General features: G+C 35.6%; 1 protein-coding gene and 1 pseudogene across 5 annotated transcripts, besides 3 other annotated features; both read right to left on the reverse strand.

Annotated features, from left to right (window-relative positions):
• Positions 21,814-43,813, reverse strand: SULT1D1P (sulfotransferase family 1D member 1, pseudogene; annotated as a pseudogene).
• Positions 51,063-90,086, reverse strand: SULT1E1 (sulfotransferase family 1E member 1). 5 transcript variants are annotated; one of them, XR_007057952.1, is made up of 9 exons: positions 89,990-90,086; positions 87,441-87,594; positions 85,242-85,367; positions 84,158-84,255; positions 79,378-79,504; positions 77,639-77,733; positions 74,102-74,282; positions 68,389-72,047; positions 51,063-66,613 (listed from the first exon to the last, which is right to left on the reverse strand). XR_007057952.1 is itself a non-coding variant. In XM_047416101.1 (8 exons), exons 2-8 carry the CDS (start codon positions 87,583-87,585, stop codon positions 71,935-71,937), a joined length of 885 nt encoding a protein of 294 aa, XP_047272057.1. In that variant the 5' UTR covers positions 87,586-87,594; positions 89,991-90,086; the 3' UTR covers positions 71,153-71,934. The 5 variants fall into 5 exon arrangements, 4 of the variants coding, with proteins under 4 accessions (XP_047272057.1, NP_005411.1, XP_047272056.1 ...); XM_047416101.1 differs by lacking the exon at positions 51,063-66,613 and having other exon boundaries at positions 71,153-72,047; positions 89,991-90,086; NM_005420.3 differs by lacking the exon at positions 51,063-66,613 and having other exon boundaries at positions 71,153-72,047.
• Positions 60,960-61,049: an enhancer, noted in NCBI's record as "active region_21599". NCBI's record gives its function as "activates an Ori minimal core promoter by ATAC-STARR-seq in GM12878 lymphoblastoid cells {active_cell/tissue: GM12878}" and the evidence as "EXISTENCE:reporter gene assay evidence [ECO:0000049][PMID:35858748]".
• Positions 61,788-61,967: a silencer, noted in NCBI's record as "silent region_15467". NCBI's record gives its function as "represses an Ori minimal core promoter by ATAC-STARR-seq in GM12878 lymphoblastoid cells {active_cell/tissue: GM12878}" and the evidence as "EXISTENCE:reporter gene assay evidence [ECO:0000049][PMID:35858748]".
• Positions 62,532-62,826: an enhancer, noted in NCBI's record as "tiled region #10246; HepG2 Activating DNase matched - State 5:Enh". NCBI's record gives its function as "activates a minimal TATA promoter and a strong SV40 promoter by Sharpr-MPRA in HepG2 cells {active_cell/tissue: HepG2}" and the evidence as "EXISTENCE:reporter gene assay evidence [ECO:0000049][PMID:27701403]".
• Positions 90,087-144,179: the final 54,093 nt, after the last annotated feature.

The raw sequence follows: 144,179 nt of genomic DNA on the forward strand, positions 1-144,179 counted from the left end.
GGTCAGAGAAGGGGAACACTGAAGGCTGGCATGCTGACCAAAGGGGAAGAATTTCTTACCAGACAGACTTCTGGCATGTGTGTGTGCGTGTGTGTGTGTGCAAACTGGATGTGGTTTCCCTCTGGTTCAGGGTTCAATTCCCAGCTTAGGGGAGGATCCTTTGCTTCTGTCTATGTATTTATATGTATTATGTGTGTGATGTTTATATATGAACAAGCTTTAATTGGTTTAATAATAATAAAAGCTTAAATCAAATATTTTGTCAGAAAAGTAAAAAGTGTAATGCCTTTTATTTAGTTCATGCGCCTTAATTAATATTTGGGAAATAATGATACCTTTAAAGATTATTGGTAAAATAGAAGTATCTTCAAAAATATAAACTTTTGATTTAAATCAGGCAGTTCAGATATTAAGTTTGCTAAATGCTTTAAAGTCATAAACTGCTTCTTTGACTCTTGAAAATTGTTCAGTTTATTTCAGACCATTATATTCTAGATAAGGTTTGGGGACATATGGAATAAGCCATGCCTCCTAGCTATGCAAAGAAGTTTGTAAAGTAAAGAGATTTTATATAAGAAAGGATCTTGTATGGCACATTCTTGTCTTAAAGTAACTGTTTGTTTAAAAGAAGGGAATTTATGCAAGAAATGTTGTACAATTTAAAGGTGATTAAACCTCCTAAATGTTTAATTAAATGCCACTATGACTCTTAGTTGTACAACCTGCCTGCTTTACAGCTAGGTAAGGCCTGGGACACATGGAGTTAAATGCTAGAAAAAGTAGGCCTTATCTGTACTTCCGGATGCTGCCCTAGGCTCCATACATACTACATAATTAAAATCCTGGACTTAACAACTTTTCACTAAAAGTAAAAGTCCCTAAGAGTTAACAGTGTAACATGTAATTAAGACTACTGAAGAAACAGTTCTGCATGCAAGGCATGTAAGGAAAGTGAAGTGTGTTTTTGGTAAAAGATTATAAGAAGGCATGAGAATGGATTTCCTGCCTAAATTCAAGGGTTAAAGGATGGTTTTAGGTTAAATAGAATAAAGCTAAAGGTTTGCACAAGTTGTGGAAGGTTTATGAAAGAAAATAATTGTAAAAGAAACTCTGTGAACATACTGGCTAAAGTTAAAGGGATATTATTCAGTTTTTCTGTAAACTGAACATTGAAATAAAAGCATAACAGGTTTTTCTGAGAGCAAAAACCTGCTTATGATCTGCTCTTTAACAAAATTGTAAAGGGTTGTAAAAAGTTTACGAGAGTCTTACCTTATGGTCAAGCTGTTTAAGATTGGACAGATTTATCTATAAAGTTTTATTAAGAATTGAGTTTGACATACATAATGCACTAATAGAACAGTGAAATTTGGCTTATTTTGTGTAAAAATCATACAAGAAGCATTGTCAAATATGAAATGATGTTTGGCTTTCTTTGGGCTATATTTGTATAAATATGTTATTGGTATATGTTCCATAATATTGGGAAACTCCTATAATTCTAATATGACTTAGGGTACATTATTAATAGTTATAATTATTATGTAAAATTGTTACGTGCCACAGAAGTAACCAAATTTCCTTATCAATTGTGACTTTAATAGTGGCTGTCCTAAGATGTTTTGTCATCTACAAACAATTGTTGTTTTAACCCTCTTTAGAAGCTGGGTTTATAATCAGCTATAGAACTCTAGCAGGTGTTCTTGAATGCAGGTTTCTGATAACTGGTAATTATGACATTAGAATAGAGGGGAAAACTTTCAATACTCAAGGAAAGCTGAAATGTTTATGAATATCAAGCAGAATAAGAGTAAACTGAATTAACTGAACCAATAGAAAACTGAAGTAAACTTTTTAACTCTTTCTGCTTAAAATATTGCTGATCTTTTGTTTCGTTTCTTCAGAGTCAAGGAAACCTTTGAGCTATTTACAGCTTGTAGAAATTGAGTAAAGTGTACTTCTGTAAACAAAATTTGGTGTATATTTGTTTCTCTCTACCTGATTTCTCCAGAATTTGGAAACTATTTTTATCTTAATTTATGGCACTATAATTATTTGCATAAGTGCAATAAGAATCTGTTTTTTTTTTCAACAAGACACAGAGAAATTATTTTATCAAGGCTTTGACTGGAATGGTGTGCTTTCCTTTAAGGAATCAAACTTGAGTTGTAAAGTCAGTAAAAGCCCTTTGGGGAACTGGACTCCCTACACAGTCCCTGTACAGGGTCTCTGACCTGTGGTAATTAAAGGATGTCACTTTTGTTTTTTTTTTTTTTTAGATGGATTTTCACTCTTGTCGCCCAGGCTGGAGTGCAGTGGCACAATGTCGGCTCACTGCAACCTCCACCTCCCAGATTCAAGCAATTCTCCTGCCTCCTGAGTAGCTGGGATTATAAGCATACACCACCATGCCCAGCTAATTTTTTGTATTTTTAGTAGAGACGGGGTTTTGCCATGTTGGGCAGGCTGGTCTCGAACTCCTGACCTCAGGTGATCTGCCCACTTTGGCCTCCCAAAATGCTGGGATTACAGGCATGAGCCAACATGCCTGACCAAGAATCTCACTTTTGAACAGGTCCAAGAGCCACAGGTTATCTTGAGGCCCCAAGGGGAGAGGAATTTACCCAACTCTTAGGTATTTGAGGGTACAAATAGCAGGACTCAACTTCAAAAATATCTTATCTGAGATTCTTTCTATAGAATAGGGTTTCATCAAAACCAATTTTGAGAAGCCTATGTGAAAATTAATTATTCTTGCTGCACTTTATACAAATAATCAGGCAAAATATAATAAGGCAAATCAGTCTCACCACGATTTGTCTTTAGTAAAAATAGGAAACTGGAGAGAGAAATATTATGTTTGAAGAACTATGGTATATTTGCTCTTAGATTCTAGTCTCCTCAGTTGTTTTTAAATATGTTTCTGCAATTTATGGTAATCCTGCATATTCCTGTGAACAAACCAGTGATCTCTAACTGCGGCTCAGAAAAAAAAAGAGGAATCAGTTATGTAAAAATCTGAATCAGTATTCTTATACCGGGCATATACTGGAGTCACCTAGCAAACCCATATCAGCTTGGTTCCAACAATTGCCCAGTTCATGGAAAGCCCACTAATTAATTTACTTGGGATAATTTTACTTATTTTGCTTTACTGTTGTGGAATATATTGCTGTTTTAGTCTTTGCATAGGTATTCAGGACAATGTTGAATGTTGTATTATATTGAAAACTTATTAATCTTCCAGTAATCACCTTTTGTCAGAATTCGGAGTTATATATGGCACTAGCCATACCAACACTTTCTGACTGAGCTCCTCTCTATTCTAAACACAAGAGACCCTCATGGTTAGGCAGGAATATCATCACCTTTATTCAGCAGAAAAAGTTACAGAAGATGGATCTTCATCCCTCTGCTCTCTTAGGATAAAGGGTTCTCCTATAAAAGGGAGGGGGTAAATGTCAGAGGCATGTGAACTGGAGCAACTCCAGCTTAAATAAGAGCTAGGTAAAATGAGACTGATACCTACCAGGCTGCATTCCCAGACAGTTAAGGCATTCTAACTTACAGGAAAAGATAAGAAGTTGGCACAAGACACAGTTCATAAAGACCTTGCTGATAAACAGGTTGCAGTAAAGAAGCCGGCTAAAACTCACCAAAGCCAAGATGGTGACGAGAGTGACCTCTGGTTATCCTCACTGCTATGCTCCTACCAGTGCTATGACAGTTTACAAATGCCGTGGCAATGTCAGGATGTTACCCTATATGGTCTGAAAATGTGAGGCATGAATAATCCACCCCTTGTTCAGCATATCATCAAGAAATAACTACAAAAATGAAAAATGGGCAACCAGCAGCCCCCAGGGCTGCTCTGGCTGTGGAGTAGCCATTCTTTTATTCCTTCACTTTCTTTTTTTAAAAAAACTTTTCTTTTTTTTCTGTTTTTTTGGTCATCCAGGCTGGAGTGTAGTGGTATGATCTCAGCTCACAGCAAACTCTGTCTCCTGGGTTCAAGCGATTCTCCTGCCTCAACCTCCCAAGTAACAGGATTACAAGCAAGCACCACCACGCTTGGATAATTTTTTGTGTTTCTAGTAGAGATAGGATTTCACCATGTTGGCCAGGCTGGTCTCAAACTCCTGACCTCAAGTGAGCCACCCTCCTCGGCCTCTCAAAGTGCTGGGATTAGAGGTGTGAGCCACCAAAGCCCAGCCTCCTTTACTTTATTAATAAACTTGCTTTTGCTTTGTGCTGTGGACTAGGCCTGAATTCTTTCTTGTGTGAGAGCCAAGAACCCTCTCTTGGGATCTGGATTGGGACCCCTTTTCTGTAACACTGGTACTATAGACTAAGACTGATCCTAGCCTTTAGAATGTACTCAGTAAAGGTATTTCTAAATGAAAGGCTGTTAGGAATATGTTAATAATCACAGAGTTATGTGACATATAATAGGAGTTTTTAGTCCTAGGTATAGAAAACAGATTAATTTTATTGAGCCAATTGTACCTGGTAAATACAATCATGTAATTGTTATCACAATTGTTTTATCTCTAATTATTTATTTCACCCCAAACCAACTAATCAACCTTCAATGGAAACAGTACAGTGGTGAGATCATGAACTCCAGTATCAGAAAGACAGACTTGAGTTCAGATCAAGATTCTCCAACCTACTTGTTGCTTGTTGTGTAAACACAATTGAAACCAAAATGAGCACAAAAGTAAATTCTCATACACAACTGCCACCAACCAATATATTCACTTCTTTCTCAAGAAAGGGAGAGGTATCTGGTTAGGCCAGACAAGGTTCTTGGGGCTAAGCAAATGGGTATGTATTTTTTTCTTTCTTTCTCATTGTTAATAAAAATGAGTCTACAGAACACTAGACAATGAATGTCTCAGTACCAAAATTGTAGTAATCTTGGGAATTACATGAGTGCTTACTTTCTTAGCTGCCAAAGAAAGAAGACCTGTTTGAGGGCTATAATTTTTCTATTTACTTCTGGCCTGTTTCTTGCCCCTGGAGAAGGAAATAACAAAGCTCGTTACCTTATGCCCATTTATACATATGTTCTTTTTCCCCACTTATACACACGCAGTTCTACCTACAGCACACATACACTCACAATCCTTTTCTCAGCAGAAAAAAAGAGGATAAGAGAGTTACTACTTTCTTGGGAATCAGACCAACATTCACACTCTAACTCACAAAAATACAGGGAGGCTCACCTGCTTCTTGTTTACCATAAAAGGGATTGAGTTGCAGGACTACCTCTCCTTTTTATGCCAAGGTTAGGAAGAAGCAAGGGGAGACACAGATGGCCCTTTTATTCTTTTCATAGCCTTAGGAAAGGTGAGCAGCTGCCTCTATTGCCCATATATCTGCCTGTGGTTTCCATTTCACGAAAAAGAAACAACAAAAGCTCTCTTAAAAGAGTGTGTTTTTACCCTGAGATCTCTTAGGTGGCTTCAGTAAAACATAAAAATTATATTTGTATTAACATGTAATTTGCGCTTTAATATCTCCAACCTTTACCCCATTACTCCTCCCTCTGTTAACTCTTCACCTTTGGAGATACTGGCCATGAAGTTACAGCTCTTCAGGAAAGATTAAAAATGGGCTAGCTATGCTAGAAGTCTGAATCACTATTCTGTGTTTATTTACTGGTTAAAGTTTATTATTTTATGAGTACACTATGATAGGTACAGGGTATATATTAAACCACCTATGTCAGTTAAACATTGTATAGCCAGGTGACACAAAATTAACTCTAGACCCACCTCTTTATTTCTTTAAAAATATACAGAAACCTAAAAGGTCTCATGTATCTTAAGTTATTTAATGTAAACTTGGAAAGCTCAACAGCTGTACTACATAATATCACCTTAATTTTACTAAAACTGAAATAAATCATTTTATTATATATTAATGGGGATGATACTATACCTAATACACAGAGATGGTGCGCATATTTTCAAAGATAATGCTTGTGAAGCACTTAGTACTATCACTGATGGTCAGTATTATGCAAGTATAGTATTTTGTAATTATTATTTTTGCATTCACTTTCTCATTAAGTAACAGGAGAAGCCAGAACAATGAAGATGGCTTCTGAGCAGTGGGTTATGAGGCAAAATAGGCTATTTAGTAGAACTTTTAATGACCCAGATATAGTCATGCTCACAAAGAACATTGTTCATGACAGTAGGGACTGTATCTCTATGAGAATGTCACTGTGACTGGCTTCCTCCTCAACTGTGCTACAGCTACTCTTCTTTAGAGGTCTGTTCTTAGAACACATTTGGTTTTTTCACTGCATTGTGCTAGAAAACTCCATTCATGCTAGCACTCCATTCATGCTACTACTATATACCTACATGTACAGATAAAATTTCATTGTGTGTGCACTTCCTTCACTTTCTCCGGTTTTCTTACTATTCTTCCACTTTTCTCATAACACCTCAACTCAAAAACTCATATACCATAAACATCCACAGCCTCTGTTATTCCCTGCACTGTTCATATTTGTTCTTACTAAATTTACTCTCGGGAATTTTGAAGCCATCACAGTGCCTCAGATGTAGAAGCTCTTACTGTGGACCCTGTATATCCTCTAGAAATTGTGGCTTATATTTTATTAAAAATGTATTTGCTTTTCAAAGAAAACTATACCATGAATTTCTGAGGTAAGCTACGGTTTTGATTTGTTAGGCTTCCTGTTATAATCTTTAGCGGCTATCTAACAAGGGGATGTGAATAGGGCACAGATATCATGCAAACTGATTGTCAGAAACATGCAGGAACAGATGTTATCCTTCTCTGACACTGTCTGAAAATGAGGAGTGTTTATGAGTTGAGAGTGAAGTCAAACATATCGCTTCATAATTACTAGAACTTCCTTAATATGAAGCTGTATCTTTTCTTTTCCCAATATTGCTCTGGCTGAACACTAATGGAGTCTGGTCTCATGGGTACACTTTTGGGAGTGTTGCTTGCAATAGAAATCATCACAAATATTCAGACCATAGTAGTCATTCAGAACATAGTGCTGTCTATTGAACAATAGAGGCCAGAAGGTATAGAGTAACATATTTCTAGGACTGTGAGAAAATATCTGTGAAATTCAAATTGTGTGCACCAAAATGTTAATTGAAGGGATATGTAGCATGTTAAGACAAATTATAATTTTATTCTATTATTCAGAAGCAAAATTTAAAGAGTTTGATTATTTTTATTTATTTGTTTATTTTTCTTCAACTTGTACTTTAAGTTCCGGGGTACATGTGCAGGATGTGTAGGTATGTTACATAGGTAAACGTGTGCCATGATTATTTTTTAACTTTGTTAATTGTACACGGATAATTTTGAGAGAAGCTACTGAAACAAAAAAAAATTAAAAAAAGAAACCATATAACTTCCAAACAAGTAGAGGTAGAAATAAGATTAGAGAAAAAATAATTCAAAAGAATAAAGAAATAATGGAGAAAGAGGAAGACGATGGAGACGAGTTGAATAAAATAAGAACAAATAGAAAGTATAAAATAAAATGGTAGAAATAAATTCAAATGTATATGTTTTTGAAAAATATTTAAAAGGATTTAATTTTACCACCTAAAATATAGACTATTACATCAAAAAATACAATAAAAGTATTTTAGAGTAAAATACCTGTAACATAAAAACAGACTAAAAGTTCAAGACTGTTATGATACTTGCAAAATACTAATCAAAGATAAATTATGTTAGCCATATTAACATCAGGTAAAATAAGAACACACACAATTTCGATGGAAAAGCAGGTCATATAGTGATATATATATATATGTATATTTCAACTCACTAGAAAGCTATGATCATTCTAAAATTGTAGGCTACTAGACACAGACATTACTACACCTTTCACCAAACTTAACAAAAATGAATCACAGATCTAAATGTAAAACGTAAAACTATAAAACTCCTAGAAGATAACATAGGAGAAAATCTAAATGACCTTGAGTATGGTGACATTTTTTGGATATGACACCAAAGGCATGATCCCTGAAAGAAATAATTAATAAGCTAGACTTCTTTAGAATTAAAAGTTTCTGTCCTATTAAAAATACTGTCAAGAGATGAACAGACAAACTATGGAATGGGAAAAATATATTTTCAAAAAATATATAGCTGATACAAGACTATTATACAAAATGTACAAAGAATTCCTAAAGCTCAAGAATAAGAAAACAAATAACTTGATGAAAAATGGGCCAAAGACCTTAACATACACCTCACCAAATAGGATATACAGATGGGAAACAGGCATAGGAAAAGATATTAGTCATCATGGAAATGCATATACCACTACACAGATATTAGAATGGCAACACCTAATGCTTAAGAGGATGAAAAGCAATAAGAACTTGAGTTCATTGCTGGTGGAAATGCAAAATTGTACAGACATTTTGGAAGACAATTCGTTATAAAACTAGAAATATGCTTACCACGTGATCCAGAAATCTAGCTCTTTATTTACCCAAGGTAGTTGAAAATATTTCCTCTCAAAAACCTGTACACAGGTATTTATTGCGACTTTATTCGTAGTTGACAAAACTTGCAGGCAAACAACATGTCCTTCAGTAGGTGAATTAATAAATTATGGTACATCCAGACAATGGAATATTATTCAATGCTTAAAAGAAATCAGCTAACAAGCCATTAAAAATGTAGAAAACTTAAATGTATATTAATAAGTGAAAGAAGTCAATCTGAAAAGGCTATATACTCTATGATTCCAACTATATAATATTCTGGAAAAGGCAAAACTATGGAGATGGTAAAAATGTCAGTAATTGCCAAGGGCTAAGGGGAAGGGAGGGATGAAGGGGCAGAACACAGAGGATTTTTAGGGCAATAAAACCATGCCATATGATACTATAGTGAAAGGTCTCTGCTGCTAAAATAAGAGAAGAAAACAAATCATAATGCATATAAATTGGAATGAAAAAATAAAATTTTATCATTGGAAGATGCTATCATTGGAAAGCTAAAAAGATGACACTGACCAATTATTAGATGACTAAGATGCTTCGGCAAGTTTGTTGTCTAAAGAACAACATACCAAAAAGAAATTGTATTTTCACACTATCAACAAAACATAGATTATGTTTAAAATATTGATAATCTACAAAATTATTAAAATAAAAATAAATATAACATCATGTGAAATATGGAGAAAATATGAAACTGTAAAGATACTAAGAAGATCTAAATTAATGAGTGAATTTCTATTATCAAGGTAACATGAATACTGGTAATAAAATGAATTTCCAATTATTCATTATTATTTCCATCTTTTCCTTTATATGAGTCTTTTGTCAGTTTGTTTAGATAAGTCATCGCAATTTTGATTAATATCATTACAGTAATCTTCTAATTTTCCCAATATAACCAGGTATGTTAACTTATAAGCCATAGTAACTAAACTTATCTTTGAAAAAAGTGAATCTGGCCATGATCAAATTTCTTAAAATTATTTAAGGAACCTCCATAACTTTTAGTTGAAGTTATAAAACCTCATATTTACATAAATATGGTACTTCTTAAAGGTCATGGTTAAGATTTTTTTAAATGTAAGATGCTTTCCACTTTCTTTGACAGAGTATCTCACATGTTTTTTTTCGCTTTGAAAAATTAGAACCCCCAGACCATACTAATGTGTAGGATTCATAAGGTTAGTAATTTTTGGTTTAAATTGTTCAATAAATTATGCGTAATTCTATGCTTGTTAAAAATGATCTAACAGACAAATGCTAGTTTCTATTATTGATAAATTTTATCTCCCTATGGAAGGTAAAGAAATGGAAGGAATGAAAGATAAATTTATCTTTCTCAGTTTTCATGCAGTAGTCTTGTGGGAGACCCTGTGTAAAACACGGCATGCTCTGTCTCTTTGTCTCTCTCTCTCACCCTCTCTCCCTCACACACACACACCACACACATACACACACACACAAATTCTTTACAATTATTTTAAAAATAGATTCCTCTTTTAGAATGTAATATTTTATATATATTATTTTAACCTAGCTATTGTTCTGATTCTAGTAATTCTCCCCACATCTTCTTAGTCCCTGTCTTTCCACATACAAAGCAGAGTTTAACTGTTTAGAACACATTAATTTTTTAAAATTCTAAATTAAAATACTCTTCTCATTCTCTTTCTAGAGGCAAAAGGGGTGTCAGTGTACAATATGCACTCTGTCTCTTACAGCTGAAATAAATAACATATCAGAATTCCTGAGATATGTAATGTTTGAACAACACAAGTGAACATTTAATATGTAGTCTCACAGTTCATTTTGATGCATTCATTTGTAAGCTCCCCAAAGAAAAACAAGTCATGTGCTCTGCATTTTTTTGTTCTTTTAACAATGACTAATAAAGCGATAAAAATATAGACACCATGTTCATTAACTGATTGATGGAAAGAAGTGAAAATCAAAAATAGAAAAATATGCGTTAGAGAAAAATTCCTGACAATGATTCCTTCAGAATTCTCTTTATTTACATAGCTTTAATTTTGGTAAATATTGCTATTTTGGATAAAATATTATGAAATTATATCATACATATTTTATTCCTGTTTTTATTTCTTAGCAGTAACATTAGTTTTTGATTTACTTTCTTTGGATTCCGCATAGGCAATAAATATCACAAGATATTGCCTGAAGTTACTTTACTTTGTGTGTGTACTTGTGCACACACACACACGTATTAATCTTTTATGATCATTGAATTTATGGAACATGTTGCACACTTTATAGTTATCAAGTTATCAACTGGAGAGTGCCTATTTAAAATTACGTAGCAGTAGGTTATTAGTTTGCTGAATTAATTAATATCACAATTAAAATGATTATATACCATTCATTGCAACACAGTAGGACAATTACTTTGAGCAATCACTTACAATCTTAACCTTAAATATCTATTCCTTATATTCTCATTTTACCTTTAGAAGCATCATGTGGCTGTACTTAGAATGATATCAGAGTAACTGTCTTATTATTTGTCTTAGTTGATTGTGAGATACTCAAAGCAAAACTATCTCATTTTTTAGTAGAGATCAGGATCATGCCAAGCTCAATGACTCAACCACTAATTCTGCTAATTCCAGTCAATTAAAATTCCTTCATCTTAAATTAGAGCTCTTGATGATTTTTCTAACTTTAGAATAGTTGAGATTTAAAAAGGACTTAAATATTAAAATCATAGATTACTGTATTTATCAATAAAAGTCCCTTCACATCATTTGTATATCAAATGTTTTACATTAAATGTACATTTCAGATAAAACCATTTGAACACTTCCATTCCAACTGAGTGATGTAAATGGACAATACTGAATATTTTAATGCCTACAGTGTTATTTTTCTTCTAAGTCTAAGAATTGTAAGTGCAGTGCCATTGTTTTCTGAATCAAAATACTGGTGACATAGCCTAAAACCTACTCACATACATATGAGGGAAAGAAAAAAAATATCTGAAATGAAAGCTATTATGGGAAATTTTGAGTGTGTGGTTATTATAGCTCATAGCATTGTTTTCTTTACTGTGGATGCTGTGTTTATAGCGCAGCTATGTTGGGATTCACTCAGGATGGTGGCAGAAATATTAAGGGGAAATATGAGGGAAAGTTATAGGGAACAGTCACAAACATTTTGGAGGGCCAAAAGGTTACATAGCTTGTAATAATTGAACAGGCTGAAGGTAGCCGGTTCTTACCTTAAAGCATTAGGTCATAGGGTAAATACTAGGGACAATAGAGGCTCCCTCAGTTAAGTCTGTTTACCCTACCTCCATTAACTAACCTTTGAGCCAGATGGCCCTCTGGGGGGAGGTCTACTAGGCATATTGCCCCCTAATGGTATTTACCTTAGACCGCGGACACCTGAGCTTTAATCGCTCTTAGAAATACTCTCTTAACCATTACTTATCCACAAGTGTGTTGACTTCAAAGCTTCTGTTGTTAATTGTATACTAAATAAATGCCTGAATTGTGAACTGCTCAGGTTCGGCCGCAGTGACAAACCTCTCTTGGTGTGTAGGCGGCCGGACACTAAACAGGACTGGCAAAGCAGAACATCTGTGTGTCAGTGTATGTTTTATTCATCCGTCGTTTGGGTCAGGGTCTGCGGGCAGACTCCCGCAGCTGATGCCCTCAAGTGTGAGGAGTGCCACCTCAACTGGTGCCCCGTGTGAGGAACCATGTGAGGAACCGTGTGAGGAACGTTAGGGGTCTGCAGAAACAGACTCCCCGCAGATAGAGCCCCTCGTGGGGCAAGCTGCGAAGGAAGTGTGAAGAGCAATACCTCAACCGGTGCCCCTTGTGAGGACCGCCGTGTGAGGAAAGCCGTGTGAAGAGCCGTACTTCACAGCAATAATGTAGAATGTGATTCATATTTTGTTCACAGTTGAAAGACGATTGTATTTTCTATCAATTTTAAGTGTTTGATGTCCCACTGTTATTGTACAAAAAAAAGTCTGAAATCTAGCATATTTTAAGCCAAAAAAATAACATATTGGTATATTCAAAATGATGGCAGCCAGGGCCATCTGGAGCAGCTGCTGCCATCACTTTGGCCACTGCAGGGAGGTCATGGGAAGGAGGTGGCCAGCCATCCCACAGCCCACAGCCCTTGGGGCCGCTTCAATGGGGCTGGGCTGGGCTGACCTCTGATGGGGGAGCAGTGCAGTCAGGAAGAGAGGGGCCCGAAGGCGGAGCTGGGCCTGGGGCTGTGCGGCACTTGCACATGGACCACGGGGGCGAAGCCTGGGGTGTGGAGCTGGGGCCATGCTTCTGGGACCAGGGGTGGGAACTGGGAGCAGTGACTGCTTACGGGACATGGCCAGTGGCGCAGCAACTGCACCCACCCTTCCAAGGGTGCCTGGTTCCTGTGCCTGTAGAGGAGGCTCTGTGTGGAGTCACATCCCTGGGTTCTGCCCTGCCATGGGTGACTGCTGAGCCTGACACCCCCGATGGCTGGGCCCAGGGCCTGCAGCCCACGATCTGCTCCATCCTGGGCCACCTGGGAGCACCCGGGAAATAGGGGAAGCTCTTGGCAATGTTGCCCATGCCCCGAATGCAGGCCCTGCTCCAGTGAGGATATGGAGCTCCCGGCCCAGGCTGCACAGGGGCACAGCCAGAATGCATGCTCCGTGGAGCCAGTAGGAGCTGGGAGCAGGCCGCAGCCCTGCCCTTCCAGTCAGGGTTGTAGAACCGGGCCTCTGTGTGCTCTTATGGGTCCAGGAAGGCACCATCCTTCCCTTGCTGGCTCAGAAGTGCCTGCTCCTACTGGCTGGCCTCTCTGCACTCCCAGTGCCCACTCTGATCTTGAAGCAGAGTTGGGGCCAAGCCCAGTCACTGTCACAGCCTGGCTGGGTGTATGCACCCTCAGGCCCTGCCACCTTGGGCAGGTGTGTGTCTTGGGGGGTGAAGGGGAACCAGATTGGTGGGACAGAGGGTTGCTTGGCGCTGGCCTGCAGATGCCCCTTGGCACAAGCAGCCTGGATGCCATGGACAGCAGCAGGAAACAGATTGGCTCCTGGGTGGAAGGGGACCAGTCCCCAGTGAGGCCCAACTTCAAGCCAACAGAGCTGGGCTGGTAGTTGCTCAAACTAAAGTAGGGACTTGTGGTGCCTTTTCCAGGCCTGCCCATGGCTGCCCATGGATCAGTCAATGCACACTTTCTCCCCCACTGAGGCCCATAAAACCCCCAGGCTCAGCCAGAGCAGAGGAGAGGATGGAGAGAGGATGGGATGACCAGCTGCAGAGAGAGAAGCTAAGCTCTCTGCTGATAGCTGAAACTTGTTGGGATGCTTGCCTGCAGAGAAGAGCTACCTTCTCTGCTAGGAGCTGAACACTTGTCGGGACAACTTGGCTACAAAGAGAAGCTTCCCACTGTGGGTCTTCTCTGAGCTGTTCTATTGCTCAATAAAGCTCCTCTTCATCTTGCTCATTCTCCATTTGTCTGCATACCTCATTCTTCCTGGTTACAGGACAGTAACTCAGGACCCACTGAATGGCAAGTCTAAAAGAAGTGCTGTAACACAAACAGGGCTGAAACATGCCCCTTGCTTGCCACATTGTGGATAGCTTTCCCATTTCAAAATACGTATTTTTTTTTAACCTAGGAAGAATAAATTTCCTGTTTGCATGTTTCACTTGATTAGAGGAACACAGTTAAAAAAATCTAAAATAATGAGAAAATTTGTTGGAAGTAATTGTATTTCTAAGGCAGGCAGGAAGTAATTACATTTCTAAGCCAGGCAGGCAACTATGTAATATTCTAAGCTATGAACAGAGAAAGTCTGAATAATTTTTAGAATTTCATACTTAACATACAGTAGAAGTTTTAGAATTGATGCAAAGCAGCACTTTCAAAATAGGTAGGACATTTGATTTTACATTGGAGAATGCACTGAGAAGCGTTGCTCTAAGGATGGAAAAGGTGTAATCAAGGAGACGTAAAAAGGTAATTAAGAAGAACAAAAAGGCAATGAACCTTGCCTTAGGAAATAAGGAAAAGATTTACCCCCTCTGGCTTAAAAGACAAAGTCTTTATACCTCAACAGGGATATATTCCTTTTCCTTTTGGAACAACCTGAGTACAGATTTTTTTTTCTCCCTGGGAACTCAATCTCTTTAATCAGCTTACATTAATTCTCCTTTTTATGAGGGATTAATGATAAATCATTCACTCACTACTTTATATGTAACTGAATAATGTGAGAACATTATTGTAAGGCCACCATAGCGCTAACAGGTATTATTTTCCTGAATTTGCTATGCCAAAAACAATAATGGAAATGTCAAACTACCGAGAAGAATATTTGGCCTAACCTTATGTCAGATACAGGATATTAAATCAAGAATTCTTCACATACATACAGAGGCAATCTTCACAGAAATCATGTATTGAACCCTGGTATAATTAGAGAGTCAAGTCGTATGTAAAATATGTAAAATATGAGAGAGGCACAGGATTCACAACCATGAATGTGATCACTTAAACTGGATTTTATTTTATATCATTTTTGAAGGGTCAATTTTGCTTTCTTTTTCTGGGATGACTAACTCCCTGCACCCTGACTTCCTTTTCTCCCCAACTATGATGGGAAGCATAATTATTGCAAAGCAACAAGAACATCCTAAATGCATGCCTTGGTTTTGTGGATTTGTGGCAAAATGATTACTCCCTAATCCCTCTCACCTCTCTATGTTCCATTCTGAAGAGACTGTATAGTTGTGTGGCTGTTTTTCCACACTCAGGGAATACTGGGTCATGAGGTAAAAAGAGGCTGCCTGGATCCTTGCCCAAAGTCTTTGTAGTGAGAGCAGCTTTTGGGCCAAAGAGACAAAAGAAACCAAACCCAATAAGCAAAGCTAAATGCTAATCTCTATTGTAAGAAAAATTATTTTTATATATCTGGGAAATTTCCTCATCCCTGAAACCAGCGATTCTCCAAATAAGTAGGGAGTCTCTTTCTTGAGAGTATGTAGTATGGGAAGAGCCTAGAAGTGCTGGAAGTAAAGATTATTTTTATTTTTAGCTGAAAGAGTTCTATGCACATATTCAGTGGAAGGCAGAGAGGATTTTGCCATGTACAGAATATCTATTGACCAAATGACATCTTTGTGATACTCCTGGTATGATACTAATAATAGTTACATTCCCTTTCTTTTTTCTACTTATTTTATGTCACATATTTTGTGCCTATGATTTATTATTCTTTTTTAACAGTAGCTTTTTTCTTAATCTCTCACCAAACCTAGAATACTCTTTATTCATTGGGCGCTAAATACAATAAAATCTTGTATAGTCTTCAGGTTTACATCCATGGAGTGAAAGCAATTCAGACACAAAACAGTGAGTGGGTCCTGAAATAGATGACGCTTGAATGACCAGATAAAATAATAATAAGATTGACCTGGGGGCAAAAAGCTGCCACATATAGTCATTATGGACAAGTCAATAGAACACAAGTAATGTAGTGTACAGTCCTATTCAAATTCTGAGGGGCAAAGCCATGGATCAGAATTATCTGTTAGAAGCCAAAGCTGAGCCACACACTAAAAGAAAGGCATGGATGGGAAGCATGCAAACCAAAAACAAGTAGGGATAATAAAAATATCTAATAGCAGGTGCAAGCAAGTAGGCAAGAATGTTGACTCCTTCAGTTGTGTGGTACTAACATATGAGAAGCTTTCCATAATTTCTAAAGTTATAAATCAGTTAGTACGTTGGAGTGAGGCACTGAATATGGTCAAGCTTTCTAAAGGAATTAAATATTTCAGGGTATAGATGAAGTTAAGCTAGTTAGCACTTGATAATCACATGGAATTATCTGATCATTGATCTAATTTTAGGTCACTGTCAGACTTAAGAGAAATTTGTCTTTTTAATATAAAAATTTCACCATGGGAAGTGCAGAGTTCTTGGGTTATAGCCAATATAATGCTAATGAAATTTAGAAGGTATCAGGATTCATTCTTTGCAGTAAGGTCTTTGCTATGAAAAGTCCCCTTTATACAATTTAGGAACTATTTGGTTTCTATAGTAACTATATGATTAGCTTTGGGAATATCTAATGTCTACATTCCCCAGAATATGAGTGACAGCTTAGTGTTCATGGACTATTATTTTCTCTTTTTCCACATTATAGATTCAGACCCTGTCATCTACTTCTCTGGGCTCAGAGTAGAATAGTAGAATATTCCTAGTCAGGAAGCCAAATAAAACGCACATTAAAAGATAGATTTCTGCTGTGTCAATCAAGAACATTCTTCAGCAAGTGCTAAGGTTTGAATATGTCCCTCAGAGTTCATGTGTTGGAAACTTAATCTTTTTAATACTTTAAAGTTAATATTTTAAAAGTACAGCATATTCATTTCTGTATCCCCAGGGCTGAGAGCCAGCTGAACCCTGTGCTCAGCTAACCAAATACCCAGTAACTAGCAGATGTGTTTCACTTTAGGGCTTTCTAAGCCCTAAAGATGTCCTTTACCAAGGTTTAGAACCCTCTTAAATGCTACCATAAGTAGTTTTCTTTCACTAGGCTTTATTTTAGGCTATAATTACCATCACTTGCTTAAAATTGTTCTTTATTTATTTTCATTTTATTGTATAATATTTTAGAGATACGGTCTTACTGTGCCACCCAAGCTGGAGTACAGTGGTGTAATCACCTCTCGCTGTGGCCTCAAACTCCTGGGCTCAAACAATCCTTTCACTTCAGCCTCTTGAGTATCTAAGATGACAAGTGCACACAACCACCCGCAGCTAATTCTGTTTTTTTGATTTATTGTAGAGATAGGGCCTTGCTATGTTACCCAATCTGGTTTCAAACTCCTGCTGTCAAGCAATCCCCCTGCCTCCGCCATGAAAAGTGCTGGGATTACAGGTGTCAGCACCACACCCAGCCTGGGTTTTTTTTTAATAAAATTTTAAGATAATTGTAGGTTTACATGAAGTTTTAAAAATTACACAAAATCACAAATGCTCTTTACCCAGTTTTCTCCAGTGGTAACATGTTGCAAAACTGTAGTACAATATCAAAACCAGAATATGTATACAGTTAATATGTGACTATTTCTATCACTACAGTATCCCTCAGGTTGCTCCTTTATAATTATATCTACTTCCCTTCTAACCTTTTCATAAATTCTGGCAACCAGTAATTGGTTCTCCATTTCAAGAATGTTATATAAATAAAATCATACAGTATTTTACCTTTTGAGATTAGCTTTTTTTTTCATTCAGGGTAATTCCGTTGATATCCATTCAAGTTGTTTTGTGTATCAATAATTTTTAGTCCTCAATAGTGAATCTTGGATAGAAGGATTTGTATCTCAACTAGTGCTATTTAATGCCAGAGGGAGCAATGATATATAGCAGAAGCACCCTGATGTGGGCTGGAAGCCAAATGAAGAAGAGAAGAGGTCTGACTGAAATGTGATTCATTGTATATGGAGACCCTGACAGAGGTGATTCAAATCTGATTCAAATGTTGTGAACAAAAAGGTAGTCATTGATGGGAATATCTTGAACAAATATCACCAGACACAGCAGTTGAATTTTACAATAGCTTCAATATGTGTCATGAAGAACACAAATGATTAGATTACCCTAACTTTCCTTGCTTTAGATGCTACAGAATTAGTTGTGTTGGCTCATTCTTTTAACATTTAATGTATCTGAGCTAGCCATAAAGGGGAAATGAGATAGTTTGACATCATCAGCTTGATTATATTTCCTATGTCAGTCATGATATCTTAAGATATAAAATAACACCAGATTAAGTTAAAGAGTTAATTTGAGTTTATTTAATGTAAGTTCTGTCTAGGTGGTAATCTAAATGCCAGAGACAACAACCTTCAGAAACCTAGGTTCTAAGACCATGAGAGACTGAGTAAAAAGTAATGGGAAACTTTTAGTCACTAAAAGGTAGTTTAATGTGGAACCTTTGAAAATAATATGTTGGCAGTAAAGAATTGAAGAGAAAACTAGTTGATAAATGTTCCTGAAAGGCAGATAACAAGTAAAGAATTATCTGTGATTTACAGGATTGTTCTTTAAAGTATCATACATACACTCCAAAGAGTACCTAGGTTCATAAAATGTGGTTCAAGAAGAAAATGTTAATTGATTTTTCTATAAATACATGTGCATAGATATATATTTTATTCATGTACAAATACTTCTCTACTTATGATGAGGCTACATCCTGATATACCCATCATAAATAAAAAATATTGTAAGTTGAAAATGCACTGAATTCTGGCAAAGAGCAGATAGTCCCCAATTTACAATGGTTTGACTTACAATTTTTCAATTTTATTATGATGCAGAATGTGTTATTCATTCAATAGCAACTGCAATTCCATTGTAATTTTTAAAGAACTCTAAACTTACAATGGGACCATATCATGATAAACCCATCGTAAAGTGGAAAAATCGTTAAGTCAAACCCTCATAACTTGGGGACCATCTGTTTACACACACACACACACACACACACACATATATGCATACAGACAGTCCCCAGTTTATATGATTATATGTAATTATACATATATGTAATGATTATATATAATTATGCATATATAGTGATTATATATAATTATACATATATAGTGATAATATATAATGATATGTAATGACAAAAATAAGAAAGAAATTGATATTTATTCCAATACAATTTGCACATTCACACTAGAATCCTCATTTGTTCCCTATGTCAGATGATTATGAAGTATGTGCAGTAGTACCACCAATATTCTAAAAAAAGGGAGTTCCAAGAAGACAGAAGAATTGACAGTGGCATTTTCAACTGTTTTGTCTTGTTTTACTTTCAGCCACTGAAGTGGGTGACTGTTTGCAGAAAATTGGTTATCATATATATAACTAATTTTATAAACACAATGCTCTAAAGGAAGAACAAATTTTACCTTTTAAAAAGATGAAGATAAATCATACAAATATTTAAGCACAAAAGTTTTGCCATTTTTAAAATGTATCCTTAAAAATGTCCTTTCAAATTGCTCTTTACGATAAAAACTGCTTGTCAGTTTTATGATTTCAGAGAAATTTAATATTAACAATGAATAGGATAATAAGGACTTCCTAAAACATAACTCAAAAGTGAACTAAGGAGAAGGACTTTTGAAAATTTTGGAAATTGATGGTGAAAATAATGTAAATGTATTATTTAAAAATACTAATATAAATGCATTTCCAAAAACTGGAAAACAACATAGTTATTTAACTCATTTAGAAATGTTCATGGACTTTCAGTAGGTTTTGATCTTCCTTGTTAGAAACAAAAAAAAAAAACGCAACATGAATGATATGTTGCATAAAGACAGAACAAAGATAGAAAGGAATTTACCATATTTCAGCAAAAACCTTTTCTGAAAAGGCAAATAAGTTTTAGTAGGCATAGGAAAATTTGCAATTCTTTCATTTATGCCTTTTTTTATTTTTATATTCACTGCAACAAAGTGCTGAAATAATTTGAATTTAGAACCATAATTCCAAATCAAGGTGTCAAACCAAGATTTTTTAAATTAATAAAGACATTTTAATCACATTTTTCTCATTCTAAAGTATAACAATTAAAATATTTTAGTGAGAATAAATGTACTTTTTATAGTTAATAAAAATATATTCTAGATTATTCTTTTTTTATGTTCTTTTTATTTTTATTTATGTGCATTCCGCAATATGATTAATATATTCATACAACATACATATGTGTAATTTCCAAGAAATGAATGTGTGTATATTTTTGGAGAGTACTCAAAACTTTTTATTGCAATGGTGAATAATTCAGAAGATTGGGAGATTGCTAGATTAGAGCAGTAAACAGTCCCATAGAAGATATGAGATCTGCTATTTTCATGTCAGGAAGGATTTTCAGCTGTCTTTGTAAATGTAGTCACATCTGAATTAGCTATAAATTAGAAGATCTGATTAACCTGCAATGGCAGATATATGAGAACATAAAAGAGACAGGATACCTACTAAGGGTTTAGGGGAATAAGAGTGAGAAACTGAGACTCTTAACCCATTATGAAGAAAGGCCAGGCGCAGTGGCAAAATTATCATGCCTGTGAATAGCCACTGCACTCCAGCTTGGGCAACATAGTGAGACCTTGTCTCTTAAAAAAATAAAATAAAAAATCAAACTATTCTTTCTCCATGCTTTTACTGAATATTTTACGTGTGTGCTTGGGTATTTATTACCCTCTCTGTCAGTTTACTTTCAGTAAAATTAGGAAAAATTAAAATATATATGTTAAAGACTTGAATGGATGTCAGTTGAACTAAAGCTATGTAAATTGTATAGCATAGTTTGCGGCACAATTTAAGTACTCAGTAAATGTCAGCTGCTAGTATTGTGGCTGTTTTGTAAGCTCTCATAATTATTTCTCTGTGTATACATTTTTATTTTGTTTTTTTTTTTTTTTTTTTTGAGAGACTCTTATTTTTTTAAAGCAGTTTTAGGTTCACAGCAAAATTTAGCAGAAGGGACAAAGTTTCCCCACGTTGTCTTTTTGTCTCTCACCTGACTTAAAGTTCTTTGCATTCAGGGTTACTGCACAAGAGGTATTTAATACATTTTAATCACTTTAATATCATTATAACTAACTGATTTTTCTCTCTGTCAGTAGATAACACATTACTATGCAAACAATACTTCATTCAACACATTTTCCGATTACTTGTTTGGTGTTATTTTAGATCATTAACATATAAAATATGACAGTAAAATACTATGAATAATAAACTATTCAAAATTTAATCTATAGTAAACCATTCTAGGGCAATAAATTTCAGTGAATTTCTTGTACAAAGATGTTGTCAAACTTATATTACGCTGGGATTACTCTCAGCATAGAACAGAGAGAAATTAAGCCTTTTTTTGTTCTGATCCATTAATCTTGAAAACTGGCCTAAATGTCTTCTTGGCAAGTCTAGCAATTCAGAATTAGATTTGAAAAATAGGGTAACTTTGTAGATTTTAAACTTCATTTTATACTTTCATTTGTAAGGCTAGCCAAAACAGAGTGGAAAGAAATTAAAATCATAGAGATATTATTGGGTTTTCCTATGTAGACTTTGCAATTTTTTTATTATTCCATTACAAACAATGTGGGTAAATAAGAAATACATCACTACTGAATTTTCCTTTACCAAACACAGGAAAGATTTTTTTCTTATAAATTAAGTGCTAACTAAAGGAGATTGAGAAAAAGCAGGTGCTTCTTAGATTTCTGATCGAAACTGCAGTGTGGACTCTTTCATTTTTTTTTCATAATCTTCAAATTTCTCATACTGGGCTACAGTGAATTGATTCTTCCAGTCTCCTGAAACACCTAAAAAGAAATATAAAATAACACATTTGAGACTACTGTAAAATGTTTCTTCTGAAACAAGTTTTAATTTAAATTACTATACCCTTTATTTTTACCCCTTTAACTTTTGGACATCATATCGGTGCCATATCTCTCATCCTAAACTTCCACTCCCATACTTCTAGACCTTGTTAATCTTCAAAAAATTCCCACAGATTTTTTCAGTATCCTGTGTAAATAAACAATCCCTTAAATAGCTTATAGAAATGTCACTGGGAAAAAAACACATCTCAAAATCTCGATTCTTTGGCTTCAAGAATTTTCTTAACAAAAGATATAAAGGACTTTTTAGTCCTTTTAAAATTATGTTTTCTGGCTGGGCGTGGTGGCTCACACCTGTAATCCAAGCACTTTGGGAGGCCGAGGCGGCAGATCATATGAGGCCAGGAGTTCGAGACCAGCCTGGTCAACATGGTGAAACCCCATCTCTAATAAAAATACAAAAATCAGCCAGGTGTGGTGGCATGTGCCTAAATCCCAATTACTTGGGAGGCTGAGGAAGAAGAATCACTTGAACCCAAGAGTGGAGGCTGCAGTGAGTCAAGATCACACCACTGCACTCCAGTCTGGGGGACAGAGCGAGACTCTGTTTCAAAATAAATAAATAAATATATATATATATACACACACACACATATATAAATATATAAATGTATATAAATATATATAAATATATGTATAAATACATATAAGCATATATATATATATATATATATATACATGTTTCCCCATGTCAAATGATAATTTATGAAAAAAAGTTTTATGGTCAAGTAAGATTGGACATTGCTGGGTTAAATGCAATTAAACTTTTTTTTTTAACCACAGAATTTCCCAGTCTTCAAAATGTTATCCTTATCAAAAACCTTACAGGAAGGATATAGGACATAGCATTTACAATAAATATCTGATAAGAAAAATTAATGCCATTTTCATAGAATATCTCGCAGGGTAATGCAGAGATATAGTTGGAAGCCTGGTTGTAGGAAAAAACAGGGAAAAATGTCTAAATATCTATGTCAGTCTGGCTCAGGGTTTCTCAACTTTGGCATTTTACTTAATTGATTTAAATATTCACTGTTGAAAGTTGGAGCCAGACAATTCTTTGCTGGGGGAAGGGAGAACTGACTTGGGCATTGTAGGATGTTTAGCAGCTTTCCTAGCCTCTATGCAATGCCAACAGTCTCCTCCTAGTTGTGACAATCAAAAATGTCTACAGAAGTTGCCAAACATCTCCTGAAAGACAAAATTGTACCTGGCCGAGATCCAGATATTCCCAGCAATACTTACCCATGGCATACTTCCTAATTAAAATGAAAAAAAATCGAGACCTATGAAAACACATTATAATTACCATTACACTTTATAGCCTATAGCCAAAACACCTGTCTCTCAAAAAATGTCTTAAATTTTTTTACTGCAAACAATTATTTACTCCCTTCTTTACCATAAGAAGATTTTACATCCCTGTTCACCATCATGTGTTAGGCAATTCCTCCTTGCCTCCTTAACTTAGCTTGGATTTCTAATATGCTTTGGCCAATGAACTTTGAATATATGTGACATACACCACATCTGAAAAGAAGTTTCAAAAGATATTATAAGTTTCATTGACTCTCTTGCTCTTTCTCTCTATCATGATATTGGGCATAATCCACATATGGGCAGCAATTTCAGCCTGGGTTTCAGAAAGAGAAGATCCAGGAAGCTGAGCCCAGGAGAGCTCAGTGCAGTGGCCATAGGTGACTAGTATCCACCAACATGTTACTGAAATGAGAAATGAAATGTGTGGTTTTATGCCACTGAGATTCTTTAATGAGGAATGAATAATTTACCATAGTCATAGCAACAAATTCAAGGAGTGGACACTCTTTTATTAATTTAGTATGCCTAACATTATTTAAGCTAGCTACCTAACACAGTAAAATTTTTAAGGAATGTAGAGGGTATCTAGATGATTCAGACAAAGGGCATTCTTCTGACATAGAAATGGGTGCCAACACTCATGCTTATTGATACACATGCTTTTTAGTAAATATTTCTCATTAGAAGGCTTGTCTTACATGTTAGACTTCCTGAGAAAAAAGAATTTCTTTGCCACAGATTATTTCCTCTAAAATTTTTTTGTTTTGTTTAGTTTTCCATTTTTCTCTCCCAAGTATACCAAATTTCTTTCCATTTCCTACAATATTGCTGTTATCTACTCTCTCCATGATCACAATAGCAAGCTGTACAGAAACCAGTATATGATGGCCTCACCCTTCCTTATGAAGGGAAACACATAATGGTCCATCTCATTCTTTCCCATAGTAGTATAATTTGTACAAGAGTTCTGCTTCATCACATCAAAAGAGCTGTGATGGAGGATTTTATCCACAATTGTTTCTGGCTTGTCTTTCTCCAGAAACTTTAACACCTTCTGAATTTCACACTTAGGATTATAAAGAAATTATAGAGAAAAATAATCATTTCAGGCAGATTTGGTCATGAAGCAGAGAATGCATTTACCAAGGTTCTACATATGACAAAGTAATAGATAAAATAATTTTAGATTTTTATGTGCATTTTAAATTTTGCTTTTCTAAGTACATATTCTATTCTTGATTATACCAAGCAAACCATCTGCTAAAAGAAATATTTAAACTGCAAAGAAAAAGATTAGGTTAATACCCAAACTTTCAAATTCAAAAATAGAATTCACCTTTAGAATAACCAATGGTAACAGAGCAACCTGTTATTATCATTAGGTATAATTTTTAAGATCTGTTAATCTACTTTATTAAGCAAATTTAACATCAAGAATTGATACCTATCTCAAGAATTCTCTTATAGTGGAAAGAAGATTCTCTACCTCTCATACCTACATAGATTATTTGATAGTATGAGTATATAAGATGGAAAGTAAAATAAAGTATTGTCCATTTTCTTTTTTTATATATATTTGAAATTTTATATTTGAAAATCTCTTTACCTTTTTTATTATACTTTAAGTTCTAGGGTACATGTACACAACATGCAGGTTTGTTACATATGTATACATGTGCCATGTTGATGTGCTGTACCCATTAACTCGTCGTTTACATTAGGTATATCTCCTAATGCTATCCCTCCCCCCTCCCCCACATTTTCTTAATCCAGTCTATCATTGATGGACATTTGGGTTGGTTCCAAGTCTTTCCTATTGTGAATAGTGCCGCAATAAACATACGTGTGCACGTGTCTTTATAGCAGCATGATTTATAATCCTTTGGGTATATACCCAGTAATGGGATGGCTAGGTCAAATGGTATTTCTAGTTCTAGATCCTTGAGGAATTGCCACACTGTCTTCCACATTGGTTGAACCAGTTTACAGTTGTTCCTATTTCTCCACATCCTCTCCAGCACCTGTTGTTTCCTGACTTTTTAATGATCGCCATTCTAACTGGTGTGACGATTTTCTAACCTAAAGAATGGCGGGGAAGATAAAGACAGCAAGGAATAAGAGATATTTATTTGATGTATTTCTTAAGGTTTCCCTTCTCTGTGCTTCAGACTGGACATAGGAAGGCATATTAGATACAATGAAGCATGACATTCTAGACAGAGTTTGTGCCCTGCTACCTGTCAGGTGGGTGTTCTTCTCAGTGTTTCAAATCAAACTGAGGCATAAAGCCATAACCTTAATTACCTAGCAAGATCAAGCAGAAAGACAACCTGAGACTTAGCTTTCCTGAGTGACTCATGTCAATTCAATGAAACAGAACCAGAGAGTTTCTATGAATGGCCCTAAAAAATCTGTTTCTTGTAGTCACAGAGCTGCAATTGTTGAAAATTAGACACAAACCTTAATTTGTAGAAGTTGAATTCACAGTTGTTCCAAGTCTAACATGTGAAAGTTAAATTTAAGAATGATGAAGGATGGAATGCTCAAGCTCAGAATGTGAATATTTGTTGATTTGATGACACAGAGAATCATAAACCCTTGAGTAATTATGAAGTTCTCTTCCAGCACATGTAGCACATGTAGATTCCCTTCTCATATTTGAGGAGACTAAAATTCCTTTGCTTGAAGACCTTATAATGGCCCAACGTAGAAAAGTTTTCTTTCAATATAATTCTTACCCTCTTATAGACCCAGACACTTCTTGTTGCTTTTTTTTTTTTTTTTTTTTTGAGACGGAGTCTCTCTCTGTCTCCCAGGCTGGAGTGCAGTTGCGCGATCTCAGCTCACTGCAAGCTCTGCCTCCCGGGTTCACGCCATTCTCCTGCCTCAACCTCCGGAGTGGCTAGGACTACATGCGCCCACCACCACGCCCGGCTAATTTTTTTTTATATTTTTAGTAGAGACAGGGTTTCATCGTGTTAGCCAGGATGGTCTGGATCTCCTGACCTCCTGATCTACCCACCTCGGCCTCCCAAAGTGCTGGGATTACAGACGTGAGCCACCGCGCCTGGCCTCTTGTTGCTTCTTGACCCATAAATAGAATAACATCTGATATATCATAGTTTGGATACTTGTCTCTTCCGAATCTCATGTTGAAATGTAATCCCCAATGTTGAAGGTGGGGCCTGGTGGAAGGTGTTTGGGATCATGGGAACAGATGCTTCATGAATGGTTTGGTTCTGTCCTCAAAATATTGAGTGTGTTCTCCCATGATCTAGTTGTTTAAAAGTGTGTGGTACCTCCCCACTCTCTCTCTTGCTCCCACTTTCATCATGTGACATGCTGGGTCTTCATCCTCTTCAGCCATAATTGTAAGTTTCCTAAGGCCCTCACTAGAGGCAGGCTGCCAGCAGCATGCTTTCTGTACAGCCTGCAAAACCACGAGCTAATTAAACCTCTTTTCTTTATAAATTACCCAGCCACAGGTATTTATCATGATGCAAAAACTGACCAATACAGTATCTCACTGTCATTCAGAGTGACAGGTACAAAGTAGTTTAAGCAGGATGCAGAAGATGATGAAAATTTGACTAAGGAACCTGCCAGAGGCAGATATCTTAGCTGAGTCAGGTGGTTTCTCTTGAGATGTACAACAGATTTATCAAATTAGAGATAAATGAGAGTAACAGCTATCTTAAAGGAATTTAGAGAAATCTAAGGGACCAAGATGAGACTGAGTGAGGGCTGCTGGACCTTAAGCAAATTAAGGAAGGTAGACTACAGTAACAGTTTTACCTGACAGAGACTTCAGTTTTGAATGCAAGTATGACTCACAAAGTTCACATGACAAAGATCTTAAGAATAAAAAAAGGTTAAATGAAAATTAGTAAATAAATTTTTTCAGGTACACTCAGTGAGTTAAGGAAAGGTGGCATAAGAAGAGGTTGTAGAAATAGATGGGGATGAAAGAATGTCACTCTATGTATGCTCTTAATTATTATTTTATATTTTAGGTAGGGACCAAAGCCATTAAGAGATTTGAAGCATGGAGTGGCATATTAGGATTTACAATTTTAAAATATTATTCTTTATGGATGGATAATGAAAGATGAGGTTGTCCAAAGAAATTTAGATGTCTAAAGTAGAGGGGAGGCAGTGGTGCTAGAAAGATGTGGATGCATAAAACATCCATTTTCAAGCTGCAATTGAAAGAATGGTAAGTTAGTCATATTTACAGACATAGAGGAAACAAAAGTATTATGCAAAGAAGATGAATCTTTTCTTTCTTTCAAAAACAAATAATAAAATGCAGTTACTTCTTACCTCTTTCATGTCTTCATAAAATAGGTAAAGGATACGATAATCTTTCTTCTTTTCCCACCAGCCCTTCACATGGTCATACCAGGAACCAAAACACACTAAATTGAAATTTTTTTTTGCAAAATTACACTATACATAAAATAAATAATGGTTATATGTTATTCCAAATCATCATTATCAATGCTTACACACTGATTAGCTATTAGTTCAAGAAAGGGATAAGCATAAGAGAAGTATATGAGATAACCACTATTCTCAATGAATTTAAAATCTCCTTGGAAGGAACAAAATTCTTATATAATAAGATGAATTCTGTTCTCTCAAAATTCATATGATAAAGTCCTAAATCCCAGTACCTCAGAATGTGACTGTAGTTGGAGATGGGTCTTTAAATAGATAATTAAGTGAAAATTAAGGCATTAGATGGGTCCTAATCCAATTGTTTCTACAGGATGAGAAAATTAGGACACAGACACTCACCAACCATTTGAAAATAGGGGGAAAAACAGTTATATACAAGCCAAAAAGAAAAGCCTCAGAAGAAACTAATTCTAATGAAATACTGATCTTGGACTTCTACCCTTCAGAGCTGTGAGAAAATACATTGCTATTGTTTAAAACATCAGATCCAGTCCAGTCTGTGGAAATTTGTTATGACAGCCTTATCAAAATAATATAGATTTTGATCCTGGGAAATGGGGTACTTTTTTGTAATAAATACCTAAAATGTGGAAGGGGCTTTGGAATCAGATAATGAATAGAAGTTGAAGAGCTTTGAGTTACATATTAGAAAAAAAAATCCTAGATTGCCTTGAAGAGATGGTTGGTAGAAATATAGATGCTATGAATGATTATGATAAGGGCTTATAAAACAAAAGAAGAATTTTATAAAGAAAACTTCTCTCATGATACAACTGTCATCATGAGCAGAATATTAGTAGAAATATGTTGAACAAAATACTTTAAAAGTTAAAGATACTCTGATGAGGTTTCAGACAAATGAGGAGCATACTATTGGAAATTGGAGGAAAGTCATTAATTGTTATAAAGTGGAAAATAAGTTGGCCAAATTGTGTTCTAGTGTTTTGTGGGAAGTGTAACTTGTAAGTAATAAACTTAGATATTTAGCTGAGGAGATTTCTAAACAAAATATTCGATGTTCAGCCTGGTTTCTCCTAACCGCAAGTCAAGAGAGACCAATTAAAGAAGAAAGCATTGGCTTCAGAGGAGGGTGGAGCAAGATGGTAGCATAGGACTATTTGGTGATCATGCCCTTGCAGAAATATCAATTTGAACAACTCTTTACACACAAAAGTACCTCCACAAGAGCTAATAAAGTCAGGTGAGAGATCACATTACCTAATTATAGCACAATAATAATAAAAGATACATTGACGAGAGTAGAAATAAAAGTTTTGCATTATCCGTGTCATTCCTTTTCCCCCTCCAGGCAACACAAAATGGAGAGAGATACAGTGTACTTGGGTGAAAGAGAAGCAAGTAAGTATAGGACTTTGTCTTGGATGTCACAGTAAAATAAAGCACTAGGTAGAACCCTAGGGGCTCAGACTCCAGGCCAGTGCCTGCAGACTGAGCCTCCAGACCTGCCCCCACACCAGGTTGGAACCTGTATCCCCTGTGAGGTAGACTTAATCTTCAGTCTTTATCACCACCAGCCAACTACAGCTGCCTTGGGCTCTGGATAGCCCTTAGTGGTGGGAAGACCTCAGTGGGCATGGTGTTTTGGACATGCCTCAGTGCTGTGCTAGCCTTAGTGGCCGCAGAATTTTAGCCAAGCACCATGCCAGCCACAGTGGTCCCAGGCTTAGAGGTCGCCCATAGTGCTGCAACAATTGCAGCACCGTGGCCCCAGGCTTAGAGTTTACCCCTAGTGCTGAAACAACTGTAGCACATGCTTCTTTTAGCCAAGCATGGTGCTTGGCTAAAATAATAACTGCAACACTAGGACTCACTAATGCTGCAACAACTGGTACTTAGGGTCCATGCCAGATGGCCCATCCAAAATCTCTGAACAGGCTTAGCAATAAAGACAGTGTGAAAAGACTATAGTAAGCACCTACCTGTTCAAATGTGTAGACATTGTTGCATGATATTGTTGCATGACAGCAAGGATCAAGAACAATCAGGAAAACATGATATCACCAAACAGACAAAATAATCTGCCAGTGACTGACCCTAAAGAAATGGACATATATGAATTGTCTTACAAAGACTTCAAAATAGCTCTTTTAAGAAAGTTCAAGGAATTCCATAAAATACAGAGAATGTAAAGAAATAAGGAAAATAATGAGTAACCAGAACAAGAAATTTGACAGAGAGATTGAAATCATAATGAAGAAATTATTAAGCAAAAAAAAAAAAAAAAAAAAAGAAAGAAAAGGATGTGGAGGAAAATGAGTGCATTTGAATTTAAAATAAAGAGTTGAACTTTGATAATAAAAATAAGGATCACATTCTATGGACAAAAAAATTAGTCCAAGGAATGGCATGAGTAAATCTATGAAAGATATTATTGATATGTATCTGCCTGAAAGATAAAGTTTATACAGAATATTAAATGAGAATTAAAGGTAGAGTTATTACTGTGGATGTGAATATGTTTCCCTGAGGAAGAGAATACAGAGATAGAAGAACAAACTCTTGAGAAAAAAAAACCTTTAACTCATTTTATATAATAAAAATAAAGAAATGGTAGATAAGAAAGAATTTTAAAATATGTATAAAATTTACTTGTGCAGTGTCATGGATAGCAAGAGGAAAATGCTTAAATAAATTGCCAATAGTCACTAATCATGAATAAAATGATGAGATCAGGGACTGAAGTATCTGTCTGTCACTTATAACCCAAAAGTCCTTTAAGGAAAGAGACAATAATATATTCTGCTTCCTCTGTAGTCTTCCTAATGCATTAATAGAGTGCTGGGTACATAATTGGTTTATAATAAACACAAAACATATTTAAAATTTATATCTCTTTGCAAAAGAAGGCTTTTCATTACAGAGCTGCATGATTAAATGATGAACAGGACTCACACTTTCCAGTCATGAATTTTTCCAGGAACTCCTCCCAAGTTCCAGGATCTGGGTGCATTTTTGCCATCTGGCGGAAATAATAATAAGACACAGCCACATCTTTGGCATTCCATGCCATGTAGATCATCTGTGGAGAGATTTGAAAAAGCAGGACTTTGTTTCTATTGTCTAATAGTTTTTAAGCTTTTGCTCACTTTAACAGAATGCTTGTTTTCTATTTCCTGATTTTGGCATTTATATCTATATCCTGATGTAGGATACTCAACAATTGTATGTTGTTTTAACATGAAGAGTTCTCATCTCTCACATGCTTACTTTTTCTTTATCTCTCAAAAAGAAAAGAAAAGAACATCTCTCTATCTTGTTTTTGTTTTTTGTTGTTGTTGTTGATGTTTTAAGTGGGAGGTCTCTTTATAATGCAGAAGCTGACCTCAAACTCCTGGGCTTGAGCAATTATCCTACCTATGCCTACGCCTCACCATAGCAGGATTACAGGCATGTGTCACCACCCCAGCAAGAGCATCTCTTGAAACATGAAAAATCAAATCTAAGAATTATAATAAGTATTAAATTAATAAAAACTTAGTTAATATTATGCTTAAATTCAGAATATTTTTCTGCATCATTTATTAAAACTACTAATAAAAAGGATAAGCAATTTTTAAAAGATGAAAAAATGTCCAATATTTTATTGAAAATAAATTATTACTTGGATAAACTCAGAGTCACAAAAGATTAAAACTTCTTTATTCTACCCATGATTGTGGTTACATAACAATCATTGATACTTGTAATTACTGGTGTGAGATTATAATTTAATTTACATATGTGGCCTCAAGTCTTCTTGAAGGCAAAAATGATATTGTTATGTCTCATTGGTAATTAGGTTCGGTTCTCAGGCAAAAATCTATTAAACCTACTTCTCACTTGAAGCACACCTAATAATACTGAGGACTCAGCCACCCATGAAATAAATATATTCCTAAGGGAGTGTGCATTCAGGAAGAAGCCATCTTCCATCTAACATCTTCCATCTAACTTCCTTCGTCCCCAAGTGATGGGCAAAGAAAATAGGAAACTTTATATTCCCAAGTTACTGTTAATAGTTCTCATAGTCTGAGACAAGGATTTGGATTAAAAGGGAGTGGCTGAAAAAGGGTTTTTCAACAGCTTGAGTATATAACTCTAAGAGTTGAGACTGTTGCTGGCATAACTTCTTGAGAAAATAGTAAACCTACAAACATTTCCAGTTACTTCTTATTTCAATTCCGAGAGACTATGATAATAAGCCAACTGTTTACCTATCATCCTCACCTGTAACTTTCTTAGGAACTGTTTCTGCTAGCCTCAGTGTAAAAAGAAGACTATTCAAAGATATCCTCCAGTGCTTGCTCAGGCACCGTGGCTCATACCTGTAATCCCAGAACTTTGGGAGGCCAAGGCAGGAAGATAACTTGATGCCAGGAGGTGCAGACCAGTCTGGCCAACGTAGTATGACATTGTCTCTTCAAATAAAATAAATTAGCCAGGCATGGTGTGGGACACCTGTAGTCCCAGCTACTCCGGGGGGTGAGGCTGGATGATCATTTGAGCCCAGGAGTTGAGGCTGCAGTGAATATGATCATGCCACAGCATTCCAGCCTGAGTGATAGACAAAGCAAGACCCCATTTCTCAAAAGAAAAAAAAATTAAGATATCTTTCAGTTTTCCTAAAAGCAAGCCATGGGTTCCTGGGGCTTCTATAGATTTTTAATACTGGAATTAAGATAATAAATTACATGTCTACTCCCTTATCTCTCTTGTTTTTAATTGGACTTCGAAAGGAAAAAAGAAAGTCACACATAATCACAAGTATAAAAACTTTTTGTATAATAACGATGAAAATATCAGGTTTTCAAATGAAAAAGAACAGCTATTTTCCTCTTTCTATTAAAGGTGCTGGGGTAAAGATGTACTCTAAACATCTCCGTCAAATGTAGGGACTTAGTGATTGTCTACTTCCCATATTCATTTTCACCACTTTACATTTTACACATTGTACTTAACCATTTGTAGATCTCTAACATATCTCTTGCTGTTTCACATCTCTTAACTTATGCATACACAGTTTCCTCTCCGTGAAATGTCCTGTATATGTGAAAATGTCCCTACTCTTTCTTCAGGATGCTGACCAATTTTTTTTCTCTATGAGACTTCTTTGCCAAATAGAATCTTTTTTACATAATGTTTTAGAATATTTTCTAATACATTAAGAAATGGTAGATAAGAAAGAATGTATCTTATTGATAGGTAATTATTTTTCAAATATATCTTGCTGATAGGAATTATTTTTCTTACTGATAGGTAATTATTTTTCTTACCGATAGTTATTTTATCTTACTGATAGGTAATTATTCTTCAAATAGATCTGTTTTTTTCATACTACTTAAGGTATTCCACAGGACTGCATGCTAAACAGGACAAAGGTCACAGACTTTTTTAACCATTGCCCAGTAGAGTACAGGGAAGTGACTGGCATGCAGAAGAAGCTTGATGGTATTTGTAGAAATTAAGTAAAATTCAATTAGATGGCAGATAATGTATTATTTATGTTTGTATTTATAATACCAGTCACAATATTTGGTAGATACACAGTAACATTTCCATATATGATTACTGATTAAATGCTTATTGACTGATTTTGCTTATAAAAACGGAAACAGACAGAGTTGAAAGGAGAAATAAAGAATTTATAGTCAAATTTCAATACACTTCTCCAAGCAACTGATAAAATATTATTGAGAAAGTGGGCCGGCAATGGAGTGGCTCATGTCCATAATCCTGGCATTTTGGGAGATGGAGTCAGAAGGATTGCTTGAGGCCAGGGGTTCAATACCAACCTGGGCAACACGGTAAAACCCCATCTCTACATAAAATTTTTAAAAAAATTATCCAGATGTGGTGGCACATGACTGTGGTTCCGGCTACTCAGGAGGCTGAGGCTGAAGGATCACATGAGCCCAGGAGTTTGAGGCTGCAGTGAGCTATGCTTATATTACTATACTCCAGTCTGGGTGACAGAGTGATATTTTATCTCTAAAAGAAAATTAAAAAATACATGAAGAGTGAGAAAGGTGACATCTGGACAGATTTTACAAATATTAAAGGAATATTGCAAACAATTTTATTACAAAAATTTGACAATTTAAACAAAATAGATCAATTTTTTTGAAAGACACAAAATACCAAACATTAAGTCAGGAAAGGAACATAAGCAGAATGCTCCTATTTCTGTTAACTACAGTGACTTCGTAGAAAAACAAACAAACAAACAAACAAAAAAGCCTTTCAGACAAAGAAAATTTCAGGTTCAGCTGGCTTCAATGGTACAAATTATTTAAGACTAAAATGACAATGATTTAACCAAACACTTCTGAAAAACTGAAGAAGAGCAAATACTTAAATATTTTCCAACTCCTGAGGCCAGAACTACCTTAATATCAAAGCCATTGCAGCCAATGACAAAGACATCACAGAAAAATAGAACTATGGATCAATATCATTCATGATCAAAAGTGCATTTTTAAACTAGATAACCAAATCAAAGAATATATTAAAATATAATAATACACATAACTAAAAACAAGGTATGCAAAGTCATTTTAACATTTGGAAATCAACCAATGAAATTTATCATATTAATTGACTAAAATAATGGAAAGTCATATGATAGATCTTAATGGAGAAAAAGCATTAGACAAAATTCAACATATACAAGGTTGTTTTAACATTGAAAAATCTGACTGAGTGCGGTGGTTCATGCCTGTAATCCCAGCACTTTGGGAGGCAGAGGCGGATGGATCACCTGAGGTTAGGAGTTCGAGACCAGCCTGACCAATATGGTGAAACCCTGTCTCTATTAAAAAATACAAAAGTTAGCCAGACATGATGGCATGCACCTGTATTCCCAGCTACTCAGGAGGCTGCCTGGAGTGCAGCCTGGACTCCAGAACGAGACTCCATCTCAAAAAAAAAAAAAAAATCAGTTAATGTAATTCATCACATTAAAAGAAAAAAATGACGGTAAACTGTATGATGGATCTTAATGGACACCAAGAAAGTATTAGACTGAATCCAGGATGCATGACTAATAAAAACCTTGGAAAGGAATTTCCTCAGCCAAATAAAAGTATCTACAAAAATAAAACAGGTAATACCATCATACTTAACAGTGAACTATTGCATGCACTTTTCATAAAATCAAGAGTAAGACAAGATGTCTGCCCTCACTACTCCTATTTGACATTATAGTAGACATTGTATCCAGTTTATTAAGGCAAGAAAAAGAGTGAAATGTACCCAGATTAGGCAAAAGGAATTTGCTGACAGCAGGAGCGTATATATACAAAATTAAATGGAATTTATTAAAAAGCTATTAGATTTATTAAATAAGTTTAGCAAGATTTTAGAAGAAAATATCAAATTGTAAATATTACTTTTATGTCTATGTATTATTGTGAAATTGAACTAAGCTTGAACTAAAGCTACCTCCATGCATAGCAAACAGTAACCTCACTTAATGCATAAACACCCTGCAACCTAACCTGAGTGTATACTCTCCTAACAAGTTGCTGAATTTCAACCAGTCATAGCAACCAAATGTTAGCCAATCATAGGCTGAAAGCTGCAAACTATGATCAAATAAGGCAACTGCCAAACTGCAGCCTATTAAGCTGTTTCTGTATCCCATTTCCATTGGTTTGGTTATAAATATTGTCTGCTCACTTTGTGGGATATAGCCTCTGAACCACTTTTGATCCCGAATTCTATCTGGTTCATAAAATTTGTTCTGCTCAATTAAAATCTGTTAAATTTAACTTGTCTCAGATTTTTTCTTTTACACTAGCAGAAAACATTTGGAAAATAACACATGGACTTGTGCGTGTGTACAAGGGAGAAAGAGTGGGACAGAGAATTACTATTTTGTTAGAAATTTTTAAAAAGACTGTCATTCCTTGTAAGTACAGATATTTGGCTCTAAAGGTAATAACTAAAACAATAAAGCCTCTAGACGTAAACAGAAGGGAGAATATCTCATGATTTGGGGTAGGCATTTTTAAAAACAAATAAAAAGCCCTAACCATAAAGGAAAAACCATATGTATCGATCACAAAAAGAAAAGTGAAAATACAAAAATAAAACAGTAAGTTAAGATATAAGAAATATAATCTTCTCATCAAAGAATTTGCATCCAGAATATATAGAGAACTTCTCACATCCAGAATATATAGAGAACTTCTCGCTTAATAATAAAGAGAAGGTACCTCCTACAGGAAAAGAGGCAAAAGATTTAAATAGGTATCTCAAAAAAGACATCTGGATGGTCAATAAGCCATGTAAAGGGGCTTCATCTAATAAGTCATTAGGGAAATACAAAGTAAAGCAACAGTGCAATGCCACCAGACATTTACTAGTATGGCTAAAATTAAATATTATAGCTATATTCTGTGTTGGCCAGGATGTGGCATAACTTCAAATGTTATACAATGCTGATCAAAGTGAAAACTGGTGCATACGTTTTGAAAAACATTTGGAAATATCTCCTAATTTGGATAAATGCATAACTTAAGATCCAGCAGTTTTATCCCAAGATATATAACCAAGAGAAATCTGTGAGTATATGTGAAATAAAAGACTTGTATAAAAATGAGAATAGCAACACTGTTTTAATTACTGAAAACTAGCAACATTCCAACTTCACATCAATAGTACCATGATGATATGGTTTGGCTGTGTCCTCACCTGAATCTCATCTTGAATTGTAGCTCCCATAATGCCCCTGTGTTGTGGGAGAGACCCTGTGGGAGGTAATTGAATTACGGAAGTGGGTCTTTCCCATGCTGTTCTCATGATAGTGAATAAGTCTCACAAGATCTGATGGTTTTATAAATGGGAGTTTCCCTACACAAGCTCTCTCATTCTCTCTTGTCTGCTGCCATGTAAGATGTGTCTTTAACCTTCTGACATGATCGTGAGGACTCTCCAGTCACATGGCATTGTGAGTCCATTAAACCTCTTTTTCCTTATAAATTACCCAGTCCTGGATATGTCTTTATGAGCAGTGAGAAAACAGATTAATACAGTAAATTGGTACCAGTAGAGTGGGGTGCTGCTATAAAGATACCCAAAAATGTGGAGGCGACTTTGGAACTGGGTAAGAGGGAGAAATTGGAAAAGTTTGGAGGGCCTAGAAGAAGACAGGAAAATGGGTGAAAGTTTGGAACTTCCTAGAGACTTGTTGAATGGCATTGACGAAAATGCTGACAATGATATACACAATGACAATGAAATCCAGGCTAAGGTGGTCTCAGATGGAGATGAGAAACTTATTGGGAGCTGGAATAAAGGTGACACATCCTACATTTTAGCAAATAGACTGCTGGCATTTTTCCCCTGCCCTAGAAATTTGTAACTTTGAACTTCAGAAAGATGATTTAGGGTATCTGGGGGAAGAAATTTCTAAGCAGTAAAGCATCAAGAAGTGACTTGGATGCTGTTAAAAGCATTTAGTTTTAAAAGCAAACACAGCATAAAAGTTTGAAAAATTTGCAGCCTGATGATGCACTAGAAAAAAGAAAAACACATTTTCTAAGGAGAAATTCAAGCCAGATGCAGAAATTTGCATAAGTAATGAGGAGCCAAATGTTAATCATCAAGACAATGGGAAAAATGTCTCCAGAGCATGTCAGAGACTTTTGTGGAAGTCCCTTCCATCATAGGCCCAGATGCATAGGAGGAAAAAATGGTTTCATGGGCCAGGCCAGGCCCCCCTACTGTGTGCAGGCTAGGGACTTGGTGCCCTGCATCCTAGCTGCTCTAGCCATAGCTAAAAAGGGTCAAGGTACAGCTTGGGCTGTAGCTTCAGTGGGTGCAAGCCCCAAGCTTTGGCAGCCTCCATGTGGTATTGAGCCTGTGGATGCACAAAAGTCAAGAATTGAGTTTTGGAAACCTTCGCCTGGGTTTCAGAGGATGTATGGAAATGCTTGAGTGGGTCCAGAAATAAGTTTGCTGCAGGGGAAGGTCCCTCATGGAGAACCTCTGCTAGGGCAGTGAGGAAGGGAAATGTGGGGTGGAAGCCCCCACACTGAGTCCCCACTGGGGCACTACCTAATGGATCTGTGAGAAGAGGGCCACCATCCTCCAGATCCCAGAATGATAGATCCACAGACAGATTGCACCTTGTACCTGTAAAAGCCACAGAAACTCCCTAGCCAGACTATGAAAGCAGCTGAGAGGGAGGCTCTATCCTGCAAACCCAGAGACAGAGCTGCCCAAGACCATGGGAACCCACCTCTTGCATCACTGTTACCTGGATACGTGACATGGAGTTAAAGGAGATAATTTTGAAGCTTTAAGATTTGACTGCCCCACTAAATTTTGTACTTGAATGGGGCCTGTAGCCTATTTGTTTAGTCAATTTCTCCCATTTGGGACAGCTGTATTTACCCAATGCCTGTACCCCCATTGTATGTAAGAAGTAACTAACTTGCTTTTGATTTTACAGGCTCATAGGTGAAAGGGCCTTTCCTTGTCTCAGATCAGACTTTGGACTGTGGACATTTAAGTAAATGCTGAAATGAGTTAAGACTTTGGGGAACTGTTAGGAAGGCATAATCAGTTTTGAAATGTGAGGACATGAGATTTGGGAGAGGCTGGGGCAGAATGATGTGATTTGGCTCTGGGGAGAGTGTCCCCATCCAAAGCTCATCTTGAATTGTAGCTCCCATAATTCTCACATGCTATGGGAGGGACCTAGTGGGGGGTAATTGAATCATGGGGACATGTCTTTCTCATGCTGTTTTCATGATAGTGACTAAATCTCACAAGATCTGTTGGTTTTATAAAGGGGAGATTCCCTACACAAGCTCTCTCATTCTCTCTTGTCTACCACCATGTAAGATGTGTCTTTTACCTTCCACCATAATTGTGAGGCATCCCCAGCCACGTGGAACTGTGAGTCCATTAAACCTCTTTTTCTATGTAAATTACCCAGTCTGTAGTATGTCTTTATGAGCAGCATGAAAACAGACTAATACACATGGATAAGTAACTTGTGGAATATTCACATACACATAATGGAATGGTTTCAGTCAATCATAGGTTTTCAAATGTTAGAATGAATCAATTTCACATGGGGGTCCTGTTAAAACTCAGATTTCTGAGTCCTATCTCCATAATATTTGGTTCAGTAGGTCTGAATGGGGAACAAGATTTTGCATATCTAACTAGCAGCTTTTTGCTCCCATCTTGGGATCCAACAGGCTTCATCAAAGGAAACAAAACAAAAATAAAATAGCAAGCACAACAGTGATAGATCTCACAGATATTATGTTGAATGGAAGAAGTCAAATATTCAAGAGTATATACTCTACAATTACAGACAAAAAAAGGCAAAGTAATGCATGAAAACATTCAGGATAGTGGTTATCTTTGAAGATAAGGGTTACTGACTAGAAGTATGCAGGAACAAAGCTTTTGGGGTGCTAGCAATGTTCTATATTTTTTATCTGGGTGCTGATTTCATGGGTACACTCACTTTGTTAAAATACATCAAGCTGCATACATAGGATTTATGGACTTTTCTATCTAAATACTACACTTGAATTAAAATATTTATTTTAAAAATTTAAAATAAATTTTTAAATATAAAATCTTATATTACTTGTAGCCTGTACCCAATTATAAATGCATATTTGTAAACTACAATTATGCTAAATAATGAAGAAGCAGTTCAGGAGTTATTTGAATATCCATTGTTTAAAAGCAACTGACAATGACTCAAAGGATTTAGAGAATGACAGGCATGTTGAGAAAAGTTGATAGGTTCTCAGTGCTTGGGCATTGAGTGTAACCCCTAGCTACAACATTGGTGTCCACTGGTGTTACTTTGATCTGTGGGATATAGGAGCCACATTATTATTTTGCAATTACTTATCTAGAGGTTGCAACCCCTCACCTTGTGTTTCTGCATAATTGGTAAAAAAAATTTACAACACAAATAAGAATTATATCTCTTTAAAATTTGCTATCTTACAGTTATTCTTCCAAAATGAAGAAGGGAGAAGTTGAACAGGCAGGTGTGTTTTCACTAATTGAGGAGACTGCATGTTTTGCAACTGCTCAACACCTACAATCACAAAAAATTAACAAACTACCATGTAAACATAGAATTATAAATATGATTTACAATATAATCTAAGATTTTCTAAACCCCACTATATGGCTTAAAATGGCTATATGACTTCATATACTCTTAAAATCTACACTGAGATTAAAAAAGATAAACTCTGAGAAGACTCTTTTATGCCTATGAGCAACATAAGACTATCATCTTCATAAGTGGCTATAAAATCCTCAGATAGAACACCTTGATGAGGTAGAAAGAGCTACAGGTCAAGAATCATAATGTCTAGAATTTTTCTTCATTTATATTCTTCTGTTTATCATTTATGATATGAGAAAATTGCACTAGAGGATTTCAAAATCCCTTTCCAGCTCTCCCATATTTGAATTCTAAGATTGAACTAGGCCATGAAGCTTATGGCTATTTTTTTAATTTAATAATGCAAGATCGTATATCCATATCTCTTTTCCTTGAGTTTGTAAATATGAGATAACTTGTAGTATACATGATTCTATATTGAATCAAATATTGAAGTTTGTCTATATAATGATTACCTAATAATTAAACATTTAAAACTTCCATCTGTCTTTGAAAGAAAACATGCTACATACATTAAAATCTTCTCTTATGCATATATTACCCTTGGATGGAGGAAGAATATAATATGATTATTGGCACAGTCAGATTCTGACTCCTCTATTACAGATGCTTATGATTCAATTGTCCAAGCTTGTCATTTTCTGTCATGACTCCTCCAGATATCTTAAAAAAAAAGGGGGGGGAATTTACTCTTGTAGTGAAAAGAGACATTTAAAAAAATACCATTTGTGAGTCCAGGAATTATAAGTTCCATGAAAGTCACTCGCTTGTATATTGCATCACGTTTACATTTCTCTGCATCCCCATTGTTAAAGATCAAATCCAATATTTCACTGATCCAGGTCATCCCTAAGGAAAGAAAATATTAACAAAACTTTAAACTTTTCTGTCAAAAAGAGTATAAGATAATCAGTGGCTGTAGAGAAGTTGTGTAACAATATCTAAAACAAAAATGTATTCTTTATTTCCACTCCCTTTCTTCTCCCCTTTCCTAGGAACCATCCTTATCTATCTTTTGTTTTTGTTTTTTGACATAGGGTCTCACTCTGTTGCCCAGGCTGGAGTGCAGTGGCAGAATCATGGCTCACTGTAGCCTTGGCCTCCTGGACTCAAGCAATTCTCCCATCTCAGCTTTCTGAGTAGTTGGGACTAAGTTGTGCACCATCACTCCCAGGTAAACTTTTTAATTGTTTGTAGGAAAGGGGCCTCACTGTGTTGTCCAGGCTCTTATTTATCTTGAACATACATATAATTTTTGTGTGTGTGTAAAATGTGATTAAAATATCATACAAATAAGACCCAAAAAGGAGGTAAAAGAGGAAGTATTAAACAGACAGGTTGTGAGTAATGATAACGTACTCTCTGGGGTAAAATGGGTGGAGGAAGTGGCCAACTTCAATGTCTATCAGTTTGTAAATTTCCTACTAATATCAAAAAGTTTATTAGAATTGAATTGCATTTCAGGTAAAAATGTTCTAGATTTGGTGAAAGGGTAAAGAAGGAAAAGAAAAAATCTTGGCAATTTTCCATGCAGTGACCAGTGTGCCACTCACAAAAAAAAGACAATAGATTCTGATTGAGTAGAGTGGATCAAGATACTCTGACCATTATGATATTGTGTCTCACCAGTTATTTGAGAAATGTATCTAAATCATATGTGCCTATGGTATACTTAATTGTACATTCAACAGTCAGATTATTGAGGCACTGCTAAAAAAAAAGAAATATAAGACATAGGAAATAAGTATCTCCTTAACTGTTCCCATTTTCTTCCTCTTTACCAAAGGTATAATGATAAATTAAATAATAGGAGGCAGTAACTAAAATATTAAGTTAATTAGTTAATCATTTGATTAAGCCATGCACACGACAACATTTTTAAATAATGATCTATATGTAGATACACATTTGGATTGCACCCAGATACTACAGCACATTAGGCCCCCTTTTTGGTCTTTTCTTGTGGTCAACTCTTCCTCCTTCTTGTCCCCAAATCATGAGTACCTGTACTAGGCAATCTCCCCAATCCTATCACAGATTTAGTACTAAAAAACAGATGAGCCAAATCAGTACCAACGTTGAACATTTTGCTGCTTGATCTGGTTTAGGCTTAAGCAACGATTCATGAGTTAAAAGAGAGAGAAGGAGAGAGACCTAAATTTCAAAGTACAATGTAACTCATTTTATCTCTTATTGGGGAAAGTTTTAAATTGCGGCCCTTGAAGTCTGACTGAAAGAAATACCAATTTAGCTGTTTTGTATGCTTTGTAATGAAAAAGTCTGTGGACTTTGTAGAGAAAAAAAATAGCACATGGTTTAGCTCACCTAAGGAGATAGTTAACTTGTACCTTTTGTAACAATGTTAATAAGGCACTAATATATTAATAATTTTAAAACTTTAAGACATGTTCACACCCATGTGTAAAGGAAACAATGACAAAAACCTACGAAAAAGAATGTTAAACTATGTGTATACTTCTCTGCAGAGTTCACAGAGAAAAATAAAATAAAAATAAAAAATAAACTATGTGTAGCCATTTTAGCTTTTACTATACTAGAAAAAGTTTAGCTTCAATGAGTATCTTGTAGATGAACTATTTGTATAATGGTACCTTTCAAAGATTATCTTAATGGTTTTCTTCTTTTGAATATATCCAAAAATAGCAAAAACAAAAGGACGTGTACATTCTCAGTAACTGACTTCCCTTCTCTAAACACTTATTTCAACAATGAAATGAAATGCGGTTTTAGTCTTAAACAATTTGGGTTTGGTGAACTACTCAGAAAGCAAGGTAAGTAGTAAGAAAATAAAGATGCTTTGTCAAAACAAGTTAGTTTTTTACATGTACCAAAATCTGTATTGTGCATTGTTTACTTCCTAGAAGAAGCTCTTTGTTCTCATACAGGTTCACAATTTTGGCAGATTAACATCCCTCAAATTCAGGGCTTTCCTCCTGAGACTTGTTACACATTACTTTAAAATAATTTTGATATTTTTGATAATTTTGATATACATAATATAAAATAATCAGTACACAATATGTTTACTTGAAATGTATTTCTTTAAGAAATTAAATAGGAATATAAAGGAAATTTGCCTTTAGGGGGTTTGGTAATTATGGGACAGTTGATTAATTGTGGACTAAATTAATTTAACTGAACAAAAGGCTAGAAAGAGCCTCATCTGTGATATATCTCTGCACGACTATCACTGGGTAAATCAGAAGATTCTGTCATAGCAGATATGGAGAAATAAAAATTGTTGATTCTTAATAAGTCATCTTAAGTTTTTCTGAGATTGTATACTGAAATCAGCAGTTGTTTAAATATACAAACAAAATATTTAAATATCAAAATGTATAGAATATGTATATTCCAATATATCTGATATGTGTGTGTATATAATGGAATATACATATTCTAATGTATCCAAAACATATATATATACAGTTTTAATAATTTCTATTTGAATTTAAAAAGAAAAACAAGAAAACGACATTAATTTTTCTCTCAGATATATTCTTTATTCAATTGGTAACCTTTCAGAATAGGAAGTAAATTAGTCTAACTTAAGATGACACTCTCACAGCAACCACCACAGGGTTTCCTCAAAAAATGTTTAATAATTTCAAGTTAGACCTGACTAATAATCTGTAAATCAGTGGGTTTACACATATGGATCACTATCAAATCATTGAGTACAAACAAATGAAAATGTCTTCCAGATTTGGGATAGGTAGAGATCAGAATATCATCTGGTCAGGCCTCAAACAATTCTACTTGAAACCACTCTTCAGCAATGCTCTAGAAAAGGGGAATCCCCTGAACATCCACTAACTCCCTTCTGAAGACACGCTGCTCATTGTCCATTTTGAGGAAACTAGATATTGACCAAAGTGTAGTATCAATCAAATCAAACAATAGGTTAATATTTTAGTAGTATTATCATCACTCTAGCTCCAGCAGCATTAGATTTTAATACTATGGATTTTGTACTGTTCATTTATTACATAAGGCTAGCACTTTTTATTGGCAAAATTACTTTTATAGCATTTCCTCAGGCAAAATTTTCTGAGATACATAATAAATTTACTGAACTTTGGAGTCAGGTGAAAAGTGCCTTAATTGCAGTGCCATTGTGTCAGGCAGGTATTGCTAACACAGGCCTCCATAACAACTGTTTCAGCACTGACTGAGTGGTTAATTTAGATATTAAAAGTTCATAGAGGCAGTGCCCTTATACAAAGGCTGGAATGTAACAAAGGCCTACCAAGAGTTTTGGCTAGGCCTTTCCTGGGCCTTGAAGCATGACAAGATAAGGAAGGCATTCTTAACAGGACCCATTTAAGATTAAACAAGCTTTATTGGGGGTCTGAAAGAAAGCCCTCAGGCCTTCACAAACAAGTTTATTGGGGGTCTGAAGGAACTCCCTAAACCTCCATGATTTAGCAAGAGACAAGGATAATCACCCAAGCACCGGGACCCATTTAGATTAAGTAAATTTACTGAGACTGCAAAGGAACGTCTTCAGGACTCAGATCTTAGTTATAGATTAAAAGAAGTTAATCACTTATGCCTTGAGATAAATTCGCACTTACATGTAGACATGTAGCTTAGAAGGTGTATAAGCTCTGGAAAAACTGTGATTTTGAGTCGATCTGGCAATAATCTCCAGACCTTCTCCCTGTAATCGGTTACAGAAATAAAAACTCCCTTCTCTCTCAGTTTATCTGCATCTGGTTATTGGGCCATGAGAATAAGCATCTCGACCCTCAGTTTGGTCCGGGAACAACATCAATTCATTGCAGCGGGAACTTAAACAAGTTCTGTAACTGCACGGATCTTCTTAACTATAAAATCAAGGGTGGCCTAATCAATACTTCCCTCCCTTAAATTATAGGTGGACCAATGAATTATTCTATCTAAATTATCTATAACAGACCACAAGTGTGAGAGAAAATGCGCATTGGGGTGGGGCAGGGTCTAGCAAAGAAATTAATGACAAAAGGTTAAGGTTAAAGAAACAAGTTTAAGGTAAGTGAAGTCTTGGAGAGATAATGAATACCTTGTGTAAAAGTTAAAGAGAGGAAAGAAACACGAAAAACCTCTTGCTTCTCAATTTCTTCATTTATAAAATAAGAGATTGAAATATATTCTGACCTAGAGCCCTTCCAAATCTATTTTTCTATGAATTTGTGACTATTTTTGAACTCAAAATCGTGGGTTAGCCATAATGAAAGTCTGGTTATGATCTACATTATGATGCTAAAAAATCTAAACCCTACAGATGAAATATAGTCAGATATATCAGATGATTTTTCAAGAGATCATATCACAGTACATTTATATTGCAATTACATATTAAAGTGTGCATACGTATATATAAGACACACTGATCAGTACATTCATTTCATTGAAAGCTTTAAATATAATTTTCTATGTATTATGGTCAATAGTTATTGAAGCATCTACCATGTGCAATGCATACACAGCTATTGCTTATTTTTGTAAGATCTGATCTCAATAAATGTGCAATTCTTAAAAATAAAAATGTTTATATGAGAAAGCTAAATGGATTCAAGTCTCACAAAATAGAAGGATACAATGATAAAAATTCAAAGAAGGAGAACATCTAATTGGGGAAACTATGAGAAACCTGAAGAATTGTGATAGCATTTGAGATCAGGTGTCAGAGATTGGAAGGAATTTCCTGAGCATAGACACTATGATCATTCGTGTAAGTGTGCAATGCATGAACAAAGGTAAAGGAGAAGAAAAGTGTGAAAAAAATGTCCAGTGTAGAGTGAGTAGGTCATATTGACTGGAGCTTACTACATAATTAGGAGTGTAGCTCATTCATTCATTGATAACGTTAATAATATCTATTAAGTGCCAACTATGTGCCAACGATTGCTCTGGCATAAGACAGAAAAGATTTTGCCTACATAAAATTTGCTTTCTGGTGGGTAATCAAAGATATGACTAAAAAATTATTTCCATTGTAGACAGTTGTGAATTTGGGGCTTCTAAGGGCTACTTAAGATTGTGAACAGAGAAATGATATGATGTGACTGCTAAGGAAATGTGAGAAAGGGTTAAGAGGGGATGAATGTAAATAAAGAAACGTGATTTTTCTCATAAACTCCCAATGCCCTTTCAATGTTGAAACACAGTATAAACAGTAAAATCCATATGTGTCTTTATTTTTATATGGTATTTGATATTTTCGACCATGTATTTTCCTTGGAACTCTCTTCTCTTGATTTCCGTGTTACCGCATTCTCAATTTCCCAAAGGAGTATTTCTATTTTATTTAGGCCAGAAATGTTATTCTTCCTTGGAGCTCCATACTTGGCTCTTTTATCTTACTTTACACACTTCCCCATGGTTTTAACAAGCATCTATAAGCTGATGCCTCAAGAATGCAGATTTATCTTTAGTTTTATTTTATGGCCTGAGTTCCAGACCTATGGAGCCAGCTACTCTTGCCCATTTTCCTCTAGAAATTCCCTGGGCATTTCAAATTCAATAACATAAATTTAACCTGTTAGCCTTACTCTCCACTGAACCAGTTCTTGTCCCAGATTCCTGTGTACTTAATATTTTAGTGAAACTATATTTACCCTATTGCACAACTCAGAAATATGGGAATAATTTTAGAATCTTGCATATTCAATTGATTCACAAATCTAGTTGCTTTATCTTCTAAGTATCCTTCAGAATAGCAACTTTTCTTCATGAAGTGGCTTAGTGGTTAAGACTGTAAGGTCTCTAGGTTCAGAGTTCATATGTTAGGTCTGCTAACCAATGTGATTCTGGACAAATCATGAACCTAGGTTTCATTTTCCTAATCTTAAAATGGAAGTAATAATTTACTTTATAGAACTCTTGTGATGAAGAAATAAGATAATGGGTTCAGTGTGTATGTTGATAAAACATAATAAATGGTAGCCATTATTAATATTATCATTATTATTGCCAAAAATAACCTGCCCTAATTTATTTCCTTACTATTACCTATCTTGTACTATGGCAAAGGTCTTAAAATTAGTCCTCCTATTCTCAAGTTTAGTTCCTCCCCTTCTCCATTGATTGAGATCAATGAGATCTTCCTAAAACCTGACCACAACACCATCATCTAAATGATAAAGTTTAAAGATCTTTACCACGGATTTTACATTCAAACTTCTCCGACTTTCCCTGTTTCCCTCTAGCACAGTTAGGCTTTAGCCTTCAGCAAGAAGGCCATATATATATATATGTGTGTGTGTATATATATATATATATATGTATATATATATATATGTATATATATATATGTGTATATATATATATATTTCTTTTTTAAGCATAGATCCGTCCCCCTCACACTAAGCTGTTGCACTTGCATGTCTCATTTTTCAAGCTAAGACCCTTAATTTCTTTGTCTACCTAGAAAACTCCTATTCATTTCTCAAATATCTTTTACAAGTCACATCCTCTGAATAGTCTTTCCAGTGGTCCACAGACAAAATGAGTTATTCTCTTTTCTCCATTTCCATATCTTGAATATGATGCTATTATTTCATATATTCCACTGTGTTATTATTACTTATTTAATCTGTTTCTCCAATTAGAGTTTAGATTTCTTGTCTTAGGATTGGGACATATATTTGACTTTCTAATTCCAAGACCTATACTTGAGGTAAATAAATGTATATTGAAATGAAATGAAATTTCTCTAGTACACTAGGTAAAACTATCAGGAATTAAGTTATTTATGTTTACCATTGTATAATAATTTTGATCATTAAGTTACCACTTTAGGATATACTGAGAAGTATTAGTAGGTGTAGTGAATTCTTATAATTTTACGTTTCTTCTGCATCCATTTGAATATAAGCCACACTTTATCATACCAGAAGCAGTAGGCACCCTTGACACAGTTTCCAATTCTCTGCCCCCCTCAGTCCCTCAGTGTGGTGACCACCTCCCTATGGGACAGCAAGAGACAACCTACTTACTCACCCCACTAATGTGCACACCCTACATGGACTGCACAGATATGCTGCAGGGACCATCTCTCAGTCACAGTGTGCACATGAAACTTGCTCTTGCTTGCCATGAACCCACCAATTAAAACTTCCTGTGGGAAACCTGCTTGGGTAAATCTCTGAACCCCACTAAAGGATTTGGCCACAACTCCCTCCCTCTTTCTCTCCCTTGCTCCCCACTTGCAGACTGAACACAAGTGTCCTGGACAGCTCCCTCCTTCCCTTTGGTGCTGTGCGGGGCATACTGCCCTCTTCTCTTTGGATCTGTAAGTAATAAACTACCTCAGTTATTTTATGTGTTTTGTTGATTTGCTACTCTGTGTCTGTCTGATTGACACACCCAAGTCTAACTTCTTTCCTAGTCAGAGCTTTCACAGATAATGGTTATCTTGGTAGGAATAAACTTGACATTGATCAGATAAGAGCCACAGGATTGTCTGCCAGTGTAAACAAATTTCCTATGAGAGAGACACCTGGTCTCAGATCAGATCCTTAAGCATTAGATTGTCCACCAGAATAAAGAAGTATCCTGTGAAAAGCACATTGTAAACATCCACATCCAAATACTCTGGAGCCCCAACAGGGCACAGCTAAATTTTATAGCCATTCTCCTGAGAGAGACCTCAAGACCAAATTTAAAAAAAGATAGACAGAGTCCCACTCAGAATGAAATTAAGATATTCTAAATGATTATTCAAAACAAACACAACAGTGCATATATTATATTTTTAATCTTCATTTAAGAATCTACTAGGTTTAGTTTTATAATCCAATTTTAAGGCTACTCTGTCAACAAGTGGCAGAGTAGATTGGATTGGAACCCAGATAGTTTGACTCCAAGGCCTGCAATCTTAATTACTATTCTATACTGTGTTGTAAACATTGAAAAGACAAAAAAATACAAGGTTACATAAGAGAAGTGCCAAACTATGGTGAGGTGGTTGGCAAAGCTATAATAAAGGCTTTTGACCATGAAATTTGGTTAAATGAAGGTACAGAAGAGTACTCTAGATTGAAAAGATAGGAAAACAGTATCATATTTGGCTCAATATCTCATACAATGAAGTACATTATAAATATATGAGAGTGTATACTCATATGTGAGGTATATACTAAAGAGCATATTAAATAACTTAGAAAAGCTGAATCACACTACCAATTTGTTTTAATAATATTTGTCCTTTAGTACTCACATATTTTACCTAATTATATAAAATGTAAAATTTAATTTGCAATCATTTCTGATGGGAGAAATTATACATTTTGAACCTTATTTCATGTGTGAAAACCATTATGAAATACATTTTAACTTGATTAATATACAGTTCTTTGTAACTTCTGAAATATGTGATTTGTGAATATATGTGATTATGGAGCACACTTTGAAGGGGAAAAATCAAATAAACATGTTTTAATATTTCCTGAATCTGGTTTAAATTTTGTATATGAGTTCAATATTCTAGATTAGCATGATTATTCCTAAAAGACTCACAACCAAAGTACGTATGGAAGAAATGTAGTCAAATTAAACTTACCTTTAAATTCCTGAGAGCTTTTAATAAATATTCTCAGATGAAGAATCAAAGAGAAAAATTCATTAAAATGATAGTGCCCTTGAGTGGTATATAACTTAATATGTGAAAGAAATTGAGTTGTTGAAAGCTCAGGAAATGTTGAAAGAAGATGATTGTTTCCCTTAGGCCTCTTCTTTGTTTACTTCTCTGAACGTGTCCCTTGAAATATAATGTCCTCTGGAGTATAATTATAAGACCTTGGGAACAATGCAACATTCCACATGTTGATAATAGTCAGGGTTAGTCTATGTTAACCTGAACAAAACTATTGACACGCATATTCATTAATGAGTTAAAATAAGCAAATATTGTACCAAAAGATATTATGTGCATTAACCATGAAAAGTGAATACTAAAGTGATAATAGTCAATTCATTATTCTCCTAAAAAGTGATATTTTTATATTCAACAGATCCTTGACATAGACAGGACAGATTTTATTAACTCCTTTTTAAATATGTAAAAACTAAAATATTTTAATAGTTGGAATGCTGTTAATTTCTGGGGCTCTTCTAGGCATAAGATTGAGAGCCTGAAAAGAGGCATTTGGGTCCAGTTCTTCCACAAACCAGCAGTACGACCCTGAGCTACATATCTCATATTGCTGAGCCATATTTTACTTGTCTAAAATAATATGAGAAATGTATAAAATGATCACTTCAGTTTGTTTTCTTTCTTTCTTTCTTTTTTGCCTTTTAGTGAATCTTTTTAAAAATTATTATTATATTTTAAATTCTGGGGTACATGGGCAAAACATACAGGTTTGTTACATAGGTATACGTGTGCCATAGTGGTTTGCTGCACCCATCAACCCATCATCTACATTAGGTATTCCTAATGCTATCCCTCCCCCACCACTCCCCAACCCCCGACCGGCCCCAATGTGTGATGTTTCCTCCCTGTGTCCATGTGTTCTCATTGTTCAACTCCCACTTATGAGTGAGAACATGTGGTGTTTGATTTTCTGTTCTTGTGTTAGTTTGCTGAGAATGATGATTTCCAGCTTCATCCACGTCCCTGCAAAGGACATGAACTCACCCTTTTTTATGTCTGCATAGTATTCCACGATGTATATGTGCCACATTTTCTTTATCCAATCTATCATTGATGGGCATTTGGGTTGGTTCCAAGTCTTTGCTGTTGTGAGAAGTGCCACAATAAACATACATGTGCATGTGCCTTTATAGTAGAATGGTTTATAATCCTCTGGGTATATACTTAGTAATGGGATTGCTGGGTTAAATGGTATTTCTAGTTCTAGATCCTTGAGGAATCACCCACACTGTCTTCCACAGTGGTTGAACTAATTTACGCTCCCACCAATAGCGTGAAAGTGTTCCTATTTCTCCACATCCTCTCCAGCATCTGTTGCTTCCTGACTTTTTAATGATCACCATTCTAACATTATACAAATCTAAGTAAAATGAATGTTCTTTGATTACTAAATTATATACTTCAATAAATCACAACAGCAGAAACAAGAAACAAATGAAGAGTTGAACAAAACACCCATTTATTGCTAGAAAATTCCAACAGAATATCATCAGTTAAAACACTGTTTTTTAATAAATCCCAATGTTTATAGAATTTATAAAAACTTAAAATTAATGCAAAACTATCCTACGTTTTTCACACAATGTTCAGCGGTTTATCACTGTAATAAATAACCCAATTTCATATCTTATGATTACAGTTTGTTTAATAGTCTGTTGATACCTAAGAATAAGGCTGTATTATTTTTCCATACACTATACCTTATAAAAAATCTTAGTTCATGTTATCAAATTTGATTGGCATAAAACATGGAGCAACATTAAGACACAGATATGAAAGGGCTGGATTTGAAGTTAGAACTATTCTTCCCTTATGCAGCCAAATTATCTGTCATTTGAATATCCTTTGCTTTTCTTCACTTTTCTCCTGTCAGTTAATACAGAAGACAGTTTCTCTATCAATGAAGATCCATGGCCATCATATCTAGATCATTCCATCCTGACAGATACTTTCATTCGTGTGTCTCTAAACTCCAATCCTTAGCAGGATGCTCTCCTTCCTAGCATGGGAACCTCAGGCTACCCAGCTGTCCCTGGCTACTTTTACGTGTGCATTAAACAATGTAACCATGGTTATATTAAAGCTATGATAGTAAATATGTTTTAATTCTAATCTCTTAGTTTCCATTTCCTATTTTCTGTCATATCAAAGAAATGTAATTTAAAGCTTTTGGGTAAATGGGAAAGAAATATTAAAAGCTCATAACCATTACATTGAGGTTTGATAATTAAATCAACAGATATTATAACTGACATATCAGAACTATATAGTTGTAATAGTTAGGTTGTTGTTAATTATGTATAGTTGCTCACTTGTGAACTATCCAGATTGAATAACTTGGAAAAGCAAGAATGGTCCTTCTATGCTCTGGATCAATATTAATCTAGCTATAGCAATGGAAAAGAACAAACATTTATACATTACTTTTTATTAAACTAATATCAATTAGGTTTTATGTAATTATTGTGATATAATTAATTCCCTCAACAATTCTGTTGTTGGTAGACAATGAAACAGATCAGGGTAACTTATTCATTTAATCCAACACCAACTTTTAAGGTAGGTACTATTATTACCATTTCACAGGTAAAGATACTGAGGCTCTAAGTTAAACCATTTGCTTAGTTTGCAGGAATAATAAATAAAGGAGACATTGGTGGCTCACACATGTAATCTCGGCACTTTTGGAGGCCAAGGCAGGAGGATGACTCGAGGCCAGGAGTTCTAGACCAGCCTGGGCAGCATAGCAAGACCCCATCTCTACACAAAATACTAAAAATTAGCCAAACGTGATGGCATGCACCTGCAGTCCCAGCTACTCGGGAGACTGAGAGGCTTAGGTGGGAAGATCATTTGAGCGTAGAAGTTTCAGGTTACAGTGAACTGTGACCATGCCAACCTGGACCCTGTCTGTAGAAAAAGAACAGAAAAGGAGTCAAGAATTACTCTAGGTTCTGTACTGCAAGATTTTTACTACTTTGTTATGGTGTTTACTGTCTACAATCACTTTTATTCATCCCCATCTTGTTTTATGGTCACTTAATTACATGGTTTGTCTTCTTTCTAGACCCTAAGTTATTTGAATGTGGAATCCATTTCTGATTTAGCTTTCCCCCTCGACCGTTGTATTTGTCATAAAGAACTGCTGTACATGGGAGATGTTTAGAAGAATATGTATTGCACAAATAAAGAAAAAAGTGAAAAAAAATGGTCCTGCAAAATTAATGTAGAGCAGAGGATAATGTTTATTTTACTTTTTACAACAAAATGGCCCTGAAAGGCCGTGCTGAGTATATCCATAATTCCCTGTGGAATTATGATGTGGTATGAGGAAATACAGCAGTTGCTTTGGTGCTATTGCTGCAGAAAAATCAGGAGGGCAAGAGAGACCTCAGGGTAAAGCAGGAGAATCTTTATTGAGTGCACTCAGACCCAGCAGACTCAACGTCCAAAGACTGGGCCCCAAACAAAGACAAGGTTTTGTTTATATACCTACTCCTAAGTGGTGTGAAAACTAATGTACAGAAGCAAGACAAAGGCACTTAATCAGGCTATGACAGGCTGATAACTCAGGTTTAGTATAGCCCTCACCATGCAGCCCAGATGGTCGTTATCTGGGCCACTATTTCAGGTACAACTAGCCTCCCATTGCAGAATTTTCACCATTCTCCTTCAACGTAGCTTCCATTTTCCTGAGCAAACTAAGCTCTTTCATTTGGAGTGTAGCTTAGGGTCTCCGAGAGGGGGATCTCTGGGAGGAGAGGCATAGTTAAGGCTTCCTCTTTAGAAGGTGGAGTCATCATTGCAGCCCACTTTGCCTTTGTGTCTGCCTTTCTATTTCCTTTAGCCTCTAATGTTCCTGCCCTCTGGTGCCACCTACAGTGCATCACTGCCACCTGCTTTGTGGCCCATACGGTGTCTAAGAGCTGTAGAATTTCTTCCTGTACTTTGTTTATTTTCCTCCAGCAGTTAAAAGTCCTCTTTCTTTGTAAATAGCCCCATGAACATGCCAAGTGGAAAAGCATATTTAGAGTCTGTGTAAATATTTGCCTTTCGGTCTTTTGCTAGCTGGAGAGCCCTTCTCAGAGCTATTAGCTCTGCTATCTGAGCAGAAGTTCCTGTAGGCAAAGACTGTGCCTCTACTACTGAGTCCAAAGTCACTACTGCATACTCCGCTCAGTGGACCCCCCCTAGAATGAAGCCGCTCCTATCAATAAAATATTCAATGTCCGGGTCCCTGAGGGTCTGATCTGTCAAATCTCTCTGGCTTGAGAACATTTCATCTACCACATCCACACGGCAATGAAGGGCACTTCCTGGCACTGACTCATTGGGGAGCAAGGTAGCTGGGTTTAGAGTATTCACAATCTCTAAAGTTATTCAGGGATTTTCATATAAGAGCCCTTGGTATTAAGTCATTCTCGGATTTGATAACCAATGGTACCCCCTTTGGTCCATCAAAGTTACACCTGAGTGCGGTACCTGGATTGTCAGTTGCTGTCCTAAAGTCAGTTCATTAGCTTCCTGTGCCAGCAGAGCAGTGGCAGATAGTGCCTTAAAACAAGGAGGCCATCCAAGTGCCACAGAATCTAACTTCCTGGATAAGTATGCCACCAGGCAGTGCCATGACCCTATGACTTGGGTTAGGATCCCTATGGCCATTCCTTTTCACTCATGGACATAGAAAAAGAAAGGCTTAGTTAGATCTGGCAGCCCTAAAGCTGGAGCCTGAGTCAAGGGTCCTTTGATTTCTTTAAAGGCCTTCTCCTGGTCAGTCTCCCAGAGGAGGAGCTCCTTTTTTCTCACTTTGTGGCTTCACATAATGGTTTAGCCATGAGCAAGAAATTTGGGATCCAGACGCAGCAGAACCCTGCTGCCCCTAGTGAGAGGTGAAGCCAGCCGGGGTTCTTGGTCGGGTGGGGACTTGGAGAATTTTTGTGTCTAGCTAAAGGATGGTAAATGCACCAATCAGCACTCTGTGTCTAGCTAAAGGATTGTAAATGCACCAATCAGCACTCTGTAAAGCACACTAATCAGCACTCTGTAAAATGGACTAATCAGCACTCTGTAAAATGGACCAATCAGCACTCTGTAAAATCACCAATCAGTGCTCGGTAAAATGAACCAATGAACAGGACGTGGGCAGGGCCAAATAAGGGAATAAAAGCTGGCCACCAGAGCCAGCAGTGGCAACCCGCTGAGGTCCCTTTCCACCCTGTGGAATCTTTGTTCTTTACCTCTTCACAATAAATCTTGCTGCTGCTCACTCTTTGGGTTGCTCTTTCGGGTCACTACTTTTAAGAGCTGTAATATTCACTGTGAAGGTCTGCAGCTTCACTCCTGAAGTCAGTGAGACCGCTAACCCACCAGGAGGAACAAACAACTCCAGATGTGCCACCTTTAAGAGCTGTAACACTCACTGCGAAGGTCTGTGGCTTCACTCCTGAAGCCAGCGAGACCATGAACCCACCAGGAGGAACAAACAACTCCAGATGTGCCACTTTAGGAGCTGTAACACTCACTGCGCAGGTCTCTGGCTTCACTCCTGAAGCCAGCAAGACCACGAACCCACCAAAAAAGAAATTCCGGGCACATCTGAACATCTGAAGGAACAAACACACAATCTTTAAGAACTGTAACACTCACCGCGAGGGTCTGTGGCTTCATTCTTGAAGTCAGTGAGACCAAGAACCCACTGAAAGGAACCAATTCTGGACACATTTTGGCAACCGTGAAGGGACAATCACCAAGTGGTGAGTAGCATCAGACCCCTTTCACTTGCTATTCTGTCCTATTTTTCCTTAGAATTCGGGGGCTAAATACCAGGCACCTGTTGGCCAGTTAAAAGCAACTAGCATGCCTGCTGGACTAAAGACACGGGTGTCAGGCTTTCTGGGAAAGTGTTCTCTAACAATCCCCGACTCTCGGAGTTGGGAGCATTGGTTTCCCTGGAACCAGTTTCTGCTTTTCCTGTACTTCTGGGCTGAGCCGAGTGTCAATAGAGAGGAAAGCCATTCAGCTCCGGGGTCCCGACAACAAGTCGGTTGACCCTGCAGCCATAAGCGAAACTCTGAAAGTCATGTCGCCTAAGTGAGACTCGCCCATCTATCCTATCTATCCTGACCCTTGCCTCCTGGGTCCTAATGCCTGTCAGACAAACTTCCTCTTGCCTCTCTTCTCCGAGGCTAGTCCCACTTCTAAAAACCACTCCCTGTTTCTGGTGCTTTTCTAGTTCCTCCTATAAGAATGATTTCTAGTGTAAACTCGAGGACTCTATTCCCTTCTTTAGGCACCCAGGCTCACTAATTGGAAAGACATAATTTTTGCCCAAAGCCCCATTGTAGGGGGTATTATCTGGAATTTTAGGGTCCCTCCTCAGACAAGCAGGCCTAACAAAAGCTATTCCTGAAGCTAGGATATGGGGAGCCTCAGAAACTGTATTCTTCCTATTCATATAAGTGAGGAAAAAAGGCGTCACTCTTCCAACCCTGGAGATTCCTTCCTTCCCTCAGGGTATGGCCCTCCACTTCATTCTGGGGACATAACATCTTTATAGGATGGGGTAAAGTTCCAATACTAACAGGAGAATGCTTAGGACTCTAACAGGTTTTCGAGAATGTGTCGGTAAGGGCCACTAAATCTGATTTTTCTCAGTCCTTTTTGTGGTCTAGGAGGACAGGCATGGGTGCAGGTTTTTGAGAATGTGTTGGTAAGGACTGCTAAATCCAACATTCCTCGGTCCTCCTTGTGGTCTAGGAGGAAAACTAGTGTTTCTGCTGCTGTGTCAGTGAGTGCAACTATTCCGATCAGCAGGGTCCAGGGACTGTTGCGGGTTCTTGGGCAGGGGAGAAACAAAGCAAAACCACAGGTGGTTTTTTCTTTCAGATGAGAAACACTCAAGCACCAACAGGCTCACCCTTGAAATGCATCCTAACTCATTGGGACCAATTTGGCCCACAAACCCTGAAAAAGAGGTGGCTTATTTTTTTCTGCACTATGGCTTGGCCCCAATATTCTCTCTCTGATGGGGAAAAATGGCCACCTGAGGGAAGTATAAATTATAATACTATCCTGCAGCTTGACCTTTTCTGTAAGAGGGAAGGCAAATGGAGCAAAATACCTTATGTCCAAGCTTTCTTTTCATTGAAGGAGAATACACAACTATGCAAATCTTGCAATTTACATCCCACAGGAGGACCTCTCAGCTTACCCCCATATCCTAGCCTCCATATAGCTCCCCTTCCTATTAATGATAAGCCTCCTCTAATCTCCCCTTCCCAGAAGGAAACAAGCAAAGAAATCTCCAAGGAACCACAAAAATCCCCCAGCTATCGGTTATGTCGCCTTCAAGCTGTAGGGGGAGGGGAATTTGGCTCAACCCAGGTACATGTCCCCTTCTCCTATTCTGATTTAAAGCAGATCAAGGTAGACCTGGGGAAGCTTTCAGATGATCCTGATAGGTACATAGATGTCCTACAGGGTCTAGGGCAAACCTTCTATCTCACTTGGAGAGATGTCATGCTATTGTTAGACCAAACCCTGGCCTTTAATGAAAAGAATGTGGCTTTAACTGCAGCCCGAGAGTTTGGAGATACCTGATATCTTAGTCAAGTAAATGATAGAATGACAGCTGAAGAAAGGGACAAATTCCCTACTGGTCAGCACGCTGTCCCCAGTATGGATCCCCACTGGGACCTCGACTCAGATCATGGGGACTGGAGTCGCAAACATCTGTTGACCCGTGTTCTAGAAGGACTAAGGAGAATTAGGAAAAAAGCCCATGAAATATTCAATGATGTCTACCATAACTCCGGGAAAGGAAGAAAATCCTTCTGCCTTCCTCAAGCAGCTACAAGAGGCCTTAAGGAAATATGCTCCCCTGTCACCTGACTCCTTCGAGGGTCAATTGATCCTAAAAGATAAGTTTATTACCCAGTCAGCCACAGATATCAAGAGAAAGCTCCAAAAGCGAGCCCTGGGCCCTGAACAAAATCTGGAGGCATTATTAAACCTGGCAACCTCGGTGTTCTATAATAGGGCCAAGAGGAACAGGCCCAAAAGGAAAAGCGAGATCAGAGAAAGGCCGCAGCCTTAGTCATGGCCCTCAGACAAACAAACTTTGGTGGTTCAGAGAGGACAGAAAATGGAGCAGGCCAATTACCCGTGAGGGCTTGTTATCAGTGTGGTTTACTAGGACACTTTAAAAAAGATTGTCCAATGAGAAACAAGCCACCCCCTCATCCATGTCTGCTATGCCAACCCCTCATTCATGTCTGCTATGCCGATGCAATCACTGGAAGGCACACTGCCCCAGAGGGCAAAGGTTCTTTAGGCCAGAAGCCCCCAACCAGATGATCCAACAACAGGACTGAGGATGCTTGAGGCAAGTGCCAGCACATGTCACCCTCACTGAGTCCCAGGTACATTTAACCATTGATGGTCAGGAAATTGTCTTCCTCCTTGACACTGGTGAGGCCTTCTCAGTGTTAATCTCCTGTCCTTGATGACCGTCCTCAATAAGGGAATAAAAGCTGGCCACCCAAGCCAGCAGCGGCAACCCACTCAAGTCCCTTTCCATGCTATGGAAGCTTTGTTCTTTCGCTCTTCACAATAAATCTTGCTGCCACTCACTCTTTTGGTCCTCACTACCTTTAAGAGCTGTAACACTCACAGTGAAGGTCTGTGGCTTCACTCCTGAAGTCAGCAAGACCATGAACCCACCAGGAGGAACAAACAACTCTGGACATGCCACCTCTAAGAGCTGTAACACTCACTGCAAAGGTCTGCAGCTTCACTCCTGAAGTCAGCGAGACCACAAACCCACCAGAAGGAAGAAACTCTGGACACATCTGAACATCTGAAGGAACAAACTCTGGACACACCACCTTTAAGAACTGTAACAGTCACTGCAAGCTTCCGTGGCTTCATTCTTGAAGTCAACAAGACCAAGAACCCACCAGAAGGAACCAATTCTGGACACACTAGGAACTCTCTTATTTGTCACCAGGTGGTTGGAGTAGGAAGTGCACAAACAGCCTGCTTCCATTCACTACCGAGCCATCTTTTCCCTTGGCTTATATAGAAGCCTAAACACTGGACACTTTCAGAGCAGATTTGAGCCTTTTTCCCTGACACTTTATATCCTGCCTTCCATAACATGTGCAGGAGTCCCCTGATAGCAGTCCTCTTGGGTTGGGGCTGCTAGAAGGAGATCATCAATGTACTGGAGCAAGACACAGTCACTGCTCGGTGAGGTGCAGTCTTTAAGATCTGAGGCCAGTGTCTCTGCAAAGATTGTGGGAGAGTTCTTAAATCCCTGTGGGAGTCTTGTCCAAGTGTACTGTGATTGACCCCACTGGAAAGCAAAAATAGTCTGACTAATCGGTGCCAGCTGGAGGCAGAAAAATGCATCCTTTAAATCTAGGACTGTAAAAACCAAGTGGCACTTGCTGGAATATGTCCCATTAAAGTATACAGGTTTGGCACCACTGGGTGGATGGTCACTATAGCTTGGTTTACCGCATGCAAATCCTGCATTAGCCTATATTCACTAGACAGCTTCCTCACTGACAAGAGAGGGGTATTCCACAGTGACTGGCATTTGACTATGATTCTATGCTTATGAAGTCGCTCTAAGTGTTTGTGGATTCCCCATATGGCCTTGGAAAGTAGTAGTGGGTACTGATGGACCCAAACCAGAGTTGCTCCTGGTTTTAAGTCCACTACAATTGGTGCCTGATTTACTGTCAGTCCAAGCAGGTTACTTTCAGCCCGAACTCTGGGAATTTTAGTAAGTAATGTGTGCATATCATTTACTCCTGCTTCCAGGGTCTTTTCTGCATATAGCCTCCATTCCTCAGCTTTCAGGACAGTAAGGGTTAACACCATAGCCTATGGGTGAGCTAGGTTTAAAGTTACATTCCCTTGCCACCCAAATGTAATCTGTGCCTGCAGGTTTTGAAGTAGGTCTCCTCCCAGCAAAGGAACTGGACAATTTGGAAGGTATAGGAATTCATGTTGGACTCCTTGTCCTCCTATTACACATCTCTTTGACCGATAGAAAGGCCTTCTTTCTGAAACTCCAATGGCTCCTACAATGGTTGCACAGTTCTTGGATAGTGGCCCTATAAGTCAGGTCACTACCAAATGCTCAGCCCCAGTATCTACCATAAAGTCCATCAACTGGCCCCCTACTTCCAAAGTGATCATAGGCTCCTGGAGGCCCAAAGAGATGGAGCCTGGTCTGTCCTAGTCCTCATATCCCTCAGCCCCTGCCAGTCCAATCAGATCAGTGGTTAGTCCTGGGTGTGGTATCCCCCTGCTGGTGGCCTTCCCATACGATGGCCCAGACCATTCTCCTTGTTATCATTCTCTGGACACTTGTCCTTCCAGTGTCCTTTCCTTTTTCACTGGGTCCATTGATCTCTTTCTAGTCTCAGCCAACTCTCAAATCCCTGTCCAGTCTGGCCTCTTCCACACCCATGTTTGTGTCCCCTTGCAAAGCCAGCTTCCCTTCCTGTAAGGGCTGCTGCCAGCAAATCAGCCTTTTTCTTAAGCCTTCAATTAGCCTCCCTCTTTGCCTCCTGATTTTGGTTAATGTACACCTTGGTGGCTACCTCAATAAGCTGAGTAGCATTCATGCTCATGAAATCTTCCATCTTCTGCAATGTTTACCTAATATTGCCCTGGGCCTGCCCTATGAATGATGTATTTACCATATGCTGATTTTGAGTAGCCTCAGGGTTGAACAGGGTGTACAACCGAAATGCCTCACAAAGTCTTTCGTAAAACTGGCTTGGTCTTTCATCTGCTCCTTGGAGCACCTCTGAGATTTTTTCCTGCATTGGCTGCTTTTCTCCCACCATTTTTTAGCCCATGCAGGATTGCCTCTCAGTACTGCTGCAGATGCTGCAGCTGGGATGCGTCATTTGGGTCCCAATTGGGGTCTGTTTCAGGGAACTGGCCCTGCGCATATGCCTGGGCATTAACTGTGTCTGCAGGAGCATTTGCTTCTAGCCACTGGAGGGCTGCCTGTGTCAGTCTCTGGCACTCTTCCATATTAAACAGTGTCAGAAGAAGCTGTTTCCAATCTGGCCAGGTTGGATTGGTTGTCTGAATAATGGACTGCATCAAGTCTATAAAAGCCTGTGGCTTCTCTGTGTAGGAGGGAGCATGATGCTTCCAGTTCATGAGATCAGTGATTGAAAAGAGCTGGTAAACAAAAGCTCACTCTGCCCCCTGGATGTGGCCATGCTCTTGATAATAGACAGGTCCTCTCATTTCCTGAAGAGCAATTTGCATGACTTGGGCACGGCCAGACCTGAGACAGCCTACCTGACTTTCTAGGCTTTCCGCCCTAACTTTCTGTAGCTCTGATTCCTCCTTCTCAGGTGAGGCTGGGAGCATGTACCCACTCGGATTTAACTCCTTGTGGGCAGCTGGGGCAGTTGGCCTCACAGATGAACCAGCAGCAAAAGCAGTTGGTCTTGGTAAAGGGGGGTTGATTGGAACCTAAGGAGGATGAGGAAATTCTGTTTCCTCCTGAGGTGCCTGTAAAACTCGTTTATCTTGCCTTTCCTGTAGCTTTTTCTTTTTCTCTGCAGCTGCCAGCATGGCTGATTTTACTTTTGGGTTCGGCTGCTTGGGCCACTAGTGTCTTACAATATGCTGCCAAACAGGGTTGCAACCATGCTGGTCAGTTTTATATAATATTGAGGCATGAATTGATATAGGGGAATTGGTCTGGTTACCCTTGCTGTCCCCCGACCCTGGTCACCACCTTAAATGCCCGGCCTATTGTCTCCCTATCTATAATATCCTCGGCCAGCCAACTGACACCAATAGAGGGCTATTCTAATTCACAGAGAGTTCTCAACCTTTGGGGGGTCAGTTTAATTCCATAATCCCCTGAAAAAACTTTCTTAAAATTATTTAACGTACATTCCAATGGAGTGGGTTTCAACAACTGTCCCCACATTTCCTCCCTTTACGATGTGCACTCGCTCTTTCTTTTCTGACCGACCAGACCGTCTCCTATTACGGGAGTTTTCAGATGCTGCTTAGCTAGGAGAGTTCCTTATTCCCACCACGGATGCTGCAGCCAGGGGGCAGCTCCTATTAGCCAGATGTGGATTGTCACTAGCCCAGGTCGGTCCCACACCGCTCGGAGCACACAGTCCACACTAAGAGATCTGTGTCTCCCCACATTACTTCCTGCGTTAGTCCCTCCCAGAACCATCTCTCACGCAGTTTCACACACTTCCCCTCTCCCAGTTCCCTTTTCTAACTGACTTAGCAATCCTCTCTCACATACCATGTCAGTTGGGGTATAAGTTTCATCTGAATTGCAGAGCCACTCTCACCTCCAGCCTCTCTGGGTCAAATTAGTGGTTATACCTCGGGAGGTGATCAAGCTCCTCTTCTGTCCTTACGGGACAGGTCCTGCCTTGAGCCCCAAAACCTTACCACAGTTCAGTAGAGCTGCTTCTGGGATTGTCCTGTAACCCCTTCCAGGTTCTGTTGCACTGTTAGGGGAGGGGCGCCGGAGAAGCAGGAGAGCCGATCTCCCCTTCAGGTTGAGGTTCTCCCAGTGGCATGCTTGGGGTAACTGATCTCCCATGGCTGGGAGCCCCAGACCCACAGGCAAAGGAGACAGCCAATCTGTCATCTCTCCCTCCTGGCTGGCGCACCAGAAATGTTGCAGAAAAATCAGGAGGGCAAGAGAGACCTCGGAGTAAAGCAGGAGAATCTTTATTGAGTGCACTCAGACACAGCAGACTCAATGTCCAAAGACTGGGCCCCGAACAAAGACAAGGTCTTGCTCATATACCTACTCCTAAGTGGTGCGAAAACAAATGTACAGAAACAAGACAAAGGCACTTAATCAGGCTATGCCAGGCATATAACTCAGGTTTAGTATACCCCTTACTATGCAGCCCAGATGGTCATTATCTGGGTTAGTTCAAAGTTCAAAGGAGTTTCACAAATACTCATCTTGCGACCCCCCCACCATGGCGTCCAGCTGGCTGTAAGCTAGACCTGCTCAGGCACGTCTGGTGACCTTTGTTACACTGCTTAGATGAAAAAGCAGGAACCTACAATCATTAACTATAGGGAAAACAAGAACTCATAACACTTACAGAGCAAGGAGCAAGATATAGTTACATAGCAGACGGCATGGGATTCGAGGGGGAAGTTTACTTACACTAAAGGAGAGATAGGAGAACTTATCTCCTCACATCTCTATATTGAGGGAGTGCTGGGAAAGTCTTCAGGGCACATCCCTTTGAGCTCTGGCCCTTAGATAACGTTATCAAAACTTTGCCTGTTACTGCCTTTGAAATGAGTCTGCCTAACACAGGCAGCTTGTTTTATTTTTTTCTTTTAATTTTTATTTTGCTTTTCTTTCTTTAATATCCTGCCTCACTATATGTGCCTAAGTACAAATTATGGTTCTGCAATTTATATGGAACCCTAGGCATGATACTTGGTTTCCTCATCTAAAACATATTATGATGTTTTAGATGAGGGATATGATACCAGTCAACATTGTTGATATGAGGATTAAAATGTAATAATATGTAAAATACCTAGTTTCATGTGGCTGCATGGTGTACACTCAACATCTTAGCATGAAAATTGTTTTCAGGCATAGAAAGCATCTCTAGTATTACAATAGAGTGGCCAGAATAGGCATGCTTTTGGAATACAATGTAATTTCCTAATAACAGACTTCTTACTTGTACAGCTAACTTAGGTAGAATTTCCACGCATGACTGAAATTGCTAAGGAACTTACTGTCTGGTTCCTTCATAAACAATTGAAGGCAAGTATCAATCTGAAATTCTGAGTAGTTTCTTATGCAATTTATACCATGCCAAGAGGTAAGTTGAGAAGCTTTGCCAACAAATAAAGGGACAGTGAAGAACATCAAAACAGATTATAAGCTTAAGTAGCACATGCCTTTTCTTGCCATTTTCCACTAATAATTTACTGAATATTAACCATAGGCAAAGTACTACCAGTTCTCTCCACTCTTTCACACTTTCACAGTCAATCTACTTGTAGGAACTTATATTCCTGCTGTTTCTATTGCTTTTCCTCCCTTTCATGGCACTAACCCATGGAGACATTGATTCTTCTCCCACCATCTCACTACTCCACTATCATTTGCAAATAATTCTATGTTAAAAGCCATCAAAGAATAATCACATTTGTTGTTAAATTTAAAGCCAATACTTTCTTTTTAATTGTATTTGCCTTCCCTATAGCATTTGACCATTTTACCACTCCATCCTTTGAAATGTTCTTTGTAGCTTAGCTTTAGTTGTACCAGTTTCTTCTGGTTTTCCTCCTTTATCTTGAAACATTTTGTTTTGGGGGATTTGTTATTAGTGACCTCATTTTCTTCTGCCCATTCCCTACATATTGGTAATTATCCAGATCCTACTCCTTCCAAGCTACAAGCCTTCTTTTCTGATAATGCTACACTTTCTCCTATATCCACTTCTACATTTAAGTCTCCTGAGCTCCAGGTTTGTATAGTAAGCTGCTTACTGGACATCTTCCTTAGATATCTCATAACATTTCAAATTTGACACATTCAAAATTGAATTCATCATTGTATCCATACCCTGCCTCAAACAAAGGGAGGAAAAGACTTCTATTTTGCTATTTTTGTCAATGACAGTCAGGCAATATTATAAACTATAACCTTGTCTTCTCTCACTTCCTTCATATTGCCTCTATTAGTCACCATGACATTTTCTGATCTATTCATGTAAACCATCACTTCAATTGCCCACTTCTTATATTCAGTGTTCATCTCAAGCTGCTGTCTTCTTTCAATTGGATAACAACAGCTTCTTAACTGCTTTATCCATTTCTTCTAATAAATGGTCCACTCTTAGGCCAGAGTGATCTTGGTAAATCACCAGTTTGTGAGAACCAATGAGTTAATTCACCTGTTTTATTCCTCTGAAGTGCTTAAAAAAAGGTGTCTATCACAGTTGTAGTAGTAACAGTAGCATCAGCAGGAGAAGAAAGTATAGAAGGAAAAAGAGCAGAAAGATATCCTTATTATAAATCTAATCCAGTGGTAATATTAATAGTAGGATCATAAAATTTACGTAAATTTCCCAATAAATATCTTGCAGTCACAGGGAAAATCGCTGTTTCTATTTCCTCATTTCTATTTCGCCCCTCATTTTCTGACAACATGGATCCTCTCCCTATACTTATCATGATACTCCACTGAATCTGCTGGTTACAAAGCTGCTGAAGAATTGTTACCATATCAAGAAGTCAAAAATTTTATATTCTTTATTAATGCTCTCAAGTTTCTTTACTATCAGGCATATGCATAACTCCATCCTTACCTCTTACTTTCTGCATCACATATTCTGAATTATATTACCCTAAACTCTTTTACCTAGTCCTTCACACATATTTTTCCCTCTGCCCAGAACATCATGCTCCATTATTGCCCAGCTGATTGCTAACTGTCCTTCAGTTTCCATATCACTTTCCCTAAGAAACTTTCCATTATTTGGGTACGTATCCTTTATGTGTTTCCAAAGCATCCTGTTGTCATGCTAAATGCATATGACTAATATTAGAGTTGATTGTTTAATTTATGTGGCATTACATTATAAATTCCATAAAAGTGGAACTGTGCGTGTCTTACTGTCTTTGCATGCTCAGCACTTAACACTTTGTCACCACTGGATCTTAAATAGAGAGAATAACTTGAACTGTTACAAAAGTGTTAGAAACAGAGAAAGATAACCATTATGTCTATTTGGAGAACTGGAAGATTCAAACTGAATTTATGATAAGTGGAGATAGAAAGGCTATGACTGGGAATGTAAGGAAGATAAAGGTGTAATAATAAACAGGAATAGTGACCAAGGTATATTATTAAAGAAAATAAATGTAGAAGATAAATATTTACTGAATACTGATTGATAGGTATGATTTCTATATCATACACTAACATTTCAAACTAATAATAATAGTTTTGAAATTCATATTATCATTAGAAATGTTCAGTTACCAAATACGTATCCTTGGGCAAATGAACTTTGTTATTGAGTAGAGGATTATTTATTTATTTATGTTATTTTTATTTTTGTAGAGACTGGGTTGTTTTGTAGAAACTAGGCTGTTTTGCCCAGGCTGGTCTCAAACTCCTGGCCTCAAGCTATTCTCCCTCCTTGGCGTCCCAGTGTGCTGAGGTTACAGACATGAGCCACAGTTCCTGGCCTAGGCTTCTTTATCTTAGCAGATTCTTCATAGAATCATTGCTATTACATCATTGTCATTGTTAAAATTTCATAAAAGGAATGATTTAACATGTAAATATGCAGTATGCTGTTTGGCATGCAAAAATTACCCAATATAGCTTAATTATTACTAAAATGATTACATTATTACCATGTATACTATCAGAATCTAGAAGTTTATTCTTTTTTCATTTCAATACTGCCTTAAAACGAAAGAAAATATATTAAATATGTTATCTTCCACATAAAGAGCCATTCTCAATCCTCCATTCAGTCCCATGTAAAAAAGAGATAATGAGTTTAAGTTTTTATACTAAAACTCTTCCTCCTAGTCAGTCTTGAGCAAGTCATTTATCTTATAAGTGTTTGCCAACTTTAGACTTTAAGTGGAGATAATTGCACTTACTTGTTTTCATCTTATAGAGACATTCTAAGGTTAAATACACCTTGTCCTTTTGTATCCTCAGGTGCAAGTGTAGTCAAGAAGTAGGATGCCATTTGCTATTAGGCAATCATTTATTCTCAAGGTCTTCTAACATAGGTATTTGGTGGTGAAGAGTTAATTATACTGTATTCCATCTGGAATCCCTGGGGCCTTATAATATTCAGAAAACAGTTCCCAGTGAAAGAGATTGGTTAGATCATTATCTTCCTTCCTGAGAGCACAAACAACTCTGATTCATAATAAATCTTCTTGCTTGTTTTGCAGTCTAAATGAAACATATTTCAAAAGTAAAACATATATCTTTGTTAAAAGTATAATTTTGCATACATGTGTTTGTGTATCTGTATTAATTTATTTTGTCTTTGTTTCTGTAATAATACTGTGTTCCTGTCATCATGCTTTTATCATGATGATATGGTTTTATCTGAAATTGTAAATTGGAGATTGAAATATAGACAATATCTAACTGTTATAAAACAATTAGCAAAAAGTTTTCTATTTTGTAAAATAACAAGTAGGTCAGGGTTGAACCAAGCATGGTAGCATGTGCCTATAGTCTCAGCTACTTGGGAAGCTGAGGTGGAAAGATGAAATAAGCCCAGGAGTTTGAGGCTGCAGTGAGCTATGATTGTGCCACTGCACTGTAGCCTGCATGACAGAGCGAGACCCTCCCTGTCTCAAAAAAAAAAAAAAATGTAGGTAGGGGTTAGATAGATGCAGAAATTACCATTTATTGAGCATCTACTATGGATCTGGGAGCAGGTTTTCACAAGGACTTTCCATGTGTGATTTTTGGATAATTTGTGTACATTGTATAGATTTTCTTTGCCATAATGTCATTATCATTAAAATGGGAATAATTTTATGTTCCATTTTATTGAAGAGTTGTGACAATGAAATGAGTAAAACATTTGGAGCAATCCCTGACACATAGCAATGATCAATAAAATATTAACAATAATAATAATTATTATTCTTATTAAGGTTTATTTGGCTTTTTCCCTGAAAGATAAGAAAAACATATTAATCAATCAAGATCTTTTTATGGAGTCAAAGAAAGTGTTTGTTTGGGATGTTCAGAAAGGATGAAGATATAACTCTATCTTCATATTTTGTTAAATGAGAGGTTAAAACTTCAACTTTAAATTCCATTATTGTACAGATTGATAAACTTGAAAATTTAAAAACTTTGCCACTTCTCAGCATTATGATTCAAACCCTAAAGACAAAAAAGAACCACATAATAGAAAATATTTTGGTTATATGAAAAATTACAAGAATCTCAAACCAGTTATACGTAAATAGTAGAGATGGGGTCTCACTATGTTGCCCAAGCTAGTTATAAACTCCTAGGTTCAAGCAGACCTCCCACCTTGACCTCCCAAAGTGCTGGGATTACAGGTGAAAGCCACTGCTCCTGGCCAGTTTTTAATATTTTAAGACAGGTATCATTACCATTACTAGGTGTCTTTTTTAAATGTTTCATAAAATTCACTGAAGTCATCTAGGCTTTGTGAATTCTCTTTCAAGAGTATTTTATTATATGTGTAATGGTTATAGGACTATTCAGGTATTTTATTTCATTTTGTATGAGTTTGGTAGTATGTGGTTTTTGAGGAAATGGCCATTCCTTCTAAATTGTCAAATTTACTAGCATAAAGTTTACAGACTTTTCTTCTTATGCTTTCACTGGTTGTAGAATCTGTGGTTATATTTCTTATTTTATTGCTGATTTTAGCAATGTAGGTCCTCTGTTTTCCCATCTTTGTCAGTCTTTGTAGAGGTTTATTAATGTTATTAATCTTTTTTTGAGAACTAGCTTTTGCTTTCATTAATTTTCTCCATTGTTTTCCTGTATCCAGTTTAATTTAATTGTTTTTATTTTTTTTTTACTTTATTCTGTTTACTTTAAGCTTCTTTCATTTTGCTGAACTGAGAAGAAAATTTTTAAATATTGGGCCAAAATCCAGAAAGAACAGAATTCAAGAGAGTTAAACCTTGCTGTTACAATGAAGAATTTCTTGATTTCTCAGAAGTTACCTGAGATGTGGACCAGAACCTTTTCAAGTCTTCTGGCTTACGAGGCTAAGGTAGGTGTCAGCAAAGGGAGCAGAAGGAGGTCTTTTATGACGCTGTACTTTTACTGGACCCTGAAGACATTAGACCTAAAAATAAGTGAAAATTTATTTTCTCTTTTCTTTTTCTTTCCCTTTGTTCCCTTGAAAATGGTAGCATACAAGGGGCTAAGGAGTTTCAGAGGCCTAGCAGACAAGTAGCATGCCTGGGGAATGGAAAGTGGCAGTGAGATCAGAGGTCTGATAGAGAGCAGGACATAGAAGGTGATCTGCCTGATCAGGTAATTAGTTATATACAAAAGGGGAATTACCTGGCTGAGGTAGGGTTTCTCCACTCCAAAGTTACTCTTCCCCTCATACTGCACTTGCCCTTTATAAGAAAGTCCCAATATGGATCTCACACTTAAGGAATGGCACGGGGAACTATACATAAGTAGGTGAAATTCTTCTGTATGGTATATTTATTTACCACATTTAATTATTTAATCATTTATTTATATCAACACGGATGCTTGTTTATTTTATGCTGTCAGGCATAGTCTCATACTACTTCATTTATTCGTTGCTCAAGTTGAATTCTTAGGTATTTTAACCATATGGATGAACTTTATGGGATGGCTCCAATTATGAGCAATTACCACACCCATAAGTGCTAACTGAGTACTTCCTAGTGTTGACAGAATGTCTATTTTCTGTCACTATAACAGAACAACATAAACTGGGATTTACAAAATCCAGAAGTTTGTTTGGCTTAGTTTGGGAAACTGAAAAGTCCAAGAGCATGCCATTGGCATCTGGTGAGGGCCTTTTTGCTGCAACATAACATAAAAGGCATCATATGTGAGACAGTAAGAGCCAGAGAGGACTCACTTTTGTAATAAAGTCTCTCTGGCAATAATGAACCCACTCCTGGGATAGTGACACCAATCCATTCATGAGTGCAGAGCTCTCATTAATCAATTAATCCATTTATGAGGGCAGATTAATTGAGTTTTCAATACATAAACTTTTGGGGAACACATTCAAATGATAACACATGGTATTAATCAGTCAGTCCATAAACCTTTAAAAAGTATTTCTGTGAATTTATCTGGGCCTGAAGGCATTGTTCTAGAGATATAATTATTAGGAAATATTAAGCAATGAGGTAAAAAAATTCTGTAGCTTTCTTGGAAGCACAGAACCAAAGCTACATTGGCCACCCCTATGTATTTTACCACATGATGCCGTCCAAGGTTTTCATTGTCTCCAGTCCATATGGACTGTAAGCCCAGCTCCAGGAAGATGCCAATAATCTAAAGGTGTTGAAGTTTCTACGTGAAATTGAAGCTAGATCCCAGCCGTATTACTTCTCCAAAGAAGATACAGAAGTTTCTTGGCAAGCTTTGGAAAGATATAGTTGGTCCAAATTTTATTCAGGCTAAACTGGAATGTGTTGTTCCACCAAGGACTGATGTCAGAAATATACGTAGGTTTATTATTGCTTACTTACGTCAATTATAATGTGGGCAACATCACTATGAATCTTACAAAATGCATTCTAAAAAAGTTATTGGACATTATAATGTGAAATTTTAAAAATTATGACTAAATGGGCACATAAAAAATGTAAAACAATTGTTTTCAGGGATTGATTCTGATTCCCCCGGTAAACACTGTCCTCAACAATATCTTAATATTTTCCAAGACTCTCCAATTTTTGTATAATTAATAACTATATTAAACATTAAAAAAAAGCTTTGATTCTTAAAAACTATAACTATTGAATAGGGTGCTCAGAAATCCATGGACTTTTCTCCAAAAAGTAAGAAAATAAATCATCTGGATTTCTCCCCAGATTTGGCCTTTTAGTCTATTGTAGTCTAGATAAGCATTCTACTGAAGACCCTAAGTAAATATGTAATGATCTTGTGTCTCCTCTGTGTTAGTGAAAGGAAGCATTGACTAAACATAGTACAGAAAAAGAATACAATTTTAAAAATAGAAGATGTTTTAAATAAAAAACAATAAAAAATTTTAATTCTTTTTTCTTCTGTTTTTGTTATATTTTACTGCCAAATATCTTATTCTTTAAAACTTATTTTACAATATTTACATTTGTTGGATTGCATATAGGACAGAAGGAACCCTAAAGCATAAATATTTCAAACTAGCTGAAGATAAATCACACTCATTGGAATTATTTTTGGATGTTTGGAAATCTGTTGTGTTATGTTGAAAAATTGGAGTTAGACTAAGGTAAATTTAAAATTAACTCATTTTGTTGAAAGTAAAAGAAAATGGGCCAGGCGCGGTGGCTCACGCCTGTAATCCCAGCACTTTGGGAGGCTGAGGCGGGTGGATCACGAGGTCAGGAGATCGAGACCATCCTGGCTAACACTGTGAAACCCCGTCTCTACTAAAAATACAAAAAATTAGCCGGGCGTGGTGGCGGCCGCCTGTAGTCCCAGCTACTTGGAAGGCTGAGGCAGGAGAATGGCGGGAACCCAGGAGGTGGAGCTTGCAGTGAGCATGAGCAGAGATCACGCCACTGCACTGCAGCCTGGGAGACAGAGTGAGACTCCGTCTCAAAAAAAAAGAAAATAAAAGAAAATAAGGAGGGAAATCATAGCTATAGTTATGCCCCCTATTTATATATTATTTCATTCTTTCTTCCAGAGTCTTCAAAGTTCATGCACCATTTTTATTATATACTAATGTCCTACTAAATGGAAAATCAATCACAAAAATAATTTGAAATGCTTGTTTATTTTTAATACAACTCTAACAAGATGAATAATCTGTGTTACTACATCATTCCCATAGGTTATAGTTGTGCATGATATTTATAAAAAATAGAAAAGAAGAAGAGGAAGCAAAAGAAAAAGAAAACAAAATTTAAGAGATGATAGTAGGAAAAAAAAGTTTCTTATTTCTCATATGCATGTACAGCTCAATAAACATGTTACCTGGGCCAGGCATGGAGGCTCAAGCCTGTAATCCCAGTATTTTGGGAGGCTGGTGTGGGAAGATCACTTGAGCTCAAGGGTTTCAGACCAGCCTGGACACTATAGCAAGCCCCTGTCTATACAAAAAATAGAAATAAAATTAGTTGAGCATGGTGGTGTGTGCCTGTTGTTGCAGCTACTTGGGAAGCTTGAGCCCAGGAATTCAAGACCAGCCTGGACAATATAATAAGACCTCATCTCTACAAAAAAACATTAAAAAAATTAGCCAAACATGGTTGCACATGTCTGTAGTCCTAGCTACTTGGGAGGCTGAGATGGGAGGATCAATTGAGTCAAGGAGGTCAAGGCTGCAATCAGCCATGATTGTGCCACTGTCCTCCAGCCTAGGCAACAGAGTGAGACTCTGTCTCAAAAAAAAAAAAAAAAAGTTAAACAAAAATTTAAAAAGAAAATGTCAACATAATCCATGATTATGTCTTTTCTAGCAATCTAAAATAAGAAAAAGTGGAGAATAATGAAAAGAAATCTTTAATATCAGATATGTTAAGTAAAGAAAGACCTTCTTAGATCTCAGTTCGAAACTTCAGTGTAGATTCCTTCATTTGCTGCTCATAATGTTTATCAAATTTTTCATTCAGGGCTACTGTAAAGTGATTTTTCCAGTCTCCTGTAATTCCTGTAACAAAAAAGAAAGCTCAATAAATATTAAGTCTTCCAAAAAGAATCATTAGGTTTGCTAATTTCATCACTTTCATTAACACCTAATCAAATATTATACTTGTAATTCTCAATTTTAAGAATCAAATGTATACCTTTAATGATATACTTTTTTGGGCTTACAAAGATGGATTTGTCCTAATTGGTTTAAAAAAACAACAAATTTAATTCTCTGATTCTTTCTTCTTATGCCATTTACTTTATTTTTCTTCTGAAGTTTCATCTCAGCTGTTGGGGCTCCCAGGATAAGATCCATGTTTTACCCACTCTCAAGGTGTTAAATATCATCTTAATGCTGATAGCACTAAAATCCAGACTTATGCTTTATATACAACTGCCTACATGATTTTGCCACCTGAAAAATGTCCAAATTTTCCAAATACAATTAGTTCAAAAATAAATTCATTTTATTCCTTAGCATATTGTGTTTTCTCCATTTACATTTTAATGACCTGTGTAGAGTCAACACCAGGTATCTACACATAAGCTTGGACGTTATTCTCTTAACCACAACATCTAATTCATTATATTCAGGCTTTCTTTATATCTACTGCCTCTTAAACACTTCTGCTACTGCCAGCCAGAGAGTGTTTCTCATCTGGGTAATTATAATAGTCCAGCAGGCTTTTCCTGTTTTGCTTTTTAACATACTTCCAACACTCACCTTGCAGAAGGAATTCATCTTTTTTTTTTTTCTTTTTTTTTTGGAGACAGAGTCTCGCTCTGTCACCCAGGCTGGAATGCAGTGCAGCTATCTCTGCTCACTGCAAGCTCCACCTCCCAGGTTCACACCATTCTCCTGCCTCAGCCTCCCGAGTAGCTGGGACTACAGGCGCCCGCCACCATGCCTGGCTAATTTTTTGTATTTTCAGTAGAGACAGGGTTTCACTGTGTTAGCCAGGATGGTCTCGATCTCCTGACCTCATGATCCGCCCGTCTCGGCCTCCCAAAGTGCTGGGATTACAGGTGTGAGCCACCGCGCCCAGCCCACCTTCTTTTTTAAACTATTCAAGAGTTCACTTGCCCTCTTGCTCAAGGAGCTCTAAACTTTCCCACTGAAATAACCCAAAAACCAGAAGACAGAACATGTGTATCCTAAAAAAATCAGATAGGTTCTGAGGGTACAGCAGCAAGTCACCGTTTGCAAGCAAGACAACCGTTTTAAGTCCTCTGTAACATTTATATGTAGAATTTTGAAAAAGGAAACATATAATCAAAAGAGTACATAATTAAAATATAGTTTGAGAACTGAATCTCTTTTCAGTGGATCCCTGTTCTGTTTTGTTTTTTTCCCCAGTGGCAGGTTTGTTATTTTACAAATTCCCTGACTCTCACTGACAGTATGGTTCAAAGAGCAAGATTTGATTCTATTCTGTTTGTTTCTGCTTCCTCATATATAAATAGACTGGTGTCCCAGTGCTCTGAATATCTGAATATCTTACATGCCTTTAAATTTGTTAACTGGCTATATCTCATCAGGCTATGTCTCCCCCCAAATAGAATTTTTTTCTCCTTATATGTTGATATTTTTTGCTAAACAGAGCTATATTTGAATTTCTATTTTTTGCCACTTACCCTTGAAAGGTGTTTGCCACTTGTTAAAAAATGTTGACAAACTATTCTAAACTTATTTCTTCAACTCAAAAAGAGAGAGGAATAAAATCTTTCTGCGGAATTTCTGGTTAGAACTTAAAGGAACTATATGATACATGTTGTAACACTGAGGCACATAGGCTTGGTAAATTACAGCTAGTAGAGTGTGATACTATTTCCAATGCTGAGATTGAGGAGTCTGCTAGTTATTTTAACATAATATGATGCATATAATAAATAATCAACAGGTAATTGCAATGTAATAGAAGTGTAACTTAAAGAGTGTATTCAAATATGAAAGACTGCTGAAGAAAACTTAAGCTGGGTTCATAGGCATTAAAATACCTCACTAGATTTTTGCCTATAACCATGTCACCTTGTGACTTCCTCTAGTATCGAGGCAAACCACATTTTTCTCACCCTTTCTCATGAAGGGCGACAATTTCTGGTTCATAATTTCGTCTGGCAGTGTTGTGTAATTTGTGGATGGATTGTTCTTCATCTCTTGGAACGAAGTATGATGTATAATCCTGTCCACAAGCTCCTCTGATGGCTTCCTTTCCAGGAAATGTATCAATTTTATCACCTCTTTTCTGATATCCTAGGGAGAGAAAATGTTTTGAGAACTAAATTGCTAAAACTGAATAAATCACTATCTAAATGAAAGAGAAAAAATAAACCTTTCTCTTTTCTCCTACTGATATTAGAATTAGATTTCTAATGAGAAATCTAATTGGGGGAATTTTATAAAAGCTGTTTTAAGTATAATTTTCCTCATCCATAAAATGCTTATAAAAGATACTTTAAGATTATTCAAAAAACTAAATGAGATGTTTGTGAATGCTTATTGTAGTCCTTGATGCATAATCACACTTAATAGATGTTGTCTATGAAAACAAACATCATACTCAAAACCTAAAGTCCCCTGTGAAAAATCAAGTTTGGGGGATAAAGATATACAGGCAATTTTCATTTTTCTCCTAATTTATTGGTGTAATTAGTGAGAAACAAAGAAACAAGAAAGATTAAGAAAAGGTGTAAAAAGTCAAATACTCACAATGCAACATCAGTTGTCTGTACACCATAGCTACAAACATCCCCATATCTGTGCCACTCCTATAATATACACCATTATTCAGCTATATCTCTCAGTGCAACTATTTGCAATACTAACCGCAATGTGTATTCAAGTGCACATTTCTCTCTATGCCAATCAAATGCTGTTTCTAAATTCTCTGCTCAATAAATTGTAGTTTGCCTTTTCGATTTCAGCTTATTTATCAACTTATTTAGGATAATATCCTTGGCTATTCTAATTTTGGGTAGATGACCCTGTTTTGCTCCCATAATTGTTTAAATAAATCTAATTTACCACATGTGTATTTTTGTAATGTTTTATTTACTTGTCTATCTTACTCAAAAGAGAAGTGGGGATAGTTAATAAGTACAAAAATAGAGCTAGATAGAATGATTTAGTATTTGATAGTATATCATGGTGACTACAGTAGACAATAATTTATTGTACATTTTAAAATAATTAAAAACTATCATTGGAATGTTTGTAACATGAAGAAATGATAAATGCTTTAGGTGATGAATACCTCATTTACCTTGATGTGATTATTACGCATGGTGGCCTATATAAAAATATGTCATGTACCCCATAAATATATACACCTACTATGTACCCATAAAAATTAAAAATTGAAATTAAAAAAAGATGATGCTTCAAGACACAAGAAAAAAGATTATATGTATATATGGGTGCAAAATAGGCATCTCACATGTATGTGTATATATATATAATATATACACAAAATCTTATTTTATATATACAGACATATGTGTATATATATAGTGATAATGTCTTGATTTCTTTCTACTGGATACATTGTAGAAACAAATAAAAATTAATTTGTACATTCTTAGCCTTATTAATTCAAATATAGAGGAAACCTAAACATGGCTATTATTGACCAAAATCGGGAGTAAGTAGACATGGACAATTTGAAATGGAGGAAGAGAGTTGGAGTAACTATTTAATTTTGTTTGTGTGTATTTCAAATTCAATGTCATTAATAGTCTAATTACAGAACACAGTATTGGATAATATAATAAACTGTAGATCATGACTGCTTTTCTTATTCAAATTTGATCTAGTGTTAAATTCTATAAATACATAATTTAATTTATAAAATATTATTTATGATTTTATTTTAAATAAATGCTCACCAAAAACACTCTAAAATTACTGAAATACCATAAAGGATTTTAAAGGTTATTCAAATATATGAATAAGACATGGATATCAATTGCTTTTTTGGTGATAGTAAAGGATAAGAAAATAGAGAAAATTTCTCACCTCTTAATAAAGAAACTCATTATGTTTTCTATGTTTTAAAAATTATGAGATATATGTATATATCTCATTTAAAGAGGAAAACTATATACAGCACCTATTACCTACTACTTAACTTATGAAATAGAACATTCACAGTTTTCTTAGTTTTTTTTTCTTTTGAGTTCCCTTCACCTCTACTCCCATCCCACATAAACAAAACAATCAAAAAAAAAAAAAAAAAGAAAAGAAAAGGAAAAAAACTGCTAATTTCAAATTATTATCTTCTCTACTTTATAGGTTTCAAACTTAGGTATGAATCTCTAGACAACATATAGTTTGATTTTACCTAGCTGATGTGTATATTTAGTGTACTTCCTTTCATTATAATATAATATCTAATTGTAATACAATAAAATACATTATATATGGATTCTTTGGTATATATATCTGGGTTGTTTTCAATTTTTGCAGTTATTAAGAATGCTACTATGAAAATTATTGAATATCTAACCTAATGTACACAAGTCAGAGTTTTTCTAGAGTATATGTCTAAGAGTAGAATTTCAGGGTCTTAAACTATGTGCATGTTTGCCTTTGCTAGATAATGACAAGTTGTTTCCAGTGTTTGTATCTTTCTACACTACAATCAACAGTGTGTTACTTTTCACTGATTCACATTCTAATATTTGTTATTGTCAGATATTTAAATTGTTATCAGTGTAGTGGGTGTAAAACAGGTATCTCATAGTGATTTTTATTTTGAATTACACTAACAATAAAGCTGAAGAAAAATTAGATTATAAGAAAATTTTAAGGCCATAAAAAATTTGTGTATTGATATTTTAGCATTCTCTTTACACTCTTCTTCTGGAAGTTTGAGTTGATATATGTGAGACATTATCACTGTATCTTATATACCAAAAACATTTTTATTTTTTAAATGCTAATACTTAGTAAGAACCATTACTTTTCATCAAATAGCCTATTTATCTCACTGTGCTACATTCTATAGAATTTCCTTAGCTCCATCTTTTACTTCAATAATTCACTATGTAGCCATGTCTAATCTATTATTGAACCCATCTCTTAATTTTTCATATTTTTTTAGTTATTTTTAGAAATTGTATTTGGCTATTTTTTTTCAAATCTGCTCTGTCAATTTTAATAGTTTTTGTTTCTTTGTAATTTTTAAAATTTCATCTTTTATTTATTTAAACATATTAAGCATGGTTATTTTATAGGACCTATCTAACAATTGCAACATCTCTACATTTGCAGACCAGTTAATTGCTTGCCCATGTTGATTCCTTGTGTGTGAATGTGTGTGTGTGTGTGCCTATGTGTGTGTGTTATTGATTCATGAAGTCAAGTTCTTTCAAATTTTTTCTTTGAAATTTTTGAGACTTGTGGTTTAAAATGTATTTATTTTCAGAATATTTTTATTTGCTAGCTTCAAATCTATGCTAAAGTATCTGTATTATTTTGGTCCTTTCCTTTTAAAAATTTACGAGATGGCTGTCATCATTTATTTAAAGGAATATTTTTGTATCCAGAGTATTTTCAAATGCTAACATCTTAGAAATTACCAAGTTGCTTATGTGTTCCCAGTTCCTCACCTCTTTCAGGTCTTCGTAGAAAAGAAATAGTACACGTGGACTCTTTCCCTTTTCCCACCAAGATTTTACATGTTTATACCAGGAACCATAAGGAACTAAAATTAGAGAGAAAAACAGTGTAAAAGTGGTATCATCTCTAAAACTGCTCGAAAACTAGTGTTCAAGCAACAATAACAACAAATAAATATAAATAGATAATCATGAAATTAGAATAGATCAGCTGTATATCTTAAGCAAAGTTCTCTGCAGCAAGAGAGGCAAAGTATGTTAAATAATCTATGTATGTAAAAATAGTATGAACTTTATCAGATAATGTAGTTTATGACAGAAAAACAGGGAAAGTTCTCTCATCAATTTGATTTAAAGCTTATGAGAAAATTGTTGAAACTGGTGTGTGTGTGTGTGTGTGTGTGTGTGTGTAGAATCAAATTGTTAGTGAAGGGAGTTGACTTAGTGAAACTATCAGTGGTCTGATAGTCATAAGAATATAGTTCTGGTCTCAAATTTACCATTTACAAACTAGGTTTGGCAACTAAAACTAGTAACTATATGAGTATTTATTACACTATTAGTTTACATGGGAAGGAATGTTCTCGTAGGTACCCTTAGTGTCATTCTCACTCCAGGAAATTAGATTTTAGAAATGATGTAATATAACCAAATGCTGTCTCTTCCTTTTTCTTTCTCTTGCCTCACTCATAGTAAAAATGTTTCATAAAATATAAAGCTGACAAAATAATATAATGTTGTGTGAGTCAAAAGGTTCTGCTTTGCCTGAAGTCATTGTATGCCTCCTCTGTTCTTTGACTCCATTAGGGAATTTTTCCTTACAGAAAATGTTCTACAGTGAAATTTATAGTGATCTTATTTCTCCCTTTGCAGTGATGCAAAATTATATTTCTCTGCCCTGCAGTGGAGGTCTTGACAATCTTAAGACATATGTATTACTCATTATGCTTTAGCAAAAATTTTCCCAAAATGTAGCAACAAACACAAAGCACATATACCTTATTTGTCTTGAGTCAATATTATCATCTGTGGATATGAAAACACATTATTATTTTTCTTTATAATTGTTACTACATGATCAGAATGGCCTTCTTTAGAATACTAGACTATCCTGCACCCTTTCTTCCTCAAATCTAAACACTTTAGTAAAAGTGTTTAATAAAAACGAAAAATTTTCCAGAATATCTGCTCAAGTAACTCTTAACAAATTTGAGAAACCTGGTTAAAATATTCAGATTGCACTCTGGGTAGAATGAGGAAGAGTTTTGTAGATAGTCAAACTTCTTTGTAAATTCCATATTCATATAGAACCTGGCAATTTTATTGGAAATAAGTGAACATTCTCTCTTCTCTAATCTCTCCCCAACCCATTGTTCAATAGAGTTGTAATAATACGGTGTAAAACATTTGTTTCTACTAAAAAGAGACAAGGCAGAAAATCAGACACTGAGTCTCAATCTTGGAGAATAAAATTGCTACCCCCAGCTCCCAAACATAATTCTATATATTTATTTTTAGGTGTTGGACCAGAGTGCTCAGATTCTGCAATTTGCCTTCTACATCTGGACACAGTATGCTTGCTCTAAACCTCCAGGCGCCTTTAGATTTCTGTGTTTTAACTATGAATCAGGGAAGAAAACGTACCAGAACAGTTAAAAACTTTTACTTGGAGATGGCATTTGTCTTATAAAACCTTGAAAAAAAATTCAGTGTAAAGAAGCTGTTCCTACCCTGTCCTTGCATGAATTTCTCCACAAACTCTGGAAAGGATCCAGGATTTGGATGACCAGCCACCATTAGAAAGAAATAATAAAAGGAAACAGCCACATCCTTTGCATTCCGGCAAAGATAGATTATCTAAGAGGATGAAATTGTATATTAAACCACTTAACATTTTTTTCAAACAGTCTCATCAAGATTTTTTTAAAAAGGATTTACATTTTCAAATATAAACATAATACACATTAATTTTACAAAATGCATAAGACATGTACAATTATTTATAAAGACATCTTCAATAACCTGAGGTGACAGTGGTTTTTGTAGTGTTGTTCTCTTTGTTCTCACTACAAACAGAACAACATTATTATGCCATTTTCACACATAATACCTCATTTGAGTGTTGTAAATTTTATCAATATAAATTAAGTCAGTTACATTATTTATTATTCTCAATGTATAAGTGAAGAGATTAAGCTGAAATTTAGTGATAATATAGCATTGAGAGTAAATCAATGAGAGTAAACCATTTGGCATATCATTCAGTCAACTATACAGTGCTCTGGTCTTTATACTACACCATCACTCCACATAATTAAAAAAAAATAGTTCTGAGGTCTCTTCACTTTCAATATTACAGGAAAAAAACATTTTATGAGGTGAAAATATAACCTCTGCCAACACCTTGTTAGTTTCCATTTTACATGCAGAAGAAATACCAATGAATTAGTTTTCAGAAAACTGTGGTTTTAGTTTCTAGTTTTGGCAGTAAGAAAAAACAGTACAGTAATTTTTGACCTAAATGTTTTCTTTACTAAACAAATGATTTGTGTTAGATCATCTGTGGCCTACTCTAGGTCTGATACTCAATGTTACACGAAAAGATCTGTGAAAGTAAAGTCCAGTATCCTCATGGGCTTCTACTTAGGCCCTCAGGCACCTAAGCAATGTCATGAAAGGATGCTGTTGAGTATCCACTGTTTATGGAATACCACTAAACTAAAGCTACTAAATTGTCTTACTGATGACATTTTCTAACAATGTTGTAGAAATCTAGCTTATTCTTAGATGTATAGCTCTCGTTTTATAGCCCTCTTGTAAAAGCCTCTAAAAACTGCAGAATAAAAGTGAACATTTTTCATATAAAATCCATCATTAGCCATATTGAACTTTTCCAATCTTACTTATAACCCTTCCTAGTTCTTTTCATCTATTAGCTGAATGGAACCCTTTGCCACTGTATGCATTAATTTACTTCAGAATTTTCACCCCTTGTCTTCTTTGTTCTAGTCTGTCTTTCTTGAATGTTTTCTGTTTCTCAAAATGCTATCTGTATTTTATAGCTTGCCTTCTGGTCCTCCATGAGGCTTTTTATTTTCCCAGATAGAAAAAAAGAGTGATCTCTCTTTCCCTAAACTTCTATTAGTTTATATTCTTTATTTTGGCAGATCTTATTCAATATCCCAAACTTTTTACTGTACATGCTCATTTTTTTGTCCTCAAGGGAAATCTAGCTCTTTCCTGAAGATATGACTTGCACTGCATCTCTCTTGAGTCAAAGTTACCAGTTTCCCAATGATTCACTTGTGATTGTAATCTGTCTTAAAAATTTTGCACTTTAAAGACCCCTATTCTTTTTGTTGCCATTGCTTTTGGTGTTTTAGACATGAAGTCCTTGCAAAGCCAAAATTGACAAATGGGATCTAATTAAACTAAAGAGCTTCTGCACAGCAAAAGAAACTACCATCAGAGTGAAAAGGCAACCTACAGAATGGGAGAAAATTTTTGCAATCTACTTATCTGACAAAGGTCTAATATCCAGAATATACAAAAAACTCAAACAAATTTACAAGAAAAAAACAAACAACCCCATCAAAAATGGGTGAAGGATATGAACAGACACTTCTCAAGAGAAGACATTTATGCAGCCAACAGACACATGAAAAAATGCTCAGCATCACTGGCCATCAGAGAAATGCAAATCAAAACCATAATGAGATACCGTCTCACACCAGTTAGAATGGTGATCATTAAAAAGTCAGGAAACAACAGGTGCTGGAGAGGATGTGGAGAAATAGGAACACTTTTACACTGTTGATGGGACTGTAAACTAGTTCAACCATTGTGGAAGTCAGTATGGCGATCCCTCAGGGATCTAGAACTAGAAATACCATTTGACCCAGCCATCCCATTACTGGGTATATACCCAAAGGATTATAAATCATGCTACTATAAAGACACATGAACACGTATGTTTATTGTGGCACTATTCACAATAGCAAAGACTTGGAACCAACCCAAATATCCAACAATGATAGACTGGATTAAGAAAATGTGGCACATATACAGCATAGAATACTATGCAGCCATAAAAAAGAATGAGTTCATGTCCTTTGTAGGGACATGGATGAAACTGGAAACCATCATTCTCAGCAAACTATCTCAAGAACAAAAAACCAAACACCTCATGTTCTCACTCATAGGTGGGAAGTGAACAATGAGAACACCTGGACACAAGAAGGGGAACATCACACACTGGGGCCTGTTGTGGGGTGGGGAGAGCGGGGAGGGACAGCATTAGAAGATATACCTAATGTAAATGACAAGTTAATGGGTGCAGGATACCAACATGGCACATGTATACATATGTAACAAACCTGCACATTGTGCACATGTACCCTAAAACTTGAAGTATAATTAAAAAAAGACCCCTATTCTATTCCTATGATACTTAACTAACTAATCTATACCTCTCCTATCTGATGCTATTTCTAAGCTTGTGGCCATTCCCTTGCTTTAACTGAAGATTTGAACACCTGCCTCATGGTTTCACTCTCCATTCAAATTCTTTTATCATTCTGTGTAATTTTATTGTTGGTGTGTGTGATCTACTTGATTCTCTAAGTTCATGTAGTCATTGATCATTACTTCTATGTTACTTCAGACTTTTGTAACCACTTTTGTAACCAAATACTGAATCTTGCCTTCACCATAAAGGTTTCACTTTTGAAGAATTATCCTGAGCCATAATCTTTTCTTCCAAAAAATCCCGCTTCTTCCTTCTTCCCCATCAGTTATTCCACATACCTCTCCTACAATCAAACCAATGGCTCAAATCCGTTGGCCTCAGTTATTTATATTATCTACTAGCCTGTTACTTTTTGTCACTTTCTTCTCTTTATCACTTACAGTTTCTGCTCCATCATTCCAAATATCCTGTATCTATTTGCATAAAGGATATTTACAAATATCCTGTATCTATTTGTTTTATTTTGTTGTTGTTGTTTCTCTGTAAATAACCCTGGAAATACTCCAAACATGAATCCCTCCAACTATCTCCTAGTCTTTGATAAACTCTGAAAAATAAGCAGCTTTGTGAAGGCTTGGACTATTATAAATGTCTGGTACCTGTTTCCATTTGAGAAGTAAGGAGTTAACAGCAAGTCCACCACTATCCTCCAAAGGAAAAAAGTGTCTTGGTCAAATCTCTTAAAAAATAATAATGACACATCTCCTGGAAAGTACATAACTGGTCTTTACTAATGAGACAGCCCTTATGCATGGAATGACTTCAGCAGGACGTATATCGTCTATCTAGGATTGCTAATGATAAAAACAAACTAACCTGGCAATCTTTGATTTTTGTCTGTAGATCTCCAGGAAATGTCAAATATGCCATGTAACGGATTACAAAATGGAAATATTTAATGACTGGGATATATCCCCTTTTTGTTAGTGATGACTGCAAATAATACTATAAGATCTTGAAGAACAGCACTGGTGAGAGAAAGGTCTTGAAGAACAGAATTGGTGGTCTCAGACTTCATGTTTTCTCTGTATTTTGAGGTCATGTATAATATTATTTTTAAAGAGCAAAACTGACAGTGTAAACCGTCAGCTTAATATGTCTATTACTCCTCATTACCATTAAAATGTCAGAGTCCAAACATCTTAACTTGACTTTCAATATTTCTTATAATCCGTTCCTAGCTAATCTGCCTTTACTTATTTAGCCAATATGTACACTTAATCTTCCAGCCAAGCTGAACTGATTTTAGATGCCCCCTCAGATCATCTCTGAATTGTCATCACACTGATACATCATTCAAATATCAGCTGAGATGTTGCTCCTGGATGCCTTCCCTACCCCCAGTGTCTGAGTTTGAATTCTCTCTCTTACTTGACCTATGATACTTTTTGTCTTGTCTGTTAACCTGTCCTTTTTCTGAAATGGACTAGGTGTCCATGAAGACAAGGCTTGCATGTGTCTTACTCTTATGTCCCTAACACATAATAGGCACTCAATACATAGTTATTATATGACAGTTATCTGACCTATCCTTTTATGGTTCATTTGCATGCCTAACAGCACCAAGCACAGTATTTTGCAAAGGGAGGATATTCAATACAATTAGTAATAACAACAAATACAAAAGTAGCTAACATTTGTTGTTTACAATATGCTAGGAATTAGGTGAAGCACTTTATAAGCATTATCATGTAATCCTTATAACAATTCCATGAAAAAGATGTTATTATTATCTTTCTTCTACAGATGTAAAAACTTAGGCTTAGGGAGTCTAACTGGACTTTTTAGAACCACATCTGGCAAAAGACAGAGTTGGAATTAAAATATAGACTCTCTGACAATATTGACTGTATTTATTCCACATTTGTTAAGTGTCTATAGATTCAATGAAAGAATAAATAAACAAGTGTGTATAACTGATGAGATCACTCTATCATTTCTTGGAATTGGATGAAGTTTTGAGAACACTTGACTCTGGTTACCTTACAATCCTTTTCCCAAAATGAGGCAGGAAGAAGTTCAGGTGGCAAATGAGTCTTCACAATTCTAGGAGAATTCATCTCATCTAATTGTTTTACTCCTGATTTTTAAAAAAGTAAAGGTTAAGCAACTTCAAAAATTGTAACTATTTATGTGGATTTATATAGATATTTGTAAAATAGAAGTAATTCTAAGATTCTATATTGTAATTAGATTGTGTGTAACACAAAGTATAAATTCTTGAGGGAATGGACACCCCATTTTCCATGGTGTAATTATTATGCATTGCATGCCTATATCAAAACATCTCATGTGCCCCATTAATATTTACATCTAATATATATTCACAAAAATTAAAAATTAAAAGATTCTATATTGTGTTCATAATAATACTTACTATGAAAGAAAGAAATATAGATAGAGAAAATTACATAGAAAAATATAAAATGAAATAAAATTTCATCACCTGAGAGATATCATTCATATTTTGGCAAGCAACCTTCTATACAAATCTACTTATATTCTCAAATTTACAGCCATCCCAATACCATGCACACAGATGAACGTTTTGATAGCTTCTAACTATCTTTTTCTCTCAAAATATTATATTTAAACTGCAATTTCAAGAAACATCCAAAAATGTTAATGATTTTATAGTGTTATTACACAACCTTTAACTATTCTTTTGTCGATTAGCATTTAGGTTGTTTCCAATTTTCCACAATATTAAAAGAATCTGTGGTAAATATACTTTTGCATATATCATTGAAAAATTTATGGGTATTTTTCTCCATATTTAAAATATCATCACATTTAGCCCACAGAGAAATAAATGTTTACATATTACTAAACTCTGCTGAAGGCATACAAGAATTGTCCTTATTCACTCTATTCCAGACATATGCTGTACACATACTATACTGCAAAGCCTGTCAAGATTTAAATTTAAATTTAAATTTATATGCTGTCTTATGTAGAAGACCTGATACTAATTGCCATTCTTGCTTATAATCTCATTGCTTGTACCATGTACATACACACCTTAGAATATATGCAAATAGTTTTTAAAATCAACTTGAACGTTACCATTCATGAGGTTTTCTTTTCTGCATTCCAGGAAAGGTATTCGATTAAAAATTACATCTTCTTTGCACTTTTCCACATCACCCTCTTTATAGATCATATACACAATTTCACTAACCCAGGTTGTACCTGTAAAAATTAAATAAACCTGAGTCTCCTGCTGACCCTGTAGAGTTGATGACATTAGTGCTGCATTTATGGATGGAAAAAGTTGGAAGGTACCAATGCAATACTATTTAAAGGGTGTCTGAATAGCCACAGACTCAGGAAATATTTTCTATAATATTTTATGTTTAGAACACAAAAATAACCTCAAGAGATAAAGATAAATATTATAGTAAAGCACACCTGAGACCTGTGTCCAAATTTGTTCATGATGAATTGTGACATTGTGCAAGCTGCTAACAGTTTTGGACTTTAATTTTTACATCTAAAAAGTAAGAAGACTTGAATAAGCATGCTTCCAATCAAAAATTTTACTGATGGTATATTATGTCTCATGTTGGGTCCTAGGTCAGAAAACTTAGCAAAGGATAAATCTGGTTCCTGTCCTTAGGGAGCTAAAGGCCTTTTGAAGTCAGTGACATTGTTCAATAGCTACAATAAATTTTGTTTTTATTGATACTATTGTATAATATGGCACAGGGATTTAAATAACTGCAAAGAAGAAATCTATAACACAGTGTTCTGCTGCTACTGTTGTTGCTGCTGACATGACATTTTGACAAGAAATGCCTTTGAGAGGATGTGATCCTTCAGCTTAGCCTTAATAATTACTGGCATAAATTCACCACTTGTGGGAGGTAAGAAACAGTTCTACCAGGCAGAAGCCCAGTCTCTCTTTTTAATCTAAAGTTGGTACTTAAGAATGGTATAGTGGTTCGGAAAATAATTGGAAATAGACTATAAGACGTAAATCAAAGGGTCTATCTGAAGAGAGGAGTTGGGGCTCAGGCAAGCAGATAACAAGCCTTGTAGTTCACACTAAAGAGTCCAAGTTATTTTTATAAAAATCATGAAAAGGTACTGACATATATTATATTAAGCAGAAGAGCAAGATTATCAGGATTGTGTTTTAGAAGAATTTCTCTAGTGCCAGAATAAACACAGTAGCGGAGGAGGGATCAATAGAAAGGGAGACAAGAGACCTGTTAAGAGGCTGACTGTGAGACCTATCTACCAGACTAAATGACCAAAACGTTTTGACTGATTACAAATGCCAGATGAATAAGCAAGAGAGATTGAATCTAGAATAGCTCACGGGTTTCCTCTTCAGATGACTGGTATTGTGCTGCCATTTATTCCAATAGGGAAGAAAATAAAGAAGCAGATTTAGAGTCAAGATAACTAAGGGCGGCCGGGCGCGGTGGCTCACGCCTGTAATCCCAGCACTTTGGGAGGCCGAGGCGGGTGGATCACGAGGTCAGGAGATCGAGACCATCCTGGCTAACATGGTGAAAACCCGTCTCTACTAAAAAATACAAAAAAATTAGCCAGGTGCAGTGGCGGGCGCCTGCAGTCCCAGCTACTCGGGAGGCTGAGGAAGGAGAATGGCAGGAACCCAGGAGGCGGAGTTTGCAGTGAGCAGAGATCGCGCCACTGCACTCCAGCCTGGGAGACAGAGCGAGACTCCGTCTCAAAAAAAAAAAAAAAAAAAAAAAAAAGATAACTAAGGGCATACTTAGTGTGTTTGGCTTTATTTTTAAGTGGTAAATGGAACAACCAGATGAAGAAATATGAATTCGGACTAGTCTAATTTCTAAAAGTCTACAGTTGTAAAACTCCAGAACTATGCTTAAAAATGGAGTTTTGTAGATAGACTTAAAGGGCTGGTGAGCTGAAAGAGAGTTTTAGAGTACCTGTAAAAATGGTGGTCATACGCTGTATATACGACAACATTAATGACATAAGGTAAACAGTTGGTAGTTTTAAATTTTCATTATGGGATGAATACAGGTTCATTAGTATATATTATGTAAGTTTCTAACTGTGCTCAACAACATCCATTTCTCAATGTACTATTCAAGTTACAGGTAAAAATTGTGGTCATGGAATAGAGCTACCTTTTCTATGTCCATATCAAAACTACCGCATCTGTTCTTAATATAGAGAATGAGTGTGTACGACATGAACACCTTAATATTTACCATTTACAGTGTGTTTGTTATTTTTAGGTGAAAAAAGAACAACAAAGAGATTTACCAGATTTAGGGTAGGTGGCAATGACAAGATCATCTGGTCTTGCCTGGAACGCTTCCACATTATCCCAATATTTGACAAAATCTTTATACATTAGAATCCCATGGACTTCTTCAAACTTTTCATAATAGTCAAGTTCAGAATTCATTGTGGTACACTGAAAAAAAACCTCTGCTTTATACTTTGTATGTACTTAACAATATTTCACCATTAACAACTATGTATATAACGGGACCCTCCTACATACCTAGCACTTCTTAGTTGTTGCACATATGGGGCAAAAACATAGTAAAGTTGCATATCAAATAGTTTTGGTACATAGAGAGTTTTTAACCTTATTAGAAAGATGTCTAACACATAAAAGAATAGGAAAGCACAAGTGATTATGAAGTAAAATGCTTAAAACTAAATAAAAATGTGGATATATTCAATTATATTTATTCCGTGATAAATAAAAACCACAGAACCTTCAATTTCTTTCAAAATTGCTGGGGCATATAAAAAGACAAAGAGGTCCAGAATTACAGTTATTTTAGCAAATTATCCAATTATGTATATGTCAAATAACAATAAAGATCATTACATTTGATTATTATTGCCGGGTATCTAAGTCAGAGATTTTTGACTTCCTGAATATGTATCATTTTTTTAAATAAACCAAATGCTTGGTGAATGTATTTAAAAGAAAAGATGAAATTAATTACACTGTAATGGTTATATCAAAGAAATGGAATCTTGAGAGTATAAAGGATTCCTCTGTGACCTTTAAAATTACTTTTTTCCCCATTCGATCAATAAGGTAGTGGATACTCCCATTGAATGACTTGGCTAAAAATGATAAGGTTAAGCAAGATGGTTATCATTTCCTAATTCATCTCCTGATCCCATGACAATCTATTTCATGTTCAAGGTTACTAACAGAATTTTTAATTAGGCATACTTTCTTTCATTAGCTTTCAAATTCCTTTAGTATCTTGTTTTTTCAACTGCCAAACTTAGCTTATTTCAAGTTTCTGACATAGCTTCCCAACACATTTTGTCTTTCCTGACATTAGCCTTTCTAGATCTTCCTCCTGTTCACATTTGCCCAAAAACCTGCCTGATAAGTTCTTCTACACACATAAATTGCCCCAGCCCTTAGGACAATCTCAACTTTTAAAAAACCTTCCTCTACATCATATCAGATGTAATGTCACCAAAAATATGAGATTTCTATTTCCAAAATGCATATTAGCCTTATCAATAAATCACTTGTTCCCCAAGCCTTCTCCTTAGTCTCAGAAAATAGATCTTTCACTAGAAGAAATGTGTATAAAATGCACCACGATTTGTCCTGCCTATTGGTTTGCTTACTCATGTGAATTACTTTCTTGGTGTTCAGCCAAGTTTATAAGAATTGGCTTATAGTCAGCTGGGAGTGGTAGATTTATCATTAAGTGGTTGGCTGACTTCCAGCTACTCCTTCATAGTCAATTTTGGTCTGAGAGGCAAAGTAGGTGGCATGTAATAAAATATCTTTTCTCATTCTATTCCTTTTGGTAAATTGTCTCATATTACAATGTATGGATTTACTTCCTATGTGATCCCCATTTTCTCAAAAGATCTATTTCAGTTAGAAATTGTCAATTTTTTATTCTGAGTATGTAGGTCAGTTGTTCAGAAATAAACATCAAAAAAGTTGTTAAAATTGTGACTTATAAATTCAATTAAACTCAGAAAGTGTTTTTCCTTCCCGCTCTCCTTCCTCTCTTTCTTCCTTTCTTTCTGCATACTCCCCTCCTGCATCTTCCAACCTGCCTTTTATCCAGCAAATACTCCCTATGTGAATGCCTACCCTTTTCCTAGGCCCTGTAGTCAGTGCTAGAATACTATGGTGGATATAGATACATAGGGTTCTCATAGTCCCTACTTTCTTAGATTTACCTGTATGAGGGCAAAGTGACTTTTGTACATGTTTCTATCCCAATCTCCAGCACTATGACACAAAGTAGATGTTCAGAAATATTTGTTAAGTTCAATTATTAGATCAAGAAGCTCTCTAGTTTCTACTAAGTAAGGATTCACAGATTTAAAAGGCAATATATGTCAATGACCTACATATTAATTATTTACCAAGGACTTTGGATTTCTGTCATATTTATCTGAAGTTTCTTACATGAAAGTAATGCCCCTATTTGCAAGACCCCTTATCACAGGAACACAAAACTAAAAGTCAATCTCTATTCTACCTCCTTCTACCCTGCTTGCTTTATTTTCTCATTGGTAAAATGGAGAACACGTCCAGCATTCAGCACTTTTAAGATAGCAATGGTACTGTAATTTTACATTAAAGCAATAAGCAACAAAATACTACATAAATGTAAAATATTATTTTTAACAACAAATTATTTTAAAAGGTTTTAAATGCTTCACATCATTAATTAACTAAAGTATCAATCAAGACTTTGGTCTTTGTATATTTTATTTTTAAGAGCTTTGTAATACATAATTTTCATTCTATATTTTATATATCTAAAATCTAAGTATTGATATTAATAATAAAAAAGTACAACCTGTTTAGTTGATCCTGTGAAAGAAATTGATCTAGTTTATATCTCTTCAAATACCAAGGCAGATCTTAAGCTGCAAAAAAAGATGAGAACCACTTCTGCATTTGGAATGTTTCTGGTGAGTTTATATCCTGAATGCCAGAGAAGGAGGTGGAGATTAATTTGGGGGCTTGGCTTCATGAAGTCCATGATGCAATAGTTAATGTAGATGTAAATGCATACCTGCAGCTGCAGTAACCACACAGAGTCATGTTCATTCATGGAGATGTAGAAATATCCTGCTGTTATTTTTTTAATTATTTGGCTCATATTCAAATTCCCAAGTCTGCCGTCAGGGGTTGGGGAAGAAGGAGGGAGAAAAGGAAAAGATGAGAAAGAAGAGGCCTGGGAAGAGAGACTGGGAAGGGAGAATCCCTTATTCACTCATTGACAAATAATAGCATGACTATGGTTAACTTTCAAAAGAATAAACTTATTGGAGTGAAGAAAGAGAAGCCAATGAGGAAAGAAATAAGACAGCAAGGACCCTCAATCAGACCTAGCTCAGTTTATTAAGACCTGCCAAAGAAGTCATTGGGTTGTATCTTAACATGTCAATTGGAAAACACCTATTTAAACTCTTTGCCTTTAACTCTTAAGCAGACCTGAAAATTTTAAAAAGCAGATGACAGCTAAAGAAAGAATGTAAACATCACTCACCTTTCGATTATTATTTTAGAAACCTGACTTCTCTCTGCTCCCAACCACAAAATAGCATACTGTGAATTTTTCAGGTAATGATAGCTACCAACACTTGGAATTTACACAAGAGAATTAGAAAAATAAATGGCCAAGGGTTTGTGGAATCCACAAATGCATTACCTTTCTTTTCATTTTTCTGCACCTACTCTGTCACTTAAGAAAATTATCCTTTGCTCCACCCCATCAACACCTCCAACCCTGTTATTTCTTATTTCTCTATTAATTACTGTTAGATTACATTTCCTTTGAGAGGCTCACTCTTACAAGACTCTATGTTTCTCTTAGTGACTTTTAAACTTTGAACTTTCTCCTAACTAGTATTTATTTTACTGTGTTGTAAATCAATGTTTGCTTGTCCAGAGTACTTTTTAAATTATAAATAGCTTGAAAACAGGGTCTTACTCTGTAATTAGCATTTTTTTCTGGCATCTAGTAGGCTAGGCATTGAATATGTATTTACTGAATAAAAGTGGCTGATTTATTCAAGAAATATAAGAAGTTAAGGGGGCTATAGTTGTTATAGAAAGCAATATCTAGCCTTATGCAAAATAAGAGGTGTTAAGTGGTTTCTGAAAAATGGGGCTTTTCATAATAGAAAATTAAGGTAGAAAAGGAGTAACCAGGGACCCAAATTTAGATTTTCATTTTACTTTGTTTTATGCAGTCTGTCATATTATTTGAGTTAAATAAAATATGTGTTGAAAAACAATCATTAAATGTACAAATTTACTCATTCATATGCCTACTATGTACCTTTAAAAATTAAGTATATATATACAAATTTAATACAGAATATAATTTTTAACCTTGCAGCATAGCTTCACTTTATTTTTTTAATGACAAGAATCTATGAAGTTTCCTTTATTGTTTAGCGAAAACATTTTTTAGTCCAAAAAAATCAGAAAATGAGCACAAGCTAATATAAACAGATTTAACCTCAATACATCTGTCTGTTTTTCACTTGTAAACAATTGGTTGCAGGGATGTCACAAATGCTCCTAACTCATGTAATTCTGGCAACCACAGATGTTCAATACACATTTATTCTTAGAAAATCTTTCTAATGTTAAGAATTCACTTACTGATAAAAACAAAACAACAGGCAAGATGGCCCTGAAACCTCATTCTTCTCCATGAGTAATGGGTACAGACTGAGTTACAAAATGTTTGAGTCAATGTCAAAAAAAAAAATGGATCTCAGATAAGGACCGGTTTTTAATGTTTATCTTGACCCTCAGAATTTGGGCAGATATCTTGAAAATATGTACATTTATTAAGTATTATAATAATGTCAAACAAAAAGAATGTGGGCAGATATGCAGACAGACATACTGCTGTTATACTCTGAAACACTGAAAACAAGTGTAAAGCTGGCACTTCTGTGTGACAGAGTTCCCAAAACAATTACTGTGGCTTTTTTGTGACTATTGGGCTTTTTCTGTAGCACACACTTTCTCTGGATCAAGATTAAAAGTCCTATAGAGTCTTTTTTATAAATAGCAAGATTTTAATATTAATAATGTGAAAATAAGTTGCATGTTTAACTGAGCCTTTGTCAAAGTTAACCTGTAATCCCCATTACTTGGGAAGCTGAGGCAGGAGAATCTCTTGAACCCAGGACGCAGAGGTTGCAGTGAGCCGAGATGGTGCCACTGCCCTCCATCCTGGGCAACAGAGCCAGACTAATTCTCAAAAAAAACCCAAAAAACAAACAAACAAACAAAAAACAGTGTTGATACATCAGCATTAACTAAAGTCCATGGTTTACGTTAGGATTTACTCTCTGTTGTATACAATTCTATAGTTTTTGATAAATGCATATTGCCACAAGTTTGTCAATACAATACCATACAGAACAGTTTCACTGCCCTAAAAATCCCTCGTTCTAAACCTATTCATCCTGCCTTCCCTACTCTGAAATCCTAGCAATGACTGATCTTTTTATTGTCTGTAGTTTTGCCTTTTCCACAATGTCACGTAGGTGGAGTCAAACAGTATGCAACATTTTCAGATTAGCTTCTTTGGCCTAACTATATGTATTCAAGACTTCTCCATCTTTTTTGGTGACTAAATAACTCTTTTTTTTGAACTGCTGAGCAATACCGTATTATGTGGATATACCACACTTTGTTTATCCATTCAACTATTAGAGGACATCTTGGTTATCTCCAAGTTTTGGCAATTAGGAATAAAATGGCTAAAAACAATTATGTGCAGGTTTTTGTGTGGACACAAGTTTATACCTCATTTGAGTAAATATCTAAGTGTGTGATCGCTAGATGGTATGGTAAAACAATGTTTAAAAAAATGCCAAAATGTCTTCCAAAGTGGCTGCACCATTTTGTTTTCCTACCAGCTACGAACAAGAGTGCCTGTTGCTTCCCATTCTTGCCAGCATTTGGTATGGTTAGATTTTTGGCTATTTTCTGACTGTTAGGCTGTGATTAACATTTGCTATAGCTCTAGTGTCACCGGCTTTCCATTCCTTTAATTTTCTTGTATTTGTCTCTTCAGTTGTCTTCCAGTTTCCCTAGAAATTCATTCTTAAATAAAGTCTAATCTTTGTAGTTCTTTTAGTTGTAAACCACTATTATTGTATAGGACCCTTATTGATATACCAGAAAGGTATTGGGGGTGGAGGTTCTAAAATCCCATTATCAGGTCTCAGCCTTTCATGGGTCCGTGACCCTCACAAGTGCTTCTCAGCCAGCCACCAAGCCTTTACGTCAAACAAGAAGTCTAGATTGGCCTTTATTTGGGTTCTTCCCTTCTCCCAGGTGTCAGAAAAGCCCTCTGGTAATGTTGTGCGTGTGTGTGTGTGCACATGCACGCCCAGGTTTTTGCTGTGAAGAACAGGCTTATTTCAAAAGGGTTATTTTGCCTCTCCTTTTCCCTGAAGCACAAGAGGATATTTCTCTGTTCTTCACTGTGATTACCTGATGAGGGTCCTGGAAGTAAAGCTCACAAAAAATGTGGGGCGTCTCTAAGGCTGGACTCCCAAGAGTTTTTAACTCTCAAGTGAATCCCCACCTAGCCTGTAGTATTTATTTCATCAATTACTATTTAATTGTTTCTACCAATTACTGGCTCCAGCAGCTTCTGGTCTCTGTTTGTTCTCATTCTATGTATTTCACTGTGTCTGCAGTTTTAGGGGCTGTAGTTCACACTGTGACCTCAATTCTCTGATGGATCTAAGAAGATTCATTGATTCTCATTTTGTTCAGCTTTCTTCTTGTTGTAAGGATAAGAGTGACAACTCACATTCTCTTTATATGGCAGACATGAAACTGCAAGTCTCACTGTACATTAACTTGTCTTTGTGGCTTCAGTTTTTAATATTCCATGAGCCTAAAAATTGACTACACAGTCTTCTGTCTCTCATGGAGTTCCATGAAAGTCTTGTTAGAAAAGAAAGACATAATTAACTTTTTAGTAGTATTTATTTAAGCACATAGATATTAGGAAATTTCAGATATTTTAAATGTCAAGTTTTTAAAAAATTCAAAACTTTGGGAGGCCAAGGTGGGCGGATCACCTGAAGTCAGGATTTCGAGACCAGCCTGGCCAACATGGTGAAACCACCCATCTCTACTAAAAATACAAAATTAGCCAGGAGTGGTGGCGGGTGCCTGTAGTCCCAGCTACTCAGGAGGCTGAGGCAGAAGAATCACTTGAACCCGGGAGGCAGAGGTTGCAGTGAGCTGAGATCGCACCACTGCACTCCAGCCTGGGTGACAAGAGCGAGACTCCGTTTCAAAAAAAAAAAAAAAAAATTCAAAACTTATCATCTTTGTTTAATTGTAGTAAAAAAAAGTTCAGATTTTGTCAACTACAAATTTAGTAGTCTGTTTATTGTCACTCCTATCAGATATATTTCTGTCATCCAATTGTTAGAGTTGGTTTTAAAACTCAAAACCATACTCACTGACATATAAACTTTACTGTTAACACCAAATTAGCCTCATCTAATCATTTTGACATACTGGTATATTTTAAAATAATCAACTAATGTAAAATAGATTAGAATTCATATTACTTTACTACATAGGTAATCACATAATTACTGCAGAAGCATACTTCTATACTTTGTAAAATGCCATTGCTAGTTTTGCAAATACTTTTGAAAATCCTCATAGTATGGTTCTATATTTGTGTGGACTTACATACTTTGTGGATTTTTCCCTTGAATTTAAGCTTTTATCAGCTGGTCAGAAGATTGGGAAATCTTATTTTTCTCTTATTGTTTTGATTACCTTTCTTTTTGTGATGGTTTATTTTATGTAACTTAATTGGATTAAGGGATGCCCAGGTAGCTCATACAGGTTGAGTGTCCCAAATCCCCAAATCCAAAATCCAAAATGCTCTAAAATCCAAAACTTTTTGAGCGCCGACGTGACACTAAAAGGGAATGTTCACTGCAGTATTTCAGATATTAGAGTTTTGAATTTGGGATGCTCAACTAGTATGTATAATGAAAATATTCCAAAATTTAGAAAAATCTGATATCTAAAACACTTCTGATCTCAAGCATTTTGGATAAGGGACACTCAACCTGTAAAATATTATTTCTGGGCATGTCTGTGAGAGTGTTTCTGGAAGAGATTAGCATTTAAATTAATAAACTGATTAAAGAAAATCTGCACTCACCAGTGTAGGTGGGTATCATCCAATCCACTGAGGGCTAGAATAGAACAAAAAGGTAGATGAAGGGGCATTTCTCTCTCTCTTTCTTCTTTCACATCCATCTTCTCTTGCCCTTGGACATAGGAGTTCCTGGTTCTCAGGTCTTCAAACTCCAGGACTTATACCAGCAACCATCCTCCTACGTCCCCCTGGTTCTCAGATCTTCAAACTTAAACTGAATAACATCACCAACCTTCCTGGTTATCTCACTTCCAGACAGCAGAAGTGGGACATCTTAGCCTCCATAATCACATGAGCCAAATCATCCCATATTAAATCTCCTCTTTTATATATCTATATATCCTATTCATTCTGTTTCTCTTAAGAACCATGATATAATTTGTATATTTGTTCCCTCCAAATCTCATGGTGAAATTTGATCCCCAGCGATAGAGGTGGGGCCTGGTGAGAGGTGTTTGAGACATAGAGGCAGATCCTTCACGAAAGGATTGGTTCTGTCCTTACAGAAATAAATGACTTATTGCTCTATTAGTTCCCACAAGATCTAATAATAATAACTTTTTTAAAAAACTGAAAAAACTAAAAACTAAACCTCCCTACCCTCTCTCTTTACTCCTTTCTTGCTGTGTGATGCCTGTTTCCATTTCTCGCTCACCATAACCACGGGCCAAATAATCCTCTTTTCTTTATAAATAACCCAGCTTCAGGAAGTCCTTTATAGTAACACAAATTGACTGAGACAAACTTTGACTAATACAGTATTCGGTACTAACAGTAGTTCTGGATGAACACAATTGTAAGAACTAATTTTCTGAATCAGTTCTGGAGTTTCTGGAATTGGCTAATCTGATTAGATTTAAAGACACTAATGACTCTATTTCCAGTAGTAAAGAGAGCACTAATAGTCTATGGTATGATCTATTCATAGAGATACTCAAAATATCTGTACTGGATATTCTGAATCAACCAATTATAGGAAGCAAGGAACAAAGTGATTCTATATATAATAATTTTGAACTTTTTTTAAACTCAGGAATTTAACGTCAGGTGGTTCCTTCTAATGTCACTGGACAACATGGTGAAATAAAAGGATGAGCTGACAGATTCAATTTTCAGTTCTAGTGATGAATAAATGATGTAAGAGCTTCTAGGTGTGCCCTGAGGGAAAGCCATATCTCCTGTAACAATAGGGCTGAAATTGCTGAAAATCAAATGCAGGATTTCATCTTGCAACAAAACTACAATCCAAGTTGGGTAGAGTAAATTGCAACCCAAGTTGAACTCCCAGCTTTGCAGGGTATCTACTGTTAAAGTGAGGGCATTGATTGGGAAAGAATTGGCATCCTGTGAGTTGGGAAACCTGATATGTAGAAAGCTGATGAAGCTGGGGACATTGAGCCCCTAGATTCTGATGTATTTTTTCCAGTAAAAGAAGTCTCTCTACCCTCATCACAATCTTCCATCCTGCCCAGCAGAAGTTGTCTCTCTACCCCCAGTGGAAGTGACATTCCCAACCCAGGTGGTAACAGCTTCCCATCTACAGTGGTATCAGCCTTTCCGCTTCTGTCTGATGAGATTATCCCAGAATTGCCCAAGAAAGCTGTAATGGCCTCTCCTGAGACAATTGCCAGGCAAGACAATGACAATTCTCCTCAGTACCCACTCTACAACCTCCTTTGCCTCTAGACTTAAGTCTTAGAAGACCTCTAAAGGCAAGGTACAGCTCTAAAGAGCTAATTGAGTTTTCTAATTTATGCAGGCAGAAACATGGGGAACATATTTGGAAATGGATAATAACAACGTGGAATAATGGTGGAAGGAGCATACAGTTATAGCAGGCCAAATTTATTAATACAGCCTCATTAAGTTGAGATCCCACATTTAATATTGCAGCTCAAGTAGATAGAAAGAACTCTAAAAATCTGTTTGGTTGGCTGAAACAGTTTCTACATTTACTATTGCAGCTCTGGGAGATAGAAGGAGCTCTAACATATTGTTTGTTTGGTAGGCTAAAACATGGATTAAAAGAAGACCCACCATGGTTGAATTGGAAATGTCCAATCTGCCTTGGTATAATGTATAGAAAGGAATTCAAAGGCTAGGGAGATTGGAATATTAATAATATATTTTTTATTTAAGACCTCATCCTGGGAGGATCCAGAAGATAGACTTTTACTACTATCTTACCAAAAATATACCTTTTAATTTATGAGGGGAGCTCCAACATCCTTGAAGAGCTCTGTGATTGCCCTTCTCTGTATTTCAGGCCTTTCAGTGGGAACCACAGTCACTCAAATGAAAAACTTAAATGCAACGGGTGTAATAAAGTCCGAGGGTGGCAACAGCTAAGTGGTGGTACTCAACCACCAAAGGGGAGGTAGGGTATAGTTACCATAATGGAGAGCACAGCCAAACTAGCAATCAGAATCACATAGGCCTACAACATTGGCTAGTTAATTATGGTATTCCAGAAGTGAAATAGACAGGAGGCCTACCATATTTTTACTTTACCTGTATAAGAAGAAAACTTCCAGGTCAAGTGAAAAAAAATTATAAAAACAGAGAGCTGCTAGTTTGGAGTGGTGTCCAGATTAAGAGAAGGCTCTGCAAAAGGGATCTAGGTTATTGTGTAAGCTGCTCTGCCACTTACACCTTATGATCCAGCAGACTCACAGTGCTTGCAGTCTCAGTGATAGACAGAGATGCTCTCTGGAGCCCAAAATTTAATTGCAATAGAGGCCTTGCCATCATCTACAGATAACTACTCTCCTTTTGAGAGACAGATCTTGGACTGCTACTGAGTCTCAGTAGAAACTGAATGCCTGATCAGGTACCACCAAGTTATCACGCAATCTGAGCTGCCTATTATTAACTGGATGTTACCTGACCCACCAAGCTATGAATTTAGGCATTTGCAGCAATACTTCATCACCAAATGGAAGTGGTATAAATGTAACTGGGCACAAGTAAGTTACATAAAGAAGTAGCTCAAATGTCCATGGCTCCTACTACTGCTACACTGTCTTCTCTCTCCCAAACTGTATTTATGGCCTCATGGGGAATTCTCTACAATCAGTTGACAGGGAAGACAAAATTTGGCCTAGTTTATAGACACTACTGTATAATAAGCAAACATCACCTGAAGGTAGATTTATTATCTGATTTGTTTACTAAAATAGTTATTGCAACAAAAGCTACTCATGGGTTTATAAGGAAGAGTATAGTTTAGGCACTTAGAAATGTCTTTGTTTAAAACAAATTTTTTTAAGTGCACTGTAAAAGCATCATGCAGTCTAGCCTCATAATAATTCTCCCTCTTTGGAGACCCGGATTCAGTATGGGTTCTGCCCAGAGCTCAGAGATCTGGTTAAAATATAGGTAGCTTCTACTTAAATAAAATTGGTCTCCTCATACAATCCTATGATAACTTTCTGTAATTTTATGTTTGATTTGGCATCCATCTTTAATTTCCCTCTAGAACTACCAGACTTTTTCTCTCTGTAACTTGATATGTAAATTTTGCTATCTGATTTTTTTATCTAAGAGTTGTTTCTTTTGAATATACAGATTTAGGGCTATTTAGCTGACAGCTGCCAGGATAATGAAACAGATTATTGAGTTTGCAGTCTAATTGGAAAAAAAAAAGGTGGTCTTAGGAATCTATGAGATGTACTTCTATTGCTATGCCTAATACATCTATGTATTTATGTGTTGTGTACACAATGTTTCACTACTAAAAATATATAAAAGAGCCCTAATTAATTGGCTTAAAGAAAAATAAAAGTACTTCAATCAAATATTTTATGAGAAAGGAGGAAAGACTAGCCAAATGCTTTTTCATGTTTACGAGACTTAAGTAAAATCTTTAATAAATCAGCAGGTTTAAAATTATTGGTAAAGTAATATTAGAAATGCCTTAAGAATTGCCAGCATACCTTTTTGTTTCCATTTATTAATCAAGCAATTTTATTCTTATCCCTGCCAAATACTATAAGCTGTCAAAATTTGGCATAGGGATTACAAAACTATAATCCCAGCCCAAAACAGAATTATCTTTGCTTATGTAATTTTTAATAAATAAGATATTTATATTGGCTTACTGAAAATAGCTACATATATTAACAAATTATAAGGGACTTTAATTTTTTAACCCAAAGCTCAACTTTTTTTACATCTTGCCATTTTCAATTTTCTCTCTCCTTTTAAGGGAAGTGATATAGTAGCACTCTCCTTCAACTCATTTTCAGCTCATTTAAGTTTTTTTTTCCCTCGAGTTCTGTTTGTTGTGGCCTGATACTAACAATGTTTTCTTAAAGTCTATAGGAAATAATTTCTTCCAAAGTAATATTCTATGCACTGCAGAAGGTCTTTTCTTTTGCATTTTGGTAACTGGCCTAACAGATTTTATAGTTTATCAAAACAATTCCTATATCATTATTATTAAGTTTTGGTTGGCTTAAAAAAACAGATTAAAATTATTTTTAATTAAGGTTATTGCATTTGTGTGTCTTTCTGTATGTGCTTTTAAAGTACTTGTGACATAGAGTTTTAAGCCTTTGACTTATGGGCTGAAAAGGACACCAAGTTCTGCTGAAGTTTAAACACTGACAGCAATTAAAGTCTCATTTTCAGGCCTGATAGAAGATGCCTGTGATGGTTAATACTGAGTGTCAACTTGATTGGATTGAAGGATGCAAAGTATTGATCCTGGGTGTGTCTGTGAGGGTGTTGCCAAAGGAGATTAACCTACCAGCTTCCAGCTACCAGCTACCAGCACAGCTAGAATAAAAGCAGGCAAAGACTAGACTGGCCTAGCCTCCCAGCCTCTTCCAGCCCCAGAACATCGGACTTCAAGTTCTTCAGCTTTGAGACTTGGACTGGTTTCCTTTCTCCTCAGCTTGCGGATGGCCTATTGTGGGACCCTGTGATCATGTGAACTTAATACTCCTTAATAAACTCCCATATATATAGTTCTGTCCCTCTAGAGAACCCTAACTAATATAATGCCAATCAAAATAAACTGCATTGCTGAGACACAGGGCCAGAAATTAAAGCTATTCAACTCCTCAAGACCCAGGGACTATTGCAGAATAGGTGGGCGAGTGAGACTGTAAGGGCCAATTTTGAGAGATAAAATAAGTTCAGTTTCTCTATAAATTAACCATTAATGTCAAAGGCACATTGATGCAAGAGCAGTATATGGGTCCCTATGTCAGATTAACAAGGTTTCCTTGAAGCATTAACTGACTCCTTAATAAAGGTTATAAAAGGCTTATGAAAGTTTTATCTTATGGTCAAGATGTTATAAGTTGTTAAATTTTGAAAAACAAATTTAATTGGCTTCATGCTGCTTTCATTACAACTTATTGTTTGGAAAATTAAGTCCTCTCTCAAAGAATGAAGGTTTTCACCTTTTTATGAAATCCTTGAGTTATCACTTTGATTAAATAAATGACTACTTTAAAATGACCTGTGATCCTATTTTGTGATATCAATCAAGTGTTTTAAACCTTCGATATTTGACAAACTGTCCAAAATCAAATTATTAATTATGTCTTTTTCTGGACTAATTAATCATTTAAGATATTAATCCTTTCAATCCTTAAAGTCCAAAAACTACATATTTGGTTAATTTGTATAAAAATTATACAAGAAGGATTACCAAACAGAAAATGGTGTTTGGTTTTCTTTGCACTGTATTTGTATAAATATGTTATTGGAATGTGTTCCAAAATTATGGGAAACTCCTATAATTCTGATATGACTTAGTGTATGTTATCAGTAATAATTATACTTGTTATGTTAAATCATTCTGTGCCGCAGAGGTAACAGGTTTTCTTTTCAATTGTGTCTTTGACTGTGGCTGCCCTAAAACTTTTTGTAATCCAGGGACAATTATTGTCTTGTTTTGGTCCTCTTTAGAAAGTGGGTTTATAATCAGCTATAAAACTCTAATAGATGCTCTTGAATATAAGTTTCTGATAACTTTGGAGATTGTAACATCAGAGTAGAGGAACACCTTTCAGGACTCATGGAGGGCTGAAATATTCATGAATATCAAGCAGAACAGGAATTACCTGCATGGACTGAACTCATAGAAGACCGAAATAATCTTTGTTACTTTTTCCTTAAACGTTGCTGATCCTTTCTTTGTTTTTCAGAGTCAAGAAAAGTTTTCTTTTGAGCTATTGATGGCTTTTAACAATCAAGTATATGCTTATGAACACAATCAGAAGCATATTTGTTATTCTTTACCTGACTTCTCCAGAATTTGGAAACTATTTGTGAATATTCCTAATTTATGGCAGTACAGCTACTTGCATAAATGCAATAAGAATCTGTTTTCATTTGTAACAGGACACAATTGGAGAAACTGTTTATTTTATCCAGGTTTTGACTGGAAGGGTATGCTTTTCTTTAAGGAATCAAACTTGACTTATAGAGCCAATAAATGCCATTTGAAAAAACTGACCTCATACCTTGACTACACAGACCCTGTACAGGGCTCCTGACCTGTGGTAAGTAAAGAATGACACTTTCTGATGGGTCCAGGATCCCCAAGTTATCTTGGAACCTCAAGAGGAGAAGAATTCACCCAAATCATAGGTATTTGATGGTAAAAATCTATGGCTGGTCTTAACTTGAAAAAATGTCTTATCTGAGATTCCTTCTATGGAACAAATTTCCTTCAAAGCCAATTTTAAAAGCCTATGTGAAAAATAATTATTCTTGCTTCACTGTATACAAATAATCTGGACAAGTATAATAAAGCAAATCAGTCCTACCAAGATTATTCTTTAGTAAAAGTTGGAAACTGAAAAAATTATGTTTCAAAAACTATAGTACACCTGTTGTTTGATTCTAGTCTTGCCTAATATTTTTCTATGTTTCTTATTTTTTTACATTTTGGACTGAATTCTAATTTTTCCTGGCTACAAGCATCCAAAAGAGTTTTCCATTTTTTTCTTCTTTTTTTCCTTCATTTTCCAAATTTGACATCACTGAAAACTAACCTGTGCTTTTCTAAAGCCCTGCAAACTGAATCTAGACAACTTAAACTTCAGAAAAAAAAAAACAACCCATTTACATACAGAAATCCTTTTCATACCTCCCTACTGATGTATGAACTTCAGAGTAATGTGGCCTATATTGATTTTCTGGGATTTTTGTTTGTTTGTTGTTGTTTTTCTCCCCTTCTCTCCCTCTTTTCTCTTCATAGGACATGAGACTTCTTAGCCTGCTAAAAATTAGCTTTCCTAATAACTCAGGACCTACCTGTTAGGAATAAACCCTGATAGACATGAAAGATCAGACAAAACCTGAGATCAGAGACTAATTTTCTTCTAAAATGCTTTCTCCAAAAGATTTTCAAAAAATAAAAGGGGGGAAATGTGAAAGGAAGATAAATAATGGGGCCCCCAAAATCACTAAACTAAAGGGAAAAGTCAAGCTGAGAATTGCTTGGGCAAATCTGTCCCTCATTCTATTCAAAGTCATCCCTCCGCTCACTGAGATAAATGCATATGTAATTGCTTCCTTTGGAAAGGCTAATCAGAAACTCAAAATAATACAACCGTTTGTCTGTCAGTAACCCGCGACCTGGAAGCCCCCTCCCTGCTTGAGTTGGCCCAACTTTCCAGGCAGAACCAATGTACATCTTACATATATTGATTGATGTCTCACTTTTCCCTAAAATGTATAAAACCAAGCTGTGCTGCAGCCACCTTGAGCACATGTCATCAGGCCCTCCTGAGGCTAAGTCATGGGTGCACATCCTAACCTTGGCAATATAAACTTTCTAAATTACTTGACACCTGTCTCAGATATTCAGGGTTCACACCTCAAAACAAAGACCACATAGACAATGTTAAGCTAATGAGAAGACCCTTTTCTATAGAGGAGTGGAAAAGACACCTTAATTTTTAAAAATAACCATAGTTAGAGAAACATAGCAAAAGGAGTTTATAGCTTCATGAGATTTTATTTTTCACTTTGATTTTCAGCATTTCTTAGCATTGGTTATTGAGAGTAAAGAGAATAACTTGTTCACCAAAGTTGGGGATATTCCTGGGAAAATCCCTGATCTTGCCTCTGATAGCTCCAGAAAAATAGTTTGTTGAAAACCAAGTGGCAAGAATGAAAATGCTATACTTCTATTTGTTTTATTTCTTTCATGGTTTTCACATTAGAAGTACCTGGAATATCAGTTGTGTTCAACTGAAAATAGCACTGGAGGCTGAAGAGAAGATGATGTCACTTTTCATAACATCAGGTGAGGTGACATGGGTATTGGTTCTTGAATGAGAAGACACATGAAGTTCAGCAGAGCCTAGCTGAGCCATAGCAGTGTGAGCAGGAAATAAATTTCTCCTTGTAAATCTCAGATGTTTCGCAGTGGTCTCTTCTTTCAGTAAATGCTGACTAAAACAGAAGGGGTCCTAGAAAATAAGACTATATCTCTCCAAATTAACATACACAATTTCCAAATTACAACTAGCTCAGAATCACTTACAGACTTCCAATAATCCATATAGATCCATAGAGAAGCTTCCTGAATTGTGCCTAAGCTTGTTTAGGTCATTGGTCCCTGTGCCATGTATTGCATGGTAATTTAATTGAATTGTTTTCAGGCCAGTCTATTTTACCCCAACTGCCTAGCCTCATCACCTGCTTTTGTTCCTTGTAATTTCAGAGGACACAATAAGAATAAAAATACAAGATTTGTAAGCATGCTAATTACCTTTAATACTTTCTGAAAGGATTCATTGTAATGTAGTTACTAGAAGACCGTAGCATTATCTGACAATGATGACATCCTCCATTTTGCTTGTCAATCTAATAAACAACTCTAACATTTATTAGAATTAAACAACAATTATTTTGTTATGCTTATAATTTCTGAGAGTTAGTAATGTATTCAGGGTAAAATACAGATGAGGTATCTCTATGATGTCTGAAGCCTCTGTTAGGGTGGCTCAAATGGCTGGAAATTTGACTTAAAAAGTGCTTGATGGGAACAATATATCTGGGACTTTAGTTCTTCTTATGTCTACTAGAACTGAAAAAATCAAGATTCACCTTTATTGTTTACATGGTCCACCCTGACTTAAGATGGCTAAAACAACTGAGAGATAGCCAGCATCACTCTCTTTCCATGTGGCCTCTTTGTGTGATTCACTTGAGTTTCCTCAGAGTAAGATGAAATCAGGTAGTAAGATGAACTCAGATTTCATATATGAAAATTGACTTCCCCCAGGGTGAATGTATCAGTAATCCTAGGAAGAACCTACTACACTTTTTATGACATAGCCTCAGGAGGCACAGTGTCATTTTTCTATTCTATTGGTCAAAAATGAGTCACAGGCCAGCAGTACTATTGTGCAGGTTGAATACAGGAATTTAACAGGGCATCATTACTATCATACCTACAGTGGGTTTGAATATTTTCTATATAATTGATTACACTAATTTTGTAAATCAGTGAAGTGCCTTGTTTTTCAAAAAGTGGGTACATTATTGCAACTTTCAAAGAGATGGAAATAAGTTTTCCTGAGTAAGGATTACCTCTTTTCACTTTGCACAAGGATACTCTATGTAGAAATGGTGGTCTTGGCTTTTTATAGGCTCTCTGCCATTAATTACTCACTTATCATCCATTATTCTAATATATATATATATATCCCCCACACTTTTGCCAATAATGCTTTTTATAAACCATTTCTTATCATCTTCACTTCTCTGCTATTCTTTTTATCTGCAATAGCCAAATGCCATTTTCTTATCTGGAGTTACAAATCTAACCCTGAATTTTTCAAGGTCACCTGTTAGATATACCCTATTTCAAACCTTGTTAGGAAATAATTTCCTCCTTTCAAAACTTGGCGTCCATTTTATACACACCTCATTAAATCTATCCACCCTGTATTATATTACACTTGTATATTCACTCAGTAAATGAAAGAAATACTTATTCAATGTCTATCATATGCTAAACATGTTCCAAGTTGCTGAGTTACCAATACTAGAGAAGATGCACAGATTCTTGACTTTATGAATCTTTAGATTATTGCTGATAATGGACATTAAATAATTGTTACATTAACTTATGTGGTGATATATAAAGGAAATAGCACTGTATTTTAAAAGTATAGTACAGAGGACACTAAAGTAATCTAGTAGTTATGTTACTTTGCATGGATTGAAGAAAAAAATATGGTTTTATAGGACAATAAAAGTCTTTCATTTTATCTAGGACATAAGCCATATGTAATTAGAAGTGAGAAATAAGTCTGTAAACATTCAGAGTTGGTATTACGAGGTGGAATTGGGCAATTAATCACATGCTTAGAGTTTAGAACATGGGAATAACAAGGTCAGATTAACGTTTCAGAAGAACATTTGCTCTGGCAGTGATAAGGAGAATGTTTCCTCTAAATTGTAATATTAAATACAAAACAAATCAGTATTTAAGAAGGACTTTATTTGAAAGGATTGTTTCAAGGGGGCAGAGGATAGAGTGACTATTGTAGTACAGGAAGGTGGGCTACTGCAATAGGGAGAATGTTCTGACCGCAAGATCAGCAAATGTCTTAAGAGTTTGGTAGAAAGAATTTTCTTTCATACATAGGAGTCAACTAGACTGGAAAGAAACGTGTGGAGAAGTAGAATGAAAGGGTGTCCTGATAGAAAAGTGAATCAGAGAATGTTTTATCTTAAGGCCAGCCTACTCTCAGGATGGGATATTACAGAGGGGTTGTTTGCTGATCAAGCTTAGGGTGGGTCGAAGTCTTGGGGAAAGGAGAAAATTTTAACCACAGTTTAGTTAAAAACATTTTTTTCCCACTGGTCAATGAGGTTAAACACTTAGCTAATTATTTACTAGGCAAAGGATGGGAATGTGGAGGGTCTGTTTCTGCCCTTGTCATAGGTAAAGGGAGCCACGCATGAGTCATATCTATGGCTATGGGCAAGGGTATATCTTTGCAGTGATACATCTTCTGGAACACAAAAGGGTGAAGAGATTTACTTAACTTTCACTGTTTTCCAGGAGCACAGGGCTCAGATAAAGTTTACATTATCAGTAATGCTGCAAAATTGTGAATATGCTGAGATGAGAAATCAAATGTTAATCATCTGTTCTCCTGGAAGTTCAAGGTGCCTTCCATAGACTACTGAAAAATACAGGGTAGTAATGAGGACAGACATGATGGCGAGTCTGCCTTGTCTGCTTGTCATGAATTAAGCAAGGCAGGGTAATTATTTCAACTACATTTTTAATATAAAAGATAACAACACTTATCTTCTTTCATTAAATGGAACAGGCAAAATATGAAAATATTAGTAAGCATGCTTTGTAAACTGCAAACCATCACACGTGTTATTTTAGTATGTGCAAAATGAACACTTGCTAAACAAATGAGTGAGCACAGAGGTGTGAGGGGACAAGAAGAGCTCCATGTCCTCTCTTTGCTCCTTGGTTAGGACATACTGCTTCCTCTACCCCATGCTTGCCTCTGTATCTTGCTCAAGTAGGAAAGAACAAGTCAAGCATAACTTGCCAGAGATAATAACTTTGAATTATCTTCTGTCCAGGACTTATTAAAAGCCTGGTTGTAATAAGCAATATTTATGGAGAGTGGTTTGAAGGGAGTAAATTTCATCTGTTCCTCCAGATATTTAAGATGTTATCCTGGGTTAAAGCCAGGCCATCAAAGAGCTATAGAATTAGACTGAACTGTTTTGTCTCCTCATAGAGTAACTTTTACTGAGCCTAGCCTTCAGGGAAGAGTACAGTGAAAGGGTTTAGAGCTCTGATTCTAGACTTAGGGCACACTTGAAGTTGAATCTTAGTTCTGTCACTTAATCGTTGTGACCTTAAGCAATTTATTTAACCTCCTTGAGCACTATCTGTAGATGCAGTTCATATAACTTCCTCATAGATTTTCTGAAAGGCTATGTGAAATTATATATTCAAAAATGTTATCACAACTCCTGTAGATAATAAACTTCTTTCGGGGTTTCTTTCCAGCTAAAAAAGTGATGTTCTGAACGTTACAGACTTAGAAACTCAACAGTCAAGTTTGTAAGAGTGACCCTTTCTTTTTGACCACAGATGACCAAGAAGGAAGTAGACATTCTCTCAATTAAGGCTATCAGATTGGGAATGAGAAATCTGTATCTAGACGTTCAAGTTCAAGATCCTTTTGGGTTGGTCTCTTGAATATGCAAGTCAATGCATTTGGCACCAGAGAAGCCAAATTTTATTTGCAATGTGAATTAAGGAGAAGAGGGAGACAGAGAGAAAAGAGGACTGGATTTGAGAAAAATAGGTTTCTGACAACTTTTCACAAGGGTTTGCAGTTCTTTTCTAAAGCTGCACTTTTGGATCCAAGAACAGCATCAAGGGGAAACTATATGACTAATTTTAGAAGCTATATATTTCTATTACATAAACTTTAATTATTCATCCTTTTCATTTTTAGAATAAAAAGTTTCAAATTGTATCACAATAAAATTAAATGTAAAAGAGAATCCAGGTACCATGGCCCACGCCTCTAGTCCCAGATGCTTGGAAGGCTGAGGCAGGAAGATTGCTTGAACCCAGAAATTCTGGACTATAGTGTGCAGTGATTGTGTATGCAAATAGCCACTACACTCCAGCCTGGGCAACATAGCAAAACTTGTCACTCAAAAAATAAATGTATAAAATGATATACTATAAAGAATCTCCCCATCCTTGTTTTCTATCTATCTGCTCATTCTCATTTTTCACCCCCATTAGATAACCACTATTATTAGGGTTTGTATAACCTTCCTAATATTTTTTAAATGCTTAGTTCCACATAGTTTTTATACAAATAATGCCTGTTTTGTACCTTGCTCTTTAAATATAACAGGTGTTTCTATAGCAACACATATAAAACTTTCTCTCTCTCTTTTTTTTTTCTTTTTCTGAGACAGGATCTCTGACTTTGTTACCCAGGCTGGAATGCAGTGGTGCAATCACTGCTCACTCCATCCTCGACCTTCCAGCTCAAGCTGTCCTCCCACCTTAGCCTCTCATGTAGCTGAGACCACAGGCATGCATCACCACATCTGGCCAATTTTTAAATTTGCAGTAGAGATGAGGTCTCACTAATCAAAGGGGGTGGTCTTAACTCCTGCGATCAAGCAATCCTCCTGTCTGAGCTTCCCAAAGTGCTGGGATTACAGGCATCAGCCACTGTACCCAGCTGTGTTTCCTTATTTCTGAAAGGATTTCTACTGTGATGTATTTACTGGACTTTACTGACTATATTATTTCCTATCTTTTATTAACATAAGCAATGCTGATACTAATAATCTTATAAATGTATTATTCTGCATGTTTGCAAGTGTATCTGTAAGGCAATTTCCCATAATTAGAATTGTTCGCTCAAAATATTTATTAGTTGTAATTTTTCTAGATATTCATGAATTGTCTTTTATAGGAGTTGTAATAAAGTGTTATTATTGTTTAATTTTTTTGACAATTTGTTAGAAAAATGTTACCTAGCATAGTTTTAACTAACATTTATTTTACTGTGAGTGAGGTTGAACAGGTATTCATGTGTTTAAAAGCCATCTGCCTTTCTTTTTCTCTACATTTTTTTTACATTCTTTTTCAGATTTCTCTTTAGTTGTTGTCTTTTCCTGATTGATTTTTTGGAGCTATGTTATGTACTAGAAGCATTACTCCTTACTCCATATTAAGAGTTACAGATATTTAGTCTCATTTATCACATATCTTTTTACTTTTGAATTGATTTTTTACAATGCAAAGAGTTTTGATTTAATTTCATTTTTTGCCTGTCAGATTTTTTTTATTTTTTGTTTTTTTAACTTTTATTTTAAGTTCAGGGGTACATGTGAGGATGTGCAGGTTTGTTACATAGCTAAATGTGTGTCATGGGGTTTTGTTGTACAGATTATTTCATCACCTAGGTATTAAGCCTAGTATCCATTAGTTATTTTTCCTGATCCTCTCCCTCTTCTTACCCTCTGCCCTCCAATAGGCCCCAGTGTGTGTTGTTCCCCTCTATGTGTCCATGTGTTCTCATCATTAGCTCCCACTTATAAATGGGAACATGTGGTATTTGATTTTCTGTTCCTGCATTAGTTTGCTAAGAATAATTGCCTCCAGCTCCATCTATGTCCCTGCAAAGGACATGATCTCATTCTTTTTTAATGGCTGCATAATATTCCATGGTGTGTATGTACCATATTTTCTTTATCCAATCTATCACTGATGGGCACTTGGGTTGATTCCATGTCTTTGCTGTTGCTGCAATGAACATATAAGTGCATGTGTCTTTATAATATTACAATATATATTCTTTTAGGTATATACCCAGTAATGGGATTTCAGGGACAAATAGTATCTGTGTCTTTAGGTCTTTGAGGAATTGCTACACTGTCTAAAAAGCTCAATATCACTGATCACTAGAGAAATGCAAATCAAAACTACAATGCAATACCATCTCACACCAGTCAGAATGGCTATTATTAAAAAGTCAAAAAATAACAGGTGCTGGTAAGGTTGCAGGGAAAAAGGAATGCTTATACACTGTTGGTGGGGTGTACGTTAGTTCAGACATTGTGAAATGTTTTGATCTTATGTAGTCAATCTTATCTAAGGTTCTTATGTGGTGTCTGATTTTGAGCTCTGAATAGAAAAGCCTTCCCTACTCCAAGTTCACAAAAACAAAACAAATAAATAAACAAAAAACCTTACTGTGGCCAAGCAGGAATATAATTTCACTCAACAGGATCTGGTTGAAGATAGTTTAATGAAGGAACTATTCATGAAAGTACAGACAAGATAAAGAAAGTGGTGAGAAGTGCTAAGAACCCCAGGGACTGGCTTTGGTAGGAAGCCATCACCACTCCTGGCCTGAAGGGGTAAGAAGACAAGGTGTGCCTGCAACCATGTGAGACTGTGAGACCTGAATTAGGGGCCTCCTTGAAAGAGCTTAAGTGTGGCCATTCTTGTTGATTTTTCTGTATGAACATGGAATCAGCATGTCTAATTAAAATATAAAACAAATCTTTTGCTTTTATTGCTTTTGTTTTATTAATTAATTTAGGAAGACTTGTCATCTGTATGAGTTTATATCTTCCTATATACAATCGTCATACCTCTCAATTGTTCAAGGCTTAGTTTTCATCCTTCTGTAGGCTTCAATTTTTTTTTTTCAGAGAAGTCTTATATGATCCTACCTATATGGGGAAGGGTATTTTATCTTTTGTCATTATTGTTGTTGTCATATTGCTTTTACAAATGGTTGGTTTTTGTCCAGCATTTGTTCTGTCAGGTGGTTCTGTGATTGATTGAAAGCTCTTGCACTAGCAGTTCCATTTCAATGTGAGCTTTGCAACTTTAGGAGCTCAGGTGACATTGTTCACTAGTGAGTTCTCTTTCTGCCCTTCTTCTCTTCATTTCTTTGCTATCAGATTTGGCCAGTCTCAACCAGTGCAAGCAAAGTGACACCAAAATGTCTTAATTATTTCCCTGATATTTACATTTTAATTACAAAATACATATGTTGTCATTGTAGAAAAATAAAAAAGAACATAGAAGCTAAAAATATTACTGTAATATGTGAAATAAAAAGAACCCTTCCACTTCTTAATCACTTAATTATTATTTTTTCCTTTCATGGTCTATGTATTTTTTTTCAAACAGCTGAACAAAACTGATGCTATGTCAGTAAAAAAATAAAAATAAACCACTTACCAATTACAAATTATGTAAAAATGGACTCCTTAGGCAAAAATTATATATTTTAATTCTATAAATAATTGTTCATCTATATAAAGCAGTAGAATAATTTTCTGTTGAAGACTGTGTCATCTGATCAACCCCAGAACAGACTGAGGCTTCAGACTATGCTGGCAGCACAGTATCCTGCTGCTCTCTAGTGGCACATTTCAATATCTGCAGGCAGATTGACTAGGCAATGTTATTTCATTTTTGGATTTCTGGCTTGGAGCAAAGGAAAAATCAAAAATGATCCAAAAGTTTAGAGACAGTCAAAGCTATTAATTTGCTGGTGTTTTATCAAGTTCTGTGAGAGTGAATTAGTCTGAGTAGTATCTTTTTTTTTGTTCAATTCAAATAGTTGTTTCAATTAAATATATAAGACTATTTAAAAATTAATTCAAGAAACATTTTATTAGCATTAGCTAAATGCCAGACATTATGCTAGCCAGTGAAAACACAGTTCAGTAAAAGGTAGACCTTTATTTTGAAGGAGGTCACATAATAATAACACTGCCATAATGTGTCATACTGAATATAACAGCACAGTACAAAGAAAGTACAAAAAGGAAAAATAAATGTATTCACATTCCCTATTCTTGATCAATTTCAGATAGAAGGCCTTAATTTACAATGGTGTTATTTCCTCTAGTGCTTGACGTAAAGTTGACAGAGCTTGGTAGAAGAGAATAGTGTTTTTAATCAGTTTTCTCATTTTAAGACCATTTCCTCAAAATATCACTTAATTCACTATGCTCTAGTCTTTTCGATTAACTTTAAAAGCGTGCTAATCCACATGAAGCAACTCCTCGCCCCTATCCTTGACTGGGATTTTGTGCTATTTCGTACTAATTGGAGGAGAACCTCATGTGTGCTCCAACTGCATCTCCTTTAGGATCAGATGTTTTTCCTGGTCATTCTAATTACTGGAGAAAATCCTATTTCAAAAACCAAAGAAATCTGGAACCCTAACACAGTGCCTTCCCACTCCTACCCACTTATTTACAAATATCCCCATTATAAGAGGCTTTCTACCTGAAACCTTTTTTCCCCAATAGACATGAATAACACCTACAATCACCCTCCAGGTTGTCACACTCCACACTGGAATTTGTACTTTTATTTGTGAACACTCCTGCAGGGAGGGTAAGCTCTACAGATGGCTTAGTTCCCTTAGTACTGTGCTCATTCCTCTTCCTTCCAGCCTCCCTGGTCCTTAGAGCAGAATAATGGCTAAGCCTGAAGAGTGAGGAAAGGGTCCATGAAAAAGGAAATATTTGAGCTGAGTTTTAGATGACAACTCAGATTTCTCAAAAGAAGAAAGAAGAAAGGAAGAAACAACATTCTATTTAGGGAAAAAATCAGGTAAAGTTATCTGCATTAGTCTGTTTTCACACTGCCATAAAGAACTGCCCAAGACTGGGTAATTCATAAAGGAAAGAGGTTTAATTGACTCACAGTTCTGCATGGCTAGGGAGGCCTCAGAAAACTTACAATCAAGGAAGTTCAAGGGGAAATGACAACTTCTTCACAAGGTGGCAGGAAGAAGAACGAATGCAGGAGGAACTATCAAACACTTATAAAACCATCATGTCTTGTAAGAACTCACTCACTATCCTGAGAACAGCATGGGAAAACTGCCCCCATGATCCAATTACCTCCACCTGGTCTCTCTCTTGACATGTAGGGATTAAGGGGATTATAATTCAAGATGAGATTTGGGGGTACATAAAGCCTAACCATATTATTCCGCTCTTGGCCCCTCACAAATCTTACATCCCTTTCACATTTCAAAGCCAATCATGCCTTCCCAAAAGGGAAATAAAGAGTCCCCTTTTGGGAAAGCTTAACTTCCCAAAAATTAAGACTCCCCTTTTGGGAAGACATGATTGGTTTTGAAATGTATCAACTCATTCCAGCATTAACTTAAAAATTCAAATTCTTAACTCATTCCAGCATTAACCCAAAAGTCCAAGTCTCATCTGAGACAAGGCAAGTCCCTTCCACCTAGGAGCCTGTAAAGTCAAAAGCAAGTTAGTTCCTTCCAAGATACAATGGAGATACAGGCATTGGGTAAATGTTCCTATTTCAAATTGGAGAAATTGGCCAAAACAAAGGGACTACAGGTCCAATACAAGTCCAATTCTGGCTGGTTAGTTATTTGGTGAGTTCCAAAATGATCTCCTTTGACTCCATGTCTCACATTCATGGCACGCTGTTGCAAGAGGTGGGCTCCCATGGCCGTGTGCAGTTTGTGGCTATGCAGAGTACAGACCCTGTGGCTGTTTCATGGGCTCACATTGAGTGCCTGCAGCTTTTCTATGTGCACAGTGCAAGCTGTCAGTGGATCTACCATTCTGGGTTCTGGAGGATCATAGCCGTCTTCTCACAACTTCACTAGGCAATGTCCTTGTGGGGACTCTTTGTGGCAGCTCCAACCCCACATTTCCCTTCTGCATTGCCCTAGCAGAGGTTCCCCATGAGGGCTCCACACTTGCAGCAAACTTCTCCCTGGACATCCAGGCATTTCTATACATCTTCTGAAATCTAGGGGGAGGTTTCCAAACCTCAATTATTGACTTCTGTATACCCACAAGCCCAACACCATGTGTAAGCCACCAAGGCTTGGGACTTGCCTCCTCAGAATCAATGCCCTGAGCTGTACATTGGCCACTTTTAGCCATAGCTGGGACACAGGATACCAAGTTCTGAAACTGAACAAAGCAGCAAGGCCCTGAGCCTGGCTCAAAAAGACATTTTCTCCTCCTAGGCCTCCAGACCTGTGATGGGAGGGGATGCGGTAAAGACCTCTGACATGCCCTGGGGACATTTTCTCCATTCTCTTGGTGATTAACTTTTGGTTAATCATTACTCATGCAAATTTCTGCTGCCAGCTTTAATTTCTCCCCAGAAAATGGATTTCTCTTTTCTATTGCATCATCAGTCTGCAAATTTTCCAAACTTTTATGCTCTGCTTCCCTTTAAAACATAAGTTCCAATTCCAAACCATCTCATTGTTAATGCATGAATTGAATACTTTTAAGAGCACCCAGGTCACATCTTGAATGGTTTGCTGCTTAGAAATTTCTTCTCCCAGATACCCTAAATCATCTCTTTCAAGTTGAAAGTTCCACAGATCTTTAGGACAAGGACAAAATGTCACCAGTCTCTTTGCTAAAGCATAGCAAGCATCACCTTTATTTCAGTTCCCAACAAGTTCCTTCACTCCATCTGAGACAACCTTAGCCTGAACTTCATTGTTCATATCACTATTAGCATTTTGATCAGAGCCATTCACCAAGTCTATAGGAAGTTCCAAACTTTCCCACATCTTCCTGTCTTTTGAGCCCTCCAAATTATTCCAACCTTTGTCTGTTACCCAGGTCCAAATTTCATCCCACCTTTTTGGGTATTTTTATAGCAGTACCCCACATCTGGTACTAATTAACTGTATTAGTCTATTTTCACACTGCTAGAAAGGACTGCCTGATACTGGGTAATTTATAAAGGAAAGAGGTTTAATTGACTCACAGTTTCACATGGCTTTGTAGGCCTCAGGAAACTTAGAATCACAGAGGAAGGTGAAGGGGAAGCAAATCATCTTCTTCAAAAGGCGGCAGGAAGAAGAGTGAACACAGGAGGAATCAAATAATTATAAAACCATCAGACCTCATAAGAACTCACTCACCATCATGAGAACAATATGGAAGAACTGCCCCCATGATCCAATTATCTCCACCTGTTCTTTCCCTTGACATGTGGGGATTATGGGGATTATAATTCAAAATGTGATTTGGGTGGGGACACAAAACCTAACTATATCAGTATCAAACCATTTATTAGTAAAATAATTTTGTTTTTTGTATTTTACATTAAGGAGCTCACGCTCTATTCATTGTTTTTCCTCCAGTTTGTGTCATTCAAGAACATCTTAGATATATTATACATGTCTATATATAAACCTCAGTATTTTTGTGTCTTAATATATGTGTATATATTTTAGTATATGGATATATACAGGCAAATGCTTACAAATGGATCTGGAAGTATCTCAGAACAAGAATGTGAAATTGAGTGACACCAATGAGTGACTTTGCTTAATCTAATTGTTTGAAATTCCATAATGTTAGGATTGTGTGTGCATGTCTGTGTATTACTTGGTGAATCGAAAACTACTTGTAAAGAGAAAAGACTAAAACTATACTATATTTGAAAAGAGCATAGGTCAAAAGATGGCTGGACAGTAGGACTATAGAAGAAAATGTTTTAAAATTTTTGTATTGCTAAGGCTTTCTGAGCAAAGAAATCTGTGATCTAAGTCAACAAACAAACCTTGGCAATTAAACTGCATATGAACAGACAGTGGGAACTGAAATTTACTCTCTCAGAGGCATGTGTTTATGTTTCAAAGAGGAATAAAATCAAGAATCAAGGAAATATCAGGGTTTTCTGAGCTACAGGCACTTGGCTTATGTTCTACCTAAAGATATTTATTAACATTCCAAAGGTTAAGAACTCAGGACCCTCTCGTTCTCACAAAACAATTATGATTTGTTTATATTAGGGAGATAGGTCTCTCTCTCTCTCTCTCTCTCTCTCTCTCTCTGAGGATAACATTTATATAAACTCCCAAATTCATATTTTGGGTGTTTTCTTTTTTATAGTGTAGTAACTAACTTCCTACTTTTAGTTCTGCCCATTTGTTTCTTATCACGTTTCTTCAGAAGAAGAAAGAATTAAGGCAGAGGAAGAGTGATAAGGTTATTGTTCTAAGTAATAATATCTCTAATCCCTGCTCCACAAGCTTCATGTTCACTTTCAGATAATATAAACAAATATAGATATTAAAAATGTACCATTTGCACCAATACTCAATTTCACTGAGAATCATACTTTTGTGGTTAGGTTGCAGGGTTGGTGTTGGGTGTTTCCTCAGTTTTTTTTTAATCCCATCATTTCAGAACACAGATTAAATGACATTATATTTATTTATTTCACACATATTTATTGAGGGCCTAGTAGGCACCCAAGTACAGCCTACTAAATAGGAAAAAAATAAGCCTCAATCATCACAATCTATTGAGATAAGACAATAGAAAAAAATAACAAGTAAAATATTTAGAATGTTCAATCCCAGAGAAACAACCCACATCCATAAATTCAGCTTCAAAACTACCCCAAATTTTTAGTGTGCAACTAACAGACTGTGTCTTAGATGTCTCACAACTCATAAGACTTTAACATAAATCCTAGATAGTTATATTATTCTCATTTTATGGATGTGGTCTTCCAAGCTTAAAGAGACTTGATACATATTTGCTGTTAGGATTACATAAAATAACCCATTCCTGGCCATTAAGTGCTTTCTCAGCTTTGCTATTATTAAAATTACTTGTGTTATATTATACCATTTTTATGCATGTACATTATGACATATTGTCTCTTACACTTCATCTATCTCAGCATATTATTTGATAATAGCAAAAGAGACATGTTGTAGAACTGCATATTTATTTCTAGTGATGTAAATTTTGTAAATTAGGAATATAATCCAATAAACATTGGTTTACTTTAAATAGCTGTATTTATTCCTTAGTTTACAAATTTATCTAAAGACATCTGCTTAATGTGAAAAACAATTGAAGTTATATATATATATTAAAAGGTAAAATTAATATAAAATTAAAATATGTTTAAGTGCTTAAAATATTATTCCTAATCACAGAGCAATTAATATGGTTACTAACAAAAAAATGCTTTGCAGTAATGCCTTAGTTCAAACAATGGCCCCCACACACTGTCCCTTTATTAACTTCAAAAGAGGTGTATTTTATTCTAATGATAGTCAATTTTACTTGGAAAATATCTAAATATTTTTTCAAGGCATAATTTTCTAAAAGAGTTGTCTTAATTTGGGGTATGTAAACAATTTTCCTTAAATAAACATTGGTCAAAAAAAGAATAAATATAAACATGTATACACACACAAACATATATTAAAAAGGTAACAATGATGTTAGGTTTTTCAATAAAAAGTTTTTACTGCTGTTATATACTTTTAATATTTTTATATTTATAATGTAGAAACATAAGGAAAGCCATATCTCATATGACATGAAGATAGATCTAATTTCCACTCATTACAAGGTTATCTATACTGCCAATATTATTGTCATTTATTGCCATCTTCATAATTTTTAAAAAGTGCTAATTTTAATTTAGAGGTTATTGAAAATACAGGGGCAATTATTTTTTCCTCATTTGATTTCACAGACTCTGATTCTCTTCACAGATCCCAGATTAAGAATCTCTGAAGAAATGTTTTTGTTTGCTCATAGCAGAGGAAGAGAGAATGATAGGAGAAATGACAGGAGTCACATCCTGTCATTTCATTTTGGATTATAGCATATTGGTCTGAAAGTCACAAGACTCCACTTAACTCTAAGGTGGCTAAGAAATGTAGTGTCCCAAACGCCCAAGAAAAGGAGGAACACCAGATATCAGGAAGCACTGTTATTGTCTTTATATCACTCACCCAGAACACTCATAAAATTCCTTCTGCTTAATAGCCCCTGTTATAACCAGTTGTGTGTTGCTATAACAGAGTAACACAGATTGGGTAATTTATAAAGAAAAGAAATATATTTCTCTGAGTTCTGGAGGCTGGGAAGTCCAATATCAAGGTGGAAGGTGGAAGGGCAAGTGGGTAAATTTTAACTGAAATATTCTTTGGCTTGCTCAGCCCCAAAATCTTGGAGTCATCCTTTGCTTTTCTCTCTCATTTACCATTTCTAATATATAAGCAAATCCCGTCTGCTCTATGATCCCTTCTTCTTATATCCATCATTTTCACTTTTGTCCAAATCAGCATTAGCCATTGCCTGGATAGTTAGTCATAAGAGCTGCTAATTATTCTTTCTGCTTTTATTCTTATTTATATCTCCAAACCCATCTTTATTTTCAACACAGCTGCCAAGATAAAACTTTTAATAAAAAATAAAAGTCAGATCTCTTATTTCTCTGCTCAGAACCCTGTGATGAGTTTTCCAAGAAAAGCCAAGTAAGTTCCAGTGACCTGAAGATCAATGTGTTGATCTGGCTCCCCTTACTTGCCTTATCTCCTCCTACTCTCCCTCTTTCTTTCCTCCATCTAGACCAGCCTCCTTCTCTTCCCAAACACTCAAGACAAGTCTTTGACTTGAGACATTTGCAACTGCTATGCCCTCTTTTCAGAAATGCTCTTCCTCAACATACCTCTATGACTAGCTCATTTATCTTACTCAGATTTCTACTCACATGCCACTTCCTCAGAAAGGACTTTCCTGACCACAACATTTAAAACAACTCCTCCCCACCCAAGCACACTGCTTTAAATTTTAGTCTTAGCACTGCACTTTCTCTGTGGTATGAATGCTATACATTAGAACTCACCCTTTCTCATATATGGTGAACTCTATAGTCCAGTGCAGAGGATTCTCATGTTATTTAACTTTTTATGTGGATTGTCTTTCATCACTTTGAATAATATATTATGGATAACTCTATCATTTTGTTTGAAAAGTCATTTTCCAGAAACTGTGTTTATTTTAACAATACACACTCTGGATCCTATTTTAAAAGAGATAAAAAGCCTGATTCACCAGAAAGTCATTAAACTAAGAACTGATATTTTCTGCATTTTGTCCTACCCTCAAAAGATAGGACCTTGGATTGTATAAAGATAATGAGACAACTATGATTCAAATATTTTCTTATAGTGCAACCCAGTTTGTAGCATTTGAGTATTATAAAATGTTCACCACTATGGAACTGAGGATATCTGGTCATATGCACATATTAACTAGATCCACAGAAGGTATTACAGCAGTTACCTGCACTTACCCTGTTGCTATGGTTAGGGTACCAGTAGTCCAGGTAAAAGGGGAACACAATTATGCAGGAATTATTTGTGGTGATGTGTTGTCAGAGTAATAGCACAGACAATATGTATTCAATGTAAATCATTGGCAAATGGAATTAGAAACTCTTCTGCCAGAATCTGAAGTACCTTATGATGAGTGAAATAAATGAAGTATGTTTATGGCCACCATGAAATTCCAAAAAGATTATATTGCAGTTAATCTCTTAATATTGTTCATAGCATTACCTTGTAACAGTGGCTTTTATAACACATAAACTTATAAAACAGATTTTTTTTACCATGACTAAAAACAAAATCACCCCCATGCTTTGTAACAAACTGCCAAAGAATATACAAAATGTGACCTTAATATTTGGATGGAACATTCTGCTGGATACTTATCGGGTCACAGAAATCTCTAGTATTTTAGTTCATTCTCCCTCCCTCCCTCCCCCATTTATTTATTTATTTATTTATTTATTTATTTATTTATCAATAATCAAAAGTACTTACTATATTTTTATTCCAAAAGTTGTTTAGAAAATATAGAAAAAAAGCATTAGTCTGAGGCCAGATAATTAGTATTTTTGAAAGAATTTAAAAGTATTATTTGGAAGTAGAACTAATTTCAAGGTGTTTCTATTGTCTTCATGTTGTTACTCCAAACTTTTCATTGTAATCATGATTTTTAATATATTTAAAAACTGTTCATTTTTTTCATAAATCTGATTTTTAAATGGACAAGAGATCTGAAGACCCCTCAGCAAACAAGATATACAGATGGTAAATAAGTATGTGAAATGATCTCACCATCATATGACATTAGGAAACTGCAAATTAGAACAATAATAAGATATGACTATGCACCTATTTAAAGTGGCTAAAATCCAAAATAATTCCAACAACAAATGCTAATAAAGATGTGAAGCAATAAGAATTTGCATTATTGCTGGCAGGAATATAAACTGCTACAGTCATATTTGGAAGACAGGTTGGCAATTTTTTACAAAACTAAACATAGTTTTACCATGTGATATGCCAATCATGCTCCTAGGTATTTACCAAAGTGAGTTAAAAATACATGTCTATACAAAGCCTGCACTGAATGTTTATAGAAACTTTATTCATAATTGCCAAAAGTTAGAGCCAATGAAGATGTCCTTTATTAGAAAAACTGTAGCATATTTATACAATAATTATTATTCAGCAATAAAAAATGAGTTATCAAGCCATAGAAAATCATTTAATGCTTATTGGTAGTAGAAAGAAGCCAGTCTGAAATGGATGCAACTATAGGCAAAAAGACAAAGCTATGCAGGCAGTAAAAAAATCAAGGTTTGAGAAATGGAGGAGAGATGAATAGGTGGAGCAGAGGACACTTTTAGGACAGTAAAACTATTCTGCATAACACAGTAATGGTGGAAATATGACATTACACATTTATCAAAACCCATATAATTTTACAAGACAAAGAGTCAACCTTAATGTAAACTATAAATTTAGTTAATGATAATGTATCAATATTAGTTCATCGGTTGTAACTCATGTACCCTACTAATGCATTATGTTAATAGGGGAAACTGGAAACTGTTGGGGAAGGAAGGGTACATGGGAATTCTTCATCATTTCTGGCAATTTTCCTGTGAAACCAAAAATATTCTTAAAAAAATTGAGTTCATTAAATAAATAAACCAACAAACAAAAAGTAGTCAGTAGAGGTTCAATCACAAATGGTGAGTTTTCAGATATTGCTCAAATGGTACTACCAACTATTGTGGGTAATTATTTTTTAAATTTTATTTTATAAATTTAAGGGGTACAAGTGGTAGTTTTGTTACATGAATACACTGCCTAGCAGTGAGGTCTGGGCTTTTAGTGTAGCCAGCACCCAAAGAGTATACATTGTATTTATTAAGTAAATTCTCATTCCTCACTTCTCTCTTACATTTTCAAGTCTCTATGATTATTTCAATCTCTATGTTCATGTGTATGCATCATTTAGCTCCTATTTATAAGTGAGAATATGTGGTATTTGACTTTTTGTTTTTGAGGTATTTCATTTAAGATAATGGTTTTTAGTTCCATCCCTGTTGTTACAAAAAACATGATTTCATTCTTTTTTATGGTTGAGTAGTATTCCATGGTGTGTGTGTGTGTGTGTGTGTGTGTGTGCATGGAATTTTCATGGTTTGTATATGTGTGTATATACATGTAAATATATATACATATGTCTATACACATAAACACACACACCACTTTTTATGGTTGAGTAATATTCCATGTTGTGTGTGTATAAACATTTTCATGGTTTGTATATGTGTATATATATGTATAAATATATATACTTATGTCTATACACATGAACACACACACATCACTTTTATGATTCCATGTATTCCATGGAATTCCAAGTATTCCATGTATTCCATGTATTCCAAGTAGTATTCCATGGTGTATTACACACACTATACACACACACACACACACACACACACACACACACACCATGGAATACTAAGTGAGAACATGTGTTATTTTCTTTTCTGTTCCTCTGTTAGTTTGATAAGGATAATGGCCTCCAGCTCTATCAATGTTTCTGCAAAGGACATGATCTCATTCTTTTTTATGGATACATAGTATTCATTGGTTTTGTTGTTGTTGTTATTGAGATATTTGAGTTCCGTAGAGATTCTGTATATTAGTCCCTTTGTCAGCTGACAATTTTTTTTTTGAAAGTCAATGTATTTTGTAAAGGTAGCAATAATAAATATTGAATATCTTTGCTCTCAGAAAAATATTTATATTAATTGTTTTATCTTGTTGGAAAGTTTGATCTATACTAGATTTATGTAAGTGAACTGTGAAATATTCATTAATATAGATATATGATGATAAAAGTTTTCCAAAGGTATTATGGCATGATAAAACTAGTTCTTTCATGTAAAGTAACTATTTTTAAAAATATTATTATTAGTAGTAATAGTAGTATCATTTTAGAGACAGGATCTAGCCCTGTTACCCAGGCTGCAGTGCAGTAGTATGATCATAGCTTGCTGCTACCCTTGAATTTCTGGGGTCAGGTGATCCTCTTGCCTCAGCCTCCTGTGTAGCTGAGACTACAGGTGCATGCCAACACATCTAATTTCTAAAAATCTTTTTGTGTAGAGAAAGTGATATGGTTTGGATTTGTGTCCCCACCCAAAACTCATGTTAAATTTTAATCCCCAGTGTTGGAGGAATAGCCTGGTGGGAGGTAATTGGATCATGGGGGCATATTTCCCCTTTGCTTTTCTTGTGATAGTGAGTTCTCATGAGACCTGGTTGTTTAAAAGCACATGACACTTTCCCTTTCACTCTTTTCCTCCTGCTCTAGCCATGTAGGATGCACCTGTTTCTCCTTCGCCTTCTCCATGATTGTAAGTTTCCAGAGGCTTCCTCAGTCATGCTTCCTATACAACCTATGGAACTATCAGTCAATTAAACCTGTTTTATTTATAAATAGCCCAGTCTCAGGTAGTTCTTTATAGCAATGCAAGGACAAACAAATACGGACAGGGTCTTGCTTTGTTGCCCAGGCTGTTCTCAAGCTCCTGACCTCAAGTGATCCTCCCACCTCAGCCTCCCTAAGTGCTGGAATGAGCTGCCACACCCAGCCTAAATAAGCATGAGCCACCACACTCAGCCTGAAATAACTTTAATGTGATACAGCTTATAAGCATGAGCACCATAACCAGCCTAAAATAACTTTAATGTGATACAAACTTATGTAGAGATGTAAACTTAAAATTGGCTGGTGCTGGGGTGTGCACCTGTAATTCCAACTCTTTGGGAGGCTAAGGTTGGAGGATCACTTAGTCTGGGAGTTCTAGACTGCAGTGTACCATGTTTGCACCTGTGAATAGCCACTGCACTCCGGTGGCAATATAGGAGATCCTGTTTCTAAAAAGAAATTTGAATTGTTTTCCTTTGTTTAAAAATGATTTAAAACATAAGAATTACATTTACTGTGTTCAGAGCCATGTCTATATTTTATCATAAGCAGACATGGGAGAGGAATAGTGTGATTTGTAGAATGAATGTAATTTTTAATGCATTCGAAATCTAAGTTAAAACTGACTTTTCTGCTTGAATTTTTATGTTTTCGTAAAATATTTTTGTCATTATTTTTGTAAAAATGTGATTGTCTTAGTCTCTCCATGCTGTTACAATAACATATATAATACTAGGTAATTTTTAAAGAACAGAAATGTATTTTTCCCAGTCCTGGAGGCTGAGAAGTTCAAGATCAAGACATCAGCATGGTCATTTAATCATTTAATACATCTGCATCTAATTTTCTCACCTATAAAATAAGTCTGAGGTAGTTCATGCTTGTAATCTCAGCACTTTGGGAGGCCAAGGCGGAAAAATCGTTTGAGCTCAGGAGTTTGAGACCAGCCTGAGCAATATAGTGCAATGCCCATCTCTACAAAATATTTAAATAAATAGCCAGGCATGGTGGCCACTCACTTGTAGTCTGAGCTATTCAGGAGGCTGAGGCAGGAGGATCGCTTGAGCCCAGGAAGTTGAGACTGCAGTGAGCCATGATCATGCCACTGTATTCCAGCCTAGATGACAAAGTGAGACCCTTTCTAAAAATAAATAAAATAAAAAGATTGTTTCCTACTGTTTAGTTGTGAGAAATAACAGAGATGATAATGTAAGATGAAAGGAAGTAATATGATGAATGTACTTTATGAATGAATGAAAAAGAATAGCTGTTGCTACTGCTTGCTGATGTTTTTAACAACCATGTGTAAGATTGGTTGTCACCTGTCTGTGCATACATCTCCTTTACTAGCTTGTATGCATCTTGAAAGAAAGGGACACAAGAGAAATCTTGTATCCTTAGTGCCTACTGCCATAACATGTACTCATCACGGTTGAATTAAATTAAATTACATTGCTTACAACCAGCAGGAACTTCGATTTTTTTTAACTACAAGTAGGATTAGAATTCACTTTTATAAGAGATGGGTAGTACGGACTTACATGGGTGATTTTCCCAAACTCTCATATGTTTTGTCTATAATTAGCTAGCTCTCCAAGTGTTAATCTGGATGATAAACATTTTATGGTATGAGGTTGGTGGACTTTGCTTCTTATACGAATTTTCCCATGGAAAAAAAATTTAACTTCTTAGGTCTCGAACAATTTGGCAATAGCTTTTTTATGGAAGCAATCACCATACCTACTTTAAGAAGGGTAAACACCAGCAGTGAGGGAGGGCAGGACATTTTCTCCAACCTGAGATTAAAGGCGACTCCAGAAAAATATGGTGTATATTGACACATGCTGCTCGGTGTACAAAGGTTTTGTGTGTGGACCACGCACCAGGGGTTATAAAGGTGCAGTCAAATAGGAGAATTTCAAGAAGAAAAGCACTTACTTTTAGGTGTTTAGAGTAAGAATATCAAATTTATTATTCATTCATAAAATTCCTTCAGCTAAATATCTCCCAATTCACAGTATCATATAGAGGATAAAATAATATAAATACTTTATTATATATTTTATGAACTAAGAGATGAAAAATGAATATGGGGAAAGTTTAAATAAAGGAAATATATGAAAGTCTGGTAATCTATAAAATTTACATATAATAGATTCAGCTTTTAACCAGAAATAAAATCTTCCTTAGAGCGCCTGATATTCTTCATTATCATTGTCATCATCTTTATATCTTACTGAACCCTTTTTATGCACCAGGAACTGTGCTATGTGCTTTGCTCAAAACTCATCAGTATTCACTGTGATTCACAGATGGGGACTCCCACTTTCCAGGGAGGAAGCTGAGACTTAGTGGATATTTTTAAAATTGTCTATTGTTACACAGATACTAAATGAAATTTAAGCTCAATTCCGCATCACTCTGACTTTGGGAAGAAAATTATGCGTTCTCTATGCATTTTGATTCTAGCCATTCCACATTCAACAAGACAATTCCATAAGTGTGAAGTTTACTACAATATCAACTGCTAGAGTGCAATGACTGTGCAGCTTATATTTGTTCATCACAATACTTATCAGTTCCTTGCATTTAGCAAGTATTGAAATATTTATCAAATTAATTTTTAGATAAATCGTTGTTGAGGTTTTTTTGATAAAATTTCATTTTGGTGTTTTTTGCTAGTATACTTTCATTATTCTCCCCAAACTTCTAAACCCTTCTTTTAACAATTACAATCAAAGAATGATTCAGAATTTTGTTTGATGGGAACAGAATAGAAAAAAATAGAGGCCACAGTCAGTAACATCTTTATTATCCTATCTACTGACAAGCCTATAAACCTCCTTGCACTTGCATAAATCTTGTTACTTTCTGTTAAGTGGAAGAAGCATTCCTTCTCTTATTAAAGTCCAGGACTGTGACATGTGCCTTGTATCCCATCCCCCCTTGCTTTCTTACGGACATTCATTCTTTGCTAGGTGTTATCCTTTGTTCTCATCTTTGTTGTCTAAACAAATATAACACATTATAATGAGAGGAAGAGCATCAGTTTTAGATTTTCTTTGATTTTTTGGTGAGACAAAAGTGAAGAGGTCACCTGGAATCTTTGTCCTGTAGCACCTTGGCTATACACCAACCATATAGTACCTAGGAATAAAATTCTAATTTAAGTACACAGAATAAATAGTACAACAAGTAAGCAAAAGTCAGGTTATACAACATTAAATTGTAAAATTTTCTACAGTGAAGTATTCTAATTTTTAAAGAATTTTTTCAAAAATTGTATGAAGTGTGTTTCAACTGCTCGTTTGAACTCCTGGGACTAAAAGGTGATCAAGGCCTTTAATAATATATCAATACTGGTTCACTAATTGTAACAAATATACTACACTAAGGTGTTAGTAACAGGAAAAGCTGGATATAGATGATATATGGAAACTCTCTGTGCTGTCTTCGCTAATTTTCTGTATGTATTGAACTGTTCTAAAATGAAATGTTTATTAAAAAAATGAGATAATGTATCTAAAATTTAGAAAAAATAATGTTTCAGACACTCAAAGTATGCAAAGCTCAACATTAAACACAAGAGTAGAAAATAAAAGAACTCTTGGATTAGAAAAAGTGATTTTTTTTTTGAAATAAGAATTGGAATTGAGGAAATTCAGATAAAATAGATTGAGGAATACTATGGTGTATGTAAATAATACCAGAAATGAGAATCAGTGATTTATACAAAGAAATGGTTGAGAGACATTGAAGAATTCTCTTTTGCCAATACACTAAACATAGATGAAATGGAGCTATTCTGGATAAAATATAACTCTACTCAATAATAAATATAAAGAAATAACTATAAATGCTATGTTTTGATTACATTTCTTTAATAGTTATTGAATACTGTAAGGTCATAACAATTAAGAAATTTAATAATTTAATTAGTAATTAAATAATGCTAGCACCTCCAAAGAAATTTAATTAGCAATTTACTGATTTACAGAAAGTATATATAAGATTAAGATGGTTTTATAGATGAGGTCTACTAAATACTCAAAGAAAAAAAAATTCCTGTTTTTAAATTTCTGATGGTGTTAACAGTGATATTCCCTTTAGTTCCAGTAGGAGGAGGTAAAAACCTAAGAAGTTTTCAAGGATGCTGACCCAACTGTTAAAAGCTAAGAGCAAATCCAGACTTTGGGATTTATTTTAACTCCAAACACCTTTTTGTGACATACATAAAGTCTTTAAAAGGTGCAAAGTCTTACTTTATAGATTTGAGTGTTCTCTGACCACTCCAAATGGAAATATTTTAATTTTTCATTTGGGGAATAGCTGTAGTGACCAAGTAATATTAGTAAAAGGACTAAGGAAAACTACAAAGTACCATCTTTTCCCCCTCAGTACTCCCCTTTCTCCATCACCCCACCCCTGCCTGCCAAACATACACACACACAAAAAAAACAAAATCTGGGGAGACTTAATAATGCTCTCTACACCCTATATATTTGAGAAGGTTTGTGGGCAAGAAATCTATTTTAATTTTGATCCCTTTCTTTCCATAAAGGAAGTATCAACTTTGATCATTAGGTGACATCAAAGAGCAACATAATATACTCAGATGACTAAATGCAAAGAACTGAAAAACTAAATTGGTCTTGCAGTAAATCATCTTTCTTTAATTAGACAGTCAGAAATTCTGTATCTGGTTTGAAATAATATTAAACAGTTTGTTATTTCCTGAAAGAAAACCTATCATCAAAATCATAACAAATCCTTCAGTTATAAATTCTACAATTAAATACACGACTTTAGAATGTGAATTATTTTGTCTTTCTTTGTTGAGAGACAAGCATTACAATTTTATTTGTCTACACATTTCTATCATTACTGAATTAGATCCTAGACATTTAAACTCATCAGGTATTAGTCATCAAAACATACAAAGAAATTGTCAACTACAAGCATGTTCTTTTTTGTTCCTTTGAGTTTATGTCAAGGCTATGGGGTTAGGGATGAATATCTAATTCAATTTCAATTTCATTAAAAACAATCAATTTGTGGTCATGTATATTTCAAGTACTACAAGTCGCTGATGATACCACAATGTCTCTACTTGTCCTCAAAGAATTCATTGTAGGGAAAGACAAACATGTAAATAGTCAATTAAAATACAGTGTTGGTAAAATACAATGCTGATACTTGTGAAAATTAGACCTCAGAAAAGGGTCATGTAACAAACACTGGAAGGAAATTTATGATAAAGCAGGTGTAGGCCAGGCAAGAGCAGGAATAGAGTGGAATAATACAACAAAGAAATATTCCAGGAGAAGCGAACAGCACGTGCATAGAGCTGAAGGAGTAAGAGCTTCATGCATTCTTAAAACTGAGGGAGGTCTCTGTGATTGTATCCCTGAGAAAAGATGGATGCTGCAGGGTGGTATGAAGTGAGGTTAAAAATCTAAACAAGACCCATATCATGCAGAGACTCATAGGTGATTTAGGTGTTTGACTATCATCCTAGAGCAATGGGGAGCCAGTAGGAAAACATGCTTTAATAAAACACAATCTGCTTTGCACTTTACTGTAGTAGTGGCAAGGGAGGCTCAAAGTAAATTTTTAGGTTTCTACCTTGAGAAGATGAGGAGTCATAATATGAGAAATGACCAAAATATAGGAAATAGTGTTCCAAAGATATTGTACACCATCTTCCTCCACCATGCACACACACAAAGCAAACATGTACAATGGCTGGAAAAAAATTCTGAAAATGTCAATCAATAAGGAATGGTTAAGGAAGGAAAGCTATCCAAGAAAACAGGAGGAAGAAAAGCAAGAAAGATATTTTATCTTATTAGAGATGACATGAGAAGAGGAAATTCCTTGAAAATAAAAGAGTCAGTAATATTAAATGCTGCAGAGGAGTTAATAGTACACAGACTGTGGAGGTCATTAATAGAGCACAGTCCTTGTAATACTCAGCCTTGTGGAATATTTGATTTAAAGAAGTAGAGAGACACTTGTTCTATTGAAAAGAGAAAGAAAGGGCAAAGCAAAGTGCAGACAAATGAATTTGCAGGTTTGATGGCAAGAACAGTGAATGTAGATCTGATGCAGTCAGGTTTTCATGGCAGAGGGACCACCAAATTAGCAGAATGGAAAATAGGAAGTACACTAGTTTTTGTGGGCAATATTTATGGTCCTGATGCCTTTGGAGCTCATAAATATATAAAAGCAACAATGTGCATAATATTGTTTTTGTTGTTGTTGTTTTCAGTAGGGTTCAACAGTCCTGTTGCTGGGATAGATAATTCAGACCAGAGGTGTCTTAGATGGTATTGAAGGAAAACATGTGTTCTTCCAGGGCAAACCAGATTTCTTTCAAAGCATTTCAGGGCAGTCATTTAGGAGGCTAATAGAAAGGAAAGTTACATTTAACGTGAAATTATAATTTCATGGGACAATAGTCTTTAAACTGATAGGTACATACCTGGGGGCTCATGAATATATTCTGAGGTCTATCAAACACATGTATTTTTATGAAATCAATTCACAGACATTCAACCTTCAATCATACTCTTCCCTAAACTTCTATTCAGAACACACATGGTAGCAGCACCGTATTAGTCCTCCTTTCTCACCCACCCTTTTACAATCAAATTCCTTCTACTTAAAGGATAATAAAGACATACCCTTTATTCAACCCAAATCTAAATATAATATGTTGCTCTAAGAGAGAAAAAAAAAACCTTTGAGGTGCAAACTAAAGGAACAATTCAAACGATAGTTGTCAGCAAATCCTCCTATAACCAAGGCACCATAAATCCTATCACCCATATCATTAAAATAAGAATTTCTACTATAATTTCAGCTTTTTGATAAGTAACTAATATATAAGCAAATGCATATATGTTGTTTTGATCAAACACACAAGAATAACTCAAACTACATGCGTATTTTAACATTTACACAAGTATAGTCACTAAAAATATTTTTAAGACTACTAATTTTCATTGTATTAATATAGTCTTATGATTGAGGAGTATAAAAGTATAATTAATAGAAGGCTTCCTATGTTAGAAATATATGATATTGAAATAAAATTGTGTACAGTAAGTGACAAAATGAATGATGTATATTTTCTGAAACCTAAGGAAGAGCTTGTTCATTTCTTTTTTTTTTTTTTTTTGAGAAAAAGTTTCACTCTTGTTGCCCAGCTGGAGTGCAGTGGCGTGATCTCAGCTCACTGCAAACTCTGCCTCCCAGGTTCAAGTGATTGTCCTGCCTCAGTCTCCCAAATAGCTGGAATTACAGGTGCCCGCCACCATGTCTGGCTAATTTTTTATGTTTTTAGTAGAGACAGGGTTTCACCATGTTGGCCAGGCTGGTTTCGAAATCCTGACCTAAGGTGATGATGGGCATCAAATCACAATAGTATTTCAATTCCTTTGATTATTTTAAAAGATTGACGTCACCACTTTTTTTGAATCAGTACATACAATGTGCTGAAATTAGATCCAATGTAACTAAATTTGTGATAAAAATATTTTATATTGACTTATAATTATGTATAAAGGATTCCATATTTTTAAAAAATTAGCAAGTATATAATGAAAACCATTAAAAATGTGGAAAAGTTATGAAGACCATAGTTAAAGAAATTAAAATGGAATTATTAGGGTTTTAAAAGAAGTGTAGGAGAGGTCAGTAAAAGAAAATACAGGTTTTCTTTTTGAGGTTAATTACTTGAGGTTAATTATGTGAGAAAGTGGAAAGGACTGAGAGAGTTGCATGGCTAGTGCTCATACGTCCTCAGTGGGTGTTTGTTGACTGACCAGTTTTTACAATGGTGTTTATTATGGGAAAAGTGAAATTTCTTTTGTTGTTTTTAAATTGATATATTATAGTTGTGCACATTGGGAAAGTTTCTGTCTATAAATCAAACAGTAGCAACACTGTCAATCACGTTTACATGCAGGCAATATTTCAAAAATTTTTTTAGTTAAAAAACTTTCATTATCAACTCTAGAAAAGGTATAAAAAGATGGCTGTTTTTATGTACAGATAAGTTTGCATCAAGATAAAAATAGACTTGAAAAACCAAACCAAACAAAAGAGAATTTTTCAGAATTCATTAAACTGGAGAGAGAGGAGGACATTAAATATAATAAATATCCTTCCTTTAGGTAAATTTTAGCTTTTATTTAAAAAGGTGAATAAAATACATTACGACATTTTCAAAATAAGATGCTGTAGACTAATTTAATCTAATTTGAAATTTTTAACATTTAGAATTTAGAATTTTAATATTTTTTATTTGGGGAAATTTCTTCCTTATAAAAATTCAACCCTTCCTGGTTGATGCTTAAGTACATTTTTTTCTTTTTTGTTTATGTGTTTTCATAAATAAATTGGTCTTCCATTTGAATCAATTTAGCCTGAGTACATATGTAGGACAGTAAATTATTTATTTTGAGGCTTTGTAGAATTTGAGGTCTCTGAGATTTTAACAGAATTGAGTCCTGCTCTGAACTCTAGAACTCCCTCTACACCAGATCTCTGGCTTCTCAAGATTCACTTCCCTTCTAACTATAGACATCCCTGTCAACAGAAGCTTTTTTGAGCAATTATTTTTCTCTCATATTTTACAGGACATTTCTCATATTAAAGAGTACAGGTGAATAAGTGGATCTTTCTTATTCAAGTGAAAATATGTAAAGGAGCAAATTATTCAATTATAACACTTTACATGTCACTTAAACATGTGTTTTTAATTCAATTTCATAACATATTAGTCTGATGTAAGGCTAAATGAGATCAGGAACCAAAGACCACATCTCAGACTGAGGATAGTAATCTCAGTTGTTGATTATTAATTGTAAAATAGGAAAATTTATGCAACTAATAGTATTGTTTCAACATGAAATCTCCAAAATGTTTAAAGTTCTCTTTGTATACATAATAAAATGGAAACTAGGCAAAAAGAAATTGAATAAGGAGGAAATGTTATACATCTACATTTTGATGCATAAAATTTCATTTGAAATGTTCATTGCAATGTTATTTTTAATGAGAATTATTCTGATTTGCTGTACTATATGTAGGACATGCTATAATATACATGATTCTGAGAGAAACTGCCATACAGTATTATTGAAAGATAATACTATATGAGCTGAATCACAAAATGTCAGGCTCAGAAGAAATTCCTCAGGGCTTTTAGACCAATAACTTGTACACCTTGGATCCTTCTTGAACATCTCCTGTAAGAGATGACTAGTCTAGGTTTCACCACATTTATTGAGGGGATCTTATCTCAATACAAAGTATTTCAAAATACTGTTACCAAGACTAATTTGTAAGCATTCAAAATACTTAAATGAATCAAAAGAAATAAAATGATATCTATTCTATTATATATTTAAAATATACCACATCATTAGAGTATTTTAAAAAATTGAGAACCTAATGAGAGTAAGGAAATCAAAGGATAACAAATGATATCACAACTTTAGGGGTAACCTTTTTAAAAAAATGTATCTCAAACTAGTACCAGATTATAGTTTTGTTAAATATGCTCTATTTTGTTATGTATTATTTTATACTTATTTTCAGAGATACTCTCAGTTATTGTTTTCCAACTATTATAAAATGAAGATTATAATGAAATTCATAGGAAACAAATTTGGCTCCTTAGAGCAATCTTTAGAGTATGTGACAAATGGAGTTTTAAAAATTGATCCATTGTCATAATGAATATACTTCCTTGCCTCTGTGTAAAGCATTTAATGTGATGTTTTAAATGTCATACTCTTTAACTTTATCTCTCACTTATGTATTCATTCAACGATTAGTCACTGTCAACTATGTCAGGCAATGTGTTCTTCCTCCCCTTCAGTAACTTACAGCTTAATCTGGAAAAAAAATAGTAAATTACTAATATAAGTGAAATAAATGTTAAAATAAGGATAGTCATGAGAGACTGAGAATATAGAGGAGAAACAACTAACTCAACTTTAGTTGTCATGGAAGGTTTAGTGTTCTAGACAAGAGAGTGACATTTTTAGATTCAAGCTTTGAAAACATCACAGAAGCTATAGTGTGGAAAAGTTGAGTACTACAGAAAATGGAGAGAGATGGAGACAGTGGGAAGATTATATTGAGGAGAATGGAGATATAGTAAATTTGCAGGAGACTAAAAAGGAAGCTTTGATAGAGCTGGCATTTAATTGAATGAAGGGTTATTGAAAACAGACAAATCAAAGATGAAATATTGGTCTAGACCCCTAGTTACTGCTGATCTTTTTTGTTAAAAGAGTATCATAGAGGATAACATTTTGCTAATCCAACAGATTAATATAATGTATTATTTTCTTCCTTAAATTCCCGTTCACTTAACATGCCCTATTATTTTGTATTAATATACAATTTCTGGGTCTTCAAGAAAGTATTTTAGTGTTTAAAGAGATAGGTTGGCTGGGCGCGGTGGCTAATGCCTGTAATCCCATCACTTTGGGAGGCCGAGGCAAGCAGATCACTTGAGGTCAGGAGTTTGAGACTAGCCTGGCCAACATTCTGAAACCCCGTCTCTACTAAAAGTACAAAAGTTAGGCGGGCGTGGTGGTGGGTGCTATAATCCCAGCTACTCGGGAGGCCACAGCAGGAGAATCACTTGAACCTGAACCTGAGAGGTGGAGGTTGCAGTGAGCTGAGATCGCGCCACTGCACTCCAGCCTGGGTAATAGAAGGAGACTCCATCTCAAAAAAAAAAAAAAGAAAAGATAGGTCACAGGACATTTGAAAATCTATTTTACATTTTTCAACACAGTCATATTGAGAATTCAGAGGAAGAGGCTGCTATTTATTTCTAGAGAGGAGACTCAAGAGGAATTAACAAATCAACATTTAAAGAAGAACTAATACCAACCCTACAAAAACTATTCTGAAAAATAGAGGAGGAGGGAATACCTCCAAACTCATTCTACAAGGCCAGTATCACCCTGATACTAAAACCAGAAAAAAAAGGAAAACTATAGGTCAGTATTGCTTATATATTTTGATGCAAATATCCTCAACAAAATACAAGCAAACCAAATTCAACAATACATTAGAAAGATCATTCACCATGACCAAGTGGGATTTATCCCTGGAATGTGAGCATGGTTCAACATATGTGAATCAACAATGTGATACATCATATCAACAGAACGAAAGATAAAAACCATGAGATCATTTCAATTGATGCTGAAAATATATTTGATAAAATGTAACATCCCTTCATCATAAAAACCCTAAAAAAACAGAATATAGAAGGAATATACCACAAAACAATAAAAGCCATATATGATAGATCCACAGCTAGTATCAGACTGAATGTGGAAAACCTGAAAACCTTTTCTCTAAAATCTGCAACAAGACAAGAATGCTCACTTTCACCACTGTTATTTAACATAGAACTGGAAGACTGAAGACCTAGCTATAGCAATGAGACAAGAGAAAAAATAAAGTGTATTTGAATTGGACAGAAAGAAGTCAAATTATCCATGTTTTCAGATAATATGATCTTATATTTGGGTAAACCTAAAGACCCCACCAAAAAACTGTTAGAACTAATAAACAAATTCAGTTAAGTTGCAGGATACAATACCAAAATAGAAAAATCAGTAGCATCTCTATATGCCAACAGTGAACAATCTGAAAAAGAAATCAAGAGAAAGTAATACTATTTACAGTAGCTACAAATAAAATAAGATACCTATGAATACACTTAATCAAAGAAGTGAAAGATCTCAACAATGAAAACTATAAAACATTTATGTAAAAAATTGAAGAGGACACACACAAAAAATGGAAAGATATTCCAACTTCATGAATTGGAATAATCAATATTGTTAAAACATTCATACTACCCCAAGCAATCTACAGATTCAATGCAATCCCTATCAAAATACCAATGACATTTTTTATGTAAGTAGAAAAAAAATTGAAGTTTATATGAAAACACAAAAGACGTTGAATAGCCAAAGCTATTCTAAGTAAACTGAAGAAATCACATTACCTGACTTCAAATTATACTACAGAGCTACAGTAAACAAAACAACATGGTACTGGCATAAAAACAGTAATATAGACCAATTAAACAGAATATATAACCTAGAAACAAATCCAGACAACTACCGTGAACTCATTTTTCACAAAGGTACCAAGAATATACACTGGGGAAAAGACAGTCTCTTCAACAAATGATTCTGGGAAAACAGGATATCCATGTGCAGAAGAATGAAACTAGGCCCCTATATCTTGACACTTGCAAATCAAATCAAAAAGGATTTAAAAATTAAAGACTTCAAACTATAAATCTACTACAAGAAAACATTGGGAAAAGTCTCCAGGAGATTGGACTAAGCAAAGATTTTTTGAGTAATATCCCACAAGCACAGGCAAGCAAAGCAGAAATGAACAAATGAAATCACATTAAGTTAAAAAGCTTCTGCACAACAAAGGATACAATCAACAAAGTGAAGAGACAACCCACAGAATGAGAAAAAATATTTGCAAACTACCCATCTGACAAGGGATTAATAACCATAATATATATAAGGACCTCAAACAACTCTACAGAAAAAAAAAAATCTAATAATCTGATCCAAAAAAATGGGCAAAAGATTTGAATAGACATTTTTCAAAAGAAGGCATACAAATGGCAAATAGGTATATGAATAGGTATTCAACATCATTGATTATCAGAGAAATGCAAATCAGTACTACAATGAGATATCTCATTCCAGTTAAAATGGCTTATATAAAAAAGACAGGCAATAACAAATACTGGAGAGGATGTGGAGAAAAGGGAACCCCTGTACACTGTTGGTGGGGATGTAAATTAGGACAACCACTATGAAGAACAGTTTGGAAATTCCTCAAAACATTACAAACTGAGCTACCATATGATATGGCAATCCCAGTGCTGGGTATGCAACCCCCCAAAAATAAATCGGTATATCGAAGAGATACCTGCACTCCTATATTTGTTGCAGCACTTCTGCACTCCTATGTTTGTTGGAACACTGTTTATAATAGCTAAGTTTTGGAAACAACCTAAGTGTCCATCAACAGATAAACAGATAAAAAAAATGTGGTACATATACACAATGGAGTACTATTCAGCCATAAGAAAAAATGAGATCCAGTCATCTTCAACAACATGAGTGGAACTGTAGATCGTTATGTTACGTGAAATAAGCCAGGTACAGAAAGACAAACATCTTATGTTCTCACTTACTTGTGCGATCTAAAAATAAAAACAATTGAACTCATGGACATAGAAAATGGAAAGATGTTACCAGGGGCTGGGAATCATAGTAGGGGGTTGTAGGAGGAGATGGGTATGGTTAATGGGTATAAAAAATAGTCAGAAAGAATGGATAAGACCTTCTATTTGATAGCACAACAGAGTGACTATAGTTAATAATAACTTAATTGTACATTTTAAAATAAAGAGTATCATTGGATTGTATGTAACTCAAAGGATAAATACTTGAGGAGATAGACACCCCATTCTCTGTGATGTGCTTGTTTCACATTGCAAGTCTGTGTCAAAACATCTCATATAACCCATAAATATATGCACCTACTATGGACCCACAAAAATTTCATAATAAATAAATGAATAAATAAAAAATTTGAAAAGAGAAATTAACAAATCACATGAGAAACATTCATGCCCTGGGTTAGTCCACTTGTAATGTCCGACATTTGAATGTTTTATTTTTTCCCACTGATAAAAAAGTTGCTTTTGCATATGCAGTCATTATATATCATAGTAGTAGTATCCCTGGGGCTATCTGGATTCAAATCCTGGCTCTGCCACTTCCTATCTTACTGTGGACAAATTGTTTAACCTCTCTTAGGCTCAGGTTTCACATTAGTAAACTAGAGATAATTTCACAGGGTACTTGTAAGGACTAAAAGATATAATGTACATAAAGTATTTGGAACTTTATAATTATTCAATTAATAATTATTATTAAACAATCTAAAGTTGGTTTTATTTAGATGCATGGAAGTGGGCATAAAATATTTATTAAAAACCTTGGAGATTTTCCTAAAAAAGTTTTTGATGGAGTTTATATATATATATGCTGAAGGACAAATGATTAATAATATCAATATTGTCTCCATGTATAGACCATACAAATACATTATATAAATATAAAATACATATATATGCATATGTTTATACATATACATATATAAACCTTACTAAATTTAACGAAATGCCTAATATTACAAGTTCATATAGAGATAATGAGATTTATCTCCACAACATTCTCCATAAATACTCACTTACCTACCCTTGAACTGGCTACCAAGTCACTGTCTTGATTCTATTCTTTCCATTAATATCTTTCCTTGATTTCCTAGCTGGATTTTTTCTCTTTTATATAGTGATAGCATACTTTGAGATACTAGTCTTTTTCCACCTTGATTACAGCTGATATTGGGCTCATTTATTTCCCTTTCGACAACTAAATCTCCCTAAAGCAAGACCCATGATTTAAAGTATCTTTGCATTAATCATTATCAGTTTGTACAATATTCTAGACAATTTACATTATTAACAAATATTGGTGAATGGATGAATAAGCAATATTTCTGAGCTTGTGTTTTGTCCAGACTCAAATTCCTATGGAACCAAGCAGTTAACAACAAGAAAATGAGTGAATCAGGCTAAATGTATGTTAACAGAGCATTGCAGGAAGTGAGTTAAGTTGAAAGTGCATAACTTGCTTAAAACAGACACAACTCAGCCCCTGACCGAGTTGTACAGATTCCCTGTAGGAATGTCAGACCAGTGTTGTTAGTTCATCTGATTTCTCAAGAAAGACACAAATTACTAAATTACATATCATATTTTTAAATGTTGCAAACATTTGAATGCTTCAGACCCCCCAAAATTATTCAAGTTATGGGACAACATTTAGCCATCATTTACACTACGAAGTGTGTTGAGTGAGCCAGATGCTCAAAAGTCATTTTTTTTTTCCTTTTTCCTCTCTTCTTTCTTCCCAACAGGTCTCTGACTCTTACCCCAGATGCCCTTTCTTCTAATATCTTCTCACATATTAAATTACCTCCTACCTCCATCTCCCATATTTTCAGGTGTGATCCCATAAACAGAGGTAGTCTGCCTACAGATGTCATCACCATTTGACTACTTTCAAAACCAAGTATCTGATCTCATAACAGGTGGTTGCAGAAGGAAATTTAAGGATGAAGATCAAGGAAGATTTTGGATTATTGTTTGCATCAGTGAACAGGACATAGTGTAGGGCAAATGTCCTCTTGTCATTAAAGGGAAAGGATAGGTTTGAACCTCATGGGCTACGAGATAAGATAGAGACAAAATATATTGTGAAATGGAATTAAGTCTAAAAGCAAAAACTTGGTGAAACTGATTTCTGATTGGGATTGCCAGGGACCTCAACAGCTTGTGTGGTCCTGAGCCAGTCATGTACTGGTTATGCATGATCTATGGTTGCTACTTGGAAATTTCAATCATATTTAACAACCATATTAGTTTTCTGAATATTACATATAAATATTACTTTTAGAATTACATTTTTGAAATGGAAGTGCATTTTTTATTATCTAAAACAGCTGGTCTATGTCCATATTCATAAAGTGAGACATAATAGCATTATTCATATCACTTCATTACTTTTGTATCTCTATTCCTTTCCAAATATTAAAAAATACAATATTGTTTTTCTGAGCTTACTTGATACTTAAATCTTGAGAAGATTAACTATTAATAACTTTGTCAAATTATAATTTTAACTGTGAGAACCTGATATATCAATATTAGATCAGTAGTAGAATAACATTTGATTAGACCATATAATTTGAATAATTTTCTACTTCTTCCCTCTTCAATACTTTGAGATTTCAAATTGAAAGAACATATGTGAAATAAGTACAATCTGCTTATAGTTTAAAGTATAGTTAATCTATGTCATGAATTAAAAGAGCAATTTGTTCTTTTTTCCCATTTACTTGTTTAATTTTGGCTGAAGGAAGATACCAATGCTAGAGACCTCATGTCAGGGAAATATTCCTTGCAAAAAATTTCCTGGTTCTGTCTACTTTAAAATAGTTGCCAGCGAGTTCAGAACATTCCTAGGAAATACTTGTATTTATTTTCTGAACACTTTATCTGTAACATCTTAATTTCCTAATGCATCATTTTAATACTTTTCATTATTTCAAACTCATGAATTATTGTATGCTAAAGACAAAAACTATTTTCATCATCATTTCCTTATTTATGTTTAACTCTTTCTATAAAGCTTACATAATTATACAAAGCAATATCCATAAACTGAATATATTTAGAAATTACAAAGCAATGGGCTGAGCACGGTGGCTCACGCTTGTAATCCCAGCACTTTGGGAAATGAGGCAGCAGATCATCTGAGGTCAGGAGTTCGAGACAAGCCTGGTCAACATAGTGAAACCCCATGTCTACCAAAAAAAAAAAAAATACAAAAATTAGTCGGGCATGGTGGCCGGTGCCTGTAATCCCAACTATGCAGGAGGCTGAGGCAGGAGAATCGCTTGAACCCCAGAGGCGGAGATTGAAGTGAGCCAAGATCGCGCCATTGCACTCCAGCCTGGGTGACAAGAGTGAAACTCCATCCCAAAAAACAAAACAAAATAAAATTACAAAGCAATGAATGTACTCCTGCACTTTGTTACAACAATTACCACATCCAAACACTAACCTTAGATCAGTGAAGGTAGAGGAAGTGAGAAAGAGAAAAAATAAATTTGGCTTCTTAAAATAAGAATAGTTTAAGGAAGTATGATGTATCAATGCAATGTGTAAAACCTTTATATTATTTAATCTCTAACTTTTGATTTGGATATTGTTTGTCTTTTTACTTTTGAAAATCTATTTATTTGCCCAATACTATGCTTTAGATTATTAGATTCCATTAGTAGACAACACTGCAAAAAAGACTCATCTTGTGGTAGTTATGTTGTAAAGGAGTATAGGTAGAAAAAAATGTTAATACATAAATTAGAAAGTATGCATTAGACTACAGGATGGTAAAGGATATTGAAGAGAAAAAGAGAGAAAGAAAAGAAAAGAAAGTAAGTAAAGGAACAGAAAAGCAGGCTACAGGGCATTGGTATGGTGAGCAGTGATGGAGCTGTGAAGTCACATTGAGGTGCCACAGTGATAGGGCTGTGAGATGTCAATGAGACTAAGGTGCATGTCACACAGTATTTTTTAAATGGAAAATGAGATTACTTATCTTTGCTACCAATTTATTTATAATTTCATTCAACAAAGTATTATAATTAGATTTTTTATACTAAATTGTTTCCTAAAAGAATCTATTTAATAACATGGGCTCATAATACAAACATTTTCATTTTCATTTTTTTAAATCTGAATGAAGTAAAGGAATTTGGAATAATTTTTGTTTGGTTTTAGATAAGCAAAAAGGACTATTCTTGTTTAAAACCATCAGGTATATATACGCCAGGGAATGGAAGTCTCCAGAATATTAGAGGATTTTGAAACTTCTTTCTGACTCATCTTGAACTGTTGCTCCTGGCATTTCCCCTGGGGATTGCATTAAAATTTCTTCATATTGAATTTCTTTTCTTGCTTTATTTTTTCCAAGCATGAATACAGGCTTTCCTCCACTCTTCAAGATATCATTACACAAAGCTGTTGAATATTTTATCATTTCTCCGCACTTGATATCAGAAGGGAATATTTCAGAAAAAAACACACATACTAAAACCAAATTATGACAAAGTTGGTAAAATCTATGAGGTAAACTCCAATAGTCTCTCAGGAGACATCATTTTTCTTGTCCATGTCTTAGAGCCATATGTTGGAATTTACCTCTTTTTAAATGAGTTATTCATATCCTGTCACCTCTAGCTAAATTCAAGACTCTCATATCCTTGTTTCAAGGTGACTGTTGAAAGCCAAAACTCAACTAGCATATAAACATTGTCTTCACTCATAACAGAAACTCTTTTACTTCATCTTGCAGAACAGTTTAACAGATCTTAAACCTAAATTTAATCAGTCAAGACACTGCTACATCTTTGCTAAATTAAACAAGTTTTTATGAGTCACAAAAAAATAGAGAAATGTCTGCCTTTATTTTATTTTAAAGAACATTTTTATCTTACCCAATTATACTAGGATATGTGGCTTGATTTTCAACTGATGTCTATTTTATACCTCAACTCCTTTTTTTTCATTATTTATTACTTCTTTCATCTAAAGATCTGTATATTTCAAGAGTTTGAGAAAAAATGGTGCAAAGGTAGAAAGATGAAAAAGCAAAAGTAAGTTTGAGAAATAGCAATTGGGCAGTTGACTGAAGCAGAGGATGGTAAGGAGCGAATTGCGAGAATTCATCACAAAGATAATTTTGTGACAAAGAAAATATATGTGAATAATGCCAAGTTTAGACACAATTCACCAGATGCTGTGTATGGAATAAAATAGAAACTTGAGAAGACAAAAGGTGCAAGTTGTAAAAAGTTCTACTCTGTAATGCAGAAGATTGAGTTGTATCAATTGTGTTCAAATCACCAACCTGGAACAATGATTTGTTCATTCACAGGATCCTATAAATAACCATGTAACAATGTCATTGCCTTAGTTCTGCCTTTTGAAATTAACATTTTATATAGTGTCTAGAAACAAATGCAATATTATCTTTTTTTATTTAGTATGTTTTCTATTTTTATCTTTGTAGTCTGAAGAATTCAGACTATCCTTTGCTTTCCAAGTCTGACCCTGACTAGCTACCTCAATTGCCTGAAACAGAAAATTGAATAATTAACAAAACGATGTTCCGTAATCTTAGAAAAGTTACATTAAATGATTGTGTTTAAATGTGTAGGTTTTTTTTGTTTTGTTTTGTTTTGTTTGTTTTTTGTTTGGTTTATTTCTGGCACATGCTTTTTTTCCACAGGTTTTCAAAGAGGCATTGAAGATGAAAACATTTTTGGTTATTCTATTATTGCTTCCAGCAAAGCTTTTAGTTTTCCTCTGAATGTTTCTATATGCTCTATTTATTTGTTATATTTATTTTCCAGTTGCTTTACCTACTTTGATCATAGCATGAACTGGAGTCAGACAAAGGTTTCTATGTTTTCCACTTCAACCCTCAACTTATTTATACCACAAAAATTTGAAGATGAAATTGTTTCTTCTTCAAATTCAGCATAATCTGAATCATAATATAAAATATAAGAATTAACATTTTATATTATTTCCTTCGCAGGATATGTACCAGCAACATGGTATTAATTTTATCACCATCAAAAATTTTAATGAACCTCTGCCATTGTCACTTTGGTAAAAAGCATCCTACTAGATAAAAACAGCTGAATTAAATTAGAAAAACATAGTCAGGTATTGCTAAATTGCCTTATGGATAGCTACATAGATATTCTTTCTACATATATATTTAAGTATATATATAATATACTTATATACTTAAGTATATATTTAAGTATGCATGTATACTGGAATATACATACATATTTATGTATATATATTCTGTCTTTTATTTTCTATGTGAAGAGAGTAGTGGTAGAGGCCTGCTAGTCACCCTAGGTATGCATGCTCTTGGTTTTCAAAGAATTTCTCAATTTAAACAGGTTATTAAAATTATTTATTAAACTACACATATTTTAACTAACTAAATCACAACTTTACTTGTGGACAGTCTGAATTTCCTAACGGAATAAAACTTGGCATCTCTAATCTAATACCCAATACACAGTGTTTGGCATTGTGTCATTTTATGGACATGAGCACTACTTCTGTAAGGAGGAACAGCTCTACGTCTGCCAGAAACTTTGTTTCAATAGTTAAAGGAGAATATTATGTGAAGTGCATTAATAATCTTTAATTTACTCTTTTTGCTTGTGCAACATGATTTTATTGCTATATGACTGTACTACAGTATAATTCTACTGCTATGATAATATTATATACAATTCTGTTGTTATTATAATATTACAGCCAGAATATTTCTCTGATTACTCAATTTAAGTGACCCAATATGATTACTGGGACATTAGATCTCTATAAGCAATCAAGTTTATCGTAAGCAGTTTTTTTTTTTCTTGACCTTCTGTCCTCAGAGTCTGTAATGTCTAATTTAATTGGTCTATTTATGTATTCGTTCATTCAACAATAATGTGTTAGTTGAATCTGCCTGGTAGTCCACATTTCTAGACCAAAGATAAGGGATTTATCTTTATTACCACAAAAATTATGATTTCTCTCAGCTATGAGATAATATAACCTATAGACTACACCAGATGCTGGAAATTTAAAAGTCTATTTTTTTCCTAACAACTTCCAGAAGCTCTTGCTCCATGGTCTATCCCCCATTTGTGTTATGGCCAATGAACACCTCCTGTCTTAATAACTTTCAACTTGAACTAAAACTTCTTTTCCCTTGGGGATTGATCATTTTTTTTCAGGATGACAAGTGAGAAATTATGCATAGACTTGGAAATAGAAAACACGAACCACTGAAAGGCCGCCAGGATGTCATTACAGGAAAAGAAATCTGTGTGGAACTTCTAGCATCAGAAAGTGACAGCATATGACAACCAAGGCAGATTTAAAAATTTGAGATGCACCAATAAGATTCCTTCCTAGTTATTTGTACTAGAATTTCCCAGTATTTTCAGGAGATGTAATTGATAAGTCAAAAAGAAAGAGTTTTCAAGGCCAGGTGCAGTGCTTCACGCCTGTAATCCCAGCACTTTGGGAGGCCGAGGTGGATGGATCACCTGAGGTCAGGAGTTCGAGACAAGCCCGGCCAACATGGCGGAATCCTGTCTCTACTAAAAATACAAAAATTATCTGGGCATGGTGGCACACACCTGTAATCCCAGATACTCAGGAGGCTGAGGCAGGAGAATTGCTTGAACTTGGGAGGTGGAGGTTGCAGTTAGCAAAGATCGCACCACTGCACTCCAGTCTGGGTGACAGAGCAGGACTCCAAAAAAAAAAAAAAAAAAAGCAAAAAAGATTTTCATATTGTTGGGAAATAATATAGTCTATGCCTTTTTACCTTTCTCTTAGAAATTTGTACAACAGATTAGTAAATCAAAGGCTCTAAAAACCCTGGTACTGAAGGAAAAAAAAAAAAGCTCTTATAGCATTTAAGCCAACACTTGTTAAATGTATTTGATTACAGTGATTTTTTCCTTTTTACCTAGTCACATTTAGATATTTAGTTTGCAAAATGTAGATTAGAGTTGGAAGTTTAGCACCACAGAGAAGAATATACGTAACTACCTCAAGACACCTATAAAACTACTGATTATTAATTACACAGTTTTTTTGTGTGTGTTTTGTTTTTGTTTTGTTTTGCCCTGCAGGATTCTTAACATGGGATAACTCTGACTGCTAAGAAAGAAAGCCACATTGTTTCAAAGCATGTCTCTCAAGGATTGTGATTTCTCATCCAACTTTTTGGAAATATGGAAAATATCCCATCTTACCTTAACTACTCTCACATTTGTAAGGATGAAAATACCTTTCATGGTGCATGAAAAATAAAAATACTATTTCAGTAAT

Source organism: Homo sapiens, chromosome 4 (genome assembly GCF_000001405.40).
Source record: "Homo sapiens chromosome 4, GRCh38.p14 Primary Assembly".
Classification (NCBI taxonomy): domain Eukaryota; kingdom Metazoa; phylum Chordata; class Mammalia; order Primates; family Hominidae; genus Homo; species Homo sapiens.

Bases quoted from the DNA above. Each gene is read 5' to 3' on its own strand.
- SULT1E1 (XM_047416101.1), bottom strand. From the start codon at position 87,585: ATGAATTCTGAACTTGACTATTATGAAAAGTTTGAAGAAGTCCATGGG. The intron at 84,256-85,241 runs GTAACGTTCAAG...TTTAAAAATCAG, and splicing joins AAAAGAAAACCTCATGAATG to GAGTAAAACAATTAGATGAG. The intron at 74,283-77,638 runs GTGAGGAACTGG...TTCTCTCCCTAG, and splicing joins TCTACGAAGACCTGAAAGAG to GATATCAGAAAAGAGGTGAT.